The sequence below is a fragment of the Mesoplodon bidens genome (genome assembly GCF_964165515.1).
Source record: "Mesoplodon bidens genome assembly, contig: HAP1_SCAFFOLD_146, whole genome shotgun sequence".
In the NCBI taxonomy this organism is placed as follows: domain Eukaryota; kingdom Metazoa; phylum Chordata; class Mammalia; order Artiodactyla; family Ziphiidae; genus Mesoplodon; species Mesoplodon bidens.
Window position 1 is genome coordinate 251604 of NW_027672719.1, and position 144179 is coordinate 395782.

Here is a 144179-nt window from a genome sequence, read left to right on the forward strand (position 1 = left end):
GAAGGGTGCGTGAGCACCTGTAGTTTTCTATGATTTTAGCTTCTCCGAATGGCTCTTGGACTCAAAGGTGCCTGAGGGGAGTGGACGTGTACTCCCCCAGTACAGAATTCTGAACGCAGTGTCAGTAAACATTCAGCCAAAGAGCTTTGCCAAATTGCGTGTTTTAACGTAACTTTTTAATCCACTGAGTCGATGTACCTGGGATCTTTTTTTACATACTTATCTCACTCTTTATTTATTTTTTTTGGTGGGGGGGTACGCGGGCCTCTCACGGTTGTGGCCTCTCCCGTTGCGGAGCACAGGCTCCGGATGCGCAGGCTCAGCGGCCATGGCTCATGGGCCCAGCCACTCCACGGCATGTGGGATCTTCCCGAACTGGGGTACCAACCCGTGTCCCCTGCATCGGCAGGTGGACTCTCAACCACTGCACCACCACGGAAGCCATTATCTCACTCTTATAAGGCTGAAACGTTGCTGCTTCCCCTAAGTTTCCTTGTCCCTCTCCCCACTCTCCCACCAGGCCGTGGAAGAGGAATGGGAGGGAGAGGGAGAGTCCAGCAGGGAGAGGACAGTGCACCTGCTGGGAAGCAGTAAAGAGGGGTCCAGGGTGGGAGGGAGGGAGACACAAGAGGGAGGGGATATGGGAACAGGTGTATATGTATAACTGATTCGCTTTGTTATAAAGCAGAAACTAATACGCCATTGTGAATCAATTGTACTCCAATAAACTTGTAAAAAAAATTAGAACTACCATATGACACAGCATTTTCATTCCTGGATATATATCGAAAAAAATAAAACCAAAAAACATTAATTTGAAAAGATATATGCACCCTAATGTTCATGGCAGCATTATTTACAATTGACAACATATGGAAGCAAGCTAAGTGTTTATTAAGAGATGAATGGGTAAGGAAGATGTGATATACATATATATACAATGGAATACTACTTAGCTAAAGAAAAATTTTGTTTGAATTGAAATTGTATCAAGTATCTTTTCCGACCACAATGCTATGAGACTAGACATCAATTACAGGAAAAGAGCTGTAAAAAAATACAAACACATGGAGGCTAAAGAATACACTACTCAATAACGAAGTGATCACTGAAGAAATCAAAGAGGAAATTTAAAAATACCTAGAAACAAATGACAATGGAGACACGACGATCCAAAACCTATGGGATGCAGCAAAAGCAGTTCTGAGAGGGAAGTTTATAGCAATACAATCCCACCTTAAGAAACAGGAAACATCTCGAATAAATAACCTAATCTTGCACCTCAAGCAATTAGAGAAAGAAGAACAAAAACATCCCAAAGTTAGCAGAAGGAAAGAAATCATAAAAATCAGATCAGAAATAAATGAAAAAGAAATGAAGGAAATGATAGCAAAGATCAATAAAACTAAAAGCTGGTTCTTTGAGAAGATAAACAAAATTGATAAACCATTAGCCAGACTCATCAAGAAAAAAAGGGAGAAGACTCAAATCAATAGAATTAGAAATGAAAAAGGAGAAGTAACAACTGACACTGCAGAAATACAAAAGATCAGGAGAGATTACTACAAGCAACTCTATGCCAATAAAATGGACAACCTGGAAGAAATGGACAAATTCTTAGAAATGCACAACCTGCCAAGACTGAATCAGGAAGAAATAGAAAATATGAACAGACCAATCACAAGCACTGAAATTGAAACTGTGATAAAAAATCTTCCAACAAACAAAAGCCCGGGACCAGATGGCTTCACAGGCGAATTCTATCAAGCATTTAGAGAAGAGCTAACACCTATCCTTCTCAAACTCTTCCAAAATATAGCAGAGGGAGGAACACTCCCAAACTCATTCTACGAGGCCACCATCACCTTGATACCAAAACCAGACAAGGATGTCACAAAGAAAGAAAACTACAGGCCAATATCACTGATGAACATAGATGCAAAAATCCTCAACAAAATACTAGCAAACAGAATCCAACAGCACATTAAAAGGATCATACACCATGATCAAGTGGCGTTTACTCCAGGAATGCAAGGATTCTTCAATATACGCAAATCAATCAACGTGATACACCATATTAACAAACTGAAGGAGAAAAACCATATGATCATCTCAATAGATGCAGAGAAAGCTTTCGACAAAATTCAACACCCATTTATGATAAAAACCCTGCAGAAAGTAGGCATAGAGGGAACTTTCCTCAACATAATAAAGGCCATATATGACAAACCCACAGCCAGCATCGTCCTCAATGGTGAAAAACTGAAACCATTTCCACTAAGATCAGGAACAAGACAAGGTTGCCCACTCTCACCACTCTTATTCAACATAGTTTTGGAAGTTTTAGCCACAGCAATCAGAGAAGAAAAGGAAATAAAAGGAATCCAAATCGGAAAAGAAGAAGTAAAGCTGTCACTGTTTGCAGATGACATGATACTATGCATAGAGAATCCTAAAGATGCTACCAGAAAACTACTAGAGCTAATCAATGAATTTGGTAAAGTTGCAGGATACAAAATTAATGCAAAGAAATCTCTGGCATCCCCATACACTAATGATGAAAAATCTGAAAGTGAAATCAAGGAAACACTCCCATTTACCACTGCAACAAAAAGAATAAAATATCTAGGAATAAACCTACCTAAGGAGACAAAAGACCTGTATGCAGAAAATTATAAGACACTGATGAAAGAAATTAAAGATGATACAAATAGATGGAGAGATGTACCATGTTCTTGGATTGGAAGAATCAACATTGTGAAAATGACTCTACTACCCAAAGCAATCTACAGATTCAATGCAATCCCTATCAAACTACCACTGGCATTTTTCACAGAACTAGAACAAAAAATTTCACAATTTGTATGGAAACACAAAAGACCCCGAATAGCCAAAGCAATCTTGAGGACGAAAAATGGAGCTGGAGGAATCAGGCTCCCTGACTTCAGACTATACTACAAAGCTACAGTAATCAAGACAGCATGGTACTGGCACAAAAACAGAAAGATAGATCAATGGAACAGGATAGAAAGCCCAGAGATAAACCCACACACATATGGTCACCTTATCTTTGATAAAGGAGGCAGGAATGTACAGTGGAGAAAGGACACTCTCTTCAATAAGTGGTGCTGGGAAAACTGGATAGGGACATGTAAAAGTATGAGATTCGATCACTCCCTAACACCATACACAAAAATAAGCTCAAAATGGATTAAAGACCTAAATGTAAGGCCAGAAACTATCAAATTCTTAGAGGAAAACATAGGCAGAACACTCTATGACATAAATCACAGCAAGATCCTTTTGGACCCACCTCCTAGAGAAATGGAAATAAAAACAAAAATAAACAAATGGGACCTAATGAAACTTCAAAGCTTTTGCACAGCAAAGGAAACCATAAACAAGACCAAAAGACAACCCTCAGAATGGGAGAAAATATTTGCAAATGAAGCAACTGACAAAGGATTAATCTCCAAAATTTATAAGCAGCTCATGCAGCTCAATAACAAAAAAACAAATAACCCAATCCAAAAATGGGCAGAAGACCTAAATAGACATTTCTCCACAGAAGATATACAGACTGCCAACAAACACATGAAAGGATGCTCAACATCTTTACTCAGTAGAGAAATGCAAATCAAAACTACAATGAGATATCATCTCACACCAGTCAGAATGGCCATCATCAAAAAATCTAGAAACAATAAATGCTGGAGAGGGTGTGGAAAAAAGGGAACACTCTTGCACTGCTGGTGGGAATGTGAATAGGTACAGCCACTATGGAGAACGGTATGGAGGTTCGTTAAAAAACTACAAATAGAACTACCATATGACCCAGCAATCCCACTACTGGGCATATACCCTGAGAAAACCATAATTGAAAAAGAGATATGTACCGAAATGTTCATAGCAGCCCTATTTACAATAGCCCGGAGATGGAAACAACCTAAGTGTCCATCATCGGATGAATGGGTAAAGAAGATGTGGCACATATATACAATGGAATATTACTCAGCCATAAAAAGAAACGAAATTGAGCTATTTGTAATGAGGTGGATGGACCTAGAGCCTGTCATACAGAGTGAAGTAAGTCAGAAAGAGAAAGACAAATACTGTATGCTGACACATATATATGGAATTTAAGAAAAAAAAATGTCATGAAGAACATAGGGGTAAGACAGGAATAAAGACACAGACCTACTAGAGAATGGACCTGAAGATATGGGGAGGCGGAAGGGTAAGCTGTGACAAAGTGAAAGAGCGGCATGGACATATATACACTACCAAACGTAAGGTAGATAGCTAGTGGGAAGCAGCCGCATAGCACAGGGAGATCAGATCGGTGCTTTGTGACTGCCTGGAGGGGTGGGATAGGGAGGGTGGGAAGGAGACGCAAGAGGGAAGAGCTATGGGAACATATGTATATGTATAACTGATTCACTTTGTTATAAAACAGAAACTAACACACCATTGTGAAGAAATTATACTCCAATAAAGTTGTAAAAAATAATAATAAAGTTAAAAATTTTTAAAAAAGAAGAAAAAAACCCCCAAGCAAACTAGGAATAGAAAAGGAACATACTGAAACTCATCAAGAGGGTCTACAAACAACCTATACCGACATTATATTTAACTGTGAAAGACTGAATGCTTTCTCTGTAAGATCAGAAACAAGGCACCGATATCTGCCCTCACCACTTTTTTTTTTTTTTTTTTTTTTTTTTTTTTTTTTTTTTGCGGTATGCAGGCCTCTCCCTGTTGTGGCCTCTCCCGTTAAGGAGCACAGGCTCCGGACGGGCAGGCTCAGCAGCCATGGCTCATGGGCCCAGCCGCTCCGCGGCATGTGGGATCTTCCCGGACCGGGGCATGAACCCGTGTCCCCTGCATCGGCAGGCGGACTCTCAACCACTGCGCCACCAGGGAAGCCCTGCCCTCACCACTTTTATTAAATATATTAATGGAGGTTCTAGTAAGAAAGTAAAGCAAAAATAAATAAATACATAAATTTAAAAGTTAAATTTTTAAAACATTTATTTAAAAGATAAAAGGACTATTCCTACTACGTTGAATAGGAAGGAATATATCCTACTGAATGTTGAACAGTAATATATACTATTATATTAAATAAGGAAAAGTAAAACGGTATCTGAAGAGGAGATGATAACCTAAATGGAGAAAATACCAAGGAATCCACAAAAAGCTTGAGAAATAATATTAGTTTGTAAATGTTTTAGAGTACAAATCAACAGTTTTATCAAATTATATATTAATAACAAATGTGTAGAAGCTTAAATAAAAATATGTGATGCCATTTACAACTGACCTAAATAAATACTTAAATATAAGCCCAATAAGACATTTATAGATCCTCTATACTGAAAATTACAAAATGCTGATGAAGAAAAATGTAAAAGTCCCAAACAAATAGTGAGACATACCTTGTTCATGGATTAGAAAACACAACATAATAAAGATGTCAATTCTCCCCAAGTTAAGAGGCTTAACAGAGTTACTCTTAAAATGCCCTCAAGGTTTTTGTGTATATAGACAAGCTTATTCTAAGATTTATATAGTAAGAAGAGGCTGAAGAATAGCTAAAACAATTTGTAAAGGAAGATTAAAATGGGAGGAATTCATCTACCCAATTTCAAGATTTTGCAGTAATGATGGAGGTTAGATACACAGATCAATGGAATGGAATAGAGAACCCAGAAATAGACTGACATAAATACATTTAACTTGTTCTTGACAGCAGTGTGAAAGCTATCAAGGAAGAATAGACTTTTCAAAAAATGGTACTGAAACAGTTGGACATCCCTCGACAAAAACAAACAAACAAAAAATGAACCTTAACCTAAACCTCCACACCTTACACAAAAATTAAGTCAAAGTGGATCATAATCTTCAATGTAAAAGCAGGACACTTTGAGAAAAAAAAATAGGAGAAAATCTTTGGCATCTAGAACTACGTGAATAATTCTTAGACTTGACACGGAAAGTATGATCAATAAAAGCAAACATTGATAAATTGGATCTCATCCAAATGAGTTAAAAATGCTTCATAGAAGATCATTTTAAGTGGATGAAAACTCAAATTACACAGTGGGAAAACATATTTGAAAATCCCACATGAGACAAATGACTTGTATCTATAATATACAAAGAACTCTCCAAACAACTTAAAAAAACCCAACTAGAAAATAGGCAGAAGACAGGAACAGACATTTCATGGAAGAGAATATACACATGGCAAAGAAGCACATGAAAAGATGCTCAACATCATTAGCCATTAGGGAAATGCAAATTCAGACCATAATGAGATATCAGAGAATAACGAAAATTAAAGTATAGTGACAACATCAAATGCTGGTGAGTACATAGAAAAAGGATCTCACATCACTGGTGGGAAAATAAAATGGTTTAGCCACTCTGAGAAACAGCTTGACAGTCTCTTTTAATCCTAAAAGTAGATTCACCCTACAACACAGTAATTGTACTCTTGAGCATTTATCCAAAAGAAACAAAAACTTCATTAAGTTCCCACAGAAACTTACACATAAATGTTCATAGCAGTTTTATTTATAACAGCCCAAAACTGGCCACTACCCAAATGTCTTTCAATGGATGAATGTTGAAACAAATTGTGATAAAATCTTATGATAGAATACTACCGAGCAACAAAAAGGAACAAATTATTAATATATGCAAAAATTGAAATGAACTTCAAGGGAATGATGCCGAGGGAAAAATTTTAAAAAGCCAATCTCCGAAGATGAAGTAATTCATGATGATATTTACATATTATTCTTAAAATAACAAAACTGTGGAGATGGAGAACAGAGTAGAAGTTGCCAAGGGTTAGACATGGGGGTAGAAAGTACAGCGGGGGATCTTTGTGAGGTTTTTGTGGTCCCAGTACAAATAATACAGCAATCTTGGTTTTAACCCCGAAAGATGTTTAAAAGCAATTCCTAATAAGAGGTGTCCAGATATTTAGCAATGGCAGCAGATTAGAGGTATAGCTACCCAACATGACAGCTTCAAAACAGATGGTACTAATTCAATGCATATGTTCATTTTTAAAAGGCCAATCACAACACTTAAATGGTATATATCTTAACGATATTATTCTAAGGATCCAGCTATACCAGATGGACTAGCAGGATTTTCTGTACATTCAATCTTATTTTAGACAGTAAATCTTATAATAAGACAGTTAAAAAAAGAAAAAGAAAAAAAAACAAACCAACTACAGTTGGATATTCTCATAGGAAGATGAGGTGAAAATATGTAGCAGCGGTTCAAAAGCTTAAGCAGTGGCACCTAAATTTGGCTGCACATTAGAATCATCTGAAGCACTTTTTAAAAACCCTCACACCAACAGTTGGTCATCCTAAACCAATAAAATCATTTTAAATCTCCTCAGACGATGCCATTGTCTAGCCAGAAGTGAGAACCAGCGGACTAAGCAGAAGGGGATGTTTCTACAAAGATTTCTTAACAATAAGTTCTTTCACCCAATCAGATTTACCTTCCTGCAAAGGGGTAAAGAAGGCTAGATGTTGTCCATACTTGCTTAGCTTTAATTAGCACTTGTGACTTGCCCAAAACCTAGATCATGTTTCCCCTAAATTTCATGTGATTTCCTAAGTTCTTCAAATCCAGGGCTAAGGGGTTTGCCAGGATGAGATTTTAAGTGCTCACACAGGGGAAGTCCCTGGCAAACCAGGACAGAGGTCACTCTACATTGAAATGTAAAGCATCCTAAATAACCCTGCCACTGCCCCCAGATACTTGTCTGTGCCAACCAGTGGAGAAAAGGCATTCTCCATTACTACCACGGCAAATGCTGCTGTACTTGCCTTGGCTACTCCCTATCTTTTCCAGGCGTCTCTCCCCTTCACCTGCTGGTGGACGCTTTGGCAGCTGACAATGCAGATATTTTCAAACTTTAAGGTGAATAAAAATCATCTGGGGCCTCCCTGGTGGCGCAGTGGTTGGGAGTCCGCCTGCCGATGCAGGGGATACGGGTTCGTGCCCCGGTCTGGGAGGATCCCATATGCCGCGGAGCGGCTGGGCCTGCGCGTCCGGAGCCTGTGCTCCGCAGCGGGAGAGGACACAACGGTGAGAGGCCCGCGTACCGCAAAAAAAAAAAGAAAAAAAAATCATCTGGAGGGCCAGTTATAACAGAGATCACTGAGCCCCACTAGAGTTGCTCATTCCATAGGGCTGGGACAGGGCCCTAAAACTTGAATATCTGACACATTATCAGGGGACGCTGGTAAAGCTGGTCAGGTTGTTACCGAATGCACGTTCGTGTGTCTGAAGCACAGTGAGGCCAAACAAACCGAAAGGTTGGAGTCTGGGGCAGAGAAAGGTTTATTGCAGGATCGAGCAAGGAGAGGGGTGGCCCGTGTTCCAAAAACCCTGAAATCTCCAAAGGATTTCAGCAAAGCATTTTTAAAGGCCACGTGAGGGAGGGACGTCCCAGGGAATGTGATCAGCTCGTGCACAATCATCTGACTGGCTGATGTTGAAGCCACAGGGCAGGTAACATTATCCATCCTTAGGTGCCAGAAGGTCTGGGGGCTGTGTGCTCATGATCATCAAAGAGTTAACTTCTTCCACTGGGTGGTGGTTTTTAGCATCTGAAAACTCAAGAAATATGCCTGAGATACTATTATCTGAGGACTTCAGAGAGGAACTACAGCAGAAGCTATGGAGGATGGGTCTGTCCTAAGAAGGCCCCATAGGGTACTGCTTGGTTACAAGGTGACCATACTTTGAGAACCACTGCTCTAGTGGCTTGGAATGTTAAAGTAATGGAAGAAGCCCTTCCCAGATCTAGATTCTAGTATCACCAGCTATTTTGGTGGGGGGAAGGGTAAGTTTTGTCCTTGCTTGGACTTCTTGTTCATTTATATCAAAGCCTATTTGAGGCAGTGCACTCGGCAGTCCTGCAGATCTGTCTTTGGCTTCAACAGTGTTTGGAATGAACAGACCCAGGGACGCTCCTTGCTCCAGCCCCCGACCACACTCCAACATTTCTTCCTGTCGCAACCTTTGGAATCAGCCACTCAGCTATCCTCAGCCTCCAGGACAGGCCAACGCCGTTTTTGGAGCTTAGCTCCTTATCACTGATCAACCACGAGTTCCCAGGTTCGTCAGAATTATTCCATCGAGGTGGAGGCCGCCATCCACCGCCTGTTCAACATGCATCTGTGGACACTTACCTCTCTCTAAGCTTCTATTTCCACAGCAACAGTGGGACTCTGGACAATGGGGGCCACATTTTTCGCCAACTGGCTGAAGAGAAGTGTGAGGGCGCCCAGCGACTCTTGAAAATGCAAAACAAGTGCTGCGGCCGCGCCCTCTTCCAGGATGCGCGGAAGCCTTCTCAAGATGAGTGGGGTAAAACCCAGGACACTGTGCAAGCCGCCATTCTTAGGGAGAAGAACCTGAACCAGGCACTATCGGATCTGCGTGCCCTGGGTCCTGCCCGCGCAGACTCTCACCTCTGTGACTTCCTGGAGAGCCGCTTCCTGGAGGAGCAGCTGAAACTCATCAAGAAGATGGGCAACCACCTGACCAACCTCCGCAGGCTGGCTTGTCCGCAGGCTGTGCTGGGCGAGTATCTTTTCCTGGAGAGCCGCTTCCTGGAGGAGCAGCTGAAACTCATCAAGAAGGTGGGCAACCACCTGACCAACCTCCGCAGGCTGGCTGGTCCGCAGGCTGTGCTGGGCGAGTATCTTTTCGAAAGGCTCACGCTCGAGCACAAACAGGAGTCTCTGAAGTCCAGCGGCCTCTGAGGAGCCCCTCTGGCGTCAGAGCTTCTGCCCGAAGCCCAGCTCTGCAGCCACTAGGCAGCTTTGTAACCGCCCTGGAGCACTCTCCCAAGCCTTGGACCAAATGGAAACAATAACGCTTTTTGCAGAAGGAAAAAAAAAGCCTATTTGAAACACAAACAGAATAAAGAGAAAAAAAGAAAAAAATATATATATATATATTCATGTTCTTTTAACATATGAATTGCCCCACTTTATCTGTGTGAAATATGTTTGTTCCCGTTATTGGGCTGGTTCTCAAGCTTTGCTGCTCGTATGAATTACCTAAAGAGCTCTTTTTTTTTTAGTATTAAATATTTTTTAAATTAGTTTCTGCTTTATAACAAACTGAATCAGTTATACATATACATCTGTTCCCATATCCCTTTCCCTAAAGAGCTTTTAAGAGAAACTTTGGTGTCTGGGTCCCAGCCCCAGAGATTTTGATTCAGTAGGTCTAGGGAGGAGCCTGGGCACGGGGAGGTCTCAGAGTTCCCCAGGTGATTCTAATATGCAGCAACTTTGTGAACCACCTCTTGGCTTCAATCCAGCTAGTGATCAGATATTAAATCTAAGACACATGGGCTAGTGCGTGAGCTCTGCTGCTAGGCGTGTTCCATTTTCTTCCTCCTGGAAGATTCGTGCCAGGGAAAATGATTGATAGTTGTGTTACTTCTCTGAAATGGATAGAAATTTCCAATTAGCGTGAACAGGGGAGGGTGAATGGGTGAATGCAATAAGGTGTATCATTTATGTATTTCCCTATGTGTATGGCTAGAAGCTTTTGCAACTGACGTCTGCCCTACTTTTCATGCGAATGGTAGTGCTTGTCCTCCTAATGCAGCTGTAAACTTTATAAGCCCATAGGTAGACAGCATCACAAAATATTTACCCCTCCCCACTGGCCCACTCTCAAGCTTCACTCCCCTTCCCCAATACACAAATGTACATCAGTGTGCTTGAGACCATCAACATACTGACCGTCAATTCTTCTACTTTGCAGCTTCCCTCTTATCAGGAGGTGTCAGCATTTAGTGCCCAGAGGAGGCATTTCCAGTCATCTCAGCTTAGAGGTCAAATATCCAAATATCCAAAGTAAAAAAGGTTAAAGAAAAGAAGAAGAAGAAGAAAGCAAGGAAGAAAAGAAGGAAACAATTTTCTTATCTCATAGTAATAAGGCAGTTTTCCTTAAAAAAAAATAAAGACTTAAGCCTTAAATTCTCTTTCCTAATCAAAATGTGCTTTTCCGTCTTTAGACTATTCCTCTTATATCCTGTATTATTCATGATGTTTAATTCTTGAAATAGCACATGGCTGAAAACAGAAGCTAACCTCTTGTCCACTATGAATTAAATCTTCTTTTCCTAGGACCCGTCTACAATGTAGTTTGGGGTTTGCCAACATAATTATTTTCTCTGAAATAAGGTACAGCATTTTGCCTTTTCAATATATAGTTATACAATACATTGTTAACACAACATAGTTAATATAGTCAATACAACTATAACACACATGATATGATGCCACTTTGGTGATTTTCTTCATCCATGTAATTCTGAAATTTGACAGTATAGTTTTCATATTCTAATGAGCTGAGTATTACCTTTGCAAGGCTAGAAAAATAAAATAAATTCATAATATTCTTGTGTGGTTTGCCCCTGGGGTGGATTACCATAATGGGGGCATATTTGAGCCTTTCTCCAAGTCATTAAAAAACCTCCAGCGAGTAGCCCCTTGTCCTCTCCAGGAAACTGCGGGAAGGTATCTTTAATCACAATAATCCTGGGGGGAGAAATCTCGGAAATAAGACATCTGCTTCTGTGCCTTGTTGTTTTGCAGAATAGCAATGATTGCTTTAGCAGCTTCTATTGCCATATGTGTATAGTAAGTAAATGAACATAAAATTGAATGAACGCATAAAAGAAGGATAAACCCACCCAGTTTAACAAATCCACTCTCTCACCTGCTGTGCCCTGAAACGTGAAAGAAAGAATCACGGGATCATAAGGATTCATAAAGTAACAGTCTCTGTTAACAATATTGACAGGAGGTATAAGGATGATTTGTCTGATGTGGGACCAACAGCTTAACTGCTTAATTCTTTTTTTTAAGGGCAAATCATTCATTTATTGTTTAAAGATTGCAAGACAACATCTGAATTTTTGTAGCACAATTTAAATGTTTTACTTTTTTGATAAAGCAGAGTATAATAGAAAAACAATTAGTTTCCAGTAATATCTATATTTCTATTCAGAATTAAGTCTTCCACAGACGTGTAACCTGGAAACAAAAGCCTGTTCCAATAAGCAAAGCTTCAACAGAGTGGCTACTTTTCAGGCCAGGGAAAGGTTCATCCCTATAGGATGATGATGTGCTGTGTAAAATGGCTGCAAGGTCACAGCCTTGAGGGCGTTGGAAGTCTGTTATCCTATTCCACATTAAGTAGTTTGGTGAACTTCAAACGACCATTCGTCTGCAACCAAGCTGCCAACCTTTAACTGATATTTCAAACAGGTAAAAAATAAATGAAAAGAAATCCTTACACTGATGTTCCTCGATTTACACTGTTAAATGGTTCATTAACATGTAATTCTGGCTAAGAATTACATTTGAGACTCCTTGCTCAGATTTTGGTTAACAGTACTAATCTTTAGAAATTCAAGTTCTTATTAATCAATAATTTGTCAGCTAGGATACATTCAGGCATCAGCTGCAACTACAGAATAGGTGCACTGCCTCAGCGCTTTGGAAAGACATAATCTACAACACTACTAGCAGACAAAATATCTGTTACTAGACAGCATATGTGCAGTACAGCAAGACAAAAACGTATATTCATATGTGCCGTGGACCAGCCGGAGAAAGAGGATTTCTCCGCCCAGGGTCAGAAGGGACGGGATAAGGAACTGAAGTAGCACCGACGAATGGGGTCAGAAGGACCAAGACAACTGATGGTTGCAAGGCAAGTTTTATTATGCTACGGTTGCAGATTATATAGACTAGAAATGGAAGGTTGCCAGATGGTGGTTTACATTATCTATAGACTGTCTTGGCTCAAGGTTAACTTCCCTGGGAGAAAACCCATAAGCCCAGAATCATCCAAAATAACCTGCATGTGCAAGGGGGAGACAGCTTTGCTTGTCTCATTTTACATTCTTTCTGATTTCTGGGCCCTGGTGATTTATCTCCCATGGAATGGAACAAGGAAGGGAACAAGTAGGGACAGTCCCTTCGAGCAGCGGCGGCATGCCTGGCATGTCCATAGCCTGATCTCAAGGCTGACTGTTTCCCTCAGTTCCCCCTTTTTTATTTTTTAATTTTTGCTGCAAAATAATTCCATGAAGCGTAGTGCCGAGAGTAGTATATTGTTGCATGAGGATACGAAACAGACATGAGAAGATTATTATCAAAAATAGGCAAATTATGGCCAGGGTAATAAATCCTGACAACCCTCCAGTAATCCACGACTGAGGGTTTAACCACTTTAAATGGTCCAGTAAAGTTTTAATTACATCTTCTTGCCAAATATCATCAAGATGTGCATTTTGCATATCCTGAATTTCAGCATTTAATTTCTTAAGGTCAAGACTAATATTATTATCTGACCAAACACTCAGCAGATGCATTTTTACTTTTTCCCATTCCCAAATACAGTCATTGTACTTGTAAGGAGTAACACAAATCCATGTATACTTTTCATGACAAGCTAAACGCATCCTCAATTTTAATGCTGCCATCTGATCTCCAATCCCCCAAATTGCGTTTTTAAATTCATCTAACTTGTTATTCATCTGTAAATCTATGTGACTTTGTAAAGATAAAGCAAGACTGGTATTTTGAGATAATTGATTAGCAAAGTGAGCATGATTAATACTCTGTGAAAGAGCAAGACAGGCAGTAGCCGCGGTAGCAGACAGAGCAGCCAAGGCAAGTAAACTTACTATTAGCCACCCAATAAAGCGTCTCCTTCTCTGCAAGGCTTTAGAGAGTTCCACCCATGCCTGTACTCCAGTATCTTCCTACCAAGGTTCTCTCAGATGTACAGGCACCATAACATATATGGGTTACTTTAGTATAAGCACAGATTGTGTTCCTGCAGAAGGGAACATACAACTGTAAAAATACAATGAACACAGCTAATATTATATCCTCCTTTGGAAGAATTACCAATGCTAATAGAACCAATCAAAAGTGTATATGGAGGAGCAACACAAGTTATAATAGGTGTATTGGAATAAGTTAGAGCTAGTTTCCATATACCCCAGTTCTTTTGAAATGCGATAAACCTATCTATGACGGGAAACAAGAGATAAGAATTTACCCCTTGGTATAATCTATAGTACACCATATTTGGTTATTATTCCAAGATGCATTGCAACATTCAAAATTGGATCCAGGAAAGTTAATGGTCATAAAAGGAGGAAATTGATTTTTTGATTTTCTCTTTTTTTTTTTTTTTTTTTTTTTTTTTTGCGGTAGGCGGGCCTCTCACCGTTGTGGCCTCTCCCCTTGCGGAGCACAGGCTCCGGAAGCGCAGGCTCAGCGGCCATGGCTCACGGGCCCAGCCGCTCCGCGGCACGCGGGATCCCCCCAGACCGGGGCACGAACCCGTGTCCCCTGCACCGGCAGGCGGACCCCCAACGACTGCGCCACCAGGGAAGCCCTGATTTTCTTTTAAAAATAGTAACCATATGTCCAGCCATAAGTATCCCTTGTCCTCCAAGTAAACGCTTCATACACAAATAATTTCCTGAATCTTCACCTGTAACCTTGGCTATAGTAATAGCGGAATCCCTAAGTGGTGAGGCGTATGAGATTTGACCTCTAATATTAATAGGTTGCCCATTTTTATAGCAAATGATGGTATCCTTAAGATCCTCTCGTCGGCTGGTAGCCGGGCATGTAAGAGTAATGTTGGTTCCTGTAAAACGAAGGATGCCTGGAGAGCCTGACAAACTAATTGATTGATCCGTTCCCTCATAAACATCTGTATGCTCATAACTAATAGCCTTTACACATCCAGTTTCCAGATTCAATGGGCTAAGACAGACAGGATAGGTACTAAACCAGTTAGTATAATTTACAGACATATTGATTTGTTTCATATTCCCAATAAGAGGCCCATAAACAGTATCATTGTAAAATACAGGAAACTCTGCTTCAGACCAAGATATGGGTTTTAATAGTGGAGGATCAGGTACATAGGCCCAGTAAGTTGCTGCATTAACAGAGGGAACACATGAAATGGTTGCCAACATAGCCAAAAATAAAGTCACAGGTGTAACAGGATTATTCTGTTGTTTCACTAACTCTAGAGCTCGTGAAACCAATTGTTTAATTTGTCCCCAAGTTGGAACATCACTCCTTTGAGTCGTCCTGGCAAGTGGTCTCCTCTTCTTCTTCTTTTGCTGAATCAACACTGTCAAATTTTCGGGAGAGATGCAGAGCTTCTTCATCTTCTGAACTAGTTGTGAGCTGTGGCGAGCCATCTATTTGCTTGACTAAGCAAGCGCTCAGGAAGCCAGAGAGGTCCAGGAGCTGATCTGGGAAATATACACACGTGACCACGTCCCCAAATCAACACAGGATCAGGACCACGCCAAGTGCTGGTTAGCGGATCTTTCCCGAGGACCTCCAGAGACTGAAAGGCCAATCTTGGCTCAGCCACCAACCTTTCCCCTGTCAACAGTGAGAAAATTTAAAATAAACAGAGCATGATTTATAAGGTTATGTAGTGTTGTTCTATATAATTCCATTTTTATTTTTTCAATAGTTAGCTTTAAAGATCTATTTGCACGTTGTATAATACCTTGTCCTTGAGGGTTACGTGGAATGCCTGTAATATTGGTAATTTGTAATGAATTACAAAATGTTGCAAAGCAACACTAGTGTAAGTGCGCCCATTGTCTGTTTTAATAATTTTGGGAAGGTTCATGAAAGCAAAACAGTGTAATAAATGAGTGATGACATGTTTAGTAGCTTCTCGGGTCTGTGCTGTAGCACAGAGGAAACCAGAATAAGTATCAATAGTGACATGAACAAACTGTAATTTCCCAAAAGACGGGATATGAGTAACATCCATTTGCCATAAATGACTAGGTAATAATCCACGAGGATTAACACCATAATGTGGAACAGGAAGGTGAGGTAAGCACTGTGGGCATTGCTTAACAATTTGTCAGGGCAGCTTCACGAGTAAGGGAAAATTGTTTGCGTAATGTAGCTGCCGACTGATGGTGTAAAGCATGCGATTGTTGTGCTGCTTGTGAAGCAGTTTGATCATAACTTACCATAATATGAGGGTGTCCAGGACATGGACCATGAGTATCAACAGTATGAAGATAATGAATGCAATACCTTAGCCATTCTTGACAGCATGACGAACGGAAAGGAGGAGGACGGTAAATTGGGATATGTCCTGCTTTAGGGAAAAGAGATTGAGGAGGAAGAGTAACTTTAACTTTATTTTTGGGAGGAAAATGCACAGGATAAAGATCACGTTTAGATCGAGTTAAAACATCTGCAGTCCCATTCATTTTAGACAATGGACCAGACAAGTTAGAATGAGCACGGATATGCAGAGCTGCAACAGGACCATCGTGGGAACGAATAAGCTGTTGAAGCAAACGAAAAGACGATGATAATTCAGGGTCATTAGTATATCCTCTGGTCGCAGTCTCCAGAAGAAATAATAAGCTAATAAGATATTTACTATCAGAAAACAAATGAAAAGATATAGAAGGCAAATGTTTAAAAGCCATAATGACAGCAAACAGTTCAACACGTTGAGCTGAAGTCAAGGAAGTTTGTTTAATGAGTTTTGTTCCATCGTCAATGATTACAGTAGCCACTCCTGAAGAAGAACCGTCTGTAAAAAACCAAAGGTACATGAGGAATAGGCTGTTGCGTAATTATAGAAGGAAAGATATAAGAGTTAAGTTTGCTGAATTGGATCAATTTATCAGCAGGCTAATGGCATTCCAAGGTACCTGAAAATCCTGCAAGAACAAGACCCCATTCATTACTATGTTGAAAAAGCCAATTTTGTTGACTAACTGAATAAGGGATAATAATTTGAGAAGGTTCTAGACCTATAAGTTGTAAGCATCTAGTTCTACCTTGCATTATTAACTTAATAATAAGTTCATAATAAGGGTTAATAACTTTAGAGGATGGAGTTTTCATATGAATCCATTCAATAATTCCAACAGTTTGCCATAAGATGGCAGTAGGCACATGAGGTGTTGGACAAGCAACTAAAGACATGGGCAGGTGAGTATGTATTCGAGTTAACTGTGCAGAGCTGATAGCTCTATTAACTATTTGGGAAGCTTGAAATCCTCTGGAGTCATAGAGCGTGAAGTAGAAGGATCTGAGCCACCTTTAAGAATATCAAATAAAGGCTCTAACTGAGCAGTAGGAAGTTCTAAGGAAGGCCTTAGCCAATTAATATCTCCAAGTAATTTTTGAAAATCATTTCATGTTTTTAAATTATCAACTCGAATTTGCAGTTTTTGAGGCCTAATGGTAGAGTTATCAATATATTTTCCCAAATAGAAAAATGGAGATTGTCTTTGAATTTTTTCTGAGGCAATGACCAAGCCAAATGATTGTAAGGATTGTTGTAAAAATTGAGAAGCAGTCTCTAATCAAGAAATATTGTCAGTGGCTAAAAGTATGTCATCCATATAATGTATGAGATATAACGTTGGAAACCTTTTTCTCACAGGAGTTAAGTCCTGAGCCACATATATTTGGCATAATGTAGGACTATTTGCCATGCCCTGAGGCAATACTTTCCATTGACATCTCCTCATGGGTTCCTTAAAATTTAAGGAAGGCAAGCTAAAAGCAAAATGTTTTCTATCTTCAGGAAACAAAGGAATAGTGAAAAAACAATCTTTAAATCTATAACTAAAAGATGATAACTGTGTGGTATGGCTGTTGGAGAGGGTAGGCCTAGTTGAAGAGCTCCCATTATTAGCATAGTTTTATTAACAGCTCTTAGACCCTGTAATAACCTCTATTTTCCAGACTTTTTCTTGATAATAAAAATAGGAGTATTCCAAGGACTATTGGAAATTTCTAAATGCCCGAATTGTTCCAGTACTAATTGTTCTGCAGCTTCTAATTTCTCCTTTGTGAGGGGCCATTGGTCCACCCATACAGGGTCATCACTCAGCCAAGTAATTGGACCAGCAGTGAGTGGAGGAGAATCCAAGGCCCCTAAGAAAAACCCAAACCTTGTCTATCACTTTTTATTTTCACATCAATAGGATAGACAGTTCCTTTTTGATTTGTTCCCAGCCCTTTTGTGGGAAGAAATCCTTGATCCAACACCATATTAGAGACGTGAGAATTTGGACTATAAAGTAATACTCCCATTTCTTTTCATATATCTTGGCCCAAGAGGTTTAAAGGCAGCCCAGGCAAAACATAAGGCTGGAAGTATCCTGAATGGCCCTCACTATCTTGCCATAATAATAACTGACTACCTTGCATAGGAGAACTCTGTCCTATTCCTTGAAGTTCTGTAATAATAGGACTAACGGGCCAATGTTTAGGCCAGTGCATCTGCGTCATAACAGAGACATCAGCTCCAGTGTCTAACAAACCTGAAAAAACCTTTCCATTCATGGTTCATTTCATTTCTGGACGTTCTTTCCCTATCTTCTGAATCCAGTAGGCAGCACTAGATGATCCAAAAGCCTTTGTTTCTCTCTTTTGATGTTGTAAAATTTGTCCATGAGGTACAAACGGCAAAAGTAGCAATTGTGCAATTTTATCACCAGGAGAAATCGTTATTATATTTTTAATAGTTTGTGCCATGATTTTTATTTCTCCTTCGTACTCAGAGTCTATGAGTCCTGGCATAATAGTTAAACCCTTCATGGCGACACTACTTCTTCCCAATAACAGTCCAATCAAACCCTTGGGTAAAGGTCCATAGATGCCCATAGAGAGGGCCTGAGGACCCATTGCAGGAGTTAATACATATCGGGCGGAGGTACTGAGGTCCAGGCCTGTGCTTCCTGCTGTTGCTCTGGAGAGCGAAGATATTGTATGTTTTTGTTTTTGGTTAATGTCTGATTGATAGTTTGAGGAGGATACGCAGACGTTGCCCCTATTATTTGTTGGGGCCGGGGAAGGCCCCGGGAGGAGTTTCCCGACAGTGGTGTCCCATCCCTGTGGGCCACTGAGTGACAATCTCGTGCCCAACGTTTTCCCCTATTGCATTTAGGGCATAAACCAGGGATTTTCGGACCATCTGGAGGTTTTTGAGTAGGGAAGGAAGGAGCAGGGTTACAATGAAAAAATCCACATTCTCCAGCAAAATGACCTGCCTTTCCACATTGAAAACTAGTCTTTGTTCTCTTTTGATTGTTTTTAAACCCCACTTTAGCTAATGCTGCAGCCATAGCAGCACCCTGTATATAAGCAGGCCCAATGTCTGCACAAAGGCGAATATAATCCTCCAGTGTTCCCCGTTTTCTCCAAGGTCGAATCGCAGCCTGACCTGCATTATTAGCATTTTCAAAAGCAAGTTGCTTAACTACAATTGTACCAGTGAGTCCATCCACAATGAGTCTCCCCACCGCCTGTAACAATCTATCTACAAAATCAGCATATGGTTCATCAGGTCCCTGTCTCATTTTTGAAAGATCCTCAGTTTTGTGTGTAGAAGGTAATTTCCTCCAGGCTTGTAATGCCAAATGATTTATTTGAGGATAAGCAACAAAGGTATAAGTTAGTTGATCTTGTAAAGAAATATATGGTCCTTCCCCAATCAGCATATGATAATCCACTGGAATATCATGGGTAGCATTCTTTTCTGCTTGTTCAACAGCCCGTTCATAAAAATCAAACTTCCATATTAAATAATCTCCACCATTTAAACAAGCTCGTGCAATAGACTTCCAATCAGCGGGGGAAAGAGCTTCTCCTGCAATAGTGTCAACCATAGCAGTAGTAAAAGGAGCAGTGGGCCCATATTGAGCACAAGCAGATTTTAAATCTTTCAAAACTTTAAAAGGAAGAGCCTGATGCTCCCTAATAGCCTGTTGAGGATGATTAGGATCAGGTCTTTCTATGACAGGACAACAGAAAATAGGATCTTCTCCTCGTTTTATTGCTGCTTATACAGCACGTTGCAAGAGACTGAGCATTTTTACAGATGTAGATTTTTGAGGAAGACAGTCCTTACTAATTTGCAGCTTTTTCACTGACTTATCTGTCATAGCCATTAGAAAATCATCCTCAGGATGATTCTCTCTTTTATGTTTTTTTCTCTCTCTCTTTTATGTTTAAAAGCCTCATCGGTTAAGTCAAAATGTTCCTCTTCATCTGAAATATTTAAATTAATTAGCTCTTTCGGTTTAGGAAGTGGCGACACAGTAGCTGATAATACAGTCTTGTCTTCTGTCAGAGGCTTATGTTTTTCTGACTTTACATTCAAATCAACACTATCATGAGAAGAACCTAAACATATTTTTATCAGATTCCACAAACTAAATGTAACAACAGCAGTATGAGTAGGCCCTCGAGACTCATAATAATTTTTTAAATCTTCTCCAACTTTCTGCCAGATTTCTATGTCACAGAGCCGCCATCAGGAAACCAGGGAGATACATCATGGATATGCTGCAAAAATTCAGTCAACTGTGAGGTAGAAACTTTATTACCCCGAGCTATAAGCATCGAAAGTAAAACCTGAGCAAATAATTCACGCTCCTTTGAGCCCTTTTGCCCCATCTTCTTTTACTTCTGACTGTTGCCTTATGCCTCTATTAGTTTCACTTTTACTCGTGGCCACACATATTTTGCATAAGGGTTCTCTTACCTGCACTTTCTTTTCCTTTTAATTGCCTTCATGCTTCAGGTCCCTGTTCGGGCACCACTTGCCATGGACCAGCCTCAGAAAGAGGATTTCACCACCCAGGGTCAGAAGGGACGGGGTAAGGAACTGAAGTAGCACCGACGAATGGGGTCAGAAGGAACAAGACAACTGATGGTTGCAAGGTAAGTTTTATTATGCTACAGGTGCAGATTATATAGACTAGAAAAGGGAAGGTTGCCAGACGGTGGTTTACATTATCTAATGACTGTCTCGGCTCAAGGTTAACTTCCCTGGGAGAAAACCCATAAACCCAGAATCATCCAAAATAACCTGCATGTGCAGGGAGGAGACAGCTTTGCTTGTCTCATTTTACTTTCTTTCTGATTTCTGGGCCCTGGTGATTTATCTCCCATGGAATGGAACAAGGAGGGGAACAAGTAGGGACAGTCCCTTCGAGCAGCAGCGGCATGCCTGGCATGTCCGAAGGTGCTCTCAAGGCTGACTGCTTCCCACACATATGTTGGCTTGTTTAAGCCTCAAGCCCTCGATCCTTTGTTGAAATACAATAATTTCATTCCTATGGTTTTCAATACCAAAAACTCAACCTCCAGGAGGGTTAAAGTCTAATTTGTACTCCAAACCAAGTAGCAGTGCAGTTCGCTACTACTGAGGCTGAATCCATAAAGACTTCAAGACCTCGACCAGAAGACAAGTTATTATATATAATACCCTAGAAGGCCTGAAACATAATTATCGTATACATAGCTGATCCTTCAGAACTTTTTACCTATAACATGTTTTTTGATGAAAGTTATTTAATGTACTGGAGATAACTGTGAATTACTGATCAAATATTTGAATACTTATACTTACCTGGAATTTCATTTCTGCTGAAAGAAAAAGGAAGAACAGGACTCACCTAAAAAAAAACAAACTTTAGAAATGAAAGTAAACATCTTATCACACACTATCACTTTTGGAAGCAGCATAGAGGGGCAGTCAACAGTAAAACACTGGTGAAATAGGACAAAACTCTAGGCCAAAAATCCATTATTATTATCATCAGTGACAGTACCACAACTGTGCCCTTCATAATTAATAAGCACTCCTAAGAGTCTTCATTTGGCACCAGATGATGTGTTTAAGAGAAACACTCTGGGAGGTTTTGAATCAGACTTGGTTTTTTGTTAGCCAAGTTACAGGAGAATTTTTAAAGTGGGGGGAAGGGAAGAAGGAAACGGACCAGAAAAAGAATTGAGGCCATCATCTACAAACCAACAAAGCACTGAGAGTTCCAAACGTTATGTCAGACACTAAAATGACTGATACAGGCTCAAACGGTTTATAAAACCTAGAAAAAGACTACACCAGCAAAGTCCCCATTTATCTGTAGAGTTCAGAAACTAAAACAAGGAATATTTCAGCTTAACACCTTATCTCAAGAGAATCATATACACTTCACATGAATAAAAATACCTGAAACCAAACATTTTTAAAAGCTCCAATACCCAAAATAGAAAGAAAAAAATTAATTCAGAAGACTCAATCCAGCCATGATAATCACAAAATGGCTGGGCAATCTCTATCTCCCTTCCACACTAACCATCCATCCCCTGGAAGACCAAGGGAGATCAGACCTTCCAGACTTACTTTCCAGACCTTCCAGACACCTGGCTGCAGCAAAATTCGATGGAATCTCCTTGTGGAACAGCAGTTTCCCATCTCTTGTGTCTCTCCCTGTCATGATCATGCAGGAAGCAAGTCTGGCTGTGCTACTTCTTATCCTTGTGTGTCACCCATCTGCAACATGATATTGAAAAAGTAGTTCCCTTTCCCCCAGAAGGTTGAGGCTCAGCTACAGGGGTAATTCTCCTGGGCACACAGTCATTATTTAGGCCGACTCAGTGACTTCAACAGGCTTAATCATGTGATCAGGTTTGTTGCCAGCTGCATAATGCTCCCACATCTGTAGATAGAGCCGCTCTAGTTCCATCGTGTATTGTCTGGTGTTGAACAGAGGGCTAGATGTTCTCTGCTTCCAGACTTTGCCACGAATTTTCTTCAGGTATTCGAGATCAGTTCCCAGTTTCACAGCTATCTCTTCATATTCTTGTCTATTTTGAGCAATAAGCTCAAGACAGCCTAAACAAGTGAGCTGGGAAGCTGCAACTCGGGAAGCAAGAGTCTCTCCTGGCATAGTCACCATGGGGGTCCCTGCCCAAAGGACGTCCATCCCTGTGGTGTGTCCATTACAGAGTGGAGTGTCCAAGCAGACATCAGCCAGCTGGCCTCTCCGAACATGTTCCTCTTTAGGAGCAACAGGGGAAAAAATGATACGGCTCGGGGGAAGGCCCATATTTTGTGCGTACTGTTGAATATTAGCTTCTCCTGCTGCTGGAAAACGCAACAGCCACAGTACACTATCGGGAAAACGCTTCAGAATATTTGCCCACATCTGCAAAGTAGATGGGTCAAGTTTGTATAACTGATTAAAGTTACAGTACACAATGGCATCTTCCGGTAACCCGTACTGAGAACGTGTGGTTACAATAATGGTACGGGGAACCTCCTCTCCAGTGGCAGCCTTATTGTTGATCAGGGTAGTTGCCAGTCCATTGCTAATACTGAATCCATTAATTGTAATCTGAATTTGTCCTCTGTTAATCATTTCAATAACTGCTTCTGCAACAGTATTCATAGGAATGACAGGCATATTAAGAGTTGTATTACTGCTGTCTGCGTTGTCTTCTCCATCAGGACATTTCATCTTGACTATTTGCACATCTGATAGACTATCAAGAAATGCTTGGAGGTCGATGCCATTCAGCACAATCCGATTGTCATAAATGTGCCCATTGGACTTAAAATCGATGACGGCTTTTTTCTTCAGGTGAGGAAACATATTAGCATGATCACCAATAAAGAAAGTATGGGGCATATAAGCCAGTTTCTCAGAATACTGCTCAGCAACTTCAGCAGGTGAAGTTTCCTGATCAGTGATGATATAATCCATGAAAAGCGCGCCACTAGTCCCAGGGTACCCCAGCCACATTGCCTGAATAGGAGCTGGCCTGAGAGCAAAGAGTTCATTTCGAGCACCCCTGGTATAACCATTCAGATTTACGAGGATGTGTATACCATCTTGATGGATGCGATCAGCTGCTTTCCCATTGCATGGAATCTGAGAAAGATCAATGAAATGATTGGCTTCTGCCATCACCTTCGCTCGGAAGTTTGTGCCATCATGTGGGCTCAGGCCATAACAGAATATCTCAAATTTATCAGGATTGTGCATGCCTGGAATAGACTGCATAAGATGAGAAGTAGGATGATTCCCAAAGTCAGAACTCACGTATCCTACACGCAGTCGACCATCACTGAGCTTCAGGTCTTTTGGATGTTCATACGGTGGTTTATGAAGGACACTTATATTAGCCAAGCAGAGGTTCCCATGCCTCTCAGCAATAGCCTTCCTGAAGCCATGAGAAAGAGGATAGAGCATACTATGATGAGGCTGCACAGAAGGCAACCTATTCCTCTCCAACTGGTCAGCCACAATGCTGACCAACTTCTTCATTCGCTCATCATAGTCTGTCCAATCACAGACAACCTGCAGGCAATGAGCCAAATTACAATAAGCGTCAGGAAAGTCAGGTTGAAGCTTCAGAACAGTGCGATAAGAAGCAATTGCTTCTGGAATATTCCCTGAATCGTGGTGAATGGAAGCCAGATTGCTGTGGGCATCCGCAAATGCAGGGCTGATCTGAACGGCACGAGTATAACACTGCAAGGCTCCCTGAACATCCTGCATCTCCCGTAGGGTGTTTCCCATATTGCAGTAGGCATCAGCAAAGGTAGGACTGATTCGAATAGCCTCCTTATAATGCATCAGAGCTTCGTGCAGTTTTCCCTGCTGCTTCAATACACTTGCTAAATTTGAATGGGCATCAGCAAAGTCTGGGCAGAGCTCTAATGCTTTACGATACAAGCGAACTGCCTCTTCACTGTTTCCCTGTTCTCCTTTGATATTGGCTAGGTTATTCAGAGAGTCTGCATGGGTGGGACACAGCCAGAGAGCTGTATGATAACAAGCTTCTGCTTCAGCAACACTGCCCTTCTCTTTGAGTGCGTTTCCTAGGTTGCAGTAAGCATCAGGGAAATGTGGTTGCAATTCAATAGCTCGCCTGTAGGTGTCTATTGCCAGATCCATCAGGCCTTGCTCATAGTATACACAAGCCAGGTTGCCATGTACCACTGCATGATTTGGACTCAAGCTTAGGGCACAAAGGTAAGCTGCCACAGCTCTGTCAAAAATCCGTGCCTCATTGAAGACATTTCCTAAATTGATATAAGCATCCAGAAAATTGGGGTCAAGGGTGACAGCCTTTTCAAAGTGATGAATTGCAAGCCAAATCTCCCCTTGTGCATTGAAAACACAGCCAAGATTACTCCAAGCTACTGCAAAGTTCGGTTGCGTCTCAATTGCTTTCAAATAACATGCCTTGGCTTCTTCTAAGCCACCCAGGGCTTTGAGCAGGTTCCCCAGGTCACTGCGAACACAGTACAAATAAGGATTGTACTGAAGAGCAGAGACGTAAGCTTGTACTGCCCCTTCCATGTCGCCTGCTGCTACCAATGCGGCTGCCAGGTTAATATAACCATCGATGAAATCTGGTTTGAGACGCAATGCATGCCGGTAATGCTCAGTTGCTTCCTGCAACTGCCCTCTTTCCTTGTACACATTCCCCAAATTCGAATAGGCTTCTGCCAGAAGAGGGTTCTGTTTAATTGCCAGAGTACTAAAGTGGGCAGATCTGTCCAGCCTTCGACACTGGAAGTGTATAGATGAAAGTAATAAAAGTACACCAGTATTGCCTGGCTCTTGTCTCCAGAGCTGCATGCAGTGTCTCTCAGCTGTCTCAAAATCTCCTGCCTGATATTCTCGATGTGCCAACTCAGCTAACCCTTGGAAGGAAAGCATACATTTCGTTGGTTCTGTGCTGTCGGCCATGTTGCCCACGGAAGACGCCATCTGGAGCTTCTGGAGAGAGTGAAAAAAGGGGGTAATCGAGTCCCGCTGCCGCCACTACTGGCAAGAATGTTTCTAGAGGTAGCAAACACGAGCGCAGCAGCCGTACCACTGCTTTGGCAGGCTTAAGCGGCGGCAACGGTTACAGGCACCGAACCTTAGGAACTCTGGTTGGCCATCTACCTCTCATGCTCTTGAAATCTTAATTCTTAACCCTGCCCTCTTCCACCATTTTTCTGCTAATCAGGGAATAAAAATTACCTATCCATTTGCCTTACAAGAAATCAAAAGTCAGTAGTCCAAACACTTTTTAAAATATTGTTTTCTGTCCAGTTGGAAATGAGATACATGATTGACTTTTCTTCATCATTCATATAGTCAACGTGGAAAACATTAGGGCCATGAATTTCAATACAGTAAGATGAGAAAATTTTAAATTGGCCTTCCCAAACCACTAATAAGTAACCGATGTTGTATATGATGCTAAAATCTTAGAGACTGAGTTTGATATTTTAAAAGTTCTGAAAACATTAGCTAATTTCTCCTCATCAAATTTCTCATGACTCAAACCTGAGTGTTACTTTTTAAAAGATAAATTTATTTATTTTTATTTATTTATTTTTATTTTGGCTGCATTGGGTCTTCAGTGCTGCGTGCAGGCTTTCTCTAGTTGAGGTGAGCGGGGGCTACTCTTTGTTGTGGTGCCGGGGCTTCTCATCACAGTAGCTTCTATTGTTGTTCCACAACTCTATGGGTTCCTTTTTAGGTCCTACGAAGAACCCTAGAAATTAGTTCATGTAATTATAGGTTTTTGCAAAATTGTCAAAAGTGAGATATTTTAACTTCCATCTGGTAAGACCAGCGTCTATTTCTTTGCCAATTTTCCTTCTATCATAGTCCGCTATGTTGGATCATATTGGATTGGTCACAGGCTTTTTTGAAACCTGGCTAAGGAGATGTTTTAAGTGAGGCTATTATGTGATTTTCAGACACCACCATATGTAATTGACTATATAATATCCCATTACAGGAATAACTTCCAGTACTCTTACTGACTACTCTACTGACTTAACTAGCACAAGACACAGAAACTTAAGGACAAAAACCACCTTACAATATAGCCATGTCTTGCACTTCACAGCTCTCAAAGCATGTGCATTTGAAGAAGAAAAAAAGAACTGAAAAGTATAAAACCAGAAGTTATTCTGTGGAAAATTATTTCAATCATCAGGCATGTGAAAGATAAGTCAAAGATTCAGTTTTCTTCAATGCTTAGTCAAAACGGACATTTCCTTCTGTCAAGAATATACTCCAGGGCTTCCCTGGTGGTGCAGTGGTTGAGAGTCTGCCTGCCGATGCAGGGGACACGGGTTCGTGCCCCGGTCCGGGAAGATCCCAAATGCCGTGTAGCGGCTAGGCCCATGAGCCATGGCCACTGATCCTGCATGTCCGGAGCCTGTGCCCCGCAACAGGGAGAGGCCACAACAGTGAGAGGCCAGCATACCGCAACACAAAAAACCAATAAACTCCAGGGGCTTCCCTGATGGCACAGTGGTTAGGAAGCCACCTGCCAATGCAGGGGACACGGGTTCGAGCCCTGGTCCGGGAAGATCCCACATGCCGCGGAGCAACTAAGACCGTGTGCCACAACTATGGAGCCTGTGCTCTAGAGCCCGTGAGCCACAACTACTGAGCCTGCGAGCCACAACTACTGAAGCTTGCGTGCCTAGAGCCCGTGCTCTGCAACAAGAGAAGCCACTGCAATAAGAAGCCTGCACACCGCAACAAAGAGTATCCCCCAGTCGCTGCAACTAGAGAAAGCCTGCGCACAGCAACGAAGACACAACACAGTCAAAAATAAATAAATAAATAAATAAATAAAAGAATATAGCCCATCAATAATGTGTGTAATGGAATGGTGTGAATGAGTATTTTATCAGAATTCCTGTAATGCACAATCCTATAGCAGTACTGAAATCAGTAATGCATTTATAATAGTAAATAGTTATGAGGAAGTAATCCATAGAGGTTTTCTCAAAGTTAACAATGAAAATTAATGTGACATTATCAATAATAAATTGTGACGCTGAAATAAACTTTTCTAAACTATTAATAACTAAAAGCAAACTCTAATCAACCATGTTAAAAGAAATCTATGTCTATAAACTACAAAGTTTATTTCTGAAAATTTTATTTCTAAAACACATAAACTGTCATATGAGGAGGCAGTTAAAGAATATATAGCTACAAGAGTGGGGAAAAAGTTTTATAGAGACACATCTGGCAGTAGTGAATTTTCAAATGTCATTTTTCTAGATTTTGTGACACCTATAGTATTGATATTTGAAAGCATTTAAAAAATTGTAATTTGAAGATTTGCTACTTCCAGGTAGAGTAAAATATTTGGAAGCAAAACAACATTTCCACGGAGAAAAATTTTAAAAGCCAAATAAAATAGTCAGCATTCAATCAAAAAGTTCTAGACATACCAAGAGATAGAATCATTTGACTAAAATTCTAAGAAAGGAACAGATAATACAAAAATATTTATATAAGATATTGTGTATCTTTATCAGGAAAAGTCTTTATCAAGAAAAGACTTTAAAATCATCAGAATTAATATTATATTTTATTTATTTGTATATTTTATTTATATATTTATATAAAGGACTTAAAGATAAAGCCCTAGTTAAGGCAGTGACAAAAGCAGTAGCAGTGGGAGTGAAAAGAAATGGTTATATTCAAGGATATTTTGTCAGTAAAAGTCCAAGATCAAATGTCTGACTGCATACATGGGATGGATAGACGGAGTGGGAAAAATCAAAGTTAACTATAGAGGTTCTAGTGAAGATGGGGTTGCCATCACCCAACCCAAGGGGTTGCAATCATCCCCAAGGTCTAGGAGACTCAAAGGGAAGGTCATGGTCGAGGAAAAGTTAATTGCTGGGAAAATAAGACTCCCAGTCTCTCCATCTCCTTATACTAGTTTTTTTTTTTTTAACATCTTTATTGGAGTATAATTGCTTTACAATGGTGTGTTAGTTTCTGCTTTATAACAAAGTAAATCAGTTATACATATACATATGTCCCAATATCTCTTCCCTCTTGGATCTCCCTCCCTCCCACCCTCCCTATCTCACCCCTCTAGGTGGTCACAAAGCACAGAGCTGATCTCCCTGTGCTATGCGGCTGCTTCCCACTAGTTATCTATTCCTTACACCAGTTTTGTTTTTCCACTCATATACGTAGCAGCATTTCATTCAAGGGGAAAGCCATTGATCTGACTGGTCAAATTAAACACCATAGTTCAAGGCACATTTACAGTGGTTAGTTCCTCCACAATTTAGAAAGTAACATTCACAATTTCCCTCTTCCTACACCGTGGAACACATTGGCCATTCCTCCAAAGTTTCCACTCCATAGAGTGGACCAGAGTTGACATTAGCCCAGAACTGAGAGCTTGGCATGAGATGGTGTCAACCCCTCCTAGAGCTCTGGCATAAGTTATGACCCAACCCAGCTCCACAGAGAGCTCTGCATGGAATCTTGTCTCAGCCATAATAATGTGATTCTGCTTTTCATTTGGTTTTCTTCTTTGCTTAACTTTCTCTGGCCACTCTGACAAACAAAATTTCAGGCATTCCTGGGCCACTCACTAACTTTATTCTGTCTAATGATATCCAGATTCCCAAGAAAATTACTAACAATAAAGGGGGAAATTTGGAACATGGTGAGTTTTAGGTGCCTGAAAATACAGGTAACTGAATCCAGTTAAGTAGCAAATTATTTGGGTATCAAATATGCCAGTAGAAGAGCAGACTAAGCTCAATTTAATGTACTCTTATTGGAGACACATGTAAATTCTGGGTCAATTTTGAAAAAGTTAAAAGCACATAGCTGAGATTAAAAGAAAGAAAGGAACACCTGCATGTTTCAGAAAGTAACAGAGAAATTAAATCCAGAGAAATAAGAGCAGACTGATGTGTATGGGTTCCGTTCCTTAGTATAGGCCTTATGTAAATAGGGGCTGGAGCTAGAAATCTAACATTACCTTGAGGCCAGGAATTTAGACTCAGGATGGAACAATATTGAGAAGTTAGTACAGATATCCTACAGAAATTTCATGAGGAACTGCTTAGTCCATTAAGAGGGCCAAGGGAGGTGGTGAGGAAGACTGATATCTCTTGAAAACCTTCAGGTACAGAAAACATCAACACCTCTGAAAAGTAGGCCTGTCCTTCCCAGAGTTGTGATGGCCAGGTTGTCACTAACCTGGAAGGCCCTGTAGGAATCAGAAACTGCAAGGAGAGTAATTCAAAGAAAAACAGATGCAGGATGGGTGTGGCAATAAATCCTAGGACCCTATCAGAAACAAAATTAAAACCACTCTAGAGGGAAATTTTAACAAACCAGAGCAGAGAGTATCCTAACCAGAATAGAATAATAATTCTGAAGAAGTTACTTTAGTTATTTACGTAATATTCAATGCATTTCCATGGCCAGGCCCTTTTGAAGAATTCGAAAACATATACAAACAATTCATTTACATCTTATATATCCCACCATCCAGAGCAAAATTCACTTAAGAACTGTACTGGTGGAAATTGGGCGGCACTATGGAGAAAATAAAACGGTGTTTGCCATCAAAAAACACGAAGGTAAGAAAGATAATGTCTAATTTTTTAATTATCCTGTGGTTTCTTGAAATCTTTTGGAAACCCAAAATAGAGAAACCTAGGAGGAAATGAAGATTTAAATATTTAGAGATTTATCAACTCATCTCTAAAAGCTTTATTAATCTCTTATTTTAATAACATTCCTGAGAGGTATAAATGTGTCCAGTGATAGGGTTGAATAAGCCTGAGAGAATTTCATTTGTTTACTATTCTTGGTCAGCTCTTAAGACCTTTCAGGAGCATCTTGATTTTCATGGCCTCATCCAACAAAAAGCAGGATATTTTACAGAAAGTCCTGGTCCACTTTTTGGCTTGCTTTTGTGTTTATGTTTTTGGTTTTTTCACATTGGGCGGTACATTAGGCTACTTATTGCATACTCCCTCATTCATGCATGCATTTATTCAAACAATATTTACTGAGTTGAGACATTTAATTAACACTCAATAAATGATGTTTACATGAATGAATGCGCTTTTTATCAAAGTAAGTGTAAGTACTGAGAAAAATTACAGAATGTATGATCCCAGCCCCACAAAAGCTTATAACTGTGTTGAGGATGCTGATGAAATAACTAATATATCATATTATCATAATATATCATATTGGACAGTTTCTAAGTTCAAAAATTAGTTTTTATAGATAATCAGAGCATAAGGAGGACAAAGAAGGGACAGTTCATTATGGGTTGAATCTATCAATAAATGTATATTTCAGATGAGATTTGAGATTGACCTTAAAGAAGAGGACTTAGATATATGAACAGAGAACAAAAAAGGCATGGTGATAGCATGTGCATAGATAGTGTGGCCGATATTTATGTTCTTCATTAAAGATAGTCAGAGATAACCCAAATGTAACTGTTTCCATGGGTCCATTCTCAGTATCCAAACAAAACGGCAAATCCTATCTTAGTAAAACTAATGAAAAACACAGTCTTTAACAAAGAGATTGTGAAGGAAAGGGAGAGAGAAAGGCTTGCATCCCACACCACACAACAAAACTTATTGAATTCTTTGTTTAATTTTCTCCCTCTGAAAATTTCCTCTCCCTCTCTCTGTACGTTTCTCTTCTCCCACATCTGGCCACACTCTACCAGCCATCTTTCCAGATCTTTCCAGAACTCTCCATCCTAGTTTCATTAGGCCACAATTTAAACATCTCACAGGTCTCCAGGATGCCTCCCCATCACTTATTCCACAAAGACAAACAAAGGACACTTCTCAGGATCACGTTTCTTTGAAGGAAGAGGTCATGAGGAGTGATTATAAATAATATAAGGTGGAGAACAGTGACTTAAAATACCATTTTTCAGCTTAGAATGTGAATACAGGGAACTTTGGGAAACTAGGAAATCTAGAAAGGATTCATTGATAATTATTTATGTTCAATGAATAAAATAAAATGTAATAATACAGCTAAACTCTGACAGATTAACTTTTTCAAAAGTTGCTTTCACACACCTTCACTATTGGGATGATTGATAAACACACCTTTCCTTCTTTACTTTCTTCTTTCTTTGCAGATACTGGCACCAAACTTTCAAACAATAAGAACCTTCCCATAAGTCCCTTGCCAGGAAGATTAAGGTATAACAATCCAAACAAATTTTTGAAGAAGATAACTGGTTGAAAGCATAAGAAAAGAGCTGGGGGGCTTCCCTGGTGGCGCAGTGTTTGAGAGTCCGCCTGCCGATGCAGGGGACGCGGGTTCGGGCCCCGGTCCGGGAAGATCCCACATGCCGCGGAGCGGCTGGGCCCGTGAGCCATGGCCGCTCAGCCTGCGCGTCCGGAGCCTGTGCTCCGCAATGGGAGAGGCCACAACAGTGAGAGGCCCGCATACCGCAAAAAAAAAAAAAAAAAAAAAGAAAAGAGCTGGGTTTCTCTTATTCAACAGTCACATAATGAGTAATGTGGGAATTGGTTTAAAAAGTCTCTCTGCATGAAGGGCTAAGGTTAAGATTAGAACTTCTGAGGCCAGAAGAGCAAAATGACTACAACAATCCACATATTTTCAAGAGCCGCCCTTTGGATGTGAGGGATTCATTTTTCCCACTACTTTTTCAGCAACCCAACTGGTGTCTTTATTAAACGACCTAAGAGAATACAATGTGGCCAAGAAGGCTTAGATTTCCTTAGCCCCAAGTCAGATATTCTCCAGTGATTGTCCACTCTAATTAAAAAGAGAGATTTACAAAAGGAAACTGGATACAACTGAGTGTACCTTAATTTCAACCCTTTACCTGAGTTATTTGTTTTGCTTTCAATTCTCCGCTGAACTGCCTACATTAATATATTTTTAAGAACATTTCCTTAAGTTGAAGTATTCATTCAGTATATTCATTTACTATAATTTAGAAAAGTCAAATGATCTAGGCAAATTCATTTCTATATTGCCACAGCAGTGTATTGTGAACTAAATGACACCTGGCAGTTCTTTACTCAGATACTAACTCAATTAGAAGGCAGAACAAGGATACCTACCCATTCAGGGAAGGAAAGGTCACTTAGCCTCTGTAGCTGTCTTAGGTCTCTCATCATCACAGTAACAAATTGAACACTAAAAACCATATGATCATCTCAAGAGATGCAGAAAAAGCTTTTGAAAAAAATTCAATATCCATTCATGGTAAAAACTCTCCAGAAAGTGGGCATAGAGGGAACATACCTCAACATAATAAAGGCCATATATGACAAGCCCATAGCTAACATACTCAATGGTGAAAAGCTGAAAGCATTTCCCCTAAGATCCAGAACAAGACAAGGATGCCCACTCTCACCACTTTTATTGAAGGTAGTTTTGGAAGTCCTAGCCACAGCAATCAGGCAAGAAAGTAAATAAATAAAAGGACTCCAAAATGGAAAGGAAAAAGTAAAACTGTCACTGTTTGCAGATGGCATGATACATAGAATATCTGAAAGACACCATCAAAAAATTATTAGAGCTCAAAAATGAACTTGGTAAATTTGCAGGATACAAAATTTATATATAGAAATCTATTGTATTTCTATACACTAACAGTGAACTATCAGAAGGAGAAATTAAGGAAACAATCCCATTTACAATCGTGTAAAAAAGAATAAAATACATAAGAATAAATCTGCCTAAGGAGGTAAAAGACCTGTACCCAGGGAACTATACGACACTGATACAAGAAATTAAAGATGACACAAACAGCTGGAAAGATATACCACGGTCACGGATTGGAAGAATTAATATTGTTAAAATGACCATCATACCCAAGGAAATCTACAGATTCAATGCAGTCTGTATCAACATATCAAGGGCATTTTCCACAGACCTAGAACAAATAATTTTAAACTTTGTATGGAAACACAAAAGATCCTGAATAGTTAAAACAGTCTTGAGAAAGAAGAACACAACTGGAGGAATCATGCTCCCTGGCTTCAGACTGTGCTACAAACCTACAGTAATCAAAACAGTGTGGTACTGGCACAAAACATCGATTACTGGAACAGAATACAGAGCCCAGAAAGAAACCCATGCACTTATGGTCAATGAGTCTATGAAAAAGGAGGCAAGAATATGCAATGGAGAAATGTCTGGGCTTCCTTAGGGATGGTTTCATCAATTAATTTGTTTTCTTAAATGGACCATACTTTTCCATGTCTTTGTATACCTTGTGATTTTTTTGGTTGAAAATTTGTCTTTCAAATATTATAATGTAGTATCTATGGAAATCAGATTCTCCCACTTTCCCAGGGTTTTCTGGGCTTTTGATTGTTGAAGGCTGTAGTAGTCTGTTTGTTTAGGGACCTTTCCAAACTATTTTTGCAATGACTGTTTTCCTTATTGTATGTACGCACTGAAGTCTCTGTTCCTTTAGTTCATGTTTAGCTAATGTTTTGACAGAGATTTCCTTGAATTCCTGCAACTAAAACAAACAAAAACAAATATACACAAGCACATCCACATGCACACTCAAAACCACACACCTCTGCCCATTGTGCAGATTGATGGATCACTCCTTCAACATTTAGCTGACCTGCATTGAGTTCAGGGCTCAACCCATGGTCAAAGCTTAGAGACTCCTCTGGTGTTTTCAGAACATGCATCTTATCTTGAGTATGCATGTGGCTTTCTGAATTTCTCTGGGCACATGTGTACTTTTTGTAGGTTCTAATTTCCCAAAGAATCTCCCCCAACTTTGGCTCCTGCATCTTCTGTGGTCTAGTGTATTTCAATACACAGTCTTCTGCCCCAGCCATCTGTGCTTTGTTAGTTCACCTTGCACTTTTTTTGAGCAATGACCGCTGCTTTTCCAGACTGTGTTCCAAGTTAGCTAAGACAGAGATAAGCATCTTGTGTCAGTCCTTCAGGTAGCTCCCAGACAGGTTAGAACAGATACACATGATAATCTGACAGTACGGTCTCTTCTGCTCCCTCCTGAAGCAGGATTGAGGGTCCCATACTAGGAATGGTCTGCTGCTACTTTCAGACTATCACTGCATTAAGACTCCACCACTTTAAGACCATCACTACACTAACAGTGGATGGGGCAAGGGCAGGTAAAAATGCCACAAAGCTTTCCTGCCATTTTCAAATTGCCTCTTCCCTGGTTCAGTATGTGTTTGGTTGCTATAAACCTTTGGCTGATTTCAGGACTAAGAGAAACTCAAAGAACCCCACAGCAAGAAACAGTACAATCAAACTCTCAGAAGCCAAAAGACACAGAAAGAATCTTTTCTCCCAAAGGAGAAAGAAAAAAGAAATTTGTTACAAAGCAGGGATCCTCAGAAAGATTAGAGCTAATTTCCTATATGAAACCACGGAAGCAAGAGGCCAGACATATTTAAAGTGCTGAAAGAAAAAAAATTGTCCACCAAGAATTCTATATTTGGCCAAACTGGTTTCAAAACTTAGGGAGAAATTAACGCATTCCCAGATGAACAAAGGCTGAGGGCGTTTATTTTACAGCTTCCTACCACTGCCCTAGGAGAAATGCTAAATTGAACCTTCAGGTTGAAATGAAAGGACACTAGACAGCAACTCAAAGCTGTAGAAAGAAATAGAAATCTCCAGTAAAGATAAATACATGGGCAAATACTAAAGCCAGTATTGTGTTATTGGCTTGTAACTCTACTTTTTATTTCTTACATGGTTGAAAAAACAAATGCATAAAATAATCATAAATCCATGTTTTTGGGCTCACAAAGTATAAAGGTGTAATTTGTGACAACAATAATGTAAAGAGGAGGAATGGAACTGTAGAGGAACAGAGTTTCTGTGTGCTACTGAAGTTGGTTTCAATTGAAATTATATTGTTTTAACTTTAGAATGGTAAATGGAATCTTCTTGAGAACCACAAAGAAAATATCAATAGACTATATGCAAAAAGAAATGAAAAGGGAATCAAGAGTTCACCACAAGAAAATCGGCTAAGCACAGAAGTCAGTAATGGAGTAAATCAGGGGCAAAAAATGCATAAGACATACAGAAAACAAGCAGGAAACAGACAGAATTAAGTTCTTCCTCATCAGTAAGTTTTGAAAAAGTAAGTGGATTAAGCTCTCCAATAAAAAGATAAACATTGGCAGAATGGACTTTAAAAACAACCATAATCCAAGTATATGCTGTCCACAAAAAACTCACTTGATTTCAAAAGACACAAGTTACTTGAAAGTTAAAGCATAGAATAAAATATCCCATGCAAATAGTAACAAAAAAGAAGGAAAGAGAGACAGAAAAAGAAAGGAAGGAATGAAGGAAGGAAGGAAGGAAGATAGATCTGGGATGGCTATGTTACTATCACACAAAATAAACTTTAAATCAAAAACTATCACAAGAGGAAAAGGAGGCCACTATATGTTGATAACAAGTTCAATCTATCAAGAAGATATAACAACTATAAACATATATGTACCAAACAACCCCCAAATATGTGAAGCAAACATTGACAGAATTGAAGGAAGAAATAGATAGTTCTAAAATAATAGGTGGAGATCAATAGCTTGCTTTCAATAATGGAAAACACATCTAGACAGAAGATCAGTAGAGAGGTAGGGGGACTGAATAACACATTTAATCAACTAAACCTAACAGCCATATATAGATCACTCCACTCAACAACAGCAGAATACACATTTTTCTCAAGTACACATGGAACATTCTCCGGGAAAGACCATATGTTAGGCCACAATACAAGTACCAATACATTTTTTTTTTTTTTTTTTTTTTGTGCGGTACGCGGGCCTCTCACCGCTGTGGCCTCTCCCGTTGCGGAGCACAGGCTCCGGACGCGCAGGCTCCGGACGCGCAGGCTCAGCAGCCATGGCTCACGGGCCCAGCCGCTCCGCGGCATATGGAATCCTCCCGGACCGGGGCACGAACCCGCATCCCCTGCATCGGCAGGCGGACTCTCAACCACTGCACCACCAGGGAGGCCTCCAATACATTTTTAAGAAATTGAAATCATACAAAGTATCTTCTTTAGCCACAGTGAAATGAAGGTAGAAATCAATAACAGAACCATTGATAGCCATTTCCCATCATGCCTGCCACACATGATATAAAGCAATGAAGGGAAAAACATAATTTACCATTTAGAAAAGTGGGAAAGAGGACATACCATTGACACAGAGTGTGTGCTGTTTTCCGTTGTCAGGGATAGAAATAAATTAGCATCATTTATTCATTAGTGTGTTAATTTCTTGGTCAATCATTGGGCAGCCAGTGTTTCTGCCTGATGGGAAGATTTCCTATACTCAGTGTTGAGTGGAGCCAACCTTGAAAGGGACATTTTAAAGGATTATACTGTGATGGGCTTCGCAGCACCCTTCCTCCTATGCCAGTATTTAGGTTGGGGTATTTCCATGGAGTGTGTAAAATCGTAGGCCCCAGTTCACCAGAATTTAGTTTGACTCGTTTTGTTAATACATTCCCTCAGTACTTTGTCTTTTGTAACCTTTTGCATTTACTTCATTCTTCATTATCACTGCAAAACAACTTTGTTTCCTGTTCAGATGCCAAAAAGTGGATATCAATACTTCCTGAGTTTTACACATCACAGATCAGTTTTGGATATCAGGGACAGAGACAACAGCTATTTCCAATGACTCTGAGACATACTTTGAACATGTGATTAAAATGTTGAGTGTTGAAATGTGTGTCGAGCTCATTATAGTTGCTCTAAAAGGATCAAACTGCAAAGATTTAAAAATCTTTACCTTTGAATAGTTTTCCTGTGCTGTCCTTTTGTGTCAGACTGTTAATGTGCAGTCTGGCACCTTCAAATAATGTGGCTTTGTAACCAATTATTTACATGTTGTTTTATCCACAGAGAATGTTTTTTTAAAAATAAATTTATTATTTATTTTTGGCTGTGTTGGGTCTTTGTTGCTGCACACAGGCTGTCTCTAGTTGGGGTGAGCGGGGGCTACTCTTCGTTGTGGTGTGCGGGCTCCTCATTGCTGTGGCATCTCTTGTTGCGGAGCATGGGCTCTAGGCGCTGGGGCTTCAGTAGTTTTGGCACACGGGCTTCAGTAGTTGTGGCTCATGGGCCCTAGAGCACAGGCTCAGTAGTTGTGGCACACGGGCTTAGTTGCTCCGTGGCATGTGGGATCTTCCCGGACTAGGGCTCGAACCCATGTCCCCTGCACTGGCAGGCGGATTCCCAACCACTGTGCCACCAGGGAAGTCCCCACACAGAGAATCTTAAGGTCAAAACATACAACTCGATTAACTACACTTCCTCCTGTTCACATTTCCCTCATCTTTTCTTCATCTTCTGTCTATGTATCCTTGGCCCTGTTTATATTAAGTGCTTTTGCAGTTATATTTGATTGTCTGTATTCCGGTGAGTTACCACAATGCTTTATGAGACATACTAGGATATAAATGCATTTAAGTAATATATATATATGTGTAGTTTGCTTGAGTGCAGTGTTTTTTGTTTTCTGTACTGAATTCATTAGCATGGGTCGGTATAAACTTTAGCATAGGTTGATATGTAATTTGTAAACTCATAAAGTCTTAAAGGTGAGGAAATAAGTCTTTTAAATTTAATTATTTATTGTAAAGAGCAGAATAGCATACATAAACAGGTGCCTAATGAAAACTTGTATTCTAATTTGGAACTCTCATGAACACCTATTTTTTTGTTCTTCTAATGGTATGATAGTAGGCCATTTGATTATTTTTATTTTTATGGCTTTAACTTTAGAACAATGAAATATTCATACATTTTAAAAAGTATTTTTCTTTATTTCATGGGGGTGGGATACTGGAGAAGTGAAAGGTCAAACACCTATTGAGGAATCCATACTTGTCTATATAGTGTGTACTTTTATTTCAATAACTGATTTAAAATTCCTAAAAGGATGCTATAATAAGTTATTATGCCATTTTACAGACTGAATCAAGTGAATTTCAGGGAGGTATGAAACTTGCCTAAGGCCATCCAGCTGCCAAGTGGTAGAAGTGAGAATTAAATCCAGGTATACCTATCGCCAAAGTTTCTGCTCATCTCTTTACATCATCCACTTTTAATAGCCAATGCTTTTCTGCTTACAAATATGACTGAGGTTTCCAGACAGTCAACATTGCTTTTTAATAAGATAGAAAAGTTATTGTTGCTTCTCTAAAGACATATTCCTTTTCCATTAAGTGACTTTAGTTGTTCAGATAATACTTCCAGACAGTAGTCATCATACAGTTGGAGACTAAGAACAGAACTCAGGGATGTGTCTAGCAGTCAGTAAAGACCAACTGGGCTCACTGATGATACTTACGGTCATTTCCTCTAGACTAACATAATGTTATTAATAAGACCCTAATAATTCACAGTACTGCCCTTGCCTGATTGTTTGTTCTTCTCCCTCTATCACTCTCTCTTTCCCCATATTATTATTATTTTTGACAATTTTTGGTGACTTAAATTCAGGGATTAGTATTCAGGAGCGCTAGTCACAAAAGCAGAGAATCTTAGCTCACACCAAAGGAAGAAAATAGAGAAACAGTATAAATTATATGAATACACACATTTCACACATGTACCAACTATATGTTGCACTTCTCCAAAATCTATTCGGTATCTGCACATTTATTGTATGTTAGCAGTAAGACTAGAAATGAGCGTAATGCTCTGTTTACAAGATACAGAAAACAGACCCAAATATGAAAATTACTAGCAATGAGAATGGGGAAGAAAGACTACAACAAGGAATGTAGATGATATTTTTGTTTCTTAGCTGTGATGCCAAATATTGAACTTTCAACTTGAGACAAGGAGGCCATAAAAAGTTGTATTAGTTTCCTAGAGCTGCCATGACAAAGTACCAGAGACTGAGGAGGTTAAACAACAGAAATTTACTCACTCACTAAGTAAGTAAATTTACTTACTCAGTGTAGAGGCTAGAAATCTGAGATAAGGCGTCAACAGGATTGATTTCTTCTGAGGTATCTCTTCTTGGTTTGTAGATGCCATGTTTTCCTTTTGTCTTCACATGGTCTTCTCTCTGTGCATGTCTGTGTCCTAATATTTTCTTTTTATAAGGACACCAGTCATATTGAATTAGAGCCCACCCATTTGACCTCATTTGACCTCAGTTACCTATTTAAGGGCCTTATCTCCAAATACAGTCAGATTACGAGGTATTGGTGGTTAAGACTTCCACATATTAACATGAGCAGGACACAGTTCAGGTGATAATAGAAGATAAGAGTAATTTAAGCAAGTAAGTAACTATTGTTTACAGTGAGTTGCTTAAGGATATGAATTTACACAAGACAAACAAGAAGAAATTACAGAACACTGTGTGTTACACAAAGATATTAAATTAATCATCTTAACATCCTGTGAGATGGGCATTAAATTAGACTAAGCAAGAGTAAGCAACTTATCCAGAATTGTATAGTTGGTACTTTCCAGAATTTAAACCAGGTATTTTTCCAGTTCCATTCTACGTTATATATTCATTTCATTATTTGAAATGAATTTTGAGTCCTCATTTTGCTTAGTTTCTGAAGTTATATGGGGATAGAATGGAGTTGGATATTTTCAGTGACATTCACACATGGGGAAGGAAATTGAGTCCAGAAGCTTCAGCAATGTTTCTATGGAGAATGCTAACAACAGAACCAGAAACACCGTTATCCTTTTGGTTCAGTGATCTTTCCTAAAGCACTACAAGAATCAATTTTAAGAAGCCCAGTGTTTTCCAAACTTTCACCAATGGGCTCTGTAGGGTCCTCTAACAATATCTAAGAGACTAACTAGCTTCACATTCCAAGCCACTTAAGACAAGGAGTTCTGATTGTTCTCTGTGAGGAAATCAAGTGACAATCATAGCTGGTAATTTAGGGTAGTTTCTTCAGGGCCCAGGCAAAACCTAATACACAAGTAATAATCATTGTTAAGTGCATCTCTGACAAGGATTCATCAAGTAGCAAAGAGGTCTATAAATTGGGAGAAATTATGATCAAAGACAAACCTAGACCACAGTTATTTAATTAATGCTCAATTATTTATGAGTTTAACTTTGGTTAACCTCATTTTCCTTCTTCTAGACAATTTCCAATTCATCTCCACAAAGAGACCAGAATACTTACCTTCCAAAACAAGATTTATTGTGTTCCTTTAATTCAAAGCATACAGTGACTTCTACATTCACTCCACCAAGTTTTGCTAGGAGAGAAAAGGAGACATTATATTTTGTCTTGAATTACATATGCCACCATACTTGACTTAGCCCATCCTACTGGAAGCACTTTGACGCAGATTCTACAGTGTTGTCTTACATCCTCTACGGAATCAAGCCAAGGGAATCACACATAGTTACAGCTGGAAAAACGTTTGTTCTGGGTTGATACTTTTAGCCTTTACCACCAAGACTTTATCACCAAGATCTATCTTTACAGCCTCTAAACAGGAGACCTTCTTGCCTTCCATTTTCATATTGACAAGGACGGTAAAGGGAAGAACTGAGAAGTACCCAAAGTCAGCTAGCAGCCAGCACAGATAAATCATCTGTGGAGATATTGTTTCTTTCAAAAGATATAAACATGAGAGGAAGTCCTAGTGTTTGAAACAATTGTGCATAATAAAATTCCATGAAAACCTAGAAATCCAGATGCAGATCAGTAACATATTGGCTAAATAAGCTGTTATGTTCATGCAATGGACAAGTGTACAGACATTAAGAAGAACGAGATACTCATTTCTATGAGATTCTCTTTTCACTGAACTCATCAGTGCTGCAAAAACAATGTTACATAATACTTTTTCTTTAACATTATATCAGGCATCCTCATCTTGTCCTGCATTTATTGCCAGTGTTACTAAAGTTTATCATTTACCTCTTTCTCTTTTAGACATATAATTTCTTCTTATTTTGGAAGCATTCATCAATCCCTATTTTACTCTTTCTTCTAAATTACAAATGAATATTGAACTTTAGAAACTATCTTTTGGGGGCTATTTCAAGTGATTGTATAGTTTGGCTCTCCTTGGACCTTGTTATATGGTAAATTATATTTTGTTATTTTATATATGCTATTTATTATATTTCGTATTATGTTTACTAATTACATTTATTATATTATAATTACATTATAATTAAGGTAGCATTTTGTTTTAGATAGACAAAACAACCAGTGGAATAGGAAGCATCTTAAAATTAAATGCAAGAGCATAAGGGAATTGAGATTAAAATAAAATTCACATTTTGGATCAGTAGCAAAAATTATTCAACAGAAGTGGGAAAATATGGCTATCATTACTAAATTCTAGATACAGCAACTAGTTAAAAGTTAAAAAAATAATGAAACTGTAAAAGTATCAGAAACCTGGGAGACATGAAATAAAGTATTCATGAGGAATACCTTTCTAAGATACAAAGAAAAAAGGATACATTTAATTATATAAGAATTAAAATTTGCCTCATGGCAAAATGCACTACAAAGGTCAGAAAACAAGCAAAAGAAATTGGGAAATATATTAAGAAATGGATATGCTTTGTTTACAACTTTTGAGAGAAGCACATGTTTCTTTTTCCTTTAACCTGTTATGGGGGTATTCATCTATGATGTAAGTGCATGGTTCCTTTCCTTTAACCTGTAATGTGAGATTTAATCCATATGGTAAGTGCATGGTTCCTTTCCTTTCATCTGTAATGTGAGTGTGAACATGTGGCACTGTTCCCAAGCACAGACTTTGGATGTTCCTGTACTGGTCCCATCACTGACCATCCACAAAAACTTACAAATGTTGCTTCACTTTCCTGGGGGTTAGAGTCTTAGCTACGAAATGGAAGCAAAATAGAACTTTCCCACAGGGATGATAGAAGGTTTAAAGGAGTAAATATGTAAGTGCCTTAGCACAGTGCCTAGTACAAGAGAGATCAATATAAGTACTTATCAATTTTTTAAAGAGACAGATGAAAGAAATAAAATGTGGTAATTTCAATCTATTGATATATATTCTTGACTTTAAACTACCTTTTCATTCATTGGATGACCTAACTTGCTCATGCTTTTTCTTACTCTAGTGAACTTGGGTAGCTAATATCATAGTTTAAAATTTTTGCTTTTATATTTACAAGGAAATTTGACCTGTACATTTCTTTTTCCTTACAGTCCTAATCTATTTTCAGTATTAGGATTATATAGACTTCATAAGATGAATAAAGGAGCATTCTTCCGTCGCTTTCTCTAGAAGTTTTTCTTTGTTAATATTAACGTTACCTGTTTAATAGAAGTTCGATAGAATACACCTCCCAAATGATCTGGCTGGGTCTGGTATTTTCTTGGTGAAAGATTGTAAACTATTGACATAATTCCTTTACTGGTGAAAGAACTCCAGCTATAGATTTCCTCTTGTGTCAGTTTTGGTAAACTTTAGGAGCTAGGAAATTGTCCACTTTACAGAAATGTTCAAATTTACTGGCATTTTATATATTCTCTGTTTGTACTCTCTGCTATAACATTGTCCTGATTCTTTCTGTATATTATTTACTTATGTTTTTGTTTTGCTTAATCAAAGTGTGTTTTTTAAATCTTTTCAAAGAATATTCCTTTGACTTACTAAATCACCTCAATTTTATACTTTTTTCTGTTTTATTAAGTTCTGCTCATGTATTTATTATCTATTTTTCTATGTTCTCCAGGTTTATTGTTTTACTCTTCTGATATCAATTAAAACACTTGATTATTAATTTTTAGAAATCTTTTTAGTTATAAATAGTTGAACTTTTTGAAGATTCCAGCTTAGTTGTAAGTATCTAAGGGTCAGCTCGTCCACATTGTTGCTAGCCTAAGGCTTAGTTCACCCTATCGCAATGTATATATTGACATTTTTTACCCTCGACTTTCTGTGTTTTGCTACTTCTCACTTTTCTTTGGAGAGAAGCCCTTTGAAATACCCTTAACTTATTTTACAGCCAATAAGTCTTTAAAATAATGTGTATTTTTTAAAGATAGATCTACTTATATAATTAGGCAGAAAATCTGATCTGCCATATTTTTAAAAACAGCATAAATTCACTCTTCTCCATGATTAATCTGCTGTATTACACGACCTTCGAGTTTTTAGCTTTATCAATGACATGTACTTGAAAAATGTTTTAAAGATCCTACCCAGTCTTTTAAAACATCCTTGTTCCTTGTTTCAGTTCTAGTTTTATGTATATTTTCTGCCTTGCACCTGATTATTCCAACATCAGATGGATGGCCTTGGGAATCTAATTCTGGTATTGATTGCTTTTTGCTGATTCTCTTCACTTCTAGCTGATTTCTTCATTATTGTGTAAATTTAGATCATGAGCTCATGTTTAGCTAAACTTTATCTGTGGGAATGCTATAGGCCTGTGTTGAAGGTCTACCTCTCCAGAAAGGGTTTAGTTTTGTGTTTGGAATACCACCGATTTGGGAGCATTTTAAGTTAATTTCTTAGCTTCTGTTTGCAAGACCGCACATAAATTGGCAACCCAAACACTGGGAACACAGATCTGGGGTTCAGAATTCTGAAGATTTCCTACCTGTTTCCTACCCAGAGCAGAGGCCAAGAGAATTTGGTCTTAGTCTCCCTTTGCCAGCAGATATTTTTTCTCCTGGCACACCCTTTCATTGAAGGTGAAGCTAGGGATAGATAGGTTTAGTTCTAACTTCCCATCTAGTAGGAATGGAGTCTTACCTCCTGCCTCTCATGTGGTCATGGCCATTTAAAAACAAGTTTCTATGTCAGGTGTGTCATTAAACTAAGGCATCCAGACAGAGGCCTATTTTTATGGCCTATGAGCTATGAATAATTTACACATTTTAACTGGTAACGTTTTAAATGGTTACCTAAGTACCTAAATAATATCCTCAATTTTGCCTCTTTGGTCTACAAAGCCTAAAATATTTGCCACTTGGCTCCATAAAAACAGGATTTCCAGCTTCTGTTCTAAGCTATCAAGATCTTCAATCCACTCCTAATATAGCTATAACTCTCACGCATGTACCACCCTTCTTTCATGGGTCCTGGAAATTTCTACTGCATACTTCAAAAATCAACCACGCACTTAAAAATAAGTTGTGTACATTTAACCTAGCATACCTAACCCTTTTCCTTTAGGAGAGTTTTTCAAGTAATCTTGCCCACCGTATTCTTTAGAGCTTCATTAATAATGGCAAAAAATTAAAACAACTTAACATTTAACAAATGGGAAGTGTTCATAACAATTATAGAAGCACATACAGTAGAAAACTATACACTCTTATTGAAACAGTGAGACATAACTAGTTTTATTCTTAGAGAACTATGTTTATTTAGGTCCCTTTTGTTTAAATAAGTATATTTCTGTGTATGTATGTATATAGTCATGTATTTATATACACATACATTATTTGTATGATCTAGTTATATAAACATATGAAATACATACCTATACACATACCTTTGATTTATATTTGTATACATACACAGGAATATAATTATATATATTATATAGTTATACACATTGAACTGAAAACTGGTAGTATACATATATATAGTGTATAAATGTGTGTCTATGTGCATGTGTAGAAAAGCAGGTTGAGAGATATGGAAGCATGAGTTAGACAGGGTTCACGACTGTAAAAGTAGTTATGTGTAGGTAGTGAGGTTAAGGCCTATTTGATTGAAAATATTGCATATTTTTACATCAATTGTTATGATGAACAGATTCCTATGTAAATAAAATTATAAGTAGCTATACATACTTGAATGTGTAATGTATAATTAAAATATATATAGTTTCATAGATGTATTATATTTATATTACATAATATAATTGTCTTATACTAGTACATTATGTATTGTGTTATATAGAATATATTAACTATAGTGTATTATATCAGATAATAATAATTATATATTTATAATATATATATATATAAATATATATATTTATAATTTATATATTATGATATAATTGTTTTATAATCAATATTACAGGATATATCATATTAATATTATGAACATATTAACCATATAAATACATTTCATTACTCATATATTTTGTATATAATATATGCTAGGCAAAAATATATATTAATATAATACATAATTGTTATACATTAATATAAATATTAGTATATTACATTTATATATCAATATAATATTTAATATTGGTATATTATAGTTAATATATACATAACTAATGCTCTGCTACAAGTAGAATAAGACCAGGAGTATGGCCAAAGCAAATTCTAAAAATATTAGATTACTTCTATTCATTTATATGTTATTTTCCTGGAATCTGCATCTGGCTATTAGAGAGGACACACAGCAAAATCAACACAAAGTGCCCAGGAGGACATTGGATCCTTTATTTATCGGAGCCTCAAAGGAAACACAGTGCTATCCAGTCCCCCATCAAAGAGCCAAGAGCAAACCTTGAAGCACCCAGTAAAAGCCCATTGAAACAAAAAAGCTTTCCCACTTAAACTGGAAAAAGTTAAGTTCCCAAGAGACCCCCTACATCAACCACCAAAGCTCATTTGGCAGTAAAAGCAATAACGTTCACCAAACAACAAGAAACCCAAAACAATAGTTGTTTTAGCACAAACACAAAAAAGCAGCTAATTAGTGTCTCTCCCGTTTGAAAGAAGGGGGTGGGAAGTGGGCAGAAGACCTGATAGGAAAGATAAAAAGCAAAGGAAAAGGAAAATAAAAGTTTCCAGTTTGACACTCAAGCTGTCTTCTGCATCCATTTCGTCAAGACCACCAAGTCAATGTGGAGGCTTTTTCCTCCTTCCCTTTTCTTTTCATGAGACTGATCACAACCAGCACTGCAGAGTCCATCGAATTAAGGAATGCTGTTGCCTACATGTGTGAATGAGCTGTGAGTAAAGTACTGAAGTAGAGGACACCTAAAGTGAAACGTCTTCATGAATGTCCATGTGGCTGAGCAGGAAGTTAACCTTTCATAGATGTGCTAAAGAAGAAGAGTTGGCTTTTATTTTATTGACTTTTCCCTGGACTCTGTTGAATGACTATCATCTACAAGTTCAGGCTACTTTTTGCTGAGGATTAATGCACTGGGAGAGCTGAGAGAAAACTGAACAGTAGAGCTGTCTTTTTCTTGACCAGTTCACCTTACTTTCCCAAACTCTAAGTCTTTCCCTAATTCTTTCTCCTTTTTAGTGTAGTAAAATGAACAGAACACAAAATGCACCATTTTGATCATTTTACAATTCAGTGGAATTTAGTACTGTCACAATGTCGTGCAACTATCACCGCTGTCCAGCTGCAAAACATTTTCATCCCCCCAAGAGGAAACCTACACCCATTTTAAGGACTCATTCCCTATTTCCCTCTGTTCCAAACCCCTGGCAACCACTAATGTATAATATTTGCCGTGTGTATGGATGTGCCACTGCTGGACATTTCGTAGAAATGGAACCATACCATATGTAGCCTTTCGTGCCTGATGATAAGTTGTGCAGTGGTAGGAAAAACTAAAATGCGATGTACTGTATGATGTATGTTTTACTGAAGTGGCTTGGTCAGATTATAATGATTTATGATAGAAATCACGTAAAGCAAGCATCACAATTCTCCAGGAATGTTCTTTCGAATGCTAATGTTAATTATGAATATGTGAATCCCAAATCTTTCATTTGTATTGACCTTATCTCATTAATTCTTCTCCCAACACTGCCATAACTAGAGTTGAGTTCTAAAACTTACCTTCCTCTTTCCCCATAGAAATTGTCCCACAATTTCAAAAAGTTCTCAAAGGTGAAAAAGTGCACACGACGTTTATCACGTTTGCAAATGACGATGGAAATGCTAAGCTAACACTGTCCAAAATGCAATATTCTTCTGTGAGAGCACCCAACTTTAAACAAATACACATATTCTAAATACAGCTTAGATCTGTGACATGTTTTGGTCACTGAAGTATGAGCAGACATGATGGCCTTAAATGAGCAGAAGAGGCCTTAAATGGGCTTGTGCGGTTGGGCTCACCTATGTTTCAGTGAACTTTTAGAGAAGACAGGGCCTGGGAGCTGCGGCCTCACAGTTGGGCTCCAGACGAAGAGGTGTGTGACAGACCTCAAACTGACCCAAAACACGGAGCAAAACTAGCCATCTAGAGGTCTAAAAGAGAGCCACTGCAGCTAGCCCATAGGTCCAAGAAAAATAAATTCTTGTTTATGTAACTGAGTTTGGGGTGATTTGTTCCAAAGCATTATCACAGCAAGAGCTGACTAACACAACATCCTCCAAATCATTGTTATGTAAATGGATGCCACCATGCCTACATTTAAGGCAACTGTGTCCTCAAATTGTGAGAAATCTTGAACCCTTGGTGCCTCTCCAACACAATGTACATGGCTAAATTTCCACAAATAAGTTCACTAATATACCACAAAGATCTCCCTAAACTTGTATTAAATGTAATGCAAAGTTCTTTCTTTTCATTTTCTGCTTCTACATAGTTAAAATGCTGTTTATCAATGGAAAACGGTTCTTGCCGTTTGGCTTCTGTCGTTAGAGTCCTTTGAACTCTTTGGCTTTTCAGCTCCTAGGCTGTAACATTTCAATCAGCAAATGCCCCAAGGAGAAAAGCTGCACCAAATGTCAAGCTTGCGTCTGTGTTTCCCTTCTCTCCAGAACTTGGCCCACATGTCTTGGTGTCTCTCTAACACTCAGACGCCAGCGAACAGAAGTTCTCCTACTCTATCCAGCTTCTCTAACATTTCTTTAGACGTCGCCTGACCTTATGTTATTATTCAACTATCATCTCAATTAACCCTAGGAAGCAAATCTACCATTTTTAGAGAAAACGGAACCCTGGTACACCGTTGGTAGGAATGTCAACTGGTGCAGCCACTGTGGACAACAGTATGGAGGGTTCTCAAAAACTAAAACTAGAACTACCATATGACCTCGCAACTCCAGTGCTGGGTATAAATCCAAAAAGAACAAAAACATGTGTTTTCAAAAACATGTATTTGAAAAGATACATGCACCCCAATGTTCGGAGCATCAGTATTTACAATTACCAAGATATGGAAGCAACCTAAGTGTCATCAAGTGATGAATGGATAAAGAAGATGTGGTACATATAACCAATGGCATACTACTCAGCCTTAAAAAAGAAAGAAATGTTGCCATTTGCAGCAACATAGATGGACTTGGAGGGCATTGTGGTAAGTGAAATAAGTCAAACAAAAACAAACACTGTAGGATATCACCTATATATGGAATCTAAAAAATACAGCAATCTACCGAATATAACAAAAAAGAAGGGGAGTCACAGATATAGAGAACAAACTAATGGTTGCCAGTGCGGAGGGGGAGGAAGGGGCAATACGGGGTGGGGAAGTGAGAGATGTAAACTACTGGGTGTACGATAGGCTCAAAGATGTATTGTACAACACAGGGAATATAGCCAATATTTTGTAATAACTGTAAATGTAAAGTATCCTTTAAAAAGTATACAAAATTTTTTACAACAGAAATCATACTGAAAATTGGAAACAATTTAAATGTCCATCAACAGGAAAATGCACATATAAATTATTGCATTTCCCTACATGGGAATCCTACATAGTGAGGAAACTACATGAACTAGACAGATCTTTACGTGTCAGCATGGATGAACCTAGCAAAGATAACACTAAAAAAAGCAAGTAAGAAGAGAAAACATAGTAGAATACTATATGAGGTTTAAGAATACTTAAAAATGTAGCCTAAATAGAAAGACATCCATGCAGTGATGGAGACCAAGTTCAGAAGAGTGGTCACCCAGGGTCAGCTGGGGAGTGGCTGTGTTTGGGAAAGTGGTCACAGCAGGCTCTTCAACAGGAATGGTCATGTTTCACTTCACACGCTGGCTGGAGGACGGAGGAGTGTCTGCGATGTTATAATGTGAGCACGCTGCATGTGAAAGCCATTGCTGACCACATCTAGGGGATCTGATACGCGGGAGCTGGTAGTGGGTGGAGGCATCCAGAAGGTGGTGGTAGAAGAGGAACGTTGTATGCATAACGCCTAAGGCCTGACCAGAGGACGACCACTGTTCTAGAAACTGGACACAAATCCAACTTCTACGGCCAATGTTAAAAGACAAACTGAGGCATGTTTAAAAGAAGACTTTACGTGAGCAAAAATAGATTCAATTCAGGCACCGCCAAAGCGGAAGTGGTGAGGAGCACTCCAGCCACAGGAGCTGCAGAGATTTGTTTCAAAGGGCAGAAGCAAAGCAAGGAAATGACTGACTTGCTATCGCTTTAAAGCCTACTTGGTGGTTTCTGACTAGTTGTCCTCAGCGCTGTGCGTCACCCTGAGGCGTTGACAGGCTTAGATTTCGGTTGCTTTACGTAGGCGGCCGCATCACTAGAGCCACCGCAGGCTAACGGCCTCCTTGCAGGGTTCATTTACTAACACCAATTGTCTGAGTCCTTACTCTTACTCGGCCACTTCACTTCCTACGCCTCAATTTCTCTTCTGTAAAGTGGATATTCAGTAGTAAATTCTCTGTGGAGTTGTCAGTACAAAACAAAGTGATTATTAGTAACCACGATCATGTCCTGAATGCATGGAACACGTCACCATTTGCCAACTACCGTGTCAAGTTAGCAGAAACTACGGAAATTAAGAGCTCTCCGCATAAATTCACACACCCGTGCACCAGGTAAGGGACCACAGGCAGACGTTCACTCAGCCTTTCGTGTGTCCCTCACGGAATACACGCTCTCTCCTGGGCGGGGGGAGCACAGACACTTACGGGAGTTTACTTTTCAAATGCGTTGATACAACCAGGTCTCACTTTTGTTTGGATGAGTCAGCAAACGCTTTTTGGAAGCCCCAAAGTCTCCACACCTCCAACGTTTCGCGCTGCCTTAGTCTCAGAGCTCAAGCCCCTACTCTTCAGGCCGCGTCACCATGGGAGACAGGGCTGCATGCGGACGCGACGCACGGCGAGCGTGCTGACGTCCTCGAGCCCCGCCCCCACGGTCCCGCCCGCTGACTTATAAACGGCAGCCCCGCGGCGTGGAGGGCGTAGGTGCGTGCGCCAACACCAGGCCGTGCGGGGTCTCCGGAGCGCGGCATGGGGGGGTTGGCGTAGCTGGGGCCCGTGGCCCTATGTCTTCTGGCTGCGACGCCGGTCCTGCGCACGCTGCGGGGCCGCAGCCGCCGGGCGGTGGGCGCCCGAGGGGCCGGGAGGCGAGCCGGGGCCCCCAGGCGGGTGTGGGCATCATGTCCGCAGCCAGCGTCCCCGAGGCCGCGCTCGGGCCATGATCCCTTGGTGAAGCTGCGCCGGGACGGCGTGGCCGATATCTTTCCGCGCTCTGAGGACCTGTGCGCGCTGCAGGACTCGGTGCCTCTGCCCTCCGTGCGCGCTTCCCTACAGGAGGGCCTGCTGGACTTAAGGCCGACCGCCTCCACGGGGTGCACTGGGCGCCGCTCCTGAGCACCCGCTGCCCCTGATCTGTATCCAGAGCTTCTTCCAGCCACGGCGTGTCGAGACAGGTTTGTACTTCCCGCTTCCAGGGCCCCTCGTGTGGGCACTGAGAAGCGGGGTTTTAAATGGTGCAAGGTGGAGGGTGGGCACTAGAACCAGTGCCCAGTGACCGGGTGTGCGTGCACTAGACAGGGCGTGTGGCCTAGGACTCCTGCCGGCTCGGTGACCCCGGCCGAGTGCCTTAAGGCTTCAAGGTCTCAGTGTTCTCATCTGTAGCGTGGGCTTAACAGGACCCAGTCTCTCTGGCGGTTACAAGGATGCACTGTGTTAATGCTTCTAGACTCTACAAAGTAGAACACTTAGCACAGTTTGGAGCATCGTTAATTGTTGCACAGATGTTACCTGGTCTGTTGAATGACTTTGCCTGGTACACACCAAAGCGATTAGGAAATGGATATATCCCAGCTTCATTTCCTTTCCATTAAAACAGGGCTCAGGAAAGAAAAAATCTGTTTTTCAGTAGTCGTATCGTATAGTGGAAAGAGCACTGGTGTGAAGGCAGCCTAGGGTTTGAATTCCAGGGCTTATGCTGTCTGTGGCCTGGGCAGGTTTCTTTTGCACTACAATCCCCACACTTGTAAAATGACATTAATAACCACTCTTTCTGTGGGTTCTTAGAATGAATTAAGCAGGTTATGTGTGTAAAGTAGCCTGGCACTTGAATGAGTTGTCAGAACCAAGGGCTGCTGGAGAGGATGCTTCTGCCCTAGGTAATCTTCCCTTCTACTGGGCAGCAAGTAAACACAAGCACAGTAGTCAGTGCTCTGGAAGAAGTGAGTTCTGGTGCTATAGAGCACAGAATCTCTTTTTTCTTTAATTTAATTTTTATTTTATATTGGAGGTTAGTTGATGTACAATATTGTGTTAGTTTCAGGTGTACAGTAAAGTGATTCCGTTATACATGTATCCATTCCTTTTCAGATTCTTTTCCCGTACAGTTTGTTCCAGGCTATGGAGTAGAGTTCCCTGTGCTGTGCAGTAGGTCCTTGTTGATGATCTATTTGATATAGAGTCGTGTGTCTATGTTAATGCCAAAGTCCTAATGTATTCCCCCCCCCACCTTTCCCCTTTGCAGAGCACAGAATCTTGGAAGGGAAAGTTCAGGGTAGGCTTCTTGGAGGAGGTGCCATCCTTTCTAAGGATATGTAGAAGCTACTGGGGTGGCAGGAGGGAGCAGTGTGTGTCAAAGTTTGAGAAATATAAGAAAATATGGCAAAACTAAGGTATAGGACTGGAACTCAGGGCTTGGGAAAGAAATGAGAGTTGATACTGGAAACCTAGTGGGGCCCAACAGAACGGGGCCTTGTTTGTCCTGTCAGAAGTTTAGATGTTTATCCTGAAGGCTGTGGGAAACCCTAAAGAACAGTGAGATGGACTTCTGGTTTAGAGACTTACCCGGACCTCCATGTGCAAGGCACTTGATTGGGTGCAGGGTGAATTGTAATCTAAGGTTCCCACTTAAGTTATAAAAGGTTGGACTGGATTTTGCAGATCTGAGAGAGAATGGGTGGGGCCTGGTGACCAGTTAGAAAAGGGAGGGCAGCAAGCGTGGGTGACAGTTTACAGCTGCATCTTTTTGAGAGATACAGAGCACCGTAGGAAGGTATTGGGGGTGGGGAGAGGATTTTAGTTCCTCTTCAGTGCTTTAGAGGGGCCTGGTAGACAGGTCTGGGCCCAAGGTTCAGATCTGGGCTTTTGGGGAGGAGAGGTGTTTGAAGGCATGGTAGAGACTTAGGTTATCCACAAGAAGATCCAAAGAATCATAGGTCTGAGAGATTTTTAAGTGGGTATATTTGAGGATGTTTATAAGCTGTGAGAAAGTAGCCAGCAGAGGAAGGGTGTAAAGATCTAGGACAGGAAATGATTGTTCATTTGATTTTGAAAAGCTGAATACTTATCGTGTGCCTGGCCCTTTTCTAGGATCTGGGGTTCACACCATCTGTTATCTCTTCTGCAAGGATAGTTCAACTCCTCCCCTGGTGAAGAGAAGTCAGATTATTCTTTGCGTCCCATTCAGGTATAAGAACTGTTCTGTACCTCTGAAGGGACTTTACTTAACCAGAGTAATAAGTTAGAAATCAAAAGAAATTAGAGCTGGAAGGGACCTTAAAGGCCACTGTACTTAATTTTGCCTGATATTTGACATTGAATGTAAGAAAAATTTATTGTGGAGCCCATTCTCTTCAGAGTTCCTTCACTGAACTTTCTTTATGTCTTGCATCCAGTGGGTCTATCTTGTAAATTTTGGCCTCCTCCTAAATTTGCTTCTTCATCCATATTACATTTTGCCCAGGCTATGGTAGAAACTCCTGGGTGGTTTCACGGCCCCTGGTCTCAGTTCCTCTAAGTTCATCTGCCTACTCGGGTTGAGTGATCTTCTAACACGACAAGATATGCCTAAAATAATGCTGCTAATGGCTTGCCCACACAGAGTTAGTGCATACTAGCCGCCCAGCGTGTGCTCTGCACAGAGGCCTGTAGTCTGAACTGTGCTTTGCCAAGCCTCCTGGGGCTCTTTGGCCTTGAGGAAGGGGAGCTTTTTGTGATCACTCCCTTTATCTAATTGGTCCTTCAGCAGCGGGGCGCCTTTTTCTAATCAGCGGAGGCACCCTTACTCAGCCAGTGGTAGCCCCAGGCCTCATCACCTGTGGGATACAAGCCATGCTCTCTCCCAGGCTTGCTTGGGCCAACATCTCTATTTTTATTTCTGTCTCTTCTCACACTTGGACCCCTGGTCTTTAGTCATCCCCACCTGCAGTATTTACAGTGCCCAGCAGGTGTCAGGCTTGAGTGTCTTTGCACAGGTGCTCCCTGTGCAGTTAATGCACCTCCTACTCCAACTCTGCATAGCCTCATCTTTCTAGACTGTACTTCAGGGTTATCATGAAGCCGTCACTTAGATATAACTTTTGGCCTCCATAGGCACTTCTGTGCTTAAAGGTTATAGTTCTTTATCTCATGTGATTGAAATTTTGAGTTTATAGATCTTCCTCCTTAATGAGGCTTTAAGGACAGGAGTCATTTCTAATCCTTAGCACAGAGCAGATGCTTTTTAAAGGTGATAAAATGTATGGTTTAAATGACTCATTTTACAATAATTTTGCTGTAGCTTCCGATAGAAATAAAGTTTCCAGATGTTGTGTTCCTGCAATAAGAAATAAAGATGTGACCTTCCAGCTGTGTAAAGCCCATCAATGCTGTGTAAGTGCATCGGATGCGCTAAGGAACGTGGAGCCAAGTGGGCTAGTTGTGAGAGAGAGAGACTTAACTATGTTAACAAAGGTAAGCCTTCATTGTGTCCTGCCAACATTTGATAGTTACTTTTGGGCAAACTAAAGCAATAAAATTTTAAACTGTTCCTCCCCATTAAAGGGATTGACTATTTGGCCACTTTGGTGCACCTGTGTCTTGTGAATTGTCCAATTGGAGATGGAGGTTTAGAAAGTGAGTTTCAGTCTTGTTTCAGTCTCTTCCCATCAGACTGGTCTCGTGATTTCCTACACACCATGTTACTTCCTGTCTACCTTTCCTTGGTGTTGTTCATGCCTGGATTGTCTCCTGTACCTGCTCAAACCTTGGTCCATTCTCATTTGTACCATGGAAGTTTGTCATGCCGGATACTGTCAGAACTCATTTTACTTAAGTTTGTGTTAAGGTGCAAAGCACACGTTTTGTATATTATCTGTTTTTTGTGTTTGTTTATATTTTTATGGTTTCTCTTCAAGAAATATTATGAGTAGGGAAATAACAAGATGTAAAGAGCAAAAAAGTCATCATTCTCTTTTAAGTTGTTAGAACGTCTACCCGCAATCAAACTGCACTGTGGTATGTGTTAAAATAGGAAATTTATGTCATGTCCCGTAGGAGCAGGAAAGTCAGTGGTGTTAGTGAGGGTGTGTCATGGAAGTAATCACTAAGCAGGTGACTGTTGGTTGGGGTCCTGAAACATTAGTGTGTGTTCCCTGTGTCCAGTAGTGGTCTGGAGAGGTCAGGAAGCGTGCCTTTCAATTTGAGGGAACAGAGGGTTTGAGGTCCTCTCTGTTCTATTGCTCTAGTACACTGCATAGCAGCTCATAAAATACTGTGTTTATAGTTGATATTTAAATCGCTGATTGATCATCAAGATTGGGATGTATCATTGGAAATGAAAATAGGAAGAGTCTTATGCTTTTTAGGTTTTTCCTTTTTTCCCGATGTCTCAGAAGGCTCTTTGACGGGGGACTTTTTATTCTCCCATACAATTCCATGAATACTTATACCCTGGCACTTATTTTAATGTCATTTTCAATTTATAAATGTCTCTGAAACACATACTGTAAACTATTTGAGGGTAATGACCATGGCCATTGATGACACATCTTAAATGTGCATCATGTTAATGTTTGAGTGTCAGGTGGTCTACCATCAGTGCTTCCTTCTTTCACCCAGTTTTCTTCCTCATTTCCTTCTCCAAATTTGTCTCATTTTTCTACTCTCCCTTTTGCTTCTCTATTCTTGCTTTCTCTTTCCCGTTGCATGTGTCATTCTTCTTTTTCTTCTTCTTCTTCTCCTTCTGACTTCATTATTATGGCCAACCAAAACCTTTTCCAGGATTGTCTCTATCTTCCTTTCCTCTTCATTGCCATCCACAAACTCTTAGAGAATATTCTTGCTTGACTCCCTTACTTCCTAGCATACCCATGTACTTCCTGATCACTTTAGAACATTGAAAAGGGTTGGAATTTTTAAAAATAGGTAATTATAATCAGTCTTCTTTCACCTCTGGCATAAGACTCTTCTTCCTCAATCTGACCATTCTTAAATCTAGAAGTACTCCAGCTCATTGGTCTCCCTTACCCCCATGTTTAGGCCAAAGAACTTGTGAAACCTTAGCCCTGTTTAATACTTGAATTTATCAAAACATAAGAGGGCTAATTCTGCCTAAGGGCACCAAAGAAGAATAAAGATGCCACAAATAAATGTTTAGTCCAGATTTATAATGGACCCTTAAGTGCCTAGTTGAGTGCTAACCGTTAACTCACTTGAACACCAGGGAGGTCATGACACAAACTAACATGTTAATTGTAAAGACACTTCACTTCACCATTCCTCAATGTAGCTGATAAACTGCATCCAGTTAGCTTAAATAACATGAATGATGAATTTCCCTGTGTATATAAATTGGGAGTTTCTAAAGTTTTCTTTTTCCCTTTGTACAACTACTGACTGCCACCTCGCTTGGTCAGTGCAATAGGAAATGATGACTAAGAAACACATTGTCTCAATATCAGTGGACATAATGTCCTAGTAGTCTATAAAAATCTCAAAATTCTTAATCTAAAAGGTAGGTCTGCCAATCTTATACCCTTTTCCTTTGTTAATATAAGTATCCAATCTATGAAGGTCTCAGTTTCCTTACTTAGAATATGAGGTGGATAGATTTGCTAATATCTAGGGACCTTTCCAATTTTAATATTCCCTAGTTATAAGGGCTGAGCCAAATACAATGGCTCCCTTAATCATTAACCTCGCTCATGATGAAAGTTATCAGCAAGTTCTACTTGTAAGAGATCAAACATTCATATCCATGTATATTGTAGCACATTGACTTTTACAGAACTCCAAGTAACACAACATAGTTACATTCATAGACTTAAGGTCACTGTGGTATACTTTACAATTTTTCTTTTCCCTAGGAAGGAAATGTAGATCCCTAGGAAGGGATTTCTTTCTCTGCCTTTCAGTAATGTAAGCCTTTTATTATCTCTTGGATCCTAAAAATGGGTAGGGTTTTGGCAGGTGGAGCTTAGGACAGACATTCCAGGTGACAGGGACAACAGGAGAAAGGGCAGAAGGAAGAATGGATTTTCAGAAAGAGTTGATATCTTACATGATGAGAGCAGCGTTTCACAATCTCTGTCCTGCAGAACACTGGTTTTAGATGATGTTAATGTAGTTACAGGACAGAAGCATTTGGGAAGAACTGTACTCTACATCCCGACATGAAATTCAAGTTTCACTTTGTTTCATTACATACTCTGAAAAGTTTTGGAGGAAGGAATTGATTTATTTTTGTTTAATTCAGTCTTACTCACAGTTACTTGACAAACCTATATTCAGCTGATGGGACTGTATTTTGTGAAAGGCCAATCGGAGAAATGGTGAGATGGAGCTTAGGCTATTTCTCTGTTGGGACAGGCATGTGATTATTTTTCTTATAATTCTTTACTGTTTGTCCTAACAACTGTTACTTTGCAGGCATCAGTTTTTTTTTTTTTTTTTTACATCTTTATTGGAGTATAATTGCTTTACAGTGTTGTGTTAGTTTCTGCTGTGTAACAAAGTGAATCAGCTATATGCATACATATATCCCCAGGATTCAGTTTTAAGCCCTCTGTTTTTATCTGAGTTATTGGGACTCTTAGAAAGCTTAACAATCCTGGAGTCTTCATCTGTGATGTAGTTTCCAGAAGCTCCTGGCACTTACCACTATTTCCTCTTGATTCTTTTCCTCCGACTTCAGACTTCTTACAATTATGAGCTGATGGTTTTCTCAGCCTCTAGTGTCAAAACCAGCTACCTCACTCATCTTCATTGTCTCAGTTACAAGGTGCAATATTTCCCATGTTTATATGCGTCAAAATAGAAGTCAGGGATTGATACATAGCATATGCATAATAAAAATTGTATTTCTTTTTTTTCTTTGTTCAAAGGTATCCAAACACTGGCCAACTTCTTAAATTGAAAGTAGAGTGATCTAACTTATTCAGCTCATCCAACCATCAAAGTTGAATATTTGTCTTTTTTCTTACACATATTTCTTGTATTCCAATTGTGACATTCTAGAGCACAGTGAGTACATTTATAACTTATTACTGCATTACTACCTTGGCTATTCCTTGATCAAAATTTACTTCATACAACTGACAGCCTAATTAACCTACTAGAGTCTTTTTTTTAATGTACGCATATATTAAAAAAACTCTAGTAGGTTAACTGCATTGCTAATAACTGAATTTTTACACCTCTATGCACCCATGTATCCAACACCAGATCAAGATATTATAAAATATTTCTAACACCCTACACGGTTCTCTGTTACTTCTTTCTGTTCCATACTCTCCCAGGGCAACACCTAAGCTGACCTCTATCACCTTATATAACATACGTGGAAACACACAGTGTGTATTCTTTGGTATCTGACCTCTGGTTACATATCATTATATCAGTAGTTTATTCTTTTATTGTGTTTTCCTGATTTTTTTAAACCTAGACATTCATACAGTGTCAAAGTACCACTGAGTTCTTCATATTATTATGCTGATCTCCATCTTCAGGGGCTTTCTACAGTCTTCCATGTGTCTTTGCACCTACTTTCTCTTCCGTCTAATTATGTTTCATTTAACCAACCTCAGCCAGCCTTCCCCCATATTCCCCAACACGTAGCACTCCTGTGTTCAGCTTTTTTTTTTTTTTGTCCCCTATTCCATAAGCCCTTTGTGCCATTCCTGACACTGTGCCTGTTCCCTGCCCGGAAGGCCTGTTCCCTACCCTCTATATACTTGTTCAAGACTCAGTTTAAATGCTACCTGTTCTGAGAAGTCTTCTCAGAAGAAGCCAGTACTTTTTGGAATCCTTCTTTAATGAAATCCCATAGCAAGTGTAATCTGTCCTCCCTGATCTGGTAATTAATTATCCATTGTTCCTATCATATAGTGTTTGTTTTCCTTGTGTGCTGTTATTATTTATTGAAGCAGATTACAGTGACTTGAACCAGGAACTGGGTCATTTTCCTCTTCATTTTAGTGCAAGTTTCTGTGATAAACTCTTTTTCCCTCACTTCCCATTCACCCTCAGCAGTTGTTAAACATGAAGTACAAGTGAAACTTATTGGTTAACAGGTTTTTGTGGTCCTTGGTTCTGGTCCCTAGGTCTAAGCTGCACTTCTGTAGTGCTAATTTGACTGATTTCTTATTGTCACATAACTCAGGCATTAACTAAATCCTTACAAATTTAGATACATATAAGATAGTATTAAAAAAACCCAGTGGATATCAAAAGTTTTGGCCTGGAGGAGAGTGTTGTATGAGTCCTAGTTTGGTGGGGCTCACACTTAATGATCGAGCCTTCCAATATTCCACTGTAAGTAAGAAAGAGGTATGCAAATATATGGTTAATATTTAGCAGTGTTGATAAAAAGAAGAGAGAAAGGGACGACAGATACTTTGAGGGCCTTTTGGAATTCATGAACAATTATGATTGGATGGGCAAAAAGAAGAACCGAGGGCTAACCTCCCACAAGTGAAGTCAGGAAAGAGAGAAGGGCTCATCTGGTATGCAGGTAGAGAGGTTTGACCTACAGAATCTTAGAAAACCTCAACAATCTGAGCAGCGTTTGCAAGAGGCAAACTAAAGGGCTAACAAAAGTCTACAAAAGTCTCACACAAAGAACTCTGGCATGGTGTTCATCATCTAGCTAATCCTAACATGCAGACATTTATGAGAGTAAAGTCAGGTCTTTACTAGAGTGGGTTTCTTATTTGGGCAACTGGGTCAAATGAAGAAAGGCAGGTGTAGGCTGCCAGAGTAATAAATAAGGAGAGGAAAAACAAAAAGAATGAGACATATGATTCATCAGTGATTTCCCCCCAGTATTCTTAGCCTCCAGCTTATCTCCATCTTACTGCTAACACAGGAACTAGACCGAACAGTGAGGTAAAAGGTCTCTACAGAAACTGAGGTAATATAGAAAATAAAAAAATAAAACATAAAATTGTCAATTTTCTTCCTAGGGGTAATTGAGATGGTAGTTCAATAATAACATAAGGTCAGGGGAAGTCTAAAGAAATTTTAGAAAAGCTGGATAAAGTAAGAAAACATCTGTTCGCTGCCATCTGAATGTTAGAGAGACACCAAGACGTGGGCCAAGTTGTGGAGAGAAGGGAAACACATACACAAGCTTGACATTTGGTGCAGCTTTTCTCCTTGGGGCATTTGCTGATTCAAATCTTACAGCCTACGAACTGAAAAGCCAAGGAGTTCAAAAGACTCTAACCACAGAAGCCAATGGGCAACAGCTCAAGCTAAAGGCAACAACTAATGGAATGACAAGCTAAGTGTATCTTTAGTCTCACAGGGCTGCGGGAACCATTACATTTAAAGCCTAACAAATACAAGGGTAGTTGGGAATAGGGAGAATCCAAACTTTCACATGGTAATCCCAAAGGGCAACACCCGTAGAGGAAGGACAAGACAGGAATAGACCAACCTTCACACAGACTGAAAAACGGCTTTGAATGAGCTCAAACGGAGAATGGACTAAGGTTACCAGTCCCTATAATAACTGTCTGCCATGGGCCAAAGTAAATCTTTTCAAGAGAAAGATAACAACATCCAGAATGTGGAGGTATCTTTATAGTTTCCTAAAATAAGTTAAGCCCAATTTTAGTATAAAAAATAATTGGACATAACCAGGAAAAAGACTAAATGATCAAAAGTTCAAAAAAAGAAAGAAAGAAAAAAGACAACATAAATAGACATAGGAGGACAAGAGTTAGCAGGCCTTGGTTAAAAAAAAAAAAAAAAAACTACTATGGTTAAACAAAGAAAATAGGCACATGGCAAATAAGCATGTGAAAAGATGCTACACATTCCATGTCATCAGTGAATTTTGAATTAGAATGATAATGAGATACCACTACACACCTATTTAAATGGCTAAAATCCCCAAACTGAAATACCGAAGTTGGTGATGATGCAGAACAATTGGAATTCTCATTTGTGGCTAGCGGGATACTTGGCAGTTTCTGACAAAATAAACGTACTTTTACCATACAGTGATCTAGTAATCCTGCTCTTTGGCATTTACCCATAGGAACTGAAAAGTTATGAAAGTAAGAGCCTTTACAGTGAGAAAATTCTATGATTCTATGGTTTTTCAACTCATTAATTTGTGTAGTTCATCCATTTTACTCATTGTATACACTTAAGTATATTGTTCCTTGAAATGGCCATTCAAAGTTGTTTCCTGTGCCACACACTATGAATGTTAGGGTTGGTCCTGTGTAAATCTTACCCCCATTGATTTAGTATTATCCCTAAACAAGCAACTTTCTTCCATAAGGAAACAAAAAAGAGGTTCAGAAATGTCCAAACTAAGTTTTTATAAAACTGTGTTATCAAATCTTATTTATCAAAAAACTTCAAACATAGCAGTATGAGTTCCCATATACCCCTTACTCAGCTTCCCCAAATGTTAACATTTTCTATTACTAGAGTATAATTATTGAAAGCAGAAAGTTTACATTGTCACAATGCTACTAATGATTTATAGACTCGTATTCAAATATTGCCTATTGTCTTGCGGTCCAGATTCAAATCTAGGATCCCTTATTGCATTTGCTTGTCATATCTCCCCATTCTTCTCTAATCTAGGATAGTTCCTCAGTCTTTTTTTGTCTGTTATGACCTCGAACTAATGGAAAATCTTAGCCAGTCATTTTGTAGAATTTTTCTCAAATAGGGTTTGTTTGATATTTTCTCATGGTTAGACTGAGGATATGTATTTCTTGACAAGAACACTTCAGGAGAGATATTATGCCATTTTCAGTACATATTAGAGGTACAAACAAATCTGTATGTCTCACTACTGGGGATGCTAACTTTGATGACTTAGTTATAATGATAGCTGCAAAATCACTATTTTTCCCTTTGTAATTATTTGAGATTGTTCAAATATTCTGCTTCTTGTTTAATTTTCCCATAGTAATTTTAGCATCCATCAATAATTTTTGACTCCACCCATTACTGTGGTGTTTGATGATTGTTCATTTTCTATCCCCATCATTCCCTCTACATTTATTAACTATAATTTGAGTATAAGAAAGAGCTGTTCTTCTCCTTCATTTATGTATTTATCTGGTTATTTGTTCATATATATACATACATCAGTGTGAACTTGTGGATAATTATTTTATTCTACGGGTTAAAATTTATTACTATCATTAATAGTTTTGTTTCTCAAAGTGTTCCATATTTGGTCACTGGTACTCCTTCCAGCTGTCTCCTATATTTTTCCTACATGGCCATACAATTGTTGGAGTAATATCTTACTTTCTGACACCACAAAGTGCTCCAGACCCATCTTTTACTTTCCTCTGTCTCAGCCTTGAATCAGTCATTTCTCCATGGAGTTCTTGTTCCTTGCATTAATAATGGTATTCAGAAACCAGAATCTTGGTATGAGGTGGATTTATCACTATCCAAGCTACCTCATTGTGTTTTCAGCAGAGAGAGCTAAAAATATATATATGAATACATAAAAATATACAAGTATCTCTATTTTCATATTATCTATCTGGGTGTGTGTGTATATACACACACGTGTGCACGCACACACATTATCATCTGTCTATCTACATATATATATAACTTCAAATTGATATATGAATTCAAATTGATACCTTGATTCCAATCCAACAGCACAGGGTTTATTCTAGCCTCCCTTACCCTTTCCTTATTTGTCACTCTTTAACAATTAGAAACCTGATTCTCATTATTTGCAGTCTATTCATTTGCTCAATTCTGGAATACACATAAAATATTTAAAAATCATTAACCTGTACACGTGTGAAAAATAAATTTACTAACAAGTTCAATATTTGTGTACATTTCTTTTTGTCTTTAGCTTTTCAGTATATATTGTGCATGGTTAATCACAGTATATTAAAATACTGTTTTCCAAAGTTACTTAGGTTAGCTCTTTCCCACCTCCTTCAGTGTGTTTTTTTTTCTTCTGCAGTGTGAGAAAATCTAGTACTTTGTGTTCAACTCAGACTACCAAACCAGAAGTTCTAGCAGAAAAGGTGATAATCCATATGTGCAATGAGATCCCCAGGTGATTCTTTTCATTGGAGAAATATGAGGAACACTGCTTGACGTCTCTACAACTAAGATGTCTAAAATGAAACTTCAATGATTCCTTCTTCCAAACTTTTCCATCCTGCAAATCTTTTCTTCCTCAGTGAATGGTGCCATGATTCACACAAAAAGTAACTCCATGCAAAAACCTGGGAATGATCCTCAGTTCCTTCCTTTTGTTCACTTTCTGCATAGACTGCATCATTAGGTCCTCTGGAATCTCATCTCTCTCTCTCTCATCACATATATAATGTTTCTCTTCATCTTCATTGCCACCGTCTTAGCCACTACCATTTCTCCTTTGCTCTACTTGAACAGCCTAGTATCTACACAACTCTCTTTTCATTTAATTGCTTTCTCTTGCATCTAAGATAAAGTCAAAATCCTTAGCCTTATAGATTCTGGTCTTGCCTTTTCTTGTAAGTTGTATTTTCATACTTATAAGTACAGGCACACTCTCACACACACACACACGTATAGTTGGTATTGTTAGTTTAGGTTTTGTTTGCCCTCCCATCCTAGCATGAGAAAATTAAGAAACAAAGTCAAACCAAAAAAAACACTTTAAAAATAAATTTGAATAATATCCTTTCCCTCCAGAACATTTCTCTAAAGCAGTATTATCATTAATGGCAGTACAGACCAGAATTTTTTCCCTTAGACATAAAGGCATGGTGAAGAAATCTCATTAAAAACTGGAATCTAAGCTTTCAATGTCAAATTCTGTCTCTAATCTTCTGCAGTAAGCCCTAATGATTAAAGTATAGGAATCTGAATCAGAGGTCTGGTTTAGTATAATCTTTTTTGTAATAAGCTTTGTACCTTAGACAAGTCATTTATCTCTCCATTCCTTAATTTCTTCATTTATAAACGGAGATGTTAAGAGTATTGATATTCAAGGCTAATGAAAAAAGAATGCATCTAAGTACTGTATCAAACACTTTAAAAAGTAACCAGTTCAGGTTCTCTGCCCATTTTTAAATTGGAATATCTGGGGTTTTTTGATATTAAATTGTATGATTTCTTTAGATAATTTGGATACTAACTCCTTATCAGATATATCATTTGAAAAAATCTTTCATTCAGTAAGTTACCTTTTCATTTTGTGATGGTTTTCTCCTCTCTGCAAAAGCTTTTCAGTTTGATATAATGACACTTGTTTAATTTTACTTCTGTTGGCCATGCCTGAGGAGATAGACCCCCCAAAATATTGCTAAGATCGATGTCAATGTATTTTTCCTAGGGGTTTTATGGTTTCAGGTCTTAAATGTGAGTCTTTAATCCATTTTAAATTTATTTTTATATATGGTATAAGGAAATAATTCAGTTTCACTCTTTTGCAGGTAGTTGTCCAATTTTCCTAACACCATTTATTGTCTTTATTTCATTGTATGTTCTTGCCTCCTTTGTTGTAGATTAATTGATCACATAACTGTGGGTTCATTTCTGGGCTCTCTATTCCACTGACCTATGTGTCTGTTGTTATGCTAATACCATACTGTTTTGATTACTATAGCTTTGTAGTATAGTCTGAGATCAGTGCATGTCATACCACCAGGTTTGTTTTTCTTTCTCAATATAGCTTTGGTTATTGGAGGTTTTTTGTTTGTTTGGATGATTCTATACAAATTTTAGGATTATTTGTTCTAATTCTGTGAAAAATACCATTGGTATTTTGATAGGGGTTACATTGCTTTGGGAATACATACAAATGACCAAAAGACACATGAAAAGATGCTCAATATCACTAATCATCTGGGAAATGCAAATCAAAACCACAGTGAGATATCACCTTACACCTGTCAGAATGGCCGTCATCCAAAAGGGAACCCTTGTGCACTGTTAGTGGGAATGTAAATTGGTGCAGCCACTATGGAAAACAGTACAGAGGTTCCCCTAAATGTTAAAAATAGAATTACCATATGATCCAACAATTCAACTTCTGAGTATCTATCCAAAGAAAACAAAGACACTAATAAGAAAGGATGTATGCACCCCTCTGTTCATTGGAGCATTACTTATACTAGCCAAGATATGGAAGAAACTAGTGTCCATAAATAGATGAATGGATAAAGAAGATGTGGTGTATATATACACACATATATAATGAAATATTACTTAGTCCTAAAAAAGAATGAAATATCTTCACTTGCAACAACATGGATTGACCTAGAGTACTAGGTGTGCTAAGTGAAATAAGTCAGACAGAGAAGAACAAATACTGTATGATTTCACTTATATGTGAAATCTAAAAAAGAAAACAAAGAAAACAAAAGAGAAACAAACTTGTAGATACAGAGAACAAACTGGTGATTACTAGAGGGGAAGGGGGATGGGGACTGAGAGAAATAGGTGAAGGGGATTAAGTGGTACAAATTTCCAGTTATAAAATAAATGTCTTGGGGATGCAATCTCTACTGCATAAGGAATATAGTCAATAATACTGTAATAATTTTGTATGGTGATATATGGTTACTAGACTTATCATGGTGACCAATTCAAATGTATTTAGATGTTGGATCACTATGTTGAACACTTGAAACTAACATAATATTGTATGTCAACTCTACTTCAATAAAAAAGTGACCAGTTAACATTAATTGGTATTATAATTACATTTTCTCTTCATAAAGGCACATTTTATTGATTTTTTCATTATAAAGTATAAAAGTACCTTTTACTTTCAAGATGAGTTCTAAGATTACTTGTTAATGTTAATATGGTAATTTAAAATACGTCTAGATATAATTTATTTTTAATTGCCTAACACAAATATGTCTGATATTCACCATTATGAGTTCAAACCTTTTAGTAAAGATGTCAAATGAGTCACCAAAACATTTTTGTTTATTGCCTCTCATTGAACCCTAAATGCTAACAAGACTTTTTGTTGGAATGAGGGATCAAAGTTTTATACTCTTTAAGAACTAATGCCATAGCTGTTTTATTTTTATAAATAAAGCTCTTTCTGTTTACTTTGTAGTGTACAATTTTTGACTGGCCTGGAAAGAGAAAAATTATTTTTTGGGCTGACAAAAATGATAAAGAGGCTCATTGCTGATGAAGGGAAGAAGACAAAGAAGAATAGAGAAAGAAGGATTAGTTCCTCTTTCAAAAGGGAGTAAGATACTAGAGCTTTCTGCAGGGAAACTGAAGCACACCTTTCTTTCTGAGATTTGAAAGGAAGAGATGCCCTACATTTAAATATCTAGAGTATATCTTCCATTTAAAAATGAACCTAGCTATCTTTCTGTTTCTGTGCCAGTACCATACTGTCTTGATTACTGTAGCTTTGTAGTATAGTCTGAAGTCAGGGAGCCTGATTCCTCCAGCTCCGTTTTTCGTTCTCAAGATTGCTTTGGCTATTCGGGGTCTTTTGTGTTTCCATACAAATTGTGAAATTTTTTGTTCTAGTTCTGTGAAAAATGCCAGTGGTAGTTTGATAGGGATTGCATTGAATCTGTAGATTGCTTTGGGTAGTAGAGTCATTTTCACAATGTTGATTCTTCCAATCCAAGAACATGGTACATCTCTCCATCTATTTGTATCATCTTTAATTTCTTTCATCAGTGTCTTATAATTTTCTGCATACAGGTCTTTTGTCTCCTTAGGTAGGTTTATTCCTAGATATTTTATTCTTTTTGTTGCAATGGTAAATGGGAGTGTTTCCTTGATTTCACTTTCAGATTTTTCATCATTAGTATATAGGAATGCCAGAGATTTCTGTGCATTAATTTTGTATCCTGCAACTTTACCAAATTCATTGATTAGCTCTAGTAGTTTTCTGGTAGCATCTTTAGGATTCTCTATGTATAGTATCATGTCATCTGCAAACAGTGACAGCTTTACTTCTTCTTTTCCGATTTGGATTCCTTTTATTTCCTTTTCTTCTCTGATTGCTGTGGCTAAAACTTCCAAAACTATGTTGAATAAGAGTGGTGAGAGTGGGCAACCTTGTCTTGTTCCTGATCTTAGTGGAAATAGTTTCAGTTTTTCACCATTGAGGACGATGCTGGCTGTGGGTTTGTCATATATGGCCTTTATTATGTTGAGGAAAGTTCCCTCTATGCCTACTTTCTGCAGGGTTTTTATCATAAATGGGTGTTGAATTTTGTCGAAAGCTTTCTCTGCATCTATTGAGATGATCATATGGTTTTTCTCCTTCAATTTGTTAGTATGGTGTATCACGTTGATTGATTTGCATATATTGAAGAATCCTTGCATTCCTGGAATAAACCCCACTTGATCATGGTGTATGATCCTTTTAATGTGCTGTTGGATTCTGTTTGCTCGTATTTTGTTGAGGATTTTTGCATCTATGTTCATCAGTGATATTGGCCTGTAGTTTTCTTTCTTTGTGACATCCTTGTCTGGTTTTGGTATCAAGGTGATGGTGGCCTCGTAGAATGAGTTTGGGAGTGTTCCTCCTTCTGCTATATTTTGGAAGAGTTTCAGAAGGATAGGTGTTAGCTCTTCTCTAAATGCTTGATGGAATTCGCCTGTGAAGCCATCTGGTCCTGGGTTTTTGTTTGTTGGAAGATTTTTTATCACAGTTTCAATTTCAGTGCTTGTGATTGGTCTGTTCATATTTTCTATTTCTTCCTGATTCAGTCTTGGCAGGTTAAAAATTTGTCCATTTCTTCCAGGTTGTCCATTTTATTGGCATAGAGTTGCTTGTAGTAATCTCTCCTGATCTTTTGTATTTCTGCAGTGTCAGTTGTTACTTCTCCTTTTTCATTTCTAATTCTATTGATTTGAGTCTTCTCCCTTTTTTTCTTGATGAGTCTGGCTAATGGTTTATCAATTTTGTTTATCTTCTCAAAGAACCAGCTTTTAGTTTTATTGATCTTTGCTATCGTTTCCTTCATTTCTTTTTCATTTATTTCTGATCTGATTTTTATGATTTCTTTCCTTCTGCTAACTTTGGGATGTTTTTGTTCTTCTTTCTCTAATTGCTTGAGGTGCAAGATTAGGTTATTTATTCGAGATGTTTCCTGTTTCTTAAGGTGGGATTGTATTGCTATAAACTTCCCTCTTAGAACTGCTTTTGCTGCATCCCATAGGTTTTGGGTCGTCGTGTCTCCATTGTCATTTGTTTCTAGGTATTTTTAAATTTCCTCTTTGATTTCTTCAGTGATCACTTCGTTATTGAGTAGTGTATTGTTTAGCCTCCATGTGTTTGTATTTTTTTACAGCTCTTTTCCTGTAATTGACGTCTAGTCTCATAGCATTGTGGTCGGAAAAGATACTTGATACAATTTGAATTCAAACAAAATTTTTTTTTAGCTAAGTAGTATTCCATTGTATATATATATATATCACATCTTCCTTACCCATTCATCTCTTAATAAACACTTAGCTTGCTTCCATATGTTGTCAATTGTAAATAATGCTGCCATGAACATTAGGGTGCATATATCTTTTCAAATTAATGTTTTTTGGTTTTATTTTTTTCGATATATATCCAGGAATGAAAATGCTGTGTCATATGGTAGTTCTAATTTTTTTTACAAGTTTATTGGAGTACAGTTGATTCACAATGGCGTATTAGTTTCTGCTTTATAACAAAGCGAATCAGTTATACATATACACCTGTTCCCATATCCCCTCCCTCTTGTGTCTCCCTCCCTCCCACCCTGGACCCCTCTTTACCGCTTCCCAGCAGGTGCACTGTCCTCTCCCTGCTGGACTCTCCCTCTCCCTCCCATTCCTCTTCCACGGCCTGGTGGGAGAGTGGGGAGAGGGACAAGGAAACTTAGGGGAAGCAGCAACGTTTCAGCCTTATAAGAGTGAGATAATGGCTTCCGTGGTGGTGCAGTGGTTGAGAGTCCACCTGCCGATGCAGGGGACACGGGTTGGTACCCCGGTTCGGGAAGATCCCACATGCCGCGGAGTGGCTGGGCCCATGAGCCATGGCCGCTGAGCCTGCGTGTCCGGAGCCTGTGCTCCGCAACGGGAGAGGCCACAACCGTGAGAGGCCCGCGTACCCCCCCAAAAAAAATAAATAAAGAGTGAGATAAGTATGTAAAAAAAGATCCCAGGTACATCGACTCAGTGGATTAAAAAGTTACGTTAAAACACGCAATTTGGCAAAGCTCTTTGGCTGAATGTTTACTGACACTGCGTTCAGAATTCTGTACTGGGGGAGTACACGTCCGCTCCCCTCAGGCACCTTTGAGTCCAAGAGCCATTTGGAGAAGCTAAAATCATAGAAAACTACAGGTGCTCACGCACCCTTCAAAGGGTGTCTACAAACACACACACACACACACACACACACACACACACACACACACACAAAAAGGGCACCTTTGGATGTCACAAAGTCCATGGATTGTCCAAAGCTTGCCCCTTGATTCTAGTTAAGAAGTTCTAGTCTACTTATCAAAATCTTGAGAATGTGGTATCACTGTTGACCCAGAGATTTCACTACCTGAATAAAAATGTCACATGTACAAAATACTAAATGGAAAAAACTCCAGTTCAACACAGATTATTTTTCTGAATAAAAATGTCACATGCACAAAAAGACTAAATGGAAAAATTTCCAATTCCAGACAGGTTATTTTTCTATGAGGGTAGGAAGTATATGGTAGCCGAGATGCAGAGAAGAAAATAGGCAACTCAGGGTCATGCAGTGTCACTGGAAGCTTCTTCTGAACCTCCCAACTCGTACTTCCACTCCTCCCCTTGGGGTCTGAGTCTTGCTTTTTTTCTTGGGTTTCCCTGGTGGCACAGTGGTCAAGAATCCGCCTGCCGATGCAGGGGACACAGGTTCGAGCCCTGGTCCGGGAAGATCCCACATACCGCGGAGCACCTAACGCCCGTGCGCCACAACTACTGAGCCTGCAAGCCATAACTCCTCAGCCCGCGAGCCACAACTACTGAGCCCACGCGCCTAGGGCCCATGCTCTGCCGCAAAGAGAAGCCACCTCAATGAGAAGCCTGCACACCGCACCGAAGAGTAGCGCCCGCTCGCCGCGACTAGAGAAAGCCTGCGCCCAGCAACGAAGACCCAACGCAGCCAAAAATAAGTAAAACAAAAATCTTAAGGAAGGAAAACAAGAATTCTCATTGTTGTGCAACCATCCCGACCATCCATCTCCAGAATGTTTTCATCCTGTCCAAGTGAAACTCTGTCCCCATTAAACACTGACTCCCCACCCCCCTCCCAGCCCCTGACACCCACCACTCCACTTTCTGTCTCTATGAATTTGACCCATCTGGGGACCTCACAGAAGTGGAATCATGTAACATTTGTCCATTTGTATCTGACTTATCCACTTAGCTTAATGTCTTCGCGTGTCATCTGTGTGGTAGCCTGTGTCAAAATTTCCTTCCTAGACCCCAAAGCCAGTGTGGACAGTACACAGTGAGTGAGAAGGAAATAAAACCGTGGGTCTGAAGAAGTTCAGATGTTTGCCAAGTGCAGTGGGAAAGCAGTGAATGAGAGGTGTCCTGATCCAGTTTGCACTGAAAGAGGAACAATTGATTTTGGCTGCTGCATAAATGGATGGGGTGGGGATTCAGTAAGAGTGGAAGTCGGGAGACCCACATAAGGTTAGGAATTTGGCGTGGTAGTCCAGGAAGACGGTGTCTGAGAAGATGGAGAGAAGTAAACAGGTTCTCTATATTTGGAGGGAGAATCAGCAGGGCTCATCGGGGGATCAGATTGCGGGGAGGTAGCGGGGCGCTATTCTGTTTACTCTGTGTGCACGTGTGTGCTTATGCCTCTACTGCTGAGACTTAATTGTTTCTACAAAGAAACACTAACCTTTCCTCTTAAAAGTGGAATTGTTAAATTTTCACTGTTCATACAAAGAAATGTCAATCTTTGAAAAATACATAAATGGTCTTTGTATCAATTAGAAACTTTCCTTCCTGTTTGTGGGTGAATAATATCTGTTGTGTGAATATACACACTACATTTTCTTGATCCATTCATCTGTCAGTGAACACTTGGTTTGTTTCCACAGTTTGGCTCTGAATCTTGCTTTTGAATTATTGTTTGGACTTTGATGAGAAGTATCTCTGTTGTTCAGGATGTGCCCAGAGGTTTATTCTGTCTTCTGATCCCTTCCATATTTCTAATTAGCCCAAGCAATGCATACGTAGAGTCAAATCAGTTCATCCAAGGTGCAGGGACTGAGTGTCTCTTTGGTTTGCACTCGTGGACTTTCTGAGATGTTCTAGGTCTCAGAGGCCGTGCAAAGAGTGTCTGAGGTCCTCCAGAGCTGCCACAGCCTGGCTCTCCTCAGGGTCTGCACTGCTGGGAAAAGCACTGCTGCTTGAGGACCTGTGTCCCTCTGCTGTAGACGTTGCATTGTTAGGAGGCAAATGAATTCAGATTTGCGTTCATCATGCTTTCAACCATCACAGCTGATTGGGTCCTTGTATAACAAAACAGAAGTTCACTCTCCCTCTTGGCTAACAGGCTTTCAAATATTAGAAGGTTGGTATTCTGTCCCCATGAAAATTTCTCTTGTATACTGTGAAATACCCTGTTTGCTTTATCTAGTCTTCAGATCTGGATTTGCATAATCCCACCCCACTGCACCTTGTCCAAATGTGCAACAGTCGGGTGGGACCCATCTTAAGATGTGTTGGTATGTTGTCCAAAAATGGCGTAAGCAGCCCAGATTGAATGTGATGTTGTAAGTGAGCAGGACCTTGTGGGGCCTTCCTGGGATGGATTCTCCCCATGTCTTCTGCCTGCTTCTTGTCTTTAGAAAATTTTAGCCTCCTAGCCTTCCGTGAGTTGGAAACAAACAATTTAATCAGAGAAGGGAGAAAGTGCCAAAAGAAAGGACAAGAGTCCCCAAAGACCAAATAATACTAGTGTAGCCATTAAACAAAGTCAAGGACCTTTAGTTCCTCCTCAAGGGCTGTAGATACTGTTCTGAGCCACGTCCTTGGAGCTGTTTTGCAGAGACTGAAGCTCCCAGTTACTGAGGAAGGTAACTGCATGGTGCCCACAAGCACGTAGACCCCAGACCAGCTGGAACCAGCCGGTTGATGATGTTGACCTCAGATTACCTCACCACCAACCAATCGGAAGAATGTCCACAAGCTGACCACACACCCCTCAACCTCCTCTCCCTCACCCCACTCGTTTGTAATTCACTTTAAACTTTTTTTAAATTTTATATTGGGAGTATAGTTGATTTACAGTGTTGTGTTAGTTTCCGGTGTACAGCAAAGTGATTCAGTTATATGGACACCGATATCTATTCTTTTTCAGATTGTTTTCCCATTTAGGTTATTACCGAATTTTGCTTTTTTTTCGTGGTGCTGTGTGGCTTGTAGGATCTCAGTTCCCTGACCAGGGATTGAACCCGGGCCCCGGCCGTGAAAGACCAGAATCCTAACCTCTGGGCCACCAGGGAACTCCCTAGGTTACTACAGAATATTGAGTAGAGATCCCTGTGCTCTACAGGAGGTCCTTGTTGATTTCCTGTTTTATATATAGTTGTGTGCATATGTTAGCCCCAACCTCCTGATCTATCCCTCTCCCCCACCTTTTCCCTTTGGTAAACATAAGTTTTTTTTCTATGTCTGTGAGTCTGTTTCCGTTTTGTTCAGATGTTCATTCGTATCACTGTTTTAGATTCCACACAGGAGTGGTAGCATATGGTATTTGTCTTTGTCTGACATCCTTCACTTAGTCTGATAATCTCTAGGTCCATCCATGTTGCTGCACATGGCATAATCTCATTCTTTTTATGGCTGAGTAGTATTCCCTCACACATATGTACCACATCTTCCCTATCCATTCCTCTGTCGATGGACATTTAAGTTGCTTCCATGTCTTGGCTATTGTAAATCGTACTGCTATACATATTGGGGTGCGTGTGTCTTCTTGAATTATGGTTTTCTCTGGGTATATGCCCAGGAGTGGGATTGCTGGGTCCTACGGTAGCTCTAGCTTTAGTGTTTTGAGGAACCTCCACACTGTTCTGCATAGCGGCAGCACCAGTGTACATTCCCACCAACAGCCTCACCCCATCTGTCAACACCTTTCCCTGAAAGCCACGGGGGAGTGGGGGCCTTTTGAGCCCTAGATACCTGGACCCCTTGCTTGTTGCCCCGCCATAAACGCGGCACTTTCCTTCACCGTGACCCGTGTCCGTAGACGGGCTTTAGTGCGTGCGGGCGAGTGGACCCAAGTGTGGTTCCGTAACAGCGTGTTTGGAGATCAGCAGAACTGTCACCTCTCCTCCTCTCTCTTCCTCCTGCGGATGCAGTTTAATATAACAACGGCTGTAGCTCTAGTGCAGAAATATCAGTGGGGTGAAGCAGAAGTGCTTTGTCAATACAGTCCTTTGGGCATGAGAGTCCCGTGGAGAAAATATTCCAACACAGATGCCTGGACCCAGCCTCACAGATTCTAATTCCACAGCACTGAGCCAGGGCCTAATTTTAACCTTCTCAATTGACATGCTTCTGATGTGGAAATGACTGGGTGGGATGTGCCACCCAGGCTGGTGCAGTAGGGGGTCTTCAAGGCATCGTTGAATGCAATAAGCAGGAGGGAGGTGAACCGTGACCTGGATTTCAACCAGGCAGCCTCTGGCAGGGCTGTGGCCGGGCCATGGGTCCACAGCTGAGCAGACGTCTGTGTCAGCCTGCAGTCCTCCTGCCAACGGGTCCGTGACAAGCCCTCCAGCGGCCTGGTGCTGCTGCGGATGAGCAGCCCTGGGATCGGAGTTCAGCCCAGGCACCTACCTGCTACATACATAGTGCATGTGCTTGTGAGGAAACCGCCCTCTCCACCAGGAAGCCTGGAGCACATCCTCCCGTACAGCCCTCAGAGGGGACCAACCCTGCTGACACCTTGATCTCAGACTTGCAGCCTGCGTAAATGTCGGACAGTGCATTTGTGTTGCTTAAGCCCGCCAGTGTGTCGTATTTTGTGACGCAGCCCAAGTAAACTGCTACGACCTGTATTTTGAATAAGAAGGAATTCACATGAGACGGTCACTTTCCTGCTTCCCCTGCCTTTATTTTTTTATTTTTATTTGTAAAAAATTATTTATCTCTCTTAGGCTGCATCGTGTCTAATTGCAGCACGCGGGCTTAATTGCCCCGTGGCGTGTGGGATCTTAGCTCCCGGACCAGCGTTCCCAGGCTTTGAACCCACGTACCCTGTATTAGAAGGCGGATTCTTTACCACTGGAACACCAGGGAAGTCCCTCCCCTGCCTTTAAATTAAGACGTGTCGCTGAGCTTCAAAGAAGAGCCTGTCCTTTTCTGTTAGATTACAAACTTGAGTTTTCTTCTTAAACAGTGCGTTTCCTGGTTGTGGTAGATGTGTTAGTGTTGAAAAAAATGGTTGAGAGACTTTAAGAGGAAAATGATTTTACAAATCCTGAGGATGGGTGCCAGTTATCTTGATAAAATTGGTATGTTAAGAGACCCAAAATAAACAGGAGAAAACAGAGGCAACTACTTAGGAAATGCAGGATGGGAAAGGCTTCTTCAAGTACAGTGTCCAAGCTGATGAAAAGTATGAAGTGAAAGTGAAAGATTTGAACACAAAATATCTTTTTAAGTGTCTGTATAACAGAATGTGAGAGGAAAAAATTAAGTTAAAAAGATAAAGAACAGGGATTGACAGATACACACTTTTATATGTAAAATAGATAAACAGTAAGGACCTACTGTATAGCCCAGGGAACTATGTTCAATATCTTGTAATAACCCATAATGGAAAAAAGAACCTGAAAAAGAATACATATATTCTTACATAAATACATGTAACTGAGTCACTTTGCTGTACACCTGAAATATTGCAAACGAAGTATACTTCAATAAAAATAGATAAGTGACAAAGTAGGGAAAATATCTGTATTTAATAGAAATGCAGATACAAAAAGAGAAAGCTTTATATTGTAAATCTCCATATATATGAAGAGATCTTAATGAAAGCAAACTAAAAGGTGGCCATTGCTGCTTCTGGTCAAGGTGAAATCGCAGGGTCCAGGTTTACCCTCCTAGCTTCAACAACTTTAAAAAGGGGGAAATGTATGAAATGACAGTTTTTCGCCTTTTGGAGAGAGGGGTGAGTCGTGAGAGACATCAGCTCACTGCTGGACATCCTGTTCATTGGGATGACTCCGTACTTCTTATTCCCTTTTTTAGAGCATTTTCTCATGACAACTTGTAATAGAAAGACTTCCAGAGAGTGTCCAGGGCAGGGGGCTGGGGAGCCCAGCATGTCTCTGGGCTGAAGGGATAGAGTGAGGTGTGGAGGTGGGCACAGCAGCTGGGGTTCACAGGCCACCCCAGTCTTCTGCTGAGACACGGTCAGTGCACGTGGGTGAGGTGAGAACTGGAGGCCTGGTGGCGTGCTCATGGGCGCACTGCCCTTCCAAGGCGCTTCCCAGCAAGGTACTCTGTGTAGCTGATGTCCTTACGTGGTGAACTTGGAAAATGCGAGAAATGCGCCCTGGAGGTTTGCCAGGCTCAGGCTCAGAGGAGGTGTGGTCGCTGTCATTCCCACACAAGCAGCATTTCATCGGTGAGAATTCAGGCAGAGGCCACAGTCAGCAGCAGCAAGAACTGGAAAAGACCATTCGTGGCTCTAAGCAGCCACTTCCAAGAGCAGTTTTGGAGAAGCACACATTTTGTGCAGGATTCATTTAATGTGGCAGTTCAGCTGGGGAAATCAGGAATGGGTTAGGTGCTTATTCATTTGCATGAATCATCACTTCTTATTTCCGTTTTTAGAGGATTTCCTCAAGACGCTTGTAATAGAAATACTTCCTCTGTCCCTTTCGTAAGTATCTAAATCTTTTTAAAAGCGAAATCAGTCTCTTGCCAGCATTACAACCCAGGAATGTTTATGTTAAGGACCTGAGAGCTATCTTCTTTATCTCTCTGTCACCAGGGGAGTTTAGGCTAGGTGTTAGGCACTTTCCTCTGAGCTATAAGTACGTGCTTGTCCTAGAGATAGGAGAAGTTGTCTTTCTCCTTTGGATAAAGGGTATTAACTAGCATGGACAGCCACCGAGATGACCAGGTGAATTTAGGATGTACTCTGAAAGAATGTATGCCATTTTTATGGTGGTGTCAAGTCTATTCCCATGAGGCAAGTTCCCGTTTATCTTGAGAACCTGTATGCAACAGATTTTATCTGCTGAGCTATAAAAAAAAAGGTGAGGTTGATTTCATTTGCACAAACATTAGTGGTTCACCTGTGGGTGCACAGCACAGTCTGGTTTAATGGTTATTCAACAGTAAAACCGTTTTCTTTCTCTCTACATTTGTGGAGAGGATTTTCTCGGTTGGCGAGAGATTTTTTATTTTTATTTTGTGTGTTCGTTAATTAATTAATTAATGAGACTGTGCTGCACAGCATGCGGGATCTTACTTCCCCAACCAGGAGTCAAACACGTGCCCCCTGCAGTGGAAACTAGGAGTCTTCACCACTGGACCACCAGGGAAGTCCCTGGAGATTTTATTTTTACCTTTTCCCCTAGCAGCTTTTAAGGAACAGTTGGCCAAGAACACAGTTATATTATTTCACCCCTAGTGATAAATAGTGATAAATCATTACCCTTCTGATTCCATTTTTGAAAAATGATATTTTTACCTAACATAAACAGTATCCTGTATAAGAGGTAAGATCCCAGGTATCTGTTTTCTGTTTTCGGTTTGTGTGTACGTTCTGATTTTCGTACAGTTTTTAATGCGTTGGTTGTGTAATCTAAACAGCTACAGTTTCTATTTTCTTTTCCTTCCGTGGGCAATATTAGTTTGTGTCATGGCTGGGCATTTATTGTATTCTAGGATTTGAATGAAAGTTGTAGCGTTTCAGTTAAGCGAACATGATACCCTCCTTCCCCTCTCCTGGTGGTGGGGGAATCTCAGATGTAACCCGAAATGTCCCAGGGCCGGGAAAGGACCAGGGAGCCTGGAGACCATCACACAGCCCCCACTTGAGGCCACACCTTTCCTTGATCCCTAACAGGAGTGAAGACAAATGGGCAATGGAGTCCCTGGTCCAGGCGGCACACCCTCGCAGCACAGCAGCACTTGAGCGCCAGATGAGAAGGAGACATTTCATACGTTCACTGTCTTGACGGCACGGAGACTTCTGGGAGGCTTCTGGAGTCCGGGTACTTGTCCCGTGCTCCTGGCGGGCTTTGGCAGGCGGACTTCGGGCGTCCGCCTGCGCAGGTGCGCCTCATGATTTGTGCGTGTTGGCGCACGCGCACCGTCGCCGCCCCGCCCTCGCTTCCTGTGCGGGCCCAGGTCGTCGCTGGCCGTCGTTCCCCCGTCTTGGCCTCTTGCGGGCGAGCATTTCGGGGGCCTGCGGGGCGGTACGCTGTCCGGGCCGGCCGGCAGCCCGCGGGAGCGGGCTGTGCGGGCGAGGGTTCGCGTGGGCCGGGCGGAGGCTGGAACTGTGACCTCCGAGCTCGACCGCGGAGCCCGCGTTTGGGCCGGAGTGGCCGGGCGGCCGGCAGCGGTGCAGTGCCCGACCATGTGCAGCGCGGGGCCAAGCGAGGTCCCGGGAGGGACGTGGGCCCAGAGCCGGCTCCTCTGGCCCAGTGGTCTCGGGAGGCGGAGCGGAGGGACCCCGAGAGAGGAGCGCGCCCGAGGAGCAGCCCCCGGACCGGAGCCTCGGGAGCCCGGGGCCGGTGAGCGAGTCCCGACGGGGTAGGTGTTGCGTCTGCAGGCCTGTAGTTGGTTGTGGAGCCTGCGGCCCTTGAAGAGCAGGGCTTGGGGTAGCCCGCGCCGGGCCCCGCGGTAGAGCCACCTGGAGGGTTTGACCGCTTCCCGGAGGTGGAGGGGCCGGGCTGGAGGACAGGGCTGGCTGCTCCGGATGGGGCTCCCCTGGGACTTGTGAGCTCCGGGTGTCCTGGGGGAGCAGGGTCCACAGGCTCGGCCGGGACGTGCCGCGTCTTCCCCTCCGTCCAACCCCGATCCCCCACCTCCTCCTCGTCCTCCCCCTCCTCGTCCTCCCCCTCCTGTCGCCGTCTCGGCATCTCGCACGTGGGTCTCAAGGCGCGTCAGCACCTTGGTTGTGTAATGTAAGCGTCCGCCGCCCCCCTGGGTTGTGCCCTGTGGAGTCGCCCAGTGTAATCGGTGCAGGATGAGTCTGCAGGGCTTTTGTCCTGCTGCCTCGGGTGAGGAAGGAAGCGATGGGGCCTGAGAAGGGAGATGACTTGTCCTAGACCCTCACCGGGTGTGCACGTGGGGTCGCTCACAGGACTCCAAACTCCTAGGGCAGGTGTTCTGTCCACTTAAAGTCAGCTTTAATAAAAGATGTTTTCGAGCGTCGCACTTAAGTTTGTAAAGTTTGTACAAATCATTGCAAGACTGAAACGCACCTGAGTGTGTCCCTTTATTCTGGGTATCCTGTGGATGTTGTGATCTAAGTTGTTAACAGACTGAGAAGAGATAAACTATAAGCGTTTTTTAATTTCATATTTAATGACGGAGGTTTATTTTAATAGGATTCAATGTACACTCGCTACGGAAAAATAAAGTATCCCCTCAGGTACCAGAGTCACGTGGGAGTTACAGACCTGAGGGTGGTTGCTCCCTCCTTATTCTCACAGGCCCTTCTGAAGGTGAAAGGACGGGTCTCCCACAGGTGTCTCTTGTGGAGCGCGGGGCGGGTGCTCGTGCACCCCGAGCCGCTTCAGTCGTAGCTTCACTGCCTGCGTTTTCCTTCTCCAGGTCCGCCTCCACTGTCACAGTCCTGCACGTTGTTCCAAGAGCAGCGGAAAATGAGTCAGCCTCTGGTGAGTTTTGCTGTTTACGTATTTACCTGCTGCTGTTCTTTTGTGATAACACCTTGGGAGGCGAATAGTTCAAAAGTTAAAATGGGAAAGTAGGAGTCGGTAAAAGATGTGGTTAGACAAAGTGTAGAGGAGCAGGTCAGCACCAAGTGTTTCTGGCAAGTTCTACGTGTAGATCCCAGGATCCTCTTAGAGCCACAGTACAAGGCTCGTGTTCTTGACATTTGTGGCAAAACACCATCCCTTGCTTGACTTATATGGTCCTGCCAAATCACTTTTGTTCTCGAGCGTTAAAAGGTTTCCCTGAGGATCCCGCTGTAGGCCGCGAGCCTTCCTGAGAGACAGCCCCTAACGTGTTGACGTTGGTGCCTTCCTTGTGCTTCCTGTAAGCCGAGAGCGTGCTGTCCAGGGAGCACTTAGTGCATATAAGTTGTCTGTTCAGTAGAACACCGTTGTCACATAGGTACATTGTTTTCAGTGCTCAGTCGAGGGATGCAATGAGGATCATCTGGAAGAACAGCCTTGTCACCCTTCCAGTAAATTGCGCTCTTTGTCTCTTACAATCTCAGAGGGTCGCGCTACACACCATGCAGTGAGGTCTCTGGCAAAGATTCTTGTTTCCCAGCTGAATTGTATCGTGCAGCCTGCGGTCTTGGTTCTGCCCCTCCACGGAACCTGATCCGGTTGAGGTGACCTGGCATCCAGCATACAAAGCAGTGGAGATTTGCCAGTCGTCACCTCAGACCACTGTCGCCTTGCCATCCGCAGAGTCTGCTCTGTGGGTTTCTGTGACAGATCTCTCCTTGCTGTCTTCCTGACTGACTCTGTCTTCCGCCCTCTGTGTGTGTTGTCGTTTCACCCTTGGTCCATGACTCTCCACCCCGTCTGATCTCACCCTCTGGTGCTTTTCACCTCCAGCTCTGTCAGTTCTCCCACCTGGACCAGACAGATGCCTCTGTCCAGCCACTTGCCAGCATCTCTATGGAGTTTGTCCAAAGGGCACCTCGGATGACTAGATCCAGTAGATCCAGAAATGATTATTTACAGCTCCCCTGCCCCTTGCCTTGTCCTGTTGTCTCTGGCGGCTCATCGTTGCATCATCCAGCCTGTCGCCTGCCCAGAAAAATGAGTTCATTCTAAAGTCCTTCTCCATCCTCTGTTACCACGTTGTGGTGTGAGGCTTGTTAATGTCGTCTTCTGGATGGTTTAAAAACAGCTTATCTGTTCATTTCTGTAGTTACAGAAACTTGTTTTCTGTGCCGCTACCTCTTTCCTCCAGCAGCTCAAGTGTATTCTCCACGCTGAGTATTTCTCCTAAAATATTAATCACAGCGTTTTGTCTGCATGTGGGAAGCACTTTAGAGGTTCCCTGGGTGACTGGACAAACGAGGTTGCCGTTCCGCGGAGCCAATAACCATCGAGCCCAGTACTGGGCGGAGGTCGTACCTCGCTGATGATGCGTTTGGATGGATCTGTGGGGTAAAATCCTGATCGGAGAGGCTTAGGAGAGAGGAGTGGAAGAACTGGGTTTGTTCTGGTCCCAACTTTTTCAAGACATTTTGCTGTGACAGGGAAAATAGAAACTGGACAGTAGCTGGGGTAGGAGCTGAGGTCCGGGGAGGATGTTGTGTTGTGTTGTGTTGTGTTGTGATGGGAGAAATAACAGTGGGAATGATCCAGTAGATGCGTGTGGGGGAGGGGAGAGCTGCTGCCCGTGGTCCTGGAGTGGGGAGGGGATGGCTGAGCAGGGTTGCAGTTGGGGAAGCCCTCCGATGGCTTCTCTGTTCTCAGGGAAGCAGCTGAAACAGAAGGCTTGCAGGGGCCTTCTCTTTGAGGGGAGAGCAGAGCTCTGGGGCCCAGCTCCATCGTGAGCATCAGCACACACAGTCCAGCCAGCTGGGAAGACTGTACTTGCCTTCCCTGCCTGAAAAGCCATCTCCTTTCTTAAATGTGGGAGTAATTACTCTTTGGGGAGCCTATGTAATTACATGGGTGCTTCTCAGCTCAAAACGAATTGAGTGCCAGTTCTGGCCACGGACATTTTCTTCTCTGCTGATGGAAGGGTCCCCAGAGGAAGTGTCCTGCTTGCCTGGCTCTTGGCCTCGAGGACCCTTCACACCATCTAGTGTTGTGTCTTTTATCTTTGACATAAATATCAAATCTCTTCAGGTTGTGCATGTGATCTTAAGAAGCAATTCCCTGCTTCCAGGAGCTTCTGTTCTCCTCGGGAAAGGCACTTCACAGACGTAATTACAGGAGAGGACGGGAATCCTGCCCGTCGATACGTAGGGAACTCCAGAGTGCTGACAAAGCAGAGCCTGCTTTTATTTATTTATTTTATTTATTTATTTTATTCATTTAAATTTTTTATTTGTTTACTATTTAACTTATTCAGTTTTGGCTGCGTTGGGTCTCTGTTGCTGCGCGCGGGCTTTGTTCTCTAGTTGTGGCGAGTGGGCGCTACTCTTCATGGCGGTGCGTGGGCTTCTCATTGCGGTGGCTTCTCTTATTGCGGAGCATGGCTTCTAGGCATGCGGGCTTCAGTAGTTGCGGGTCCCGGGCTCAGTAGTTGTGGTGCGCAGGCTCTAGAGTGCAGGCTCAGTAGTTGTGGTGCACGAGCTTAGTTGCTCCGCAGCACGTGGGATCTTCCCGGACCAGGGTTCCAACCCGTGTGCCCACCATTGGCAGGCGGATTCTCAACCAGTGTGCCACCAGGGAAGTCCGAGAGCCTGGTTTTAAATGCATTGTCAGAGCACGTGGCTCAGTGACTCGGGGAAGGGGGACGGCCCTCAAGTGCCCAGGACTTGGGTAGCTGCAGAGGTTGGCGAGGCTCTCAGAGCAGCGTGAGGTGGACTGGATGAGGCTCCTGAGGTGCTGGTAAGGACCTCCTTCCTTAGGATGTGGGCCTCCCGTCAGGAAGAGTGGGACGTGAAGGCAGGCAGACCCTGAGTTTGACTGAAGAGCCTCCCCTCTGTGCTGGTTTTGGTTTCTTCCTGTGCAGAAACTGAAACCTTGTAATTGGGACGGTGAGTCATCTGATCAAAAGATGTCATGTGTAGAGACTGTGGACGGCGTGAAACGCGGGGTGGGGTGCGGCGGGTCAAGTCAGGGGGACTCTGGGCTCCAGCGCGATGCCCGACAGGAAGGGGCGAGGCCGCGGCGTGTTCCCGCTCATCCTAGGCCCCGGTAAGCAGTATGGACGTTCCCTTGGGGTTTTTCTTTTGTTTTTTTTTTTTTTTTTTTTTTCTGTATGTGGGCCTCTCACTGTTGTGGCCTCTCCCATTGCGGAGCACAGGCTCCGGACGCGCAGGCCCAGCGTCCATGGCTCACAGACCCAGCCGCTCCGCGGCACGTGGGATCCTCCCGGGCCGGGGCACGAACCCCCGTCCCCCGCATCAGCAGGCGGACTCTCAACCACTGCGCCACCAGGGAGGCCCTTGGGGTTTTTCTGAATCGTGAATGAGGTTGAGAGTATTGTCACGTGCTTAGAAGCCGTTACTTCTTTTTAATTGGTGGACAGTCTCTAGAGCAGCTTTAGGGTTATAGGAGAATCAGAATCGAGCAGACAGCGCTTTCCTATACCCGTCCCTCTGGGTTCCCTCCCTTGGTAACGTCTCTGGCCTGTGTGGCGCGTCATCTCAGTGATGAATCGGCATTGACACCTAATTCTCCCCTGGAGTCTGTAGTTTATATCAAGGCTCACTCTCTGTGTCCTACTGTTCAGGTTTGGACAGGTGTGATGACCTGCAGCCACCACTGCAGTGCCACCCAGAACCATTTCACTGCCCGAAACATCCCTGGGGGCCACCTTCCCTACCAGTGCCCTCAAGCCCCTGACAGCTGCTGGTCTTGTTACTCTCTGTGTTTTTTTGCCCTTTCGAGAATGTCACGTAGTTGGAGTCCTTCATTCTGTGGTCTTTTCAGACTGGTGTCTTTCTGTTTTTAAATGAAGGGCCTGTTCATGTCCACTGCCCGTCTTCCTGCCCCAATACTGTCTTGTTTTGTTTTGTTTTGTTCTGTTTTGTTTTCCTTGTCTTATTGGCTTTCAGAGTCATCTTAAATGTTTCTAATTTTTTCCAGTTGGGGTCCTGTTAGTAAACATTGTTTTCCAAGGTTTATTGTCATTTTCCTGTATTTTCCTGCATTGCTATATAATTCATTACTTTTTTTTACTTTGAGAGGTTGAATTCCATGCATTTCAAAAGTTTCTCAAAATCAGCACATTTGTGTGGATAAGATTCCTAGTTGAAGAGCACCCTCCTTGGTCAGTACTGGGGTGCAGCTTCTTTGCGGGGGGAGGAATGCATCGGTCTCGTGGTTCCCTTTCTGTTGGGTCTCAGTTCCCCTTTCTGGTTCTGGGCACTGCATCAGCCACTCTCCTGGGATAGGCCAGGCAGGTGGGGTCCTCACTTCCTGGCTCCAGAAGTTGTGTATGTCTGAGAACACCTTTGTTTTTCCCTGAGGAGCAAGAGGACTCTTTTGGTTGGGGAGCGGCGTCCTAGGACTGCGGCCCTTGGGCCCCCACTGTTCTGTGTCATTTGGGCCCCAGCCATGCGTGGGAGGTCTCTGACACAGGGACGCAGCTGTTAAAGTCCTCTTGGGGTTGTGTCATTTACAATCCTCTGAGGAATACTCCTTTTCTTTAATGAAATTCCAGTGCTTAAGCTTTCTAGCCACAAAGGAATCTCAGAAAGGAAAGGAGACCGGTCCTCTCTGCCCCCAAGCAGGGGAGTGAGCCGACACTGTTAACCTAACAGTGAGAAAGTGGCTTGTGGGAAATGTGTAACCAGTTCTGAGTTCTGTGATTACAAGGCTGTCTGTGGAATCTTACTGTACCAAGGGGTCTTTTAAGACACATACATCATGGGTTGTTCCCTTGTGTTTTGAAACTAACCTAAAACCCCTAAATATTTGCAGTTCTGATTGCTTTCTTAATTTGTTATCCAGGTTTCCCGAAATCCATTTTCTTAAAGTTGAAAGTGCGAGAAGAGTGCAATTTTCTCATCTTCCCTTTACATAAAAGTGAATGTGGTCAAGCCGCTTAACCCATCACCAAATAGAAAATCATCTGGAACGTTCACATTAATGCTCTTTTCAAGCAGGAACAGTGCGTATATTTTTATGCCCATTACCAGTGAAAACTATAATGTTTTCTTATTGTGCTGTTTTTTTCGCATCAGGCAAAATGACAAGCAATTAGAAAAGCCCCACAAATCACACAATTTGTGAAATTACAAATGCAAAACCGGAAAGTAGAATAAGGTGCGCGTGATTCTACTTAGGCATTAAAATTAGAGTAGTTCATGGTCTGATCCCTCACTCTCTTGCATTTGGTAGTAACTTTCAGTGTGTGAACGAGTGGGCCCCCAGTCTTCATCTGGGCAGCCACAGATGTGACCAGCGACACCTGAATGGAATATGCGCAGAGCTTCTGGAAGACTTGCTGTCGATTTCTGAGCCAGGCTTCTCGAGGCTGAGCCGAGGCAGTTCTGCACAGACGCTTGTCTGCCTTGGGCGGCAACCAACTCTTTCCCCCGGCCCCCCTCATCCCCCCACCTCGTGTGTCCTATCAGCAGCTGGGCACCCTCAGCCTAACCAGGCCAGCAAAGCCTGGGTCCCAGACATCTCTGCATCTGGAGCTGGGGGTCAGGTGACCTGGCATCTCAGGGGACCTTGCTAACAGGACCCATCCTGCCTCTTCGATTGTTCCACATGAAGAACTTTGATTTGCAGTCAATGTCAGGAGTTTGTTGCCATCTGAAACGGCCTCTGAGCTTGGCATGGTCTTTTCCTTAACCTCCTCCACACCATTCCTTAGTTACACTGTGGCACGTGGGGTCTCAGTGTCCTGACCAGGGATTGAACCCAGGTACCCTGCATTGTAAGGCAGATTCTTTAACCCTGGACCACCAGGGAAGTCCCTACCCTTATGTTTTAACAGTTTTGGAGGTCTTCACAGAGATCTTGGATGGATTCACCTAACATCACCAGGTAAACTTCGTTTCAAAAGTAGTGCACCTCATTCCTCAAAACTTTTAAAGTAGAACTATTATAAGATCCAGAAATTCCACTTCTGTGTATTTTTTCGGAAGAAAACAAAAACGCTAGTTCAAAAAGACACATGCACCCCTATGTTCATTGAGCATTATTTATAATAGCCAGTGTATAGCAGCAACCTAAGTGTCTATCCATAGATGAATGGATAAAGAAGATGTGTCATATATACATATATATTTATATGTCTACATATATATATATATATACACATATATATATGTATATGTATATATATATAACTGTACACACACACACATAATGGACTATTAGCCAGAAAAAAAGAAAAGAAGAAGAAGAATGAGGGGCTTCCCTGTGGATGCAGTGGTTAAGAATCCGCCTGCCAGTGCAGGGGAAATGGGTTCAAGCCCTGGTCCGGGAAGATCCCACATGCCACGGAGCAGCTAAGCCCGTGTGCCACAACTATTGAGCCATGCTCTAGAGCCTGTGAGCCACAACTACTGAACCCACGTACCACAGCTACTGAAGCCCGCTCACCTAGAGCCCATGCTCTGCAACAAGCTAAGCCACCGCAATTAGAAGCCCATGCACCGCAAGGAAGAGAAATCCCTGCTCACCGTAACTAGAAAAGAGGCTGCATTCAGCAACAAAAACCCAATGCAGCCAAAAGTAAAATAAATAAATTTTTAAAAATTAAAAAAAATGAAATCTTGCCATTTTGTGGCAACGTGGATGGAGCTAGAGTGTATTATGCTAAGTGCAATATGTCAGACAGAGAAAGACAAATACCATATGATCTCATTTGTATGTGTACTCTAAAAAACAAAACAAATGAACTAATGTCACTAAACAGAAACAGACTCATAGATACAGAGAACAAACAGGTGGTTGCCAGAAGAGGGTAGGTGGATGAGTGAAATAGGTGAGGGAGATTAAGAGGAACAGATAAGCAGTTAGAAAATAAATGAGTCATGGGAATGAACTATACAGCATGGGCAATACAGTCAATAGCATTATAACTTTGTACGGTGACGGATGGTAACTAGACCATAACTAGAGTTAATCTTGGTGATCATTTTCTAATGTACAGAAATATTGATATTATGCACCTGGAACTAACATAGTGTAGTAGGTCAGTTACACTTGAATTAAACTTTTTTAATTCAAACGAAAACAATAGTGTGCCTCGTTAACTAGAGATGCTTAGTCATACAGCAGTTCTCTAGAACGTATTCATCCTGTGTAACTGTAACTTTATACCCGTTGAACAACTCCCCATTCTCTCCTCCCCCACCCCTGACAATTTATGGGTGACTCTTTTAGATACCTCACCTCATATAAGTGGAAACACACATTTTTGTCCTTCTGTGACTGACTTATTTCACCTATCATAATGTGTTCTGTTTATATCCCCGTTGTCACAACTGGTAGGATTTCCTTCTAATAGGAAAGTCTGAATAATATCCTATGTATATACCCCATTTTCTTTATCCATTTCTCTGTGGATGAAAATTTGCATTTTTTTCCTACCTTGGCTCTGGTGAATAATGCTGTAATGACTATAGAGGTGCATGTATCTCTTCTAGATATTGATTTCCTTTTCTTTGAATATACAGGCTATATTATATTGTATTATATTGTATTACATTATATTCTATTACAGTTATTGTGCTTCCCGGATCTTGTGTTTTTCACAAATTGAAGGTTTGCGGCAACTCTTTGTTGAGCAAGTCTGTTGGCACTGTATTTCCAACAGTAGTTGCTCACTTCTTGTCTTTGGGTCATATTTTAGTAATTCTCACACTATTTCAAACCCTCCATCAGCAAAAAGGTTACTGCTCGCCGAAGGCTCAGATGATGGTTAGCATTTTTTTTTTTTTTTTTTTTTTTTTTTTGCTGTACGCGGGCCTCTCACTGCCGTGGCCTCTCCCGTTGCAGAGCACAGGCTCCGGACACACAGGCCCCGCGGCCATGGCTCGCGGGCCCAGCCGCTCCACGGCATGTGGGATCTTCCGGGATAGGGGCACGAACCCGTGTCCCCTGCATCGGCAGGCGGACTCCCAACCACTGCGCCACCAGGGAAGCCCGGTTAGCATTTTTTAGCAGTAAAGTATTTTTAATTTTCTTTTTGTTTCGGCTGTGCTGCACACCACATCACGTGGGATCTCAGTTCCCCGACCAGGGATCAAACCTGCGCCCCCTGTAGGAAGGCGGATTCTTAACCACTGGACCACCAGGGAAGTCCCTAAAGTATTTTTTTAACATCTTTATTGGAGTATAATTGCTTTACAGCGTTGTGTTACTTTCTGCTGTATAACAAAGTGAATCAGTTGTATGTATACCTGTATCCCCATATCCCCTCCATCTTGCGTCTCCCTCCCACCCTCCCTTTCCCACCCCTCTAGGTGGACACAAAGCACTGAGCTGATCTCCCTGTGCTATGCGGCTGCTTCCCACTAGCTATCGGTTTTACATTTGGTAGTGTACACGTGTCCATGCCACTGTCTCGCTTCGTCCCAGCTTACCCTTCCCCCTCCCCGTGTCCTCAAGTGAATTCTCTATGTCTGCGTCTTTATTCCTGTCCTGCCACTAGGTTCATCAGAACCACTTTTTTTTTCCTTTGGTTTCCATCTCGCTTCGTCCCAGCTTACCCTTCCCCCTCCCTGTGTCCTCAAGTGCATTCTCTACGTCTGCATCTTTATTCCTGTCCTGCCACTAGGTTCATCAGAACCACTTTTTTTCCTTTGGATTCCATAAATATGTGTTAGCATACGGTATTTGTTTATCTCTTTCTGAGTTACTTCACTCTGTTTCACAGACTCTAGGTCCATCCACCTCACTACAAATAGTTCAATTTCGTTTGTTTTTATGGCTCAGTCAAATTCCATGGTATATATGTGCCCCATCTTCCTTATCCATTCATCTGTCAGTGGACGCTTAAGTTGCTTCCATGTCCTGGCTATTGTAAATAGTGCTGCAGTGAACATTGTGGTACGTGTCTCTTTTTGAATTATGGACTTCTCAGCGTATATGCCCAGGAGTGGCATTGCTGGATCATATGGTAGTTCTATTGTTAGTTGGGTTTTTTTTGTATAAATTTATGTATTTTTATCTATTCATTATTTTTGGCTGTGTTGGGTCTTTGTTGCTGTACGCGGGCTTTCTCTAATTGCAGCGAGCAGGTGCTTCAGTGTTGTGGTGCGCGGGCTTCTCATTGCGGTGGCTTCTCTTGTTGTGGAGCGCGGGCTCTAGGCATGCGGGCTTCAGTAGTTGTGGCATGCGGGCTCAGTGGGTGTGTCTCGCGGGCTCTAGAGTGCAGACTCAGTAGTTGTGGCACACGGGCTTAGTTGCCCTGCGGCATGTGGGATCTTCCCGGACCAGGGCTCGAACCCATGTCCCATGCATTGGGAGGAGGATTGTTAAACACTGCACCACCAGGGAAGCCCTATTTTCAGTTTTTTAAGGAACCTCCATACTGTTCTCCGTAGTGGCTGTATCAATGTACATTCCCACCAACAGTGCAGGGGGAGGGTTCCCTTTTCTCCACACCCTCTCCAACATTTATTGTTTGTAGATTTTTTGGTGATGGCCATGCTGAGTGGTGTGAGCTGATACCTCACCGTAGTTGTGATTTGCCTTTCTCTAATGGTTAGTGTCATTGAGCATCCTTTCATGTGTTTGTTGGCAATCTTATATCTTCTTTGGAGAAATGTCCATTTAGGTCTTGTGTCCACTTTTGGATTGAGTTGTTTGTTTTTTTGATATTGAGCTGCGTGAGCCGCTTGTATATTTTGGAGATTAATCCTTTGTCAGTTGCTTCATTTACAACTATTTTCTCCCACTCTGAGAGTTGTTTTTTTGTCTTATTTATGGTTTCCTTTCCTGTGGAAAAGCTTTTAAGTTTGAATAGGTCCCATTTGTTTATTTTTGTTTTTATTTCCATTTCTCTAGGAGGTGGGTCAAAAAGGATCTTGCTGTGATTTATGTCATAGAGTGTTCTGCCTGTGTTTTCCTCTATGAGTTAGACAGTGTCTGGCCTTACCTTTAGGTCTTCAATCCATTTTGAGTTTATTTTTGTGTTATGGTGTTAGTAGTGTTCTCATTTCATTCTTTTACAGGTAGCTGTCCAGTTTTCCCAGCGCCACTTATTGAAGAGGCTGTCTTTTCTCCATTGTATATTCTTGCCTCCTTCATCAAAGCTAAGGTGACCATATGTGCGTGGGCTTATCTCTGGGCTTTCTATCCTGTTCCATTGATCTATATTTCTCTTCCCCAAAGTATATTTCAATAAAGGTATGTACATTGTTTGTTTAGACACAAGGCTGTCACACACTTAACAGACTACAGTATAGTGTAAACAGAAGCTTTTCATGCACGGGTACACCAGAAATTTCATGTGACTCGCTTTATGGCGGTATTGGCTTCATTGCAGTGTTCTGGAACTGAAGCTGCAGTGTCTCTGAGCTGGGCCTGTACACCCAGAAGTGGGATTGCTGGATCATATGGAAATTTTATTTAAAAGATTTTGAGAAAACTACATACTGTTTTCCACAGTGCCTGCACAATGTTACATTCCTGCGTACAATATGCAAGGGTTACGATTTCTCTACCACCTTGACAACTCTTATCTTTAAAAAAAAATAAAAAATTGTAGGCATTCTAAGAGATGTGAGGTAGTATCTCATGATGATTTTGATTTGCATTTCCCAGATGATTAGTGACGTTGAGCACCTTTTCATGTACCTGGTGCTGTGTTACGTCTTTCTAACACACATACACACACACAGAGGGATAGAAGGAATCTTTTGGAAGTGATGAGTATATTATCGTGATGGTGGTGATGGTATCACAGGTGTGTGCATATGTCCAAACTCATCAAGTTATATACATTAAACATGGGCTAGATTTTGTATATCAGTTCTACGTAAATAAAGCCGTAAAAGCCCAGCAACAAGTGGTGTATTTCATGAGCCAGTGAAGCCCAGGTACATCTTGTCTCCTCTCCCAGGGGTGAACCCAAGCAGCCTTTGAACTTGGCTCACTTTCTGTTTCTTTAGTTTCCCCTTCTATTACTTTTGTGTTTCTCCTTTGTTCTCAGATTCCAGCTAAGTGGTTCCCCATTGGTGGCAGCAGTGGTTCTGAGTTTGGCTCTGTCGTTTGAAGACTTGATGGTCTCTAAAGGGATTAAGTTTCTACAGAACTGATCTCAGTTAGGTGAGAGGTAACAGAGGATCTAGTTTGTTAGTCTTTTCTTAGTCTTTTCTGTTTGTCTATTTGTCTACTTTGACAAGCTCAAATCAATTAAGAATCTCTTGCCCAATGGGATGAGAATGGCTCTTTAGTATCTAGACTGGTGAGTGTTTATTCCTGACCCAAGTCTAAGACTTAAAGCTGCAGGTAAAAGTTCCATTTCTCTGTATGTCTGTGTGTCTATAATTCAAAAAGGTCTTTACCTCTGACAGTGCGAATATGTAATGTTTTCCTACTTCTGGATCTATTAAAGTAGATTGTAGAGTCTGTTAAATTAAAGGGTTTCTGTCCTGATTGGCTTACAAAGATACAAATGTGCTTATAAAAATTATATATCCCTAAAATTCTCAGAGAGAAAGGAATTAGAACTTCTAATACTTTAAATGTGCTAGAAAAATATTCTTATTGAAATCAAGTCAGGGAATTCCCCAGCGGTCCAGTGGTTAGGACTCGGTGCTTTCACTGCCAGGGTCCAGGTTCAGTCCCTGGTCAGGAACCTAAGATCCAGCAAGCCCCTCGGTGCAGCCAAAAAAAAAAATCAACTCAGAAATTTAAAGACTTCAAGTTTACATAATTTAGGTAAATCTTTGACACATGAAGCTAGTTTAATATTTTTGGTTTAATAAAAAGTTATTCGTATCTTATTTATCAGTATTAGGCATACATTTAAAACAATTCTACTTGGGTGTGTTCTTCCTAAATTTATATAGGTGTGCCCATCAACTAAGCTCATATTACTTCTACTTAATGTTTAAGGTTATGAAAAATGTAAGTTTGTGTTTAACCACATTTAGTTTTTATTCTGACAAACTTTCTTTCAACAGTAACTATGTTTTCTACTGTGTTAGCTTGTCGATAAATTCCCAGATCTTCAGTTTACGTAAACCCTTGAACTGGTACTAAGTTGTGCTACTTACTGGATAATCATTGGATACCGAGGTCATTTGTAAGCAAGACAGAAACCTGAGGCATTGATTACTAAGCATAATCTCAAGTTATATGCTCTTGCTGCATATGTTTACTTGTTACCTAGAGGCTCTGTCTGTGGGTGTGTTAATGAATGTGTTTGTCTCTGCCACTTGAATAAGTTGTGTAAGGGATGTTTGTGGCTGTGTAAAGTTGTGTTATGTGTGTTCATGAGCTCTGCTAGCCTGAAATGCTGATGTGTGATGGGCAGTTGTCAATCATTCACTCCTAGTTTTCTTTGTGAAATGGAAGTAACTTTGGTTCAAAGTTAGTATTAATATACTATGAATGAGACTTGACCCATAGTGATGTTATCGGCTGGAACAGAACTCAGGTTCAGCTGCTCATCGCTCAGAAGTCAGTGTTCCAGAGACAAGGGTTGGTGGAAGAAGAAAGATGCTTTATTCAGGAAGCTGGCAACCTGGGAAGATGGTGGGCTAGTGTCCCCAATACCATCTCCCAGTTGCCAATGAGAGGGAAAAGGGGTTGATAGGGAAAAGACGGGAAGTCTCTGGGCTGTGCCGGTGGGGGCTCCATGCAGAGTAGCACAGTCAGCTCTGACCATCCTCTTGAAATTGGTCATGCAGCGGTGTGGTCAGTGTCATGTTGATTGTTTCAGGCACAGTTAATCTTCAATTCCAGTGTTGGTTTGTTCCCATTTCCTTGAGGCCAGTTCCTGGAATTGTGTAAGCCATTGGTTCAGGTCTGCTCAAGATGGAGCAGCTTGTGTCATAGCTCCAGTCTGGTCATCATACAGTTAGCTTTCTCCTCTTGTAGTGGTTTTAGTATCTGCAAAACAAGTTAGGAGTGTGTGTCTGACACTGTTACTTACGTCCTTCGGGAGGAACTAAAGATTCTGTGACTGCTGTTGTCCTAATCAGTAACTGCTTGAACCTGTTCTTTGGTGACTCAGGGGAAGCCTGGGAGACTGCAGCTATTTTACAAACAAGAGGCAGGGGACATGGAAGGGCCCTGCATGGTCCTCCTTGGTTCCAGCAACCGAGAGGTACAACTTTGTATGCAAGATAATGCGATGTAGTTTTGTTTATTAACAGGAACAAAAATAGTTTGGTCCTAAAGTAAAATGACTGATTGTTCCAGCACCAGAAAGAGGATAGTGAAGGACACAACCTGAATGAGTATAGAAAGTTGTAGGAGACGGGTAGAAAGGGAATTTTATTTGTCTGAGCCGAAGGCAGCTCAGTTTTGATGTTTATTCCAGAGATTTTCAAAAAAGAGCTTATGGTTCTCTTAGTAGCAAATATTATATTGATGCAAAGCTGGAGTTTGGTTTTCTCTCTGTACAAATGATAAATTTTTTTCATGGAGTATTGGTCTCTTTAATAAGTGGTTGGAAAAGTTGTTCTCTAAATCTGCCTAAACAGCAGAGATTCTGTATCTCACTGGAAGAGGTTTCTGCACCTAGTTCTGAATTCATCCGGCCTTATTATTTTTTTGAAAATAAATGCACAGGGACTTCCCTGGTGGCTCCTTGGTGAAGAATCCGCCCGCCAGTGCAGGGCACACTGGTTCAAGCCCTGGTCCGGGAAGATCCCACGTGCTTTTAGAAACTAGAGCACGGAAAGACTAAGGTCATGTGAAATTTGAAACGCTAAATATTGTCATAGTGTTAAGCAGTTTGAAGATTGTTGGAAGAAATTATTTGTCATTCATTCAAGCAATAAACATTTGATGAATGCTTGCAAAACATAAAAAACCTCTAGAGCCCGTGAGCCACAACTACTGGAATCGATGTGCCTAGATCCCATGCTCCGGAAGAAGAGAAGCCACCGCATGGAGACGCCGACACACCGCAATGAAGAGTCGCCCCCGCTCCACTGCAACTAGAGAAAGCCCACGTGCAACAACGAAGACCCAACACAGACAAAAATAAATAAATATATAAATAAATGTATTGGGGGAAAAAAAGAAAGAAAATAAATGCACAACAAAATTTCTGCATTTCTGAGAAAGTTAAGCTTCCTTAAAACTGTGTTCCTTTTGGTCTGTTTTTTTTTTTTTTTTTAAAGTCTACTGTCAGGAACTCCCTGGCACTTCAGCGGTTAGGATTCTGCGCTTCCACTGCTAGAGGCCTGTTTTCGATCCCTGATCAGGGAACTAAGATCCTGCAAGCTGCGTGGCGAGGCCGAAGAAACAGCCAAGACAAAATAATCATCTCTTGGCTGTTAAACAAAGTCAAGGACCTTTAGTTCCTCCTCAAGGGCTATTGGGTAATATTCTGAGCCACGTCCTTGGAGCTGTTTGGCAGAGACTGAAACCCCCAGCAGGTGGAAGAAGTTAACTGCATGTTGCCCACAAGCACGTAGACCCCAGACCAGTTGGAACCAGAAGGCTGATGATGTTGAGTCCCCGTTACCTCACCACTGACCAATCAGAAGAATGACCGTGAGCTGATCACGCACCCTGTAACCCTCTCTTCAACATGTAGCCCCTTTCTCTTTTCCCTGTATAGTCCTCAAGCAAAACTTCAGGAGGGGAGAGTTGGTTCTTCGGGACATGAGTCCACCTCTCTTCTGGACTGCCGGCTTCCTCAATAAAGCTATCTTTCCTTTTACCCAAAAGTCTCTCAGTGTTGGAGTCCTGAATGATGCAAGACCTGCCTCATCTTCTGTAGTTTTCTCTACATGAAAAATAATTGAGGACTATTTTTCAGAGTTAAGAAATGTGGTTGGATAATCACAACGCCATTAAGCAACACCTCGTTGGACAGCAAAGAGGCGAAGCCGACTGGTAATGACCACACACATCCTGACTGTGAGAAGACTTTCATCTTTATTGTAGTTCCCCAAAAGCTGCATCGCACGGTACTCTTGAACAATCTAAAATAACATACAAACATGCTGAGGCAAGTTAAAAAATTAGGACTGAATTCCCACAATTCAATAATGAGAACTAAAAAAATACAAATTTATGCTTACAAGAATTGGGAGGAAATACCCACTATGCTATAAGTAGAATGGAAATATTATGTAATAGATAAAATCAACAATCTCTCTTGAAAATGTGAGTAAAATTGTATATATGTGTAAATATACAACAGCTACAGTTCTCATCACAAAAGTTTGTAGTAATAAGATGTTTCAAAATGAAGACTATTTCAAAACTATTTAAAATAAATATATAAATATAAAATATAAAAATACAATAATTTTATAGGTGACATTTTCAAAATAAGCCAGTGAAACTTAAGTCATGAGTCATGACCCTGTGGCTGTAATTATATATATATATATATTTTTCTAATTATATATTTTAATGTTGTTCCCTCCTATTCTGAGCCGCTACACTCCACCTTCAAATGCTTCTAGACTGGGGCAAACAAGTGTATAAAAAATGGGACCTCCAATGTTCGTCTCAGGGGAGATGGAAATGAAATGATCTGAAAATTGAGGTGGTGCCTTCCAAAAGGGTGGAATCTGAATCAACCCTGTTTTCTTATTGTCCTGCCACAGACTCCTAGAAGCACGCCCCGCTCCTAGGAGTATAACACGAAAACTGGCCTCCGCTCATTCTAGAAGATGCTGGCTTCTTCTCGATGATCTGCACAAGAGGCTTCTCCCTTCCTTCTTCACGGCTGTCGTCAGTGTCTGGATTGACCTCTTGTTGAACATCCTCATCTCTCCTGGGCTCTGTGATCTGGAAGTAAGAGAAGGAGCAAGGATGTCAGATTTCAAAGTGGCAACTGTCCAGATATAAAGGTTTTCACATTCTTAGTCAATTCTAACCAGAACTGAGACTCATTTATGATTGGAGTTTTATCTCAAATTCTCCATTCTGAACCCCAGTCCTGAACCATTCATTGTTTTCAAGTGTGATTCTTGGACTTTGGTGACCCTGACTCCAAAAACTACTGAATACACCCAAGGTCAGGCCCAGTAATCTGCTTTATAGCCCACACTCCAGGTGATTCTGCTCAGGGAGCTGGCATTTGGAGAATGCTGCTTTAGTCTTAACTCACCTTGGTCCTTTGGCACCACTTAAATTCTGAACTTGGAAGCACACTACAGACATCACTGACAAGTCAACATCGTGGACCAGGAGACCTGAGGCCGGATCCCTAACCCTAACCCTGCATCCTAATGTCTATGTTATTATTAAGTTTTCATTTATTTACTTATTTTCTTTCTTTTATTTCTGGCTGCATTGGGTCTCTGTTGCTGTGTGTGGGCTTTCTCTAGTTGTGGTGAGCGAGGACTACTCTCTGTTGCTTCTCCTGACGGCTTCTCTTGTTGCGGAGCACGGGCTCTAGGCGCACAGGCTGAGTAGTTGCAACTTGCGGGCTCTAGAACGCAGGCTCAGTAGTTGTGGCTCGTGGGCTCTAGAGCGCAGGCGCAGTAGTTGTGGCGCACGGGCTTAGTTGCTCCGCGGCATGTGGGGTCTTCCCAGACCAGCGCTCAAACCTGTGTGCCCTGCATTGGCAGGCGGTTTCTTAACCACTGTGCCAACAGGGAAGTCCCTGGATCCTAATGTTTAAATAATACTCAGCCCTAAACTTGGTTAGTGTTATGTGCTGAATGTTTGTGTCCCCCAAAATTCTTATGTTGAAATCTTAAAATCTTAACCCCTAGGGTGCTGGTCTTAGGAGGTGGGGTCTTTGGGAGGTTATTAGGTCATGGGGTAGAGCCCTCATGAATGAGATTATTGCCCTTGTAAAAGAGACCGTGCTGTGTTGTTTCTAAGCGACGCGGTCTGTAGTAGGGCAGGTTGAATGGACTAAGACAGCTAGCTTGCAAGATTTAAACCAAATGTTTGCTCAATCCTCTGCTCACATCTAGAACTCTAATGTGTCAATTGTAATAAGCCATGCTGAAGATGGCATTCCTTAACCTTCAGTCGTTGTGATAAACCCCCTTGACCATAAACGTGAGGGGGAAAAGGTGAATTGTACTAGAGGAATCATTGGTCCAGAAGTGGTGAGTCAGGGGGAATAAAGAGTCACAGGTGATCTGGCCATAGGCAATTTGAAAGTAAATTTGGATGAATATAAAGCTAGTCATAATTCATCTTTTCTTATTGAACGTGTGGGCTGTTCTATCTAATATCCTGTTTGTGGACATTTACTTTGTTGTAGATAAATGCTAGAACCCATAACCCTGAGGGATGTAAGGCCAAAAATGAATGAAAAAGAGAAACTGGAAACACAGTATATGGAAAAGAATCACCATCTCGTCAAAGCTGTTATTTGGACCCAATTGCTTTGGGTGAAATAACTTCAGTGAGACCCATGCGTCTGGGACAAACTGGTTTCCCCGAGGTCTGGTGCCCACGGGCCTCGCGGTGCTGGTGTCTGTGTGTGGCTGTCAGTCCGTGGCTGGCGCAGAGTCGGCACGTGGCTGTGTGCCTGGCTGGCCCCCTTCACAGCGTGAGAGGTGATGTGGGTCCAGCAGTGGGATTCCTCCGATTTCCTCAGTAGACAACACGTCATTCCACCTGCACCTTTGCGCACGCAGACCTACCTTTGCGCAGGCCGATGACCTCAGGCCTGCGTGGTCCTGGGGCCTCTGGGGCAAGAGGGCGCGATCTCTTCCCCACACCCAGAGCTCTGGATCAAAAGCCTGGATCTGGAAAGACAAACAGCCCCTGGCAATGAGGATGCCGCTGCCTCCCATTGCCCCGCCTCCGGTTCTTTCTCGTCTGTCCCCAAGTCCCAAACCGAGTCCCCCATGATCCCCACCTCCTCTCCGTCCCTCCCCCTCCCCGAGACCGCCACAGCCCACCCACCTGCTCGCACTCTTCCCGAGTGACCCATGTCTTCCAGCCCATGGAACGGATGAACTGGGAACGCAGTTTGTGGAACAAGGCATGCTGGGAGCTGTTCTTTCCATAGAGGAACGAAACGATGGCCTGCTTGGGGGCCTGGTTGTTCTCTTCCATGTCGCTGGCCACATAGCTGGGGAAAGACATCAGGTCGCTGTCATCAGGACAGGAAGGGCCTCCACTTGAGATCAGCTTCCCAGAAAAGAGGCAGGCTGAGCATCCTCACACGACCCACCCAGCCCTGCCCAGCGTCACCGGGAGCTGCCCAGTCATCAAGGAGCCACTGCCAGGCAGGACCTTCAGAAGGGTGCCTCTCACACCTTGATGATGAGGACACGATCCAAACCCCCCGTTCCCTTCAACTTGTTTTATGTGCACACACCTCTCTTCCTATGTTGTAGGTACATGTACAGTTCCTGAGGGCAGGAGCTGATCTGATCTGTTTCTGCATTCATCCCTCTCCTAACAAATGACACGTTTAGGGCTTGGTTCATATTGATGCATGAATTCAACAGCCTTTTGTGAATCTCTGTTCCCACCACCTCATATTCCCCAGCATGTAGGGTGTACTTTATAAGGTTTGTTAGATGAATGAATGAATGAATGAATGAACATTTTATCTCATGGCCAAATGCAATACTGATTACCTAGAAGTCTCACAATAACAAACATTTGCCCAATGAAAAGAATTGTGCTGAGTGTTTTGGGAATGCATTGACATTTTGACGAGACCTGCCTTCCACGTGGTGTCTAGTCTAGTGGGACCGGGGAAGGGGAAAGGGGGAGATAAGAAATGACTATAATGCAAAGCATCACATTATAATACAATTTGAACTAAAGTGCCTCTGGGATGCAGAAGTTAGGGAGATCGGGCATCGTGAAGGTTTTGGTGTTTGAACCCACTTTAAGGATAGGGTCGTTTTCTTCAGATAAATGTATGGCAAAGATACCTGGATAGAAAGCTCAATAGAAACTTAGAGGGCAGGGTATTTGGAAGGAGCAGTGAAACACAGGAGTCAAGTATCAGGACGGTGTGCTGGAGATTGCAAAGAGAGTTAAATCCCAACGCAGAACTCTGGCCTTGATTTGGCATGTCATTAGCCAATGAAATTGTGTGAAGCGGTCAGACCTGTGTTTTGGAAGGATGTTCAGGCAAATAGAGCCAACTGGCTTGGGAGACTTGGAAGAAACATCAGTGGGGAGCATTTGACACCAAATCCGCGCTATGTGATACGGGCCCCGATTGTGGCATTTGTTGTGGGAATGCAGAAACGGAAGATAATCACACTTGGTGCTGATGTCGGAAGACCTGAGACCGGAGAATTCGAACCGGAAACGTCTCAAGTCTGTTACTCGGGGGCAGGATGGTGTCAGTTCTTTCTTCCTCTCCTCTTAGGAAAGTTTCGCGTTTTGCTTTGTTTCTTTCAGTGTTTTAATTGACATTAGGGTAGTTTGTTTTGACAATGAATGCTATAAAAAACAGAACATGGTTTGAAAAAGAAACCACGGTACCGTAATCCTGTCATTTTCACACCTAGAGTCAGTACAAAGGGGTTTAAAAAAATAGATGAAAGGTCAGAGCCCCACATCTCTCCCTCTGCCCTCCCAGGGTGTTGAATATTGATGGCGGGGATGGAGCAAGGTACTCACAGAGCTATGAAGAAATGGATTATCTGGAATTGCCAGGAGAAGAGGCCGGCCCGGCTGACATACGCTATCACCATCGACAGGAGATACTGATGGAAAGAGGGGAAAAAACGTAGGAGAGAGATCACATCCTGGAAGAGGAGAAAGAGTGGGAGGGAGAAGGGAGCAGGGGACGAGGAATGGGTGGTGCCACTTGGAGGAGAGACCCCCGTGTGGGGTGAGCCTGATTATTTGGGGAAGGGGAGAGGACAGAAGGTCAGAGTTGGCGGCGCTCCAAGGATGGGAGGCTGTGGGATTGAGGGCGTGGACTTAGGGCCGCGGGCACAGGACGGTGTTCGATGAACCGGAGCCAAGGCGAGTCCCCAGGATCTGAGAGGAGAGGGGACTTAGGCAGCAACCACCAAAGGGGCACTCCTGGGGCTCAGATCCCAGAGGGGACCTCGAGGCCCCTGGAGGGAAGTGTTGACAAGGCATGAGGTTAGGAGGGGAGTGGAAACGTGGGTGTAGAAAGCACCCAGCGCGCCCACCTAGAACAGGCGCTGGAGCAGGAATCCATCTCAGTGGGTGACTTACCTTGTCAGATACTTCCAGGTTTTTGTCCCAGGCGAGGAATTTCTTAACGACGGGATCCTCTGTGAAAAAAGGGCAGATGTTGCCAGTGGGAACAGGGCTGTCGTGGGAGCATTCCAGAGCCAAGAGGGTGAACCGCGCCCCCCTGGGGAAATGCCAAGATGTGGCCCAGGGTGAAGCTGACGGAAAGAGGGGAGGGAAGACCATTCACTGTGGGAGGAAAGGGGGTGACTTCCCTTCTGGGGGGGCCGAGTGACAGGGAGTGATGCCCCTTCATCATGCATTCACGTACCTGCAGAGGGCATCAAGATACTCTCAGCCAATGTCTCAATTGACAGTCATGTCAGGGGGTGAAGATGGCTTGTCAGCCCCTCCTCCCTCCACCCCGAACATGCCAGTAAGATTCAAAAGGCCAGTAAGAGCTAGAGTCTCGGGTACAGTTGAAACCAAGGGAACCTAATCCTGTATCATTTCTAAATCTAACCTAGTCTTGTATCATTTCTAAGTCTAACCTCATCCTGTATCTTTTATGTGCCCCCCATATCCTTTATCCGTAGACAGTCCGCCAGGGACGGAGAGCGCACCAAGTAGCAGGGAATTCTTTTCCACTGGGAAAGTGTAGTCATGGGAAGTTTTGGTTTGTTTGTTTTTCAAGTATAGGATTGGAGGTTGCTGGGCAGGGCGGTGGGTCCTTACCAAGCATCTACTTGAAGACCTCGTGGTGCTCAGGCAGCACTGAAGACACCCGCTGTCGCTTGAGCTTCATCTTGAGCTCACTGAACGACTCCACGACCCAGGTGTCGGCCTCGTGGTGCTCAGGCAGCACTGAAGACACCCGTTGTCGCTTGAGCTTCATCTTGAGCCCACTGAACGACTCCACGACCCAGGTGTCGGCCTCGTGGTGCTCAGGCAGCACTGAAGACACCCGCTGTCGCTTGAGCTTCATCTTGAGCCCACTCAGCGACTCCACGACCCAGGTGTCCTGGGCCTCAGCGGCCGTGTTGCCCTCCACCTCCGCTCCGAACGCCACTGACCTCTTCCTCTTACAGCCGGGGCGCTGAGGCGGGGGGCTGCAACCAGCCCAGGGAGCTGACGAAGGAGAAGAGACTGCAGTATGATGCTCTCGTCTTGGGAATCCAGCCACTGGTGACCACCCAACCCCACCCCGACTCCGCCTCCCCCCCCGAAGCACCCCCGTGCTTTCCAGTCTCACAGACCGCTGACCTTGCCCCAAGTCATCTTTCCATCTTTCTCTGTCCATATCTACCTATCCCTCCCCTGACTCTTTTTGTCATTTGTCCAGCTTCCCGTTCTCGAAACTCTTTCTCATGGTAGATAATTTCTCCCACCAGGAATAAAAAAAAAGAACCCTCCCCTTGTTTCCTCTCTCCTCTTCTCTCATCCTTGGATCTCATCTCCTAACCCTGTTTCTTGCTCCCCAGGTGTTCCGTGTCCCCAGCTCCTGTGCTCTCCTCCCTCAATCTCTGGCTCTCTGAATGTCTCCTTTCTTTCATAGGCACCTTATGCAGGTGCTCCTTCCCGACCTCTGTACCCTTTCCTCCTTACTGGTCAAATCTCTGAAATTCCTTCTCATGCCAGTTCCCTCACCTGATGGTCCTGGGCTTTCTTCATAGACAGTCAACTCCATGGGGTACCCTGAAGAGCTGGACTGGGAGTTCAGCTCCTCAGCCTGGGAAGTCGGTTGACGATTGTCCATGATGTCTCCCAGACTCTTCCCTTCCTCGAAGCCTAGACTCTGCTTTGTCCCAACTCTTCTTCTGGACTTGGGCTAAACACAAGTGGTCGTCCCTTCTCCAAGCTGCGGGGCAACTGTCAGTGGAGAGAAGCTCTGGCAAGATTCTGTTGTCTACTACTGCTGCCAAGCACCAAGGAGTCTGGTCCATCCAATCGGGAAGGTCGGAAGCCTCTGATGTCATCATCGGAGTTTGAAGGAAACCAGTTTGAAGGAAAACACAAGTAACTGTCAGACCTATGCGTGCACTTGTCCCAGAGATCAGGGGTAAATGGTATCTCCTGCCACTGACCCAACCTCTGCCCGTCCTCCAAAACCCCCCTCAAGGTATCCGGACCCCTCTTTTTTTTTGTCATAAATGGCAAAATTTTATTTTTTTTTCTTCATCTTTATTTTTTTTTTTTGCTTTATAACAAATTTAATCAGTTATACATATACATATGTTCCCATATCCCCTCCCTTTTGCGTCTCCCTCCCACCCTCCCTATCCCACCCCTCCAGGCGGTCACAAAGCACCGAGCTGATCTCCCTGTGCTATGCGGCTGCTTCCCACTAGCTATCTACCTTACGTTTGGTAGTGTATATATGTCCATGCCGCTCTTTCACTTTGTCACAGCTTACCCTTCCGCCTCCCCATATCTTCAAGTCCATTCTCTAGTAGGTCTGTGTCTTTATTCCTGTCTTACCCCTATGTTCTTCATGACATTTTTTTTCTTAAATTCCATATATATGTGTCTGCATACAGTATTTGTCTTTCTCTTTCTGACTTACTTCGCTCTGTATGACAGGCTCTAGGTCCATCCACCTCATTACAAATAGCTCAATTTCGTTTCTTTTTATGGCTGAGTAATATTCCATTGTATATATGTGCCACATCTTCTTTACCCATTCATCCGATGATGGACACTTAGGTTGTTTCCATCTCCGGGCTATTGTAAATAGGGCTGCTATGAACATTTTGGTACATGTCTCTTTTTGAATTATGGTTTTCTCAGGGTATATGCCCAGTAGTGGGATTGCTGGGTCATATGGTAGTTCTATTTGTAGTTTTTTAACGAACCTCCATACCGTTCTCCATAGTGGCTGTACCAATTCACATTCCCACCAGCAGTGCAAGAGTGTTCCCTTTTTTCCACACCCTCTCCAGCATTTATTGTTTCTAGATTTTTTGATGATGGCCATTCTGACTGGTGTGAGATGATATCTCATTGTAGTTTTGATTTGCATTTCTCTACTGAGTAAAGATGTTGAGCATCCTTTCATGTGTTTGTTGGCAGTCTGTATATCTTCTGTGGAGAAATGTCTATTTAGGTCTTCTGCCCATTTTTGGATTGGGTTATTTGTTTTTTTATTATTGAGCTGCATGAGCTGCTTATACATTTGGGAGATTAATCCTTTGTCAGTTGCTTCATTTGCAAATATTTTCTCCCATTCTGAGGGTTGTCTTTTGGTCTTGTTTATGGTTTCCTTTGCTGTGCAAAAGCTTTGAAGTTTCATTAGGTCCCATTTGTTTATTTTTGTTTTGATTTCCATTTCTCTAGGAGGTGGGTCAAAAAGGATCTTGCTGTGATTTATGTCATAGAGTGTTCTGCCTATGTTTTCCTCTAAGAGTTTGATAGTTTCTGGCCTTAGGTCTTTAATCCATTTTGAGCTTATTTTTGTGTATGGTGTTAGGGAGTGATCAAATCTCATACTTTTACATGTCCCTATCCAGTTTTCCCAGCACCACTTATTGAAGAGACTGTCCTTTCTCCACTGTACATTCCTGCCTCCTTTATCAAAGATAAGGTGACCATATGTGCATGGGTTTATCTCTGGGCTTTCTATCCTGTTCCATTGATCTATCTTTCTGTTTTTGTGCCAGTACCATGCTGTCTTGATTACTGTAGCTTTGTAGTATAGTCTGAAGTCAGGGAGCCTGATTCCTCCAGCTCCATTTTTCATTCTCAAGATTGCTTTGGCTATTCGGGGTCTTTTGTGTTTCCATACAAATTGTGAAATTTTTTGTTCTAGTTCTGTGAAAAATGCCAGTGGTAGTTTGATAGGGATTGCATTGAATCTGTAGATTGCTTTGGGTAGTAGAGTCATTTTCACAATGTTGATTCTTCCAATCCAAGAACATGGTACATCTCTCCATCTATTTGTATCATCTTTAATTTCTTTCATCAATGTCTTATAATTTTCTGCATACAGGTCTTTTGTCTCCTTAGGTAGGTTTATTCCTAGATATTTTATTCTTTTTGTTGCAATGGTAAATGGGAGTGTTTCCTTGATTTCACTTTCAGATTTTTCATCATTAGTATATAGGAATGCCAGAGATTTCTTTGCATTAATTTTGTATCCTGCAACTTTACCAAATTCATTGATTAGCTCTAGTAGTTTTCTGGTAGCATCTTTAGGATTCTCTATGTATAGTATCATGTCATCTGCAAACAGTGACAGCTTTACTTCTTCTTTTCCGATCTGGATTCCTTTTATTTCCTTTTCTTCTCTGATTGCTGTGGCTAAAACTTCCAAAACTTTGTTGAATAAGAGTGGTGAGAGTGGGCAACCTTGTCTTGTTCCTGATCTTAGTGGAAATGCTTTCAGTTTTTCACCATTGAGGACGATGCTGGCTGTGGGTTTGTCATATATGGCCTTTATTATGTTGAGGAAAGTTCCCTCTATGCCTACTTTCTGCAGGGTTTTTATCATAAATGGGTGTTGAATTTTGTCGAAAGCTTTCTCTGCATCTATTGAGATGATCATATGGTTTTTCTCCTTCAATTTGTTAATATGGTGTATCACGTTGATTGATTTGCGTATATTGAAGAATGCTTGCATTCCTGGAATAAACCCCACTTGATCATGGTGTATGATCCTTTTAATGTGCTGTTGGATTCTGTTTGCTAGTATTTTGTTGAGGATTTTTGCATCTATGTTCATCAGTGATATTGGCCTGTAGTTTTCTTTCTTTGTGACATCCTTGTCTGGTTTTGGTATCAAGGTGATGGTGGCCTCGTAGAATGAGTTTGGGAGTGTTCCTCCCTCTGCTATATTTTGGAAGAGTTTGAGAAGGATAGGTGTTAGCTCTTCTCTAAATGCTTGATAGAATTCGCCTGTGAAGCCATCTGGTCCTGGGCTTTTGTTTGTTGGAAGATGTTTTATCACAGTTTCAATTTCAGTGCTTGTGATTGGTCTGTTCATATTTTCTATTTCTTCCTGATTCAGTCTTGGCAGGTTGTGCATTTCTAAGAATTTGTCCATTTCTTCCAGGTTGTCCATTTTATTGGCATAGAGTTGCTTGTAGTAATCTCTCCTGATCTTTTGTATTTCTGCAGTGTCAGTTGTTACTTCTCCTTTTTCATTTCTAATTCTATTGATTTGAGTCTTCTCCCTTTTTTTCTTGATGAGTCTGGCTAATGGTTTATCAATTTTGTTTATCTTCTCAAAGAACCAGCTTTTAGTTTTATTGATCTTTGCTATCGTTTCCTTCATTTCTTTTTCATTTATTTCTGATCTGATTTTTATGATTTCTTTCCTTCTGCTAACTTTGGGATGTTTTTGTTCTTCTTTCTCTAATTGCTTTAGGTGCAAGGTTAGGTTGTTTATTCGAGATGTTTCCTGTTTCTTAAGGTGGGATTGTATTGCCATAAACTTCCCTCTTAGAACTGCTTTTGCTGCATCCCATAGGTTTTGGGTCGTCGTGTCTCCATTGTCATTTGTTTCTAGGTATTTTTTAATTTCCTCTTTGATTTCTTCAGTGATCACTTCGTTATTGAGTAGTGTATTCTTTAGCCTCCATGTGTTTGTATTTTTTTACAGCTCTTTTCCTGTAATTGGTGTCTAGTCTCATAGCATTGTGGTCGGAAAAGATACTTGATACAATTTCAATTCAAACAAAATTTTTTTTTAGCTAAGTAGTATTCCATTATATATATATATATTTCACATCTTCCTTACCCATTCATCTCATAATAAACACTTAGCTTGCTTCCATATGTTGTCAATTGTAAATAATGCTGCCATGAACATTAGGGTGCATATATCTTTTCAAATTAATGTTTTTTGGTTTTATTTTTTTCGATATATATCCAGGAATGAAAATGCTGTGTCATATGGTAGTTCTAATTTTTTTTACAAGTTTATTGGAGTACAATTGATTCACAATGGCGTATTAGTTTCTGCTTTATAACAAAACGAATCAGTTATACATATACACCTGTTCCCATATCCCCTCCCTCTTGTGTCTCCCTCCCTCCCACCCTGGACCCCTCTTTACCGCTTCCCAGCAGGTGTACTGTCCTCTCCCTGCTGGACTCTCCCTCTCCCTCCCATTCCTCTTCCACGGCCTGGTGGGAGAGTGGGGAGAGGGACAAGGAAACTTAGGGGAAGCAGCAACGTTTCAGCCTTATAAGAGTGAGATAATGGCTTCCGTGGTGGTGCAGTGGTTGAGAGTCCACCTGCCGATGCAGGGGACACGGGTTGGTACCCCGGTTCGGGAAGATCCCACAAGCCGCGGAGTGGCTGGGCCCATGAGCCATGGCCGCTGAGCCTGCGCGTCCGGAGCCTGTGCTCCGCAACGGGAGAGGCCACAACCGTGAGAGGCCCGCGTACCCCTCCCAAAAAAAATAAATAAAGAGTGAGATAAGTATGTAAAAAAAGATCCCAGGTACATCGACTCAGTGGATTAAAAAGTTACGTTAAAACACGCAATTTGGCAAAGCTCTTTGGCTGAATGTTTACTGACACTGCGTTCAGAATTCTGTACTGGGGGAGTACACGTCCGCTTCCCTCAGGCACCTTTGAGTCCAAGAGCCATTTGGAGAAGCTAAAATCATAGAAAACTACAGGTGCTCACGCACCCTTCAAAGGGTGTCTACAAACACATACACACACACACACACACACACACACACACACAAAAAGGGCACCTTTGGATGTCACAAAGTCCATGGATTGTCCAAAGCCTGCCCCTTGATTCCTGTTAAGAAGTTCTAGTCTACTTATCAAAATCTTGAGAATGTGGTATCACTGTTGACCCAGAGATTTCACTACCTGAATAAAAATGTCACATGTACAAAATACTAAATGGAAAAAACTCCAGTTCAACACAGATTATTTTTCTGAATAAAAATGTCACATGCACAAAAAGACTAAATGGAAAAATTTCCAATTCCAGACAGGTTATTTTTCTATGAGGGTAGGAAGTATATGGTAGCCGAGATGCAGAGAAGAAAATAGCCAACTCAGGGTCATGCAGTGTCACTGGAAGCTTCTTCTGAACCTCCCAACTCGTACTTCCATTCCTCCCCTTGGGGTCTGAGTCTTGCTTTTTTTCTTGGGTTTCCCTGGTGGCACAGTGGTCAAGAATCCGCCTGCCGATGCAGGGGACACAGGTTCGAGCCCTGGTCCGGGAAGATCCCACATACCGCGGAGCACGTAACGCCCGTGCGCCACAACTACTGAGCCTGCAAGCCATAACTCCTCAGCCCGCGAGCCACAACTACTGAGCCCACGCGCCTAGGGCCCATGCTCTGCCGCAAAGAGAAGCCACCTCAATGAGAAGCCTGCACACTGCACCGAAGAGTAGCCCCCGCTCGCCGCGACTAGAGAAAGCCTGCGCCCAGCAACGAAGACCCAACGCAGCCGAAAATAAGTAAAACAAAAATCTTAAGGAAGGAAAACAAGAATTCTCATTGTTGTGCAACCATCCCGACCATCCATCTCCAGAATGTTTTCATCCTGTCCAAGTGAAACTCTGTCCCCATTAAACACTGACTCCCCACCCCCCTCCCAGCCCCTGACACCCACCACTCCACTTTCTGTCTCTATGAATTTGACCCATCTGGGGACCTCACAGAAGTGGAATCATGTAACATTTGTCCATTTGTATCTGACTTATCCACTTAGCTTAATGTCTTCGCGTGTCATCTGTGTGGTAGCCTGTGTCAAAATTTCCTTCCTAGACCCCAAAGCCAGTGTGGACAGTACACAGTGAGTGAGAAGGAAATAAAACCGTGGGTCTGAAGAAGTTCAGATGTTTGCCAAGTGCAGTGGGAAAGCAGTGAATGAGAGGTGTCCTGATCCAGTTTGCACTGAAAGAGGAACAATTGATTTTGGCTGCTGCATAAATGGATGGGGTGGGGATTCAGTAAGAGTGGAAGTCGGGAGACCCAGATAAGGTTAGGAATTTGGCGTGGTAGTCCAGGAAGACGATGTCTGAGAAGATGGAGAGAAGTAAACAGGTTCTCTATATTTGGAGGGAGAATCAGCAGGGCTCATCGGGGGATCAGATTGCGGGGAGGTAGTGGGGCGCTATTCTGTTTACTCTGTGTGCACGTGTGTGCTTATGCCTCTACTGCTGAGACTTAATTGTTTCTACAAAGAAACACTAACCTTTCCTCTTAAAAGTGGAATTGTTAAATTTTCACTGTTCATACAAAGAAATGTCAATCTTTGAAAAATACATAAATGGTCTTTGTATCAATTAGAAACTTTCCTTCCTGTTTGTGGGTGAATAATATCTGTTGTGTGAATATACACACTACATTTTCTTGATCCATTCATCTGTCAGTGAACACTTGGTTTGTTTCCACAGTTTGGCTCTGAATCTTGCTTTTGAATTATTGTTTGGACTTTGATGAGAAGTATCTCTGTTGTTCAGGATGTGCCCAGAGGTTTATTCTGTCTTCTGATCACTTCCATATTTCTAATTAGCCCAAGCAATGCATACGTAGAGTCAAATCAGTTCATCCAAGGTGCAGGGACTGAGTGTCTCTTTGGTTTGCACTCGTGGACTTTCTGAGATGTTCTAGGTCTCAGAGGCCGTGCAAAGAGTGTCTGAGGTCCTCCAGAGCTGCCACAGCCTGGCTCTCCTCAGGGTCTGCACTGCTGGGAAAAGCACTTCTGCTTGAGGACCTGTGTCCCTCTGCTGTAGACGTTGCATTGTTAGGAGGCAAATGAATTCAGATTTGCGTTCATCATGCTTTCAACCATCACAGCTGATTGGGTCCTTGTATAACAAAACAGAAGTTCACTCTCCCTCTTGGCTAACAGGCTTTCAAATATTAGAAGGTTGGTATTCTGTCCCCATGAAAATTTCTCTTGTATACTGTGAAATACCCTGATTGCTTTATCTAGTCTTCAGATCTGGATTTGCATAATCCCACCCCACCGCACCTTGTCCAAATGTGCAACAGTCGGGTGGGACCCATCTTAAGATGTGTTGGTATGTTGTCCAAAAATGGCGTAAACAGCCCAGATTGAATGTGATGTTGTAAGTGAGCAGGACCTTGTGGGGCCTTCCTGGGACGGATTCTCCCCATGTCTTCTGCCTGCTTCTTGTCTTTAGAAAATTTTAGCCTCCTAGCCTTCCATGAGTTGGAAACAAACAATTTAATCAGAGAAGGGAGAAAGTGCCAAAAGAAAGGAAAAGAGTCCCAAAAGACCAAATAATACTAGTGTAGCCGTTGAACAAGGTCAAGGACCTTTAGTTCCTCCTCAAGGGCTGTAGATACTGTTCTGAGCCACCTCCTTGGAGCTGTTTTGCAGAGACTGAAGCCCCCAGCAGGGGGGAGGAAGGTAACTGCATGCTGCCCACAAGCACGTAGACCCCAGACCAGCTGGAACCAGCCGGTTGATGATGTTGACCTCAGATTACCTCACCACCAACCAATCGGAAGAATGTCCACAAGCTGACCACACACCCCTCAACCTCCTCTCCCTCACCCCACTCGTTTGTAATTCACTTTAAACATTTTTTAAATTTTATATTGGGAGTATAGTTGATTTACAGTGTTGTGTTAGTTTCCGGTGTACAGCAAAGTGATTCAGTTATATGGACACAGATATCTATTCTTTTTCAGATTGTTTTCCCATTTAGGTTATTACCGAATTTTGCTTTTTTTTCGTGGTGCTGTGTGGCTTGTAGGATCTCAGTTCTCTGACCAGGGACTGAACCCGGGCCACGGCCGTGAAAGACCAGAATCCTAACCTCTGGGCCACCAGGGAACTCCCTAGGTTACTACAGAATATTGAGTAGAGATCCCTGTGCTCTACAGGAGGTCCTTGTTGATTTCCTGTTTTATATATAGTTGTGTGCATATGTTAGCCCCAACCTCCTGATCTATCCCTCTCCCCCACCTTTTCCCTTTGGTAAACATAAGTTTTTTTTCTGTCTGTGAGTCTGTTTCCGTTCTGTTCAGAAGTTCATCTGTATCACTGTTTTAGATTCCACACAGGAGTGATAGCGTATGGTATTTGTCTTTGTCTGACATCCTTCACTTAGTCTGATAATCTCTAGGTCCATCCATGTTGCTGCACATGGCATAATCTCATTCTTTTTTATGGCTGAGTAGTATTCCATCACACATATGTACCACATCTTCCCTATCCATTCCTCTGTCGATGGACATTTAAGTTGCTTCCATGTCTTGGCTATTGTAAATCGTACTGCTATACATATTGGGGTGCGTGTGTCTTCTTGAATTATGGTTTTCTCTGGGTATATGCCCAGGAGTGGGATTGCTGGGTCCTACGGTAGCTCTAGCTTTAGTGTTTTGAGGAGCCTCCACACTGTTCTGCATAGCGGCAGCACCAGTGTACATTCCCACCAACAGCCTCACCCCATCTGTAAACACCTTTCCCTGAAAGCCACGGGGGAGTGGGGGCCTTTTGAGCCCTAGATACCTGGACCCCTTGCTTGTTGCCCTGCCGTAAACGCGGCACTTTCCTTCACCGTGACCCGTGTCCGTAGATTGGCTTTAGTGCGTGCGGGCGAGTGGACCCAAGTGTGGTTCCGTAACAGCGTGTTTGGAGATCAGCAAAATTGTCACCTCTCCTCCTCTCTTTTCCTCCTGCGGATGCAGTTTAATATAACAACGGCTGTAGCTCTAGTGCAGAAATATCAGTGGGGTGAAGCAGAAGTGCTTTGTCAATACAGTCCTTTGGGCATGAGAGTCCCGTGGAGAAAATATTCCAACACAGATGCCTGGACCCAGCCTCACAGATTCTAATTCCACAGCACTGAGCCAGGGCCTAATTTTAACCTTCTCAATTGACATGCTTCTGATGTGGAAGTGACTGGGTGGGATGTGCCACCCAGGCTGGTGCAGTAGGGGGTCTTCAAGGCATCGTTGAATGCAATAAGCAGGAGGGAGGTGAACCGTGACCTGGATTTCAACCAGGCAGCCTCTGGCAGGGCTGTGGCCGGGCCATGGGTCCACAGCTGAGCAGACGTCTGTGTCAGCCTGCAGTCCTCCTGCCAACGGGTCCGTGACAAGCCCTCCAGCGGCCTGGTGCTGCTGCGGATGAGCAGCCCTGGGATCGGAGTTCAGCCCAGGCACCTACCTGCTACATACATAGTGCATGTGCTTGTGAGGAAACCGCCCTCTCCACCAGGAAGCCTGGAGCACATCCTCCCGTACAGCCCTCAGAGGGGACCAACCCTGCTGACACCTTGATCTCAGACTTGCAGCCTGCGTAAATGTCGGACAGTGCATTTGTGTTGCTTAAGCCCGCCAGTGTGTCGTATTTTGTGACGCAGCCCAAGTAAACTGCTACGACCTGTATTTTGAATAAGAAGGAATTCACATGAGGCGGTCACTTTCCTGCTTCCCCTGCCTTTATTTTTTTATTTTTATTTGTAAAAAATTATTTATGTCTCTTAGGCTGCATCGTGTCTAATTGCAGCACGCGGGCTTAATTGCCCCGTGGCGTGTGGGATCTTAGCTCCCGGACCAGCGTTCCCAGGCTTTGAACCCACGTACCCTGTATTAGAAGGCAGATTCTTTACCACTGGAACACCAGGGAAGTCCCTCCCCTGCCTTTAAATTAAGACGTGTCGCTGAGCTTCAAAGAAGAGCCTGTCCTTTTCTGTTAGATTACAAACTTGAGTTTTCTTCTTAAACAGTGCGTTTCCTGGTTGTGCTAGATGAAAAAAATGGTTGAGAGACTTTAAGAGGAAAATGATTTTACAAATCCTGAAGATGGGTGCCAGTTATCTTGATAAAATTGGTATGTTAAGAGACCCAAAATAAACAGGAGAAAACAGAGGCAACTACTTAGGAAATGCAGGATGGGAAAGGCTTCTTCAAGTACAGTGTCCAAGCTGATGAAAAGTATGAAGTGAAAGTGAAAGATTTGAACACAAAATATCTTTTTAAGTGTCTGTATAACAGAATGTGAGAGGAAAACATTAAGTTAAAAAGATAAAGAACAGGGATTGACAGATACACACTTTTATATGTAAAATAGATAAACAGTAAGGACCTACTGTATAGCCCAGGGAACTATGTTCAATATCTTGTAATAACCCATAATGGAAAAAAGAACCTGAAAAAGAATACATATATTCTTACATAAATACATGTAACTGAGTCACTTTGCTGTACACCTGAAATACTGTAAACGAAGTATACTTCAATAAAAATAGATAAGTGACAAAGTAGGGAAAATATCTGTATTTAATAGAAATGCAGATACAAAAAGAGAAAGCTTTATATTGTAAATCTCCATATATATGAAGAGATCTTAATGAAAGCAAACTAAAAGGTGGCCATTGCTGCTTCTGGTCGAGGTGAAATCACAGGGTCCAGGTTTACCCTCCTAGCTTCAACAACTTTAAAAAGGGGGAAATGTATGAAATGACAGTTTTTCGCCTTTTGGAGAGAGGGGTGAGTCGTGAGAGACATCAGCTCACTGCTGGACATCCTGTTCATTGGGATGACTCCGTACTTCTTATTCCCTTTTTTAGAGCATTTCCTCAAGACAGCTTGTAATAGAAAGACTTCCAGAGAGTGTCCAGGGCAGGGGGCTGGGGAGCCCAGCATGTCTCTGGGCTGAAGGGATAGAGTGAGGTGTGGAGGTGGGCACAGCAGCTGGGGTTCACAGGCCACCCCAGTCTTCTGCTGAGACACGGTCAGTGCACGTGGGTGAGGTGAGAACTGGAGGCCTGGTGGCGTGCTCATGGGCGCACTGCCCTTCCAAGGCGCTTCCCAGCAAGGTACTCCGTGTAGCTGATGTCCTTACGTGGTGAACTTGGAAAATGCGAGAAATGCGCCCTGGAGGTTTGCCAGGCTCAGGCTCAGAGGAGGTGTGGTCGCTGTCATTCCCACACAAGCAGCATTTCATCGGTGAGAATTCAGGCAGAGGCCACAGTCAGCAGCAGCAAGAACTGCAAAAGACCATTCGTGGCTCTAAGCAGCCACTTCCAAGAGCAGTTTTGGAGAAGCACACATTTTGTGCAGGATTCATTTAATGTGGCAGTTCAGCTGGGGAAATCAGGAATGGGTTAGGTGCTTATTCATTTGCATGAATCATCACTTCTTATTTCCGTTTTTAGAGGATTTCCTCAAGACGCTTGTAATAGAAATACTTCCTCTGTCCCTTTCGTAAGTATCTAAATCTTTTTAAAAGCGAAATCAGTCTCTTGCCAGCATTACAACCCAGGAATGTTTATGTTAAGGACCTGAGAGCTATCTTCTTTATCTCTCTGTCACCAGGGGAGTTTAGGCTAGGTGTTAGGCACTTTCCTCTGAGCTATAAGTACGTGCTTGTCCTAGAGATAGGAGAAGTTGTCTTTCTCCTTTGGATAAAGGGTATTAACTAGCATGGACAGCCACCGAGATGACCAGGTGAATTTAGGATGTACTCTGAAAGAATGTATGCCATTTTTATGGTGGTGTCAAGTCTATTCCCATGAGGCAAGTTCCCGTTTATCTTGAGAACCTGTATGCAACAGATTTTATCTGCTGAGCTATAAAAAAAAAGGTGAGGTTGATTTCATTTGCACAAACATTAGTGGTTCACCTGTGGGTGCACAGCACAGTCTGGTTTAATGGTTATTCAACAGTAAAACCGTTTTCTTTCTCTCTACATTTGTGGAGAGGATTTTCTCGGTTGGCGAGAGATTTTTTATTTTTATTTTGTGTGTTCGTTAATTAATTAATTAATGAGACTGTGCTGCACAGCATGCGGGATCTTAGTTCCCCAACCAGGAGTCAAACACGTGCCCCCTGCAGTGGAAACTAGGAGTCTTCACCACTGGACCACCAGGGAAGTCCCTGGAGATTTTATTTTTACCTTTTCCCCTAGCAGCTTTTAAGGAACAGTTGGCCAAGAACACAGTTATATTATTTCACCCCCAGTGATAAATAGTGATAAATCATTACCCTTCTGATTCCATTTTTGAAAAATGATATTTTTACCTAACATAAACAGTATCCTGTATAAGAGGTAAGATCCCAGGTATCTGTTTTCTGTTTTCGGTTTGTGTGTACGTTCTGATTTTCGTACAGTTTTTAATGCATTGGTTGTGTAATCTAAACAGCTACAGTTTCTATTTTCTTTTCCTTCCGTGGGCAATATTAGTTTGTGTCATGGCTGGGCATTTATTGTATTCTAGGATTTGAATGAAAGTTGTAGCGTTTCAGTTAAGCGAACATGATACCCTCCTTCCCCTCTCCTGGTGGTGGGGGAATCTCAGATGTAACCCGAAATGTCCCAGGGCCGGGAAAGGACCAGGGACCCTGGAGACCATCACACAGCCCCCACTTGAGGCCACACCTTTCCAAGGGCCGGAGTGGCCGGGCGGCCGGCAGCGGTGCAGTGCCCGACCATGTGCAGCGCGGGGCCAAGCGAGGTCCCGGGAGGGACGTGGGCCCAGAGCCGGCTTCTCTGGCCCAGTGGTCTCGGGAGGCGGAGCGGAGGGACCCCGAGAGAGGAGCGCGCCCGAGGAGCAGCCCCCGGACCGGAGCCTCGGGAGCCCGGGGCCGGTGAGCGAGTCCCGACGGGGTAGGTGTTGCGTCTGCAGGCCTGTAGTTGGTTGTGGAGCCTGCGGCCCTTGAAGAGCAGAGCTTGGGGTAGTCCGCCCCGGGCCCCGCGGTAGAGCCACCTGGAGGGTTTGACCGCTTCCCGGAGGTGGAGGGGCCGGGCTGGAGGACAGGGCTGGCTGCTCCGGATGGGGCTCCCCTGGGACTTGTGAGCTCTGGGTGTCCTGGGGGAGCAGGGTCCACAGGCTCGGCCGGGACGTGCCGCGTCCTCCCCTCCGTCCAACCCCGATCCTCCTCCTCGTCCTCCCCCTCCTGTCGCCGTCTCGGCATCTCGCACGTGTGTCTCAAGGCGCGTCAGTACCTTGGTTTTCTAATGTAAGCGTCCGCCGCCCCCCTGGGTTGTGCCCTGTGGAGTCGCACAGTGTAATCGGTGCAGGATGAGTCTGCAGGGCTTCTGTCCTGCTGCCTCGGGTGAGGAAGGAAGCGATGGGGCCTGAGAAAGGAGATGACTTGTCCTAGACCCTCACCGGGTGTGCACGTGGGGTCGCTCACAGGACTCCAAACTCCTAGGGCAGGTGTTCTGTCCACTTAAAGTCAGCTTTAATAAAAGATGTTTTCGAGCGTCGCACTTAAGTTTGTAAAGTTTGTACAAATCATTGCAAGACTGAAACGCACCTGAGTGTGTCCCTTTATTCTGGGTATCCTGTGGATGTTGTGATCTAAGTTGTTAACAGACTGAGAAGAGATAAACTATAAGCGTTTTTTAATTTCATATTTAATGACGGAGGTTTATTTTAATAGGATTCAATGTACACTCGCTACGGAAAAATAAAGTATCCCCTCAGGTACCAGAGTCACGTGGGAGTTACAGACCTGAGGGTGGTTGCTCCCTCCTTATTCTCACAGGCCCTTCTGAAGGTGAAAGGACGGGTCTCCCACAGGTGTCTCTTGTGGAGCGCGGGGCGGGTGCTCGTGCACCCCGAGCCGCTTCAGTCGTAGCTTCACTGCCTGCGTTTTCCTTCTCCAGGTCCGCCTCCACTGTCACAGTCCTGCACGTTGTTCCAAGAGCAGCGGAAAATGAGTCAGCCTCTGGTGAGTTTTGCTGTTTACGTATTTACCTGCTGCTGTTCTTTTGTGATAACACCTTGGGAGGCGCATAGTTCAAAAGTTAAAATGGGAAAGTAGGAGTCGGTAAAAGATGTGGTTAGACAAAGTGTAGAGGAGCAGGTCAGCACCAAGTGTTTCTGGCAAGTTCTACGTGTAGATCCCAGGATCCTCTTAGAGCCACAGTACAAGGCTCGTGTTCTTGACATTTGTGGCAGAACACCATCCCTTGCTTGACTTATATGGTCCTGCCAAATCACTTTTGTTCTCGAGCGTTAAAAGGTTTCCCTGAGGATCCCGCTGTAGGCCGCGAGCCTTCCTGAGAGACAGCCCCTAACGTGTTGACGTTGGTGCCTTCCTTGTGCTTCCTGTAAGCCGAGAGCGTGCTGTCCAGGGAGCACTCAGTGCATATAACTTGTCTGTTCAGTAGAACACCGTTGTCACATAGGTACATTGTTTTCAGTGCTCAGTCGAGGGATGCAATGAGGATCATCTGGAAGAACAGCCTTGTCACCCTTCCAGTAAACTGCGCTCTTTGTCTCTTACAATCTCAGAGGGTCGTGCTACACACCATGCAGTGAGGTCTCTGGCAAAGATTCTTGTTTCCCAGCTGAATTGTATCGTGCAGCCTGCGGTCTTGGTTCTGCCCCTCCACGGAACCTGATCCGGTTGAGGTGACCTGGCATCCAGCATACAAAGCAGTGGAGATTTGCCAGTCGTCACCTCAGACCACTGTCGCCTTGCCATCTGCAGAGTCTGCGCTGTTGGTTTCTGTGACAGATCTCTCCTTGCTGTCTTCCTGACTGATTCTGTCTTCCGCCCTCTGTGTGTGTTGTCGTTTCACCCTTGGTCCATGACTCTCCACCCCGTCTGATCTCACCCTCTGGTGCTTTTCACCTCCAGCTCTGTCAGTTCTCCCACCTGGACCAGACAGATGCCTCTGTCCAGCCACTTGCCAGCATCTCTATGGCGTTTGTCCAAAGGGCACCTCAGGTGACTAGATCCAGTAGATCCAGAAATGATTATTTACAGCTCCCCTGCCCCTTGCCTTGTCCTGTTGTCCCTGGCGGCTCATCGTTGCATCATCCAGCCTGTCACCTGCCCAGAAAAATGAGTTCATTCTAAAGGCCTTCTCCATCCTCTGTTACCACGTTGTAGTGTGAGGCTTGTTAATGTCGTCTTCTGGATGGTTTTTATTCGTTCTCCTTCATCCCATACTTGCTACCATTAAAACAGCTTATCTGTTCATTTCTGTAGTTACAGAAACTTCTTTTCTGTGCCGCTACCTCTTTCCTCCAGCAGCTCAAGTGTATTCTCCACGCTGAGTATTTCTCCTAAAATATTAATCACAGCGTTTTGTCTGCATGTGGGAAGCACTTTAGAGGTTCCCTGGGTGACTGGACAAACGAGGTTGCCTTTCCGCGGAGCCATTAACCATCGAGCCCAGCACTGGGGGGGAGAGGTCCTAACTCGCCGATGATGTGTTTGGATGGATCTGTGGGGTAAAATCCTGATCGGAGAGGCTTACGAGAGAGGAGTGGGAGAACTGGGTTTGTTCTGGTCCCAACTTTTTCAAGACATTTTGCTGTGACGGGGAAAATAGAAACTGGACAGTAGCTGGGGTAGGAGCTGAGGTCCGGGGAGGATGTTGTGTTGTGTTGTGTTGTGTTGTGATGGGAGAAATAACAGTGGGAATGATCCAGTAGATGCGTGTGGGGGAGGGGAGAGCTGCTGCCCGTGGTCCTGGAGTGGGGAGGGGATGGCTGAGCAGGGTTGCAGGTGGGGAAGCCCTCCGATGGCTTCTCTGTTCTCAGGGAAGCAGCTCCTCAGCTGAGGGTGAGGGTGAGGTTGGGGATTTGAGGGGAGAGCAGAGCTCTGGGGCCCAGCTCCATCGTGACCATCAGCACACACAGTGCATCCAGCTGGGAAGACTGTACTTGCCTTCCCTGCCTGAAAAGCCATCTCCTTCCTTAAATGTGGGAGTAATTACTCTTTGGGGAGCCTGTGTAATTACACGGGTGCTGCTCAGCTCAAAGCGAATTGAGTGCCAGTTCTGGCCACGGACATTTTCTGCTCTGCTGTTGGAAGGGTCCCCAGAGGAAGTGTCCTGCTTGCCTGGCTCTTGGCCTCGAGGACCCTTCACACCATCTAGTGTTGTGTCTTTTATCTTTGACATAAGCATCAAATGTCTTCAGGTTGTGCATGTGATCTTAAGAAGCAATTCCCTGCTTCCAGGAGCTTCTGTTCTCCTCGGGAAAGGCACTTCACAGACGTAATTACGGGAGAGGACGGGAATCCTGCCTGTCGATACGTAGGGAACTCCAGAGTGCTGACAAAGCAGAGCCTGCTTTTATTTATTTATTTATTCATTCATTTTAATTTTTTATTTGTTTACTATTTAACTTACTCAGTTTCGGCTGCGTTGGGTCTCTGTTGTTGCGCGCGGGCTTTGTTCTCTAGTTGCGGCGAGCGGGGGCTACTCTTCGTGGCAGTGCGCGGGCTTCTCATTGCGGTGGCTTCTCTTATTGTGGAGCACAGCTTCTAGGCATGCGGGCCTCAGTAGTTGCGGGTCGTGGGCTCAGTAGTTGTGGCACGCAGGCTCTAGAGCGCAGGCTCAGTAGTTGTGGTGCATGGGCTTAGTTGCTCCGCAGCATGTGGCATCTTCCCGGACCAGTGTTCGAACCCGTGTGCCCACCATTGGCAGGCGGATTGTTAACCAGTGTGCGACCAGGGAAGTCCGAGAGCCTGGTTTTAAATGCATTGTCAGAGCACGTGGCTCAGTGACTCGGGGAAGGGGGACGGCCCTCAAGTGCCCAGGACTTGGGTAGCTGCAGAGGTTGGCGAGGCTCTCAGAGCAGCGTGAGGTGGACTGGATGAGGCTCCTGAGGTGCTGGTAAGGACCTCCTTCCTTAGGATGTGGGCCTCCCGTCAGGAAGAGTGGGACGTGAAGGCAGGCAGACCCTGAGTTTGACTGAAGAGCCTCCCCTCTGTGCTGGTTTTGGTTTCTTCCTGTGCAGAAACTGAAACCTTGTAATTGGGACAGTGAGTCATCTGATCAAAAGATGTCATGTGTAGAGACTGTGGACAGCATGAAACGTGGGGTGGGGTGCGGTGGGTCAAGTCAGGGGGACTCTGGGCTCCAGCGCGATGCCCGACAGGAAGGGGCGAGGCCGCGGCGTGTTCCCGCTCATCCTAGGCCCCGGTAAGCAGTATGGACGTTCCCTTGGGGTTTTTCTGAATCGTGAATGAGGTTGAGAGTATTGTCACGTGCTTAGAAGCCGTTTCTTCTTTTTAATTGGTGGACAGTCTTTAACGCAGCTTTAGGGTTATAGGAGAATCAGAATCGAGCAGACAGCGCTTTCCTATACCCGTCCCTCTGGGTTCCCTCCCTTGGTAATGTCTCTGGCCTGTGTGGCGAGTCATCTCAGTGATGGATCGGCATTGACACCTAATTCTCCCCTGGAGTCTGTAGTTTATATTAAGGCTCACTCTCTGTGTCCTACTGTTCAGGTTTGGACAGGTGTGATGACCTGCAGCCACCACTGCAGTGCCACCCAGAACCATTTCACTGCCCGAAACATCCCTGGGGGCCACCTTCCCTACCAGTGCCCTACCAGAACATCCTACCAGTGCCCCCAAGCCCCTGACAGCTGCTGGTCTTGTTACTGTCTGTGTATTTTTGCCCTTTCGAGAATGTCACGTAGTTGGAGTCCTTCATTCTGTGGTCTTTTCAGACTGGTGTCTTTCTGTTTTTGTATGAAGGGCCTGTTCATGTCCACTGCCCGTCTTACTGCCCCAATGCTTTCCTGTGTTTGTTTTTTTTTTTTTTTTTTCTGTGCGCGCGCCTCTCACTGTTGTCTCCTCTCCTGCTTCGGAGCTCAGGCTCCGGACGTGCAGGCTCAGCAGCCATGGCTCAAGGGCCCAGCCGATCCGCGGCATGTGGGATCCTCCCGGTCCGGGGCACGAACCCGTGTCCCCTGCATCGTTTGGCACTGGAAGGCTTCCAGAAGCCTCCCCCTTCCATTGCAGCTGAGGAAGCAGCTCCTCAGCTGAAGGTGTGGGTGAGGTTGGGGGTTTGAGAATAGGCAGTTGGAAGAACTCCTCAGTCTGGAAGACACGATGTGGGAGAGAATCTGAGTAGCTCATGTAACGTGTGTATAGATTATTCACTAAATCTTGAGTTAGCTCTTAAGATTGAGAAGAAGCAGCATTAGGGAATAATAAGCGAGCTGTCCTCCACATCCTAAGACACGGTACCAACTGAGACTATAAATCTGCAGGTCCAGATTCATTCACAGATGGTAGGCTGCTGGGAAGCTGTTAGCCAGAGTTGGGGGTTAGGGAGCAAATCCCCAACTTAGATTCTGTAGAGGGTAACAACCTGCCTCTCTCATGCAGGGGGAGATGGAATTCTCAGCTGAATGCCTCAGGACTCCGGTCCATTATCATGGCTGTTGTAATCTGTTTCTGAAGTGGTCTTTTCTACAACATTGAAAAAAGTGACTGCATTATCCTGAACATTTTTATCAAGTAACAAATCAGCTGATATAAATGCATAAAGTTGGCTGAAAGCAGGCCAGGATTTCAAAGCCCCTTCGGCATGTCTAGGTTGGGCACACGTCATGGAGCCTAAGAGTTTATTTAGATGGGGAATCTTAAAAAGCTGCGAGTAAAAGTGACCATGAAATCATCAAACTTTTAAGTTTGAAAAAGGCTCATTCTTTTTCATATGTAAAAAAGCATTAAGTGAGTCATTACAAGAGCTTTTTAAAAAGCCTGTCAAGAGAGTGACAGATACAGAACTTTAAACCCATGCCTCTGGGGCCAGTGCTCTTTCTGTCATAAAATGTTTCTCCCTAACATTTGATGAATCCAAAACACACACACACACACACACACACACACACACACACACACACACACACACACACACACACACACACACACACACACACACACACACACACACACACACACACACACACACACACACACACACACACACACACACACACACACACACACACACACACACACACACGTTAAGACCCAGTGTTCACTCTTCAACTTGCTTTCAACCATATGGAAACTTTATGGATTGAGTCTTTCAGATATTATTTCAGAGCAGATAAGCCAAATGCTATTTCTCTCACCTGGCTCCAAGCACTGTTTAGTCTTCTCCAACTGGGTGTAATCATTCACTAGGGATCTCACCTATTGTTCAACACTCAAACTTGTGATGGCCATGCTGTGGACTCCATTGTCTTGAGAGGAAAGTTTACACACCAAAACATTTGGGTGGGTGAAAGGATCACAGGAGAGGAGACTAGAGGAAAGGTATCGGTAAATATGTAGTGAGTTGTTGCTCTTCTACCTTGATTATGCCTGAATGGCTATTTTTATTAACATGAGCTTGTGCTACATGCTTGATGCATGACACACGCAGACTCCCTTAACTTAGAACATAATTGTGGCACATGTATCTCCAGCTACAAATATAGATACCAAAGAGCCTAAGGAGCTCTGAGAGTCACATACCTTCATTTATTTTTTTGACTTTTTCTTTTTTTGTGAGAATTGAATAGAAATAAAAGCTTAAAAGTATCCCTTATTCACCTAGCAATTTCTTCTCATCTTCCTTTTCTCAGGTAACATCTCTAGGAATCCTCCCATACCCAGGAAAAGATAGTTTCTCCTGCTCTTTACAATCAAAACCCCCTGGGCAACCCTTTCTCATACCTTTTATAGTAGGGTGTTGAATTGTGGATTTACTTGTCTGAATCTTCTTGAACCTGTGAGAAATTGAGTGCAGGGGCTGAATCTTCCAACAGTGTATCTTCCAGTGCCAAGCACGAAAGAGTCAACTAACATGTAGCTTTAAAAAAAAAGTATCTTGTACATATTGTAAGTGTTCAATACATTTGTACATCAAATACCTGAAATAATCAAGGCTGAGAAATATGATAGGAAAAAATTAATATTAAGGAGGATTTATAAATGAGTAGAAAGGGGATTTTAGGGAAGAAATCATGATTTAAGATTATTGGTTTTTTTGAACCTGGTATATGTTGCGGATTGCTATAGAAGAAAAGGCAGTTCAGTACTTTGAAAATGTGTGAAGTCTATATTCATTAGTTCATCAGCTAAAATAAGGTGGTATGCCCATAGCTGCTCATCTTTCAAAAATTTTCATAAATGTCAACTTGTTGAAAATATTTTTGAAACTAATTTTTCTTTACCTTTTAAATTCTCTTGGAATTAAACATGGTGATTTACCACTAAGACCTTCAAGATGTATTAATTTATTTAGGCCACCATAATAAATTTGAGAGAGTCTTTGTACAGAGATGCATTTTAAAAAACACAGTTAATCACCCAAAAGTAATTTATAAAGGAATTCAAATTTTAACCATTACTCATAAAAAAAGGTGAAAAAAGGAATTAAATTCATAAAAAGTTGAACATTCTTAAATCTTCATCCCCCTACTCAATTTTCTTGTAGTTCACAGTGCTGCAGAATTCCTAATGCAGAAATCCTCAATTATATCCAGCACTTTTTGGCTTTTCCCTTTTCTTTACAAACCCTCCATTATTTTCTTTTTCTTTTTTTTAAATATCTTTTTTGGAGTATAATTGCTTTACAATGGTGTGTTAGTTTCTGCTGTATAACAGAGTGAATCAGCTATATGTATACATATATCCCCATATCCCCTCCCTCTTGCGTCTCCCTCCCACCCTCCCTATCCCACCCCTCCAGGCGGTCACCAAGCACCCAGCTGATCTCCCTGTGCTATGCGGCCGCTTCCCACTAGCTCTCTATTATTCTGTATTTGGTAGTGTATCTATGTCCATGCTACTCTCTCACAGCGTCCCAGCCTAACCTTCCCCCTTCCTTGTGTCCTCAAGTCCATTCTCCACATCTGTGTGTTTATTCCTGTCCTGCTCCTTGGTTTATCGGAACCTTTCTTTTTTTTTTTAGATTCCATGTATATGTGTTAGCATACAGTATTTTTCTCTTTCTGACTTCCTTCACTCTGTATGACAGACTCTAGGTCCATCCACCTCACTACAAATAACTCAATTTCGTTTCTTTCTATGGCTGAGTAATATTCCATTGTATATATGTGCCACACCTTCTTTATCCATTCATCTGTTGATGGACATTTAGGTTGCTTCCATGTCGCGGCTATTGTAAATACAGCTGCAATGAACATTGTGGTCCATGACTCTTTTTGAATTATGGCTTTCTCAGTGTATATGCCCAGTAGTGAGATTGCTGGGTCGTATGGTAGTTCTCTTTTTTAGTTTTTTAAGGAACCTCCATACTGTTCTCCATAGTGGCTATACCAATTTACAGTCCCACCAACAGTGTAGGAGGGTTCCCTTTTCTCCACACCCTCTCCAGCGTTTATTGTCTGTAGATTTTTTGATGATGGCCATTCTGACCGGTGTGAGGTGATACCTCATTGTAGCTTTGATTTGCATTTCTCTAATGATTAGTGATGCTGAGCATCGTTTCATGTGTTTGTTGGCAATCTGTATGTCTTCTTTGGAGAAATGTCTATTTAAGCCTTACGCCCATTTTTGGATTGGTTTGTTTGTTTTTTGATATTGAGCTGTGTGAGCTGCTTGCAAATTTTAGAGATTAATCCTTTGTTAGTTGCTTCATTTGCACATATTTTCTCCCATTCTGAGGGTTGTTTTTTCGTCTTGTTTATGGTTTCCATTGCTGTGCAAAAGCCCCATAGCAGTATTGTGAGTGTCACTGAAGCAGACTTGGGTCCACTTATCCACGTGCAATAAACCCAATCTACTGACACTGGGTTGTGGTGAAATAAAGTGCCGTGTTTTATTGTAAGGCACCATACAAAGAGTCTGGGACAGCTAGTACTCAAAAAGTCTCATTTTCCTGATGGGTTTCAGCAAAGTGTTTTTAAAGGCAAGGTGAGGGAGGGGAGTCCCAGGATATGTGATCAGCTTGTGCACGGTTCTCTGGTTGATGGTGAGGTTTCAGGACAGTGTCACAGGGGTTAACTTCATCAATTCTTCGGCTCCAGTAGGCCTGGGGGCTATGTGCTCATGGTCATTAAGTAGTTAACCTTCCATTTGGTGGGAGTTTTAGCATCTGTAAAGCAGGAAATGTGCATCAAATACTGTTATCTATGTACTTCAGAGAGGAGCTAAAGTAGAGGATATGGGGGAGGGGTCTATCCTAGGAAGGCCCCATAGGGTCCTCCTCTGTTACATGAGCCCTGATGTTCTTTCCAAAATCCTCTTAAAGTTGAAGACAGACAGATTGGGTTTCCATTTTTTTGCTACCAAAAGCATCCTAACTTATACACTTGGCATAAAAATACTCTACTAATTTGGTACCTGCTCAGAGGTCTTGCTCAGGGCTGTACACAACTCCAGCTTGTGTCATTCACATTGACATTATTATGAATGGTACCCACTGGAGTTGTGCAGTCCCCAACTTTCATAGTTGTAAAAGGCTGTGCTGCTTTGTATCTGCTCATCTTTCCAGCTCCCCTTCAGTTGTCTTACATATGTGAGCTACAGTTGAGTCAGTTCCAACTACTTTTGCTCTCCAGAGGAACCATGGTATTAATTGGGGTTTTTGTGTTCACTTTGTTCCCAATGCCAAATACAGATTCTTCACAGTTTGTTCATCTGACAGAGTCGTGTTTATTCTTTGATGGTCTTCTCAGATATCACCTTTACTCTAAAACTTTTCTGGTCACATCATTTTCCTGCCATAGACCCTAGGCACTCATAGTAAATGACTTTATCAAATGTAAACATAGCACTTTGTGTACATTTCTATCAATGCATCTCATGCTGGTTTTTTATGTTAGTCTTCTGTACTGACCTATGTGCTTTTTGAGCAAACAGATTTTTCTAATTGTGGCCTAGTAGAGGAAACCCTAGCACACAGCAGATGCTTAAAGGACTCTCTCTTTGTGGACTGTTTAATGTATTCATTAACACTCATAATTCACTGAATGAACCAAATCATTTAATATTTACAGTTTTCCACAGCAAGATCTTTTTCGACCCACCGCCTAGAGTAATGAAAATAAAAACAAAAATAAATAAATGGGACCTAATGAAACTTAGAAGCTTTTGCACAGCAAAGGAAACCATAAACAAACTGAAAAGACAACCCTCAGAATGGGAGAAAATATTTTCAAACAAAGCAACTGACAAGGGATTAATCTCCAAAATATACAAACAGTTCATTCAGCTCAATATCAAAAAGACAAACAACCCAATCAAAAAATGGGTGGAAGACCTAAATAGACATTTCTCCAAAGAAGACATACAGGTGGCCAAGAAACACATGAAAAGATGCTCAGCATCACTAATCATTAGAGAAATGCAAATCAAAATGACAGTGAAGTATCACCTCATACCAGTCAGAATGGCCATCATCAAAAAATCTACAGACAATAAATGCTGGAGAGGGTGTGGAGAAAAGGGTACCCTCCAACACTGTTGGTGGAACTGTAAATTGGTACAGCCACTATGGAGAACAGTATGGAGATTCCTTAAAAAACTAAAGATAGAGCTACCATATGACCTAGCAATCCCACTCCTAGGCATATATCCAAAGAAAACCATAATTCGAAAGGATGAATGCACCCCAATGTTCACTGCAGCACTATTTATAGTAGCCAGCACGTGGAAGGAACCTAAATGTCCATCAACAGAAGAATGGATAAAGAAGATGTGTTACATATATACAATGGAATATTACTCAGCCATAAAAAGGAATGAAATAGTGCCATTTGCAGAGATGTGGTTGGAGCTAGAGATTGTCATACAGAGTGAAGTAAGTCAGACAGAGAAAGACAAATATTGTACAGTACCATTTATGTGTGGAATCTAGAAAAATGGTAGAGATGAACTTACTTGCAAAGCAGAAATAGAGTCACAGATGTAGAGATCAACCTTACGGTTACCAAGGGGGGAAGGGGTGGGTGGGATGAATTGGGAGATTGGGACTGACATATATAACTACTATGTATAAAATAGGTAACTAATGAGAACCTACTGTATATCACAGGGAACTCTACTCAGTGCTCTGTGGTGACCTAAATGGGAAGGAAATCTAAAAAAGAGCAGATATATGTATATGTATGACTGATTCACTTTGCTGTACAGCAAGAAACTAACACAACATTGTTAAAGAACTATACTCCAATAAAAATCAAATAAAAATTTTAGAGTTTTCAATCTCCCATTACCACATATATCCAGCTGCAGCAATATTTACTTCTTCTATCAGTTGCCAATGTCAACTAAAAAAACCCAAACAATAGCAGCGTAGTAAGGAGAAACTTTACTCAAAAGGGTAAGTGCGAGGAGGGGCCTATTGCAGTTGGGGGAGGAGAACTATCGCATTAGGGAGAATGCTGTGACCCTAAGATCTGCAAGCCTCTCAGTGGTTAATCAAAAGGGGTTTTTCTTCTCTTGAGAGGAAGTAACAAGGGTATTAAGGGTAGGGTGTGGGCAAATGGGATAAAAGAGTAGCTTGAGTGGATGGTAGATCAGAGAATATTTTACCCTGAGGTCAGCCTGTTCTTAGGAGAGATTATCTGTTGACTCAGTCTGACAGTGAGTCCGAGTTCTGGAGCCTGGAGGAAGGAGTGAAACTTTACAGTTTGATTAATAAGCAGTTTGTTCCAATTGATTAGTAGGAATAAACACTTCAGATGATAATTTATGAGACAAAAAAAATGGCAATTTGGAAGATCTTTGTCTGGCATTGCCATAGGTAAACAAGAGGAGGCATCTGTGGTGGTTCTTAGGAATAAGCTGTTTTCCACAACACAAAGGGCAGAGGGATATCTTAACTTTTGCTGTTTTCCAGGATTCGAGGGCTCAGGTAAAATTCCACATTGTCACTAATAATAGTTTGCAGTATCGAAGGACACAATTAGACTATATAAAACTTTATTTTCTTTTCCAGTGGTCATCACACAGCCAAGCAAATGTATCCACTTGTTAAATTTAATTACCTTTTATCTTAGAGAGTTCCCCCAAATTAAATAGGTCGGAAATTTTTATAAAGAATCAAATATTGCTTTCCTGTCTGAAAAGTGTGGACTGAGTATCAGAGACTTATCAGACTCCTTTCAAGCTAAAGTCACCTTCGTTCACTTGATAAGACTGTAGAGGGCACAGTTGGACTGAAACAAAGCTTGAGTGAAAGAGTGTGAGAACTTCATTACACCCAGCTAATACCCACCTGTGTGCTGTCAGTGATTCATATCTGCCTTTCAGAGCAAAGGTCTTTTAAAAAATCTTTTTGAAAGAGGGTTTTCTTATTTGTCACTTTACTTTCTTTTTAATTAATCCTGACAACATTTCATGTGAGAAAGTGTGTTTGAAGAGATAGAATTATAAATGAGTCCAGCATTATTGTTATAGTCCCTGTATTAAAATGTTACTGTAAGCTAAGGCAAGGAAGTCAAAGATAGTAGATTAAGAGAAAACTGCTGGGGAAATGAGCAAGCATTATTAAAAACAAGTGACAGGTTTGTATTACTCTATTGGAAGGAGCATATAGTAGTGGAAAGACTAAGGAATTAGTTGGGCTATCCGTAAGCTATTTGAAGCACAGCTTTTCCAAAGCTAAGTAAAGTTTTCTCTAGTCATCAGCTAACTTGTGGTTTCAAAATCCTGTAGTGTTCTTGATGCAGTTACCACCAAAATGAAGCATGCCCTTCTTCCTAATGGTCTACTCCTCCCCTTCCTTGTACTATATGTGCAAAACAAATGACATATATGAACTCTTTATGTTCTCTTTTCACCCGGCTTTCATTCCACATTGCACCAAGATTTCATTTTCCACATCAGTAATGGCTTTATAATTTCCAAATTCAAAGGTTTTTCTTCTGTCTCATTTACCTTAAAATCTCAATTGCCTTTGATTTTTTGCTCCTCACAGATGACTCTTACCTTTTTGCTGTAATTGTGTTGACTATGTACTACCTGTTACTCTTTTCACATATTTAGCAAATCAGTTTGTTAGTTTGAGTGCTTCTTTTTGATTTTTCCCATTCCATTATTTTGGGAATTCACCATACTTCTGTATTTTGTGTGCTGGTTCTCCTCTATCAGACTATTGATTGAATTTTATGTTTCCAGCTAAAACCTGCCATTGGATTGGCTATTACCTCAGTGGGAAATGGCTATGGTATCCATGTAATGTACTCTCACTAAAGCCCCAACTTTGTATTGCTAATTGCCTTCTAAATATTCATAAATGGATGTCTTGCTGTTCCTTGAAAGATAGCTATTCAAAATCATTTTTCTCTCCAAACCTAGTCCCTCTTTCTGATTTTCTCATTCTTCTATCTCTGCCATAGCCTTTAGATAGAAAAAAATTTGACTGTTTTTTCAACTAATACTCTGTAGGCTCCTTGCTATCCTCCTAGGCCAGGTCTTTGGGCCAAGGTAACTAGTCTCTGGATCCATTAGAAAGTCCAAGGGGGCAGAATTTTCTTTATGCTTTGTTCATTAATGTAGCCTAATCACAAAGGATGATAACTAGCTCAATTAATATTCATTAATAAATGAATGAGCCCAAATACCCAAAGTTAGGTTCTCCTATTATTTATTTTACATTAATTACCAGATGAATATTTTTTTTTAATAAATTTATTTACTTATTTATTTCTGGCCGCATTGGGCCTCTGTTGCTGCATGTGGGCTTTCTCTAGTTACGGTGAGCGGGGGCCACTCTTCGTTGTGGTGTGCGGGCTTCTCACTGCGGTGGCCTCTCTCGTTGTGGAGCACAGGCTCCAGACGCGCAGGCTCAGTAGTTGCGGCTCACGGGCCCAGTCGCTCTGCGGCATGTGGGACCCTCCCGGACCAGGGCTCGAACCCGTATCCCCTGCATCGGCAGGCAGATTCTTAACCACTGCGCCACCAGGGAAGCCCCAGATGAATATTTTTAATACCACTTTTGTATTGCTGCTTTTCTGATCAGAAACTTCATTGAGTCTATTTTGTCTCTTTTTTTCTGACTTTTAAGATTGTCCATTTTTCTATTCTAAGGAGGTCCTAAGAAAGTGAATTAATGTTGTGGGTAAGAGTGAACGTACTGGAGTTAAACAGCCTGAGTTTGATTATTGTTCTTTCATTTACTAACTGGGACAGGTATTTAATTTTTCTGTGCCTCGGTTTCTACGTCTTTAAAATTGAGATAATGATCACTGGATTGATGTTAGGATGAAATAAGTTAGTGTGTCTTAAGCACTCACACAGTGCCTGGTATTTAATGAATGCTCAATATGCATTATTATTATTATTATTATTATTAACCTCTACATTTGAAAAGCGTCTGTACAGTCAGTGACATCCAGATGTTTAATAGAACATATCCCATCTTTCAAACAAAATTTTACATGTAATCCCAATAACTTTATGAAATACAAAATAAGTGTGGCTTTGATTATTTGTACCCTCCGCTCTTTCATAAACTCATAAATGTCCTTGACAAAATCCCCAAACTCCAAGAACTACAATTTAAAAACCCCTGGTCTCAGTAGCTTTTTTTCTTTTTTTTTAATATTTATTTTTTTGGCTGCACTGGGTCTTAGTTGTGGCATGCAGACTTCTTAGTTGTGGCATGCGGAATCTTAGTTGCAGAATGTGGACTCTTAGTTGAAGCATGCATGCGGGATCTAGTTCCCTGACCAGGGATCAAACCCGGGGCCCCTGCATTGGGAGCACAGGGTCTTACCCACTGGACCACCAGAGAAGTCCCTGGTCTCAGCAACTTTTGATGTAAGTATTTACTGATTGACTAAGTCATGTTGAAAACCATTAGATTGTAGAAAGAGCAGGCACTTTAATAATACATCTATTATATTGCCTGTCTCAAGTGAGGGTATTGTAAGACAAGGAAGTTACATTTGAAAATATTATGTAACACAGACAATTTATGTCTATTTTAGTAAATTTAGATCAAAGGAATAAACTTTTTTTATAATAAATGAGGGGTAAGTTTGAATTACAAATCATACTTAAGGAATCAAAGTGTTGTGTTATTATAATTGTCATATATAGAATAAATTATTTGCCCTTTGAGCATTTGGAGATGACTTAAAACATTATTTGTTTCTGAACTAAACCTAAAAGATGTAAAAAGCATTTTCTAAATGATAATATTGATATTAACACTACTTATCCTTTTACTTTCAACTCTGTAAGCTTAGTAAAACTTCAGTCTTTATTGATATCCCCATATCTAAAAGATATTTATCTCTACTGCTTAACTGGAAATTTTTGAGAAAAAATTAATTGATGTTATTAAAAGAAAGGTGTCATCTAAAATTATACTGTCTTATTCTTAGAAAGAATTTGCTGAGTGATCCAATGAACATCTGACTAAGAGTCATGTACTCTTAAAGGGGTTGAGAACAGGTTCATGAGATATTTGAGTCCCTTCATTTTACAAATGAGAAAAATATGAGCCTGCTTAGCTAAGGAATTTACCAAAGATAGATGATTGCATATTAAATATTAAGAAGTATTAAAATCTCTGTTCTCAATCCAGTACTCTTTCCACCATTTGGAAAATTAATCATACAGTCTCAAACATCAAAATATTTTTTCCTGTATCCAAAAGAGAACAGAATGTCATGTTTTAGAATCCAGATGTCATATCAACTTAAAAAGCAACATAAAAAACAATTGTAAAGTAAAACTTTGGATTAAGCAGATGATGACTGCTTGATTGGTAGTGGCTTATACTGGAATATAAAGTAAATCAGTAAGCAGAAATACTGCAGTCATCTGTTTTTCTGAATGTCAATCAACAGAGCTGTTCTAAGAAGGATTGAGAAATAGCAAAAGGCTGGTCTTTCTCCAATCTGTGGTTGTCTTTATTGAACTCATTTTCTTTTTTCCTTGCCCTTTTTGGTGCCTCTTATCTCTGTTCTCTCCTTCTCCTACCAAAACTTCTAGGAAACTTGTATCAAACTTGTACTGAAATGTAAATGGCTTACAAGCCTTAAGGTGCTGCCTCTCCCAGGGAAGTGTGAGGAGTGAGATTTAAGAGGGGCAAAGAAAGGTAAAGTTATAGAATGTATATCTAAATATGAAATTTTAAGCATCAATGAGGAAGAGAGTAGCAGTTTTAAATTGTAGGAGGACACACTTCCCAGTGATTTTAAAACCATTGTTAATCTCCCCAAAGAAATAAAAACCAAACAGACAAACAAATATGCAACAAATATAACAGCCAAACACAAAACCAAAAATAAAAAACCCCAAATTAATGGGACTTGACTATGTTGAAACTGAGATTAATATGTGGAGTATTGATTTCTCTAATAAGTTGAGTCCCTCAGTCCATGAACATGGTATATCCCTTTATCTAGGTATTCTTTAATTTTTCTCAGTACTGCTTCATAATTTTGCATATAGAAGTCTTCGTATCTCATTAGATTTATTTTATTTATTTATTTATTTATTTATTTTTTATTTATTTTATTTTTTTTTGTTACGTGGGCCTCTCACTGTTGTGGCCTCTCCCCTTGCGGAGCACAGGCTCCGGACGCACAGGCTCAGCGGCCATGGCTCACGGGCCCAGCCGCTCCGCGGCATGTGGGATCTTCCCAGACTGGGGCACGAACCCATGTCCCCTGCATCGGCAGGCGGACTCTCAACCACTGCGCCACCAGGGAAGCCCGAGATTTATTTTTATGTGTTTCACTTTTTAGATATTACCATCAAGAGCATCGTTTTCTGAATATCCTATTTGCTGTTGGTCTGTACAAATACAATTGATTTTTTAAAATATTGACCTTGGACTCAGCAACCTTGTTAAATTATCTTATTCAAATGGCTTACCTGTAGAATTTGTTTCAAATACCATAAGGATTAAAAGATCAATTCTCTAAAACAATGTAATAAATCTAAGACTTCATACAAACAGTAATGTTTTTAAAAATTCATACAGCAAAACTTGACAGGAAAAGAAGAATAAATATGTAAATCCACAATCATCGTGGGAGATTTTAACACAACTCCCTCAGTAGTAGGTAGAACAACCAGCCAAAAGTCCATGGAAGATTTTTAACACAAATATCAAACTTGATCAATTTGAAATATATAAAACGCTCTATGCAACAATGATGGAAATCACACTTTTCACAAGTATATATAGACTATATTACAAAATTACTTATATGGTTGTACATAAAGCAAGTCTCAACATATTTCAAAGACTGAAATACAATAAAATATGCTTTCTGACCATTGAGATGTTGAGTTAGAAATCAGTAACAAAAATTATTTTAAAATAGATCCAAATGTTCAGGAATTAAGCATTTTACTTTAATAATCCACAAAGAAGAAATCACAATTAGCATAAGAAAAGCAAAATTTTAGCTATACTCCCATGGTTTATTACATATGTGTGTACTCTAACACCATCACAGTTTCCCCCACAAGCATATGCACTAACAGAGTTTGTATCCTATCTATCTAGTTTCCTTTAGGGTCTGATAAGGCCAGTTGAAGATGCTTACTAAATGCTAATTGGGTGTATCGGCAGAACTCTTGGTTTTAAGCAACATGATATGACTTAGATAACTTTAAGAAAATGAATTTATTACAGTGATACAGAGTAGCTCACAGAATGGTTTGGAGAGTCAGAGAACCGTGGGTCTAAATGATCAGCCAGGAGAAATGTCTAAACTTATTTCGTGGTCTGATGTGGTGAAGACGAGATTGCCGCTACTGCTGGATTACTTGATTACTCTGCAGATTGTAATGCTGAGCTCACAAACACAGAATTTAGATGCTGCTGGAAAGAGGGTATTGCTTCCACTAGGGTTCTTTTGTGTGACCAGTATAGACTCTACAATTGCTGTTTTCCACTCACTCACTGGCAGCTTTTAATTGCAAATCTGGGGCATATGCATCCAACTGATAGAATTCCGTTTTTGTGCTAATGCCCTAGTTTCAAAGGAGGCTGAGAAAACAAGTACTTGAGATGTTTAGCTTCTATGGTGAAAGGTGGATTTGCCTCATAAAGGGGGAGATTCCTAAATCATAGGGAATGGACAAGGTTCATGCAATTTATCTATGACTTTCAGGCAGACATGGGTCTTGCCAAGACACTTTGGATAGTCTAGTTACTGATCTGTAGGTTCTCTGAGCATGATGTCATTAAAATAGAGGATAAGTGTGATGTCAGAAGGTCAAGGTCTCTATGAACTAAGCTGTGATGTAGAATGAAAAAGTTGAGACAATACAGTGAAATTAATATTGCTGCCTTGTGATTTGCAAGCAAATTGTTCTGATGTTCTCAGCTTTTTAGAGTAAAGGAATAAAAGCATGTGCCTAATCAATAACTATTGATTACTTAGAAAGCAAAGCAGGTCCCTTAGAACCTTACTGATTTGTTGTAGTGAAGAGACCACATATAGAACAACGGCCTCAATTTGCTGTCTCTAGCTGATCAAATTTATAACAATCTTCTGTTTTACTCCTGAATACTCTGACTTCTACACTAGACAAATTGAAATTTTAAAAGGGAATATGATAGAAATCACCAACCCTGAATTTGTAAAATCTTCAGTAGTGAAACTAATCACTGTGATTCTCTTAGGGATTTAATCATGCTTTTGACATATTATTATAATAAATAGAGGAAGCTCTTGGGGCTTTTATTGAGCTCTTCCTAATAAAAATATTATTCCCTGAGACATGCAGCCAAGATGGTGATTCTGCTTGTGGCTGAGTGTACTACTTTAATGATATACTAAGAAACTAGTGAAATATTTATGGAATTTTGGGGCATCCTAGTAGTCCTACTGGGAGGCAGACTTAAGTCAAACTGCCATTTATCATTTCATCTTCATGTCTCCACCCTGACTAGTGGAGAATAGTGGTATCGAAGGTACCAAGAATCAATACAGGGAAGGGTAAAGAGGTTGGGATGGGAAAAATTGACTTCCATTTTCTAGGTAACTCTTCTTGGCTAAGTCATTACATGTCTCCAATCATGGCGAAAAAAATGTTACTATATGTCGTAAAATTGACTTCTCTTTAGAAAGATGGCAAGTGAGGGTTGGAGAGTCCTTTCTTTATTGGAATCTACCATTATATCCTCATCCCACTACAAAGAAGTCCAGTTCTTTTTCAGTCAGTGCCCCATTCCAAGATGCCAATTAAACTCTCATAATAAAGCAGTCATCAGAATTAAATGTTTAGTGTTATTCTATCTCAACCTGTGGATGCAAGAAGTAAGACTTTTATCACATTCACAGAAAGTTAATGATATTTGGCATTATCTTGAGCTGGGAATTTAAGACTGGAATATTACATTCTTATTACATTGGTTTATCCTGTTGTCTTTATTTTTAATTTATTTTATTAATGTATGAAAAGAAATTTTATTGTGGTAAGAAAACAATATGTGATCTACTCTCACATTTTTAAGTGTATAATACAGCCCCTGGCAACTATCATTCTATTCTTTGTTTCTGCGAGTTTGACTATTTTAGATATCTCATGTAAGTGGAATCATGCAGTATTTGTTCTTCTGTGACTGGCATATTTCACTTAGCATAACATCTTCAGATATATCTATGTTACTGCACATGGCAGATTTTCCTTCTTTTTTAAGGCTGGACAATATTCTATTGTATGTATATATCACATTTTAAAAATGTATTCATCCATCAATGGATATGTACGTTTTGTCCATATCTTGGCTATCATGAATAATGCTACAGTGAGCATGGTAGTGCAGAAATATCTTTTAGATCTTGATTTCAAATCTTTAGACTATCTACAGAGAAGTGGCATTGCTGGGTCACGTGATAATTCTATTTTTAAGGTTTTTAAGACCCTCCATACTATTTCATAGCAACTGTACCATTTTACATTCTTACCAACAGTACCCAGTAGTTCCAATTTCTCCACATCCTTACCAATACTTTACTTTATTTATTTTTATAATAGCCATCCTAACAGGTTCAGGATGATACCTCATTGTGTGTTTTCTTTTGTTGTTTTTTGGGGGTTGTTTTGGTCTGTGCTGTGCGGCATGTGGGATCTTAGTTCCCTGACCAGGGATTGAACCTGCACCCTCAGCAGTGAAAGCACAGAGTCTTAACCACTGGACCACCAGGGAATTCCCTCATTGTGGTTTTGATTTACATTTTCCTGATGGTTAGTGATGTTGAGCACCTTTTCATATATCTGTTGACCATTTATATATCTTCTTTGGAAAAATGTCTGTTCAAGCCCATCATTGCCCATTTTTAAATTGGGTTATTTGGGGGGTTTTTTTGCTATTAAGTCATAGGAGTTTCTTATAAATTTTGAATATTAAGCCCTTATCTGATACAGGGTTTGCAAGTATTTTCTTCTCTTCCATAGGCTGCCTTTTCATTTTGTTGATTGTTTCCTTTGCTGTTCAGAAGGTTTTTAGTTTGATGTAGTTCTACTTGCCCATTTTTGCTTTGTTGCCTGTGCTTTTGGTGTCATATAGTTAGGACATCATTGCCAAAATTAGTGTCAAGGATCTTTTCCCCTATGTTTTCTTCTAGGAGTTTTACAGTTTCAGATCTTATGTTTAAGTCTTTAATCCATTTAGAGTTGATTTTTGTGTATGATACAAGAGTCCAGTTTCATTCTTTTGCATGTGGATATCCAATTTCACCAACACCATTTGTCAGTTCTGAGAAAGAACAAAGTTGGAGGCATAAGAGTTTCTGATTTCAAAAACTATATTACAAACCTACAGTACTCAAAACAGCATGGTACTGGCAAAAAGACAGACGAATGGAACAGAATAGAGAGACTAGAAATAAACATATGCATATACAGCCAACTGATCTTTGACAAAGGAGCTAAGAATACAATTGGGAAAGGATGCTCTCCCAGTGCCCTTAGAAGTAACCATGACACCCTACAGATTTGGAATATTCAGGGCCTCCATACTTTTTTAAAAGATAAATTTATTTATTTATTTTTGGCTCCATGGTGTCTTCGTTGCTGTGCACGGGCTTTCTCTAGTTGTGGTGAGTGAGGGCTACTCTTCATTGCAGTGTGCGGGCTTCTCATTGCGGTGGCTTCTCTTGTTGCAGAGCACAGGCTCTAGGCTCATAGGCTTCAGTAGTTGTGGCACACAGGCTCAGTAGTTGTGGCTCGTGGGCTTAGTTGCTTCCCGGACCAGGGCTCGAACCCGTGTCCCTTGCACTGTCAGGTGGATTCCTAACGACTGCACCACCAGGGAAGTCCCAGGACCTTCATCCTTTTACATGTGAGTTACTACTTGATTTTCCCTAGTCAGGTCACTAGTAGGCTTTAAGTTCCAGGAGACTCTAAGGTTAATTTTTCTCAATTTGTTTCTTATTGCCAACTAGGGATTTACTGTCTTCAGTGCCAAGCAGGCTAGATAACTGATGGCAGTTTCCCCTATATCCTCAATGATCTGTTGTCTCTGATCTCTCCTGGTATCAATTTTTATGTTAGAGCAATAGATGACTTACTCTGGGTTAATTAAGTAGAAAATAAACTACTAAAAAGATATTGGACAGTTTATGGAATCTCTAAATAAAAGATTCAAGAACCAGCATTGGTGTTTGGAAGTTTAAACTTATGCCTAGGAATCATGCTGTAGAATTGGTCCAGGGAACAACCTAGTGCAAGAGTCACTGGGCAGAGACACTTCAGCTAGAACTACAAATATCAATGATAGGGGATGCTAAATACAGTAATATGAATCACTGATACATTTGTTCTGGATACTGAAAACTGTGTGTGCTTTCCACTTCCAGAATATATTCTAAGCAGTCTTTTCTTCTTGTCAGTAGCTTCTAGTCCAGTCTCCAGAATGGATATAACTGATTGTCAGAGCTAAGGTCATATGCTAGCCTATGGCCCTAAAGGTTACTCAGAGATTAAGTAGCTGGCATTTTCAATCTCAATAACGAGAGACAGATTCTTCCTCATAAGATGGGGATTTCCATAACTTATATATGGGTTCATACACTGGACAAAAACGAAGAGTAGAGCTCTCCATTAGAGTTTATTCATGAATAAATACCACATAAGTCATAATTTTCTTTACAGTAATATTTTGGAAACAAGAATAAGGAAGTTATATATATATATATATATATATATATATATATATATACACACACACACACATATATATATATACACAGACACACACACACACACATACACATATATGTATATATGGGTGTGTGTGTTTATAAATTCTGACTTTATATAAAGTAGGCCTTTGTTTTTTACTGTGACTGTTCTGAATGCAGAATGGGGATTCTTTTAGTTACAAAGAGGAAAATGAAAACTTTTTTCTGAACTAAACTACATGAAGTGTGAACATGAAGATTAACATCGTCTCTGAGGCAGGAACCTCAAAATTATACTCCTTCTCAATCAATGTTATTGTCAGTTCTTAGTTTTATTAATTATTAAAGGAAAATATATATCCAAGACATGACTGCAAATAAATATTTTAGAATATGTCTGGCTTTTCCTGTACAGTGAAAACATTTTTATAATATGAAATGTAAGAACAGATATTTTTCCAACGTAAGTTCTCGTTGCACATTCTCACATATTATAACCATATGTAATTACTGTTAAGTGAAAAGCCTGAATTAGATGAGTAAATTGTTAGAGCCAGTGGTAAGAAAATTATTATATATATTTTTAGCACAGTATTTAAATTTTATATTTAAGAAACTTTTGAGGGACTTTTCATCTAGCTAGTAAGTGAGTTAATTAAAAACAGAGGAACGTTGTGAAGAGTGACACCGTGGTGTTTTTAGAATCAGAGGGGTATGAATTCCAATTATTCAATGATAATTTTTGAGATCCTACCACAGCCAGGTACATGGCTTTTACATTTTCTCTAGGAATTTCATTTTCATCATCTAAACAATAGATATAAAACATTTAACTAATGAAGTTTTTGAGAGCAGAACAAATCTTCAAGGCAAGACACAAAAAGGTGAAAACCTTTCCAAGTAACTTGACTATGTTCCAGAGCAAAACTCAATAATATTTATAGAAATACAAAAATATTCATCACTACTACAAGGCAAAATTAATAAGTTATGGCATCCAACCAAAGATTACCAGGCATACAAAGGGTCAGGGAAAGATGAACTATAATAAGAATAATCACTTGAGAGTGACCCAAAACTGGCACAGATGTTAGAATGAGAAGATAAGGAAGTCAAAATAGCTTTTATAATTGTACCACACATGTTAAAAAAAGTTATGTCGAAATATAGAAGATATAAAAAAGAACCCAATTTAACTTCTAGAGATGAAAGCTACAGTTATTGAGATCAAAACAAAGCAAACAAATCATTTGATAGGTTTTGTGTGTTTGAAAGTTTGTTGTTTGAAAATTTGTTTCATTTGTTCTACCAGTTAGACCTGGTAGAAGAAACAGTGTTTCTGGGTAAGAGATGATAAAAATACCAGTCCTCCAGTTAGTTCACTGTCACTCTCAGAGAGCTTAAAAGAGAACTCAGTGTGGTCGAACAGTAGCCCAGAGAATAAGTTGGAGGGGGTTATTGCTGGAAGTGACAAAAGTAAGACACGGCTTCCACTTTGGGGTGCCTTCTGTTGTAAAAGAGGCAAGAATGAGGATGAACCATAAACTCTTCCCATGCTGAAGCCACAGAGTGAACCCATCCCATGTTATTAGAGGCCACTGATAGCAGAGGCAGAAGACCAGGATCATAACTGCTAATGGGCAGCTAATTGTGCTTGTAGTCAGAGGAGGGTCTCCCTCTTTTCCCCTTTTTCTTTTTAATTCTAAACTCAGGGTTATAATTAAACAAAACAGGAATTTAGAGAAGAGCATGTGGGAAGCTTTTCGGCTATTTGGAGTTGTTGCTTTGAACAAATATCCCCCCAATAAAAATAATAACATAATAATAGTAGTACATGAAATGTCCATATATTGACTTAAATGAATTCTTTAAAATTAGATGTAGTTTTTGGTCTAGACTGCAAAAGCATTAAATTTCCCTTGTAGCAGTTACTGAAAAAAAATTAAACATTTACATTTCTTTACTTCATCAAGATTGAATTTCTCAATCAAACCACATATGATTAACCTGGTTTTCCAATGTATCTTTTATAACAGACACATAATCTGATAATAAACATGGCATTGCTTTCTAAATTATTTTTAATGACATACATGATAGAACATGAGAGGATCTTGGCCCATTTAGCAACCCCCATACTTTTATTTTAATGGAACATATAGTTTAGGTAGAAAATATAGCCTAGTGGATTTAAAAAAAATATCTTTGGAAATGAAAAATAATGGGACTGAAAGATTAAGTATAAATTAGAGACTATAAGGATTTGATTTATTTGAAGTACAGAGTCCTTAAATTGTGCTTCTGGTTAATAAACTGGCTTTAGACATTGGACAAAGGTCTGTAATTTCTTCTACTACAGTCTGGTATTTCAAGAGCTACCAAGAAAACACTGCTGAATGGCTTTAGGTCTCAGAAGTTAAGACACAAGAGAAGTCAGATATCACCACTATGGTGGTAAATTCCCTCTATGCAAAACAATTTAAAAAAATTCCACTTCTCTCATTAGAATACCACAGTGCAGAACTTCCGTGGTGGCGCAGTGGCTAAGAATCCGCCTGCCAAGGCAGGGGACATGGGTGCGAGCCCTGGTCCAGGAAGATCCCACATGCCCAGAGCAACTAAGCCAGTGTGCCATAACTACTGAGCCTGCATGGCACAACTACTGAAGCCCACGTGTCTAGAGCCCGTGCTCCACAACAAGCGAAGACACCGCAATGAAGAGTAACCCCCACTCGCCGCCACTAGAGAAAGCCCACGCGCAGCAATGAAGACCCAACGCAGCCAAAAATAAATAAAAATTAATTAATTAAAGAAGAAAAAAGAATACCACAGTGCAATGTCATCATCTCCTCAAGAAAAAGTGCCATATAATTCTGTTCCCTGTCTTCAGTGTTCTGCAGTAAGACAAGATTTGTTTTCTCCAAGTCCCCCCTCCCTTTTTTTGGTCATTTCCCCCTCCTAGAAGAGAGCCTTAGCTTAGATGAGAAAAGAAAGTTTCTATTATCATAACACCAAATAAAGGCTATCAACATTTGCAAGGGAAATTTTGATTGTAGATGTTTAACTGAAAGATTAAAACGTATTTCCGTAGGACCTTCAAGGTACCTGACCTCTCCCACTGCGTATCTTGCTGAGAAGATAAAAGGAGCCTATTGACTGCTAATCAAGCCTTGCAGAGTAAGAAGAAAGCTGAAAAAACCAAGGTCATGGTGAAGAGGAGAAAAGTTAGGGAGAACCTACAGAGATGCAGCTTTAAGCTGAAACCTGTATAGACTTTAAATGGAAAAGAGGAAAACACTATCCGTGCTCTCCACTGTTCTCTATGTGTTTTGTATTGTAAAGTAGGCTTTTCTTCTAGTAACAGACCCACTTTCATGCTCTTCCAGATATTCAAGTCTACATAAATAAGGATTTATATACTTGTGGTCTTGTCTGAGATTACTGTACTGTGACATAACATATGGCTGTGCCTCCATCTAAGACTACCATAGAAATGAGCCAAGAAATACTCCACCGTTTATCTAAACTACCAGATTGTTGCTGAGGAAGGGGAGTGCTCACAGCTTTTGTAAATTGATGTAATGAATACTCTTTCAGCAGGGGAGTAACTTGAGAAAAGTAGTAATCTTGGCCTGGAAGCACTGGCGGAGAGAATGCATGGTTTAACATGAATGCCTAGGTTAATGCTTTCTTGTGAGTTTATTAGTTTCCCATAGGAAAATTTCACAAGCTGTTATCAGGCTATGAAGAGAGGGAAGAAGTCTGGGGAAGGTCATATGTGTGTCTGCATCATCCAAAATGGCTGATAGAAGGGAAATTAGATTGTTTATGAAGGCGGAGGAAAAGTCCCTGAATGATATGGCAATATTGATGGGGGCAATGCAGTTGATACAGTATTTGGCTCCAGCTACATTTGAAAGAGGGCTTGAAACTAGTGAAAAGACAGCCAGTAGGTACGTGAGAAGAAGAATGCATTATTTAGGAATTCATGATTCTCTGCCATTCTCAAATAATTCATTGAATAATTAATTGAGAGGATGGGTAAGGGAAATTGATTAAGCTTTAGAGAAACTGATAAAAATTATTTAGTGGACAGTGTATGTTATGGTTGATTTAAGAGATTTTCAAGGGTAATTTTGACTTTACTCCCTTAAACAATATTTTCCACTGATTTTAGCACCTAATCAAATATCAGAGTAATATTTGACTCCAATTTATGGACAGATTTGAATATACAAAATCTTAAGTAACCTAAGAATGGAAGGCAAGTTTAAAGAGAAGTTATAAGGTATGAATACAAATTTTTCCTCTCAATAAGCAGTGCAAAAGGAGAACTACAGCTGTAGAACCCTAGAGTTTGTAGAGCTTTTCAGTGTGATTGAGCCATCAGAGATCAATGTTTTATGGTACCATAGTAGGAAATCCTATATTATGATATCGTAGTATCGAAGTTAGTAATCTTATTCAATTGTGATGGTATTTTAAAAGACTAAGAAAATTAGGATGTGTGTGTGTTTGTACTAAAGGAAGTTGAAGAAGAAACTATTAATCATTAATTTACTGTATCCCAAATTCAGAATTCAGAAGTTGGCATGGTATAGATTCAGGAATTTTTTTGTCTGTGTTAGATTTAAGGAAGGAGTGAATATTATTTGATACCCATAGGAAGACTAAACCTAAAGAGAATATAAATACTTTTTTCTAGGGAGATTTTTTTTCCTTTGAAAAAATGCTTCAGGGTAACACTAGAGTCTAAACTCTTTGGGGACAGTGGCTATTGGTGAGAGTATTTGGAAGTGTAGGTCTAGTTAAATAATAAACTTGATTCTTGGAGTTAAGGACTCTGAAAAAGCAAGAAAAGTTACTTCTCTAAGGGCAGGATCACCTTAAGGAAGTTAATTTGAAAATGTCATTTAACAGGTGTGAGTTTTGACACACTTCAGTGAATATGTGCACCATGTTGTTCATTGACAAGGGGAAAAAGAATTACTATGTCATTAACAAGACCACTTCTTACCAATCTGAAAGAACTAAAGATATTTGGAGAGTTCAGATGGTATTATAATTGATTCATCCAAGATTACTCCTAGAGTGAAATAAGTGGATTGGCATTCAGCATCTATTTGATCTATAGTCATTTCCCTTTATTCGAGGTTTCATTTTCTACTGTTTCAGTTACCCACGGTCAACCGAAGTCCAAAAATATTAAGTAGAAACTTCCAGAAATAAACAATTCATAAATTTCTGAGTAGCGTGATGAAATCTTGTATCATCCATCCACCCACCGGGATATGGACCATCCCTTAGTCTGGCATATCTCACCCCTTAGTCACTTAGTAGCCATCTTGGTTATAGAACTGACTCTCAGTATCACAGTGCTTGTGTCCAAGTCACCCTTATTTTACTTAATAATGGCCCCAAAGCAAAAGAGGAGTGATGCTGGCAATTTGGATATGCCAAAGAGAAGCTGTAAAGTAGTGTCTTTAGGTGAAAAGGTGAAAGTTCTTGGTTTAATAAGGAAAGAAAAAATCATTTGCTGAGGTTGCTAAGATCTATGGTAAGAATGAATCTTCTGTATGTGAAATTGTGAAGAAGGAAAAATAAATTCATGCTAGTTTTGCGGTCACACCTCAAATTGCAAAAGTTATGGCCACAGTGCATGGTAAGTGCTTAGTTAAGATGGAAAAGGCATGAAATTTGTACAATAAGATATTTTGAGAGAGGAAGGGACCACATTCACATAACTTTTATTATAGTATATTGCTATAATTTTTACATTTTATCATTAGTTATTGTTAACCTCTTACTGTGCCTATCTTATAAATTTTATCATAGGTATGTAAGTACAGGAAAAAAACACAGTATATATAGGATTCGGTGCTATCTGCTGTTTCATGCCACCACTGGGGTCTTGGAATGTATACCCTGAGGATAAGGGGGCTACTGCATTTTCTAGTATACCTTCCTAAGGCAGAGGTTAGAAGTTAAGAAAAAAAAATCCCAAACCCTCTTTCAGCTTGGGATCTTTATGTAAAAGAAATTCCACAAACTCAGTGCATTTATGTGAGACTTGGAATTTGAAAATAAGGAAAGGCAGTTATCCTGGTGCTTTAGCTTTTGTGGCCAGCAAGCATCGCTGTGGAGACATAAGTATTCATCTGTAGCATCATTCCTGTGTACTTAACTCCCTAGGTAGTAAGCACAATAGCTGTTTCTCTTTGTGAGTTTAGATGGAAAATCTATAGACTCTATGTACATTTAATGAAAATTATGAAGCAGTAACAATTGTTACAATCACACGGGTCAAGAAATGGAACATTGGCAACAACCAAGAATCCCCTCCATGCCTTGCATCATCACAAAACCCTCCCATAGCACAAACAATAACCACTTACCTAACTTTTATGTTAACCCATTCATTGTTTTTCTTTGTAGATTTATTACTTATGTGCACATTCCTGTAATACTATTGATAGATATTTGTGTTGTTTTCTATTTATGGCTGTCATGAACAATGCTGAACAAGATACATGTTTATATATGTATCCTAGTAGACAGGAGAACACGTTTCTCTAGGGAGTGAACTACTGGGTTACAGGGAAGTTTCAGGAATGAGATGCTGAGTCACAGAGAAAATATGTCCTTAAACCACAAGATAATGACAAGTGGTCCAATCAACTTACACTTCCAACAGTGGTGGTGACTCATATTTAAATTCCTTGACATTAGTTGTTATCATTTATTTTAATATTTCCTATCTAATCTGTGTGTAGTGGTACCTCATTATGGTGTGAATTTTAGTTTTCATGATTACTATTGAAAATATAAATATTTTACAGTTTTAAATATAGTTATTGGCTTTTGGGATTTGCTGTTTTTTGAAGGGTCTATTGAATTTTTGGCCTACTTTTCTATTGGGTTATTTGCCTTTTTATTCTTTTTAAGAGTTTATTTCATTTTTTAGTTGAAGTATAGTTGATTTACAATATTATATTACTTTCAGATGTAGAACATAGTGATTCAATATTTTTATAGATTATACTCCATTTAAAGTTATTATAAAATATTGGCCATATTTCCTGAACTGTAAATATATCTTTGTAGCTGATTTATTTTACACATTTTATACCTCTTTATCCCCTACCCCTATCTTGCCCCTTCCTCCTTCTCTTTCCCCACTGGTAACCACTAGTCTGTTCTCTATAGCTGTGAGTCTATTTCAGTTTTGTTATATTCATTCATTTTATTTTTTAGATTCCACATATAAATGATAACATACAGTATTTGTCTTTCTCTGTCTGACTTATTTCACTAATCATAATACCCTCCATGTCCATCCATGTTGTTGCAAATGGCAGGATTTCTTTCTTTTTCATGGCTGAGTAATATTTCTCTCTCTGTGTGTGTGTGTGTGTGTGTGCGCGCATGTGTGTGTATCACACCACATGTTATTTATTCATTTGGCTGTTAGCAGGCACTTAGGTTTCTTCCATATCTTGGCTATTGTAAATAATGTACATAATGCTGCTGTGAACATTGGGTGCATTCATCTTTTTGGATTAGTATTTTCGTTTTCTTTGGATATATACCCAGGAGTGGAATTGCTGGATCTTGTGGTAGTTCTGATTTTAGTTTTTGAGAAACCTTCATACTGTTTTCCATAGTGGCTGCACCAATTCATATTCCTACCAACAGTGTACTAGGGTTCCCTTTTCTCCACATCCTTGCCAACATTTGTTATTTGTAGTCTTTTTGATGATAGCCATTCTGACAGGTATGAAGTGATACCTCATTGTGGTTTTGATTTGTATTTCTTTGTTGATTAGTGATGTGCATCTTTTCATGTGCCTATTGGCCACCTGTATGTATTCTTTGGAAACATGTCTATTCAGGTCTTCTGCCCATTTTTAATTGTTTTTTTAATATTGAGTTTTATGCGATGTTCATGTATTTTAGATATTAACCTCTTATAGGTCATATCAGTTGCAAATATTTTCTGCCATTTAGTAGGTTGTCTTTTCATTTTGTCAGTGGTTTCCTTTTCAGTGCAAAAGCTTTAAAGTCTATTTAGGTCCCATTTGTTTATTTTTTCTTTCGTTTCCTTTGTCTTAGGAGACAGATCCAAAATAATATTGCTATTATTTATGTCAGAGTGTTTTGCCTATGTTTTCTTCAAGGAGTTTTATGGTTTCTGATCTTGTATTTAGGTGTTTAATCCATTTTGAATTTATTTTTGTAT

The 144179-nt window shown here is 41.3% G+C and overlaps 3 protein-coding genes across 3 annotated transcripts; 1 reads left to right on the forward strand and 2 right to left on the reverse strand.

Moving 5' to 3' along the window:
- Positions 1-22503: 22503 nt before the first annotated feature.
- LOC308609759 (UDP-N-acetylglucosamine--peptide N-acetylglucosaminyltransferase 110 kDa subunit-like) lies at positions 22504-25799 on the reverse strand. The gene has a single exon (XM_081259058.1). It carries the CDS (start codon positions 25691-25693, stop codon positions 22553-22555), a length of 3141 nt encoding a protein of 1046 aa, XP_081115184.1. The 5' UTR covers positions 25694-25799; the 3' UTR covers positions 22504-22552.
- A 4507-nt stretch (positions 25800-30306) lies between these two features.
- LOC308609765 (uncharacterized protein) lies at positions 30307-95338 on the forward strand (the record flags this gene model as incomplete). The annotated part of the gene is made up of 7 exons (XM_081259062.1): positions 30307-30348; positions 51067-51158; positions 77476-77880; positions 78907-78971; positions 89102-89187; positions 90082-90197; positions 94673-95338. 6 exons carry the CDS (start codon positions 30307-30309, stop codon positions 90142-90144), a joined length of 753 nt encoding a protein of 250 aa, XP_081115188.1. The 3' UTR covers positions 90145-90197; positions 94673-95338.
- A 1323-nt stretch (positions 95339-96661) lies between these two features.
- Positions 96662-100665, reverse strand: LOC308609783 (speedy protein E4-like). The gene is made up of 4 exons (XM_081259087.1): positions 100062-100665; positions 99198-99256; positions 98628-98713; positions 96662-97110 (listed from the first exon to the last, which is right to left on the reverse strand). Exons 1-4 carry the CDS (start codon positions 100453-100455, stop codon positions 96768-96770), a joined length of 882 nt encoding a protein of 293 aa, XP_081115213.1. The 5' UTR covers positions 100456-100665; the 3' UTR covers positions 96662-96767.
- Between the last annotated feature and the right edge of the window lie 43514 nt (positions 100666-144179).

What these genes read in the sequence shown, in the direction of transcription:
- LOC308609759 (XM_081259058.1), bottom strand. Translation starts at nt 25,693, where the DNA reads ATGGCGTCTTCCGTGGGCAACATGGCCGACAGCACAGAACCAACGAAA.
- LOC308609783 (XM_081259087.1), bottom strand. Translation starts at nt 100,455, where the DNA reads ATGGACAGAGAAAGATGGAAAGATGACTTGGGGCAAGGTCAGCGGTCT. An exon ending in CTGGGTCGTGGAGTCGTTCA is followed by an intron (nt 99,257 to 100,061) that starts GTGGGCTCAAGA and finishes CTTTTTTCACAG; the next exon opens with AGGATCCCGTCGTTAAGAAA. An exon ending in ATCCATTTCTTCATAGCTCT is followed by an intron (nt 97,111 to 98,627) that starts GTGAGTACCTTG and finishes GTCTTTCCCCAG; the next exon opens with CTATGTGGCCAGCGACATGG.